This window comes from Oryza sativa, chromosome 5 (genome assembly GCF_034140825.1).
Source record: "Oryza sativa Japonica Group chromosome 5, ASM3414082v1".
Classification (NCBI taxonomy): domain Eukaryota; kingdom Viridiplantae; phylum Streptophyta; class Magnoliopsida; order Poales; family Poaceae; genus Oryza; species Oryza sativa.
This window is the reverse complement of record NC_089039.1, coordinates 7,642,716-7,748,233: the sequence shown is the minus strand read 5'-3', so window position 1 is coordinate 7,748,233 and position 105,518 is coordinate 7,642,716. Positions and strand designations below refer to the sequence as shown.

The following is a 105,518-nucleotide window of genomic DNA, read 5'->3' as shown; positions in this document are numbered from 1 at the left end:
TGGCACGATAGCGATCAAAGTATACGGTGGCATAAAACTGAGCAATGATCTCGTTGCACCAATTTTGCTGCAATGTCATGAAGGAGCGGATACCCATGAGATCACAATTGGCAATCACAGAGTTGATCACCGGATCGTTGTGTGCCTGCAACTCCTCCCAATTGATCCATTGCATGGGAACAGTGGGATGAGCTTTGGACTTAATTACAGACTCATAAAAGTCTTGTTGAAAGAGAGTCCAAAACCGCGGATCCGTGGCGGTGCGGCGAAGGGAGCGCGGATCCTGTCACGCCCTGAACTAGTCCCGACCGGAACTAGCCCGTGACGCTCCAAATTAACCTGTTAATCGATACCAGTCCCAGGAAACAGTGCTGGTATCACAGGAAGACAGAATATCACAGCACCAGAGGTCTCTTTATTATAGAGTAGGAGTACAGTCATGTTGGGCTACGGACAGATCCCGAGCTCACAACTGCATTACAAAAGGGGAACGGAAGCCAGGACTTGGACCAAACATCACAGGCACTTGGGAACTAGGCCGAAACCCTAAAACTCATCGTAGCCGGCTTGCTCCTAGAAGAACTCCTCGTCAGCGGGATCCGCTTCATCTTCTTCAACAACTGGGGGGATTATTTATATAGAGCAAGGGTGAGTACGGGAGTACTCAGCAAGCCATGGGAAATAAGTGTTTAATGCAGGCTTCAAAGAAAGGCTGTTGTTTTTGCAATTGATTTTATTTAAACTCTTTTCTGAAACAACTAAGTGAGTGCTTCTCAAACGACACGGATGAGACAGTGCGTCTCGTCCGGTCGGAGTATGTGCAATGTTTCAGTATTTTGAATCGATCAAGATTGGCACCCGGCCAACAGCTTTCAAACGGCCACCCGGGCCTGGCTGATCCCATCAGTCGCAGATTTTCCAAACATCAAACCCATTCCACAACAGCAAATTTCACAAGGCAGTAGTCAAACAAAACTACGCTAGGAATCACCTCACATCCGCCCATGACCGTGAGCACGGCTATTCGAACAGTTTTAATAACCTCTGCAGAAGGGGTACACTTTACCCACACGACATTACTAACCCGGATCACCCAGCCCGTGGGGATCAGCCACGTCGGGAGACCTCCAAGCTTTCATGACAAGGCATTTCCAAAGCCGACACAGGTTTACCATATGCCGACGAGAGGGGTCCCAGACCAACAACAGGTTAGGTCCCAGACCATACTGTGCTAGGAAGCCCAGGGGTCCTCCCCGACACCACCCCGGCGAATCCACTTGTCTCTCGGCATCAAGGCTCCCCTGATTAGCTAATTACTCAGCCAGGAGTGTCCTATTCCACCCATGTGGTTGCACTATTATATGCTCGGATGTAATTCCGAAGGAATCGGTCCTTAAATGCGACCGCACAAGCATTCCGCCCAGGAATGGCCTTGTGTCGCGAGTTTTATTTTTAAAACTCATTTTCTTTCACAAGACACCGACCCAGGCGTCGGGTTTTCCAATCGTTTTGTAAACCAAGTTTTACCCAAGATGTTTATCATATTTTAAGTTTGAAGGCGACCGTCGATACTCGCACAGAGTGCACGAATATCGAGGCGTGACCAGGTGGTTACAAGGAAACATGATATAACAATTAACAATGGAAGGATCAAATGCAACAAGTTAGGTATGCTCACCGATCTGCCTCGTAGATGGGGCAAACATATTAAGTGCAATCCTAGCAATGCATAATATTTTGCAAGAAATATAACTTAGTTCAAATATAGGCTCAAGATGTTCAAAGGTGGCTTGCCTTGCTCGAGATCTTGAGCTTGATCCTCGAAATCCTCGCACTGCGGGTCTTCGGGCTCCGAAACTACACGCGAAACGGGACAACTCAACAAACGGCGAAAATAAAGCCCTATTAATGACCTCTAAGCGTGCCATCAGATAGATCTCGAGATTTGAGGAAATTTTGGAAGTTGTACGGAGTCAAACGGACTTACGGTTGGGAAGATATTGAATTTCTAAGATTATTGGATTTTTGGTCTAAAGGAAAAGGATTTATTTAAATCCTTTTTGAAAAAGAAAAGAAAAGAAAAGAAGGAGGGAGGGAAATTAGACTTCCCTCGGGCGGCTAGGGCGCGGCCCAAGAGAATGGGGCGGCTCGGCCGAGCTTAATGGGCCGGCCGGCCCAAGAAGGCGGCCCAAGGCGCGCGCGGGGGCGGGGAGGGGAGAGAGAGAGCCGGTGGGCCGGGTCGCCGACAAGCGGGTCCCACCTGGGACCACGCGGGTTTTGTAACGTCCCGCCTCTCCCAGGCCGGGCCCGCTTACATCTGATAGCTTTCATAGGTCATAGACTGCCCTCACAAGCCAACACATGTCTTTTCTGCACACTTTGTCCTCACTCGTGTGCACCTGAGAAGAATTTCCCGGTCGGTCACCCATCCTAAATTGCTCCAGGCCAAGCACGCTTAACCCTGGAGTTCTTCGGAGATTGGCTTCCGAAAAAGAAGTTGTAACTTGTTGATATGAGTATTCTATTAATCCTATTAAACCCTAGGCCAGGATGTTACAGATCCTCGTCCCGACGACGAGCAACAACCTCAGACTTGCGCCGCCAATCATACACTTGGTGAATCACCGCCGGATCCCTCTCGGGGGTATGAATGCGGAGAGGCCCAATGGGGACATTGGGTTGGTGCGGCGGCGTTTGCGGTTGACGAGAAGAGCCCTCACCATCACCACCACCATCATGAGCATGAGTAGACCGCCGAGCCACCCGCGCAACCTGAGGAACCGCATCCTCTCCACCGGACCAATCACTGTCTGAATCATCATGAGAAGATGGAGTGGAAGAGCGATCCCTCGGGCGCTTGGACTTGTGGGAGGTTTGCTTGCGGAGAGGCATCCTTCAAACAATAGAGATACAAGGAATCAGGTATGGAAGCCAAAGAGATAAGAAACAAGTGATTGAGAGCAAGAAACATGCAAATCCGAAGTGATAAGGGTCGGCCAGGAATTTTCGGATATATCCAAAAATTTTCGGACAAGTCCGAAAAATTCCGGCCGAACCCTATAACTCAGATGCCGCACAAATCCGCCAACAAAAACTTGTGAAATTGAATATGCAGGGCCTATGGCACTAGGGGAACATCTCCACCAAAGGAAATCGCAAGAGAAAACTTGAGGAATCTAGGGATTTGATTGTAGGACAAATACCTCAAGAACGCGAAGAACACGGGAAGAACATGGTGAAGATCAACAATGTAGGGCCCAAAAAGTGCCCCAAACGTGCTCCCTCGAGGATGGAGAGGAGGGGTGTCGCGGGAGGTCGCCGGAGAGGAGGAGATCGCCGGGGAGTCGCCGGTGGGGAGGGAGGAGGGAGGCAACCCGTGGGGAAAAGAAGTGGAAAGGAGAGAGAAGGAAGTCCACGGGGTGATATATGAAGACCCCGAAATTTTTCGGATATTTCCGAAAATTTTCGGACATATCCAAAAATCATCAGAACCGTGCGCCACTCTTCTGTATCCTTTCGGACATATTCGAAAATTTCCAGAAGCGAAAATCTGGTTCTATGTGTTTTCGGAAAGTCCGAAAATGAGTTTCGGAAAACTCCGAAAAAATCCAGAACACACCAAACTGAGGAGAAACACTTTTTTAAAAAAGGTTTTGAGCACTTTGATCACTCCTCGTAAGTCAATGCATCATCCCTCTTAATAGTGCGGCTTTCCTAATAACTCAAGAAAACGAAAACGTACACCATACCATTTGCTCATTTGCCGCATCACATCACATCAACGTATTCGGCGGGATATGCATTACGCTAACTCATTGAGGACATAACAACCTTCACATTTGCTTACATAAAAATGTTAGTCCTCTCTAATCGCATTATAATTAATCACCAAAATCATTAGGGGCCTAGATGCACTTTCAACCCTTCCATGCCCTTATTTTACCATATAACCTCGTTGATAATTATTGTATATTGATCTCCTCCCTATATCCCAAAATATCACAACCTAGATTTGAAGACATGTTATAGTACAATGAATCTACGCAAGTCTTTCTTCGAATTCGTTATAATAGGATGTGTCTTATTCAGTTTTAGGTTAGTATATTTTGAAACGAAATTAAATGAGTATATATTTTTCGTGAATAGCATGTCTCAACTTCCTTTGAGTAAAGACTGAGGATGATCGCGATGGCATGCATTTTGTAAAATTCTTCTCTTCGCGGAGATGGCACGATCAGCCATATACTTTTTCAGAACTAAAAAGTCTGGTGAAATTCAATTTAACTAGCAACCTGTATATGCTACCGGGAAAGCAGAAAAGGTTATCTCTCATACTGAAAGGCGCGTTTGGAATTAATTGAGACTATGCAGTCTAACTTAATCCATTTTAACTCTTGGTCGTTCGCTGTGTCAAAGCACAGACGACGCACGAGAGAAATGCACCTGCTTGCTCATCAGTCCAAGTCGATCATGTGTACTGTATCCTCGATCAGCACGGCATCTAACAAATTTTTCTAGTACTAATTAATTCATCCTTTCCTATCTTTGTCACCTAACATGGTCATCCTTTTAAGTTAGGATGCGACATATGACGTATCCCGTCATGCTTGTTAACTCTGCCAAGTGTCATGTATCTTTGTTGGTCACATGGAAGACACATGCATGTTTTGGACATGTAATGGAGTCTACAAACACTAGGGCTGTGTTTAGATCTAAGAGTGAAAATTTTTACCGTGTCACATTGAATATACAGACATACATTTGAAGTATTAAATATTATCTAATAATAAAACAAATTACAGATTCTGCTTGTAAACTGCGAGACGAATTTATTAAGCCTAATTAATTCGTCATTAGCAAATGCTTATTGTAGCACCACATTGTCAAGTCATGGAGCAATTAGGCTTAAAAGATTTGTCTCGAATTTACACGCAATCTATATAATTAGTTTTTTTTATTTAATACTTTATGCATGTGTCAAACATTCGATGTGATAGGGTGAAAAAGCTTGCCAAGTGATTTAAACAGGCCCTAAGTTGTACTCCTTTCTTCCTTTTTTTTACTTATTCTTTAGTGCATCCAATCCAACAATGCCACATATTTCATATTATTTGTTTTAATTATGTTTTTTAAATTATCAAGGTGTAGCTTACTAAGCATAAATTATTTATTAATCTACAAGATTGGCTAGCTATAATACACTATCGCGGATCTATCGATGTGCCTCCACCTTTAAGTTAGGTGGTGAAGTGAGCATAGGTAAGGGTGTGTTTGGATGGAGTGATTTGGGTGGATAGGACATGGCGGCCCATTTTTTGTGGATGTTTGGTTGGTGGGCGGGGGATGGGATAGAGTGGCCCGAAGAGGAATATTCCTCTTAGATGCTGGATCGGGGGGATCCGGCCGATTTGGCCGGATGCAACCGCCCGGGCGCCCGGGCGAGCGGGGCGAGCGACCAACATGGGTCGCGTCACCCCTCACCACGAGACCTCGACGACGACGCAAGTGAGGCAGCGCCCGGTACACGGCGGCGGCGGCAGCGGGAAGTGCACGACAGCGGCAGCGGCCGGTGCACCATGGCGATGACCGGTGGGGATGGAGACGATGACGATGGCTGGATCTGGGAGAAACGGGGCAGCGGCCGGTGGGAAAGGAGATGGCGCGGCGGCCGGTGGGGAAGAAGACGGGGTGGCGGCTGGTGGGGAAGGAGACGAGGCGGGGCGGCGAGAGGTGGGGAAGGAGACGAGCGTTGCGGCGGTTGGCGAGCGACGAGGCGGAGCGGCGAGAGAAGCAACCGGATCTGGAGAAGGTGAGGCGGCGGCCAGTGAGAGGAGCGGGGCGGCGGCCGGCAAGAGGAGCGAGGCGGCGGTCGAGGCGGGTGGCGGCTGACGAGAGGAGCGAGGCGGCGAGAAGATTTGTGATTTTTTTTCCTTTTTTCTGTTTTCTCCTTTTTCCCTTTTATTTCTTTGTGATTTTTTTATTTCTCTTTAGATTTTTTATTTTGCAGTAGATTGATAATGTTTGGGTTTGGTGAATTTGAAGGGGGTATACTCACCACCTCTAATGATGAGGTGATTGCAACCACTCATCCATCCTACTCCTCTTAACCAAAAAAAAGATCACCAAATCCATCTTCATTCCTACAACCAAACAAAAAACTGAATCGCCATATTCACTCTACCAAACAAAAAACTGGATCGCCATATTCACTCTACCAAACAAAAAACTGGATCGCCATATCGAGTAAAATATGAATCGCCATATCCTATCCAACCTTGACCGTGAACCAAACACACCCTAAAATAGTTAGATTGCCGGTGAAACTTACCCACTCAAATTAAAGTCACAAATTTGATATATATGCTTGTATTTATTGCTAACTATTTTTCAGTGGTACATGATGTACCCATCGATACTGAGGCACTTGTGGTGACTTCGTAAATTTCAAAATATACTGACCCAAATTTACTTATAGGGTGATGAGCCTTTATGTTTCAGGAAAAAAAAGTTTGCACTCACAAAAACAAAAACATAGTGCGTAGAAAAGGTGTTTGCGCATTTGGAAAAAAGAAGTTGTACGTATATGCCAATAGGTAGTCATTAACCCCTTTCTCAGGAGGAATATTTCCAGAACGAATTAGCCCAACACGCAGGCGAATGATCAGGAGAAGAGCAAATATGGCAGGAGAGGCATTGGGCCGAGAGTGATATGGCCTATGGATCAATTATCTTTTTTTTTAAAGAACATAAGCTATGGGACGGTGGAGCAAGTGAAGTCAGAGCTTCCAGCTAATTATGAAAAATACACATAATATTTCGGGTTGTTTTTAAAATATTGGCGGAAATATACATTCGTGCGGGTTTGGGCCGTGCCATCGGTGCAACTCAAAAGAAAGAAACCGACGGGAGGGGCGGTCCCGCGAATCAGTCGCGCGAAACCACTCGGTCCAGCGGATTGGTCATGCTGGACCAACATGATTCCGCGGATCGGTCATGCAGAACCGACTGCCTACATGTTGCATTGCCGCGATGGCATGCGGGTGCCGTGCGGGAGCGACGCGGTCACATGCGTTGGTTCTGTGCCACCACCCCTTAGGTCGGCCATGCGCCATCGGTACGGTGGCACGCCTCAACCTACGGGGAATATATATTTTCGCAAATATTTGTAAAGCATGTATATATTATATATAATGTAAAACTATGAAAAATAACGTGTTTGAACTTTATTATATTATATGGTCCATTGTGTTGTTTCGTATACGTGGCATTGCACCTCGCCTTGACGGTAGATTACTTAGCAATGATGAAATGCAGCAAGCTTTGGTGGTGGCAGCCATATACAGGGATGTGATACTGTTGAGTCAAGGCCGAGTTTTGTGAAGTTAGAGCTGTAGTGTCGTAACCATGGCAAGCTCGGCAACGACGGCCACACCTATCGTGATCCGTCAATGGTTGGGGTGAACTCGTGCAATGTTGTTGTGTTTTCTGCAGTAGTGCAAGAGGCTTTAATTGCCCAGTCGTATATCTCTTATATAATAAAAGTCCATTAAACATCTTATAAATACTCATAAACCGTCACGTGGCACTCTTACAAACGCTCCTAAATTACCACGTAATACAACCATTGATTTACCTTTAAACATGGTGGACCCATTAGATTTATTTTTGTTATTAAAAAATTGAAAGACCTACGTGGGCCACGTCCCTTATCGGTCCCTCCATCCATTCGGTTCCCTCTCTCTTCTATTGATATTGGCAATGTATATACAAAGATAGAACAATATTGACTTTTTAAGGCAATATTTTTTTAAAATTGTGCACGTGCAATACACGTCGTGACCTATATTAAAATTACATTCTTTCGAAAATCAAATTCACAGTGGCATATAATCAAAAGATAGGACGCACATGTAAATAATCAATATACTTTCACTTTTATATGTTTGAATAACATAACATAGCATAGCTTTTTTTTCTTTTTTGCTATTTAGTACCTACGAAATCCTCCCAAATCTTGCAATGAAATACTTTTCAGGAAAAATATAGGTTGCGCTTGAAGTATCTTTAATGGTAATGAAACAAGTCACAAATATACATAGCTTTTTAAAAAAATTATCAGTCAAGCATCATGTCCTACAAGTCAATAATATTATATATTTAAAAACGAAGGTAGTAATATTCATGCATCAAAGTGTGACTGCTATTTTGGTTTTTTGATCAGCCCCTTTGATTGAGCAATATACCCATCAGACAAACTTAAGAGAAATACAATTTCCTCATGTTCAGTATAAAATTTCTTACAATTTCTAACTGTTCCCTATGTGCCATGTGGGCAACAAAACTGAAGGGAATGCCTTGGTAAGGAATAATTTATTTGAAAATTGTAAACATAACCCTGTTTCTTACTCCATGCCAACTTTTGCACAGAACAAAATGTAAAGCCCTGCTAGGTTGCTATAGGGTACAACCACTTTAACATGGGTACTTGATGAATTACAACAGCTAGATGGTTATGAGGGTACAAAACACCAGATCAGAAAAAAACATTAGTTTAACCTAAGATAATTTATTATGCAAACCATCTTCCTCATGTGTTGCCTTTCTCCAACTGAATCACGTATTCTGCACTTTGTGAATATCCCTGCCATATCCCTTCCAGGGGAAACACTAAACTTATCAATGTAGAAAATTGGCAGTCCCCATTCCCCAATCCCTCTGCATAGCCTCTCCCTGGTCTTTTAGGCATTGTTACAAGCATGCATAGAGACATAGTACTACATCGGCAGTGTGCATATATAAAGACTGTATTCATACAAGATTAACCGGCACTACACTGGCCGCTGTTACCTTGATAATATCAATGCTGCTCTCGCAGATCGCCATGTCCTTCCTTAGAGCCTGATAATGTCACGACACTTAAATTAGCAAGATCATCAACTGAAGATCATCCATATGAAGACATTGGTAGTTGAGAATTGAGAATAGTTTGTATGGAGTATGAATGGACAAAAAAAAAGTATGATTAGATATACTGTAAAGGACAATGGTATGGTTCTGCAACTTGAAACAACGCATACAGTCAATGGGTATTTGAGTAATGACAAACCTGAAATTTATGTTTTGCATGTCATTTATCGCTTAACATAAAAGGCCAAACACATACCAAAGATCTTCTCTGCAATATATATATCTTTGACTTGTAAACAATACTAGTTTAGCTGCCAACTGGGCCTGGAAAAAAAGAATCAAATAGCATGCAAGAGTAGTAACAGTACCTAAGAAGCATTTTGTCAAACATTTGCTGCTCACTCAGGAGTGTGATGCAGCATCTGGCACCAAAGGTTATTACCTTGTGTCTGTTGCTTGTTACCAGGATTGGGAAGAAATAGTGGTTAAGCCGTTTCTACAAACACCCTTGCAAGCACAGTTAATCAGTTTGTCTTGCAATCAAGAGACATAACCTGTGATTCTGAACTTCTTTTTTCACCAACAAATTCTTTTCACTTCAGTTTTGGGCGAAACCAATCCTGGTAGACAAAACAACAAATTTGCTAATCGGGATTTCATGGAGCACCTAGCAAACCAAGAAGGTAATTGAGGAGTCAAAGGAAGATGGCAAAGTTTAACTCACCTACAACTGAGCAGCCCGTTCTTCTGGCCGGTGCATCGGATCTGCCCATCAATCTGGCTTGACTGGGGATTACATCGGCACAGTGGATGCTTGACTGGTCGATCTGGCTGCGGTGTCGGCGGAGGCACAGTGTTGTGGACCTGTGGATGCATGAGTCAGTAAAGCAAAAATGGTAGCAGGGCAAAAATTTGACAAATAAAAATAGGACTAATGGGGATGGGAAAGCAAGAAAGTTACTTTGTGCCGAATCAAGTGTGCCAGCGCAGATAAATTCTATCAAGACAAACTTGGAGCAAAATCGCGTATATACTTCCCACATACCAAAACACAACAACTCGAATGGGGAGTTCCGAAGAGAAGCTGATCCAATAAACTTGATCTATCATACACAACAAAAAAACTGCCTTTTCTGCACAAATTGCAGCGCATTGCGTGAATCCATCCAATAATACTGAATTTCTGTCATGTTGTAACAAAAAATCAGGGGCTACACCATTATATCCCCAAATCATCAACAGATCTACCCCTCAGTTTTCCTCACTGAACAGCCTTGAAATCTGCAACTCGCCAACCCAACCAACCATGATTCCAGTCCAAATTAGAAGCAACATTAGATTCGCACAGCACGGCCGCAATTGCATGAGAATGGGAATAAACAGGGAATCTAGAACGATTCAATACCTGAGTGAGATGCCTCCATCTTGAAGTAGTCCCCAAATCACTAGTTCCCAAGCATCTCGAAGAATGTTTGGCGGAACGTTGGACAAACTTGGTGCAGGCGGGGACAAACTCGGACCAGCGTGGCGTGCGCGAATAGGCAGAACGTGGGACCGCGGTGGTGGCTCGGCGCTACAGTGGCCCGTCGGCGCTAGTCCGGCGTCCCTGGTCGAGCGCCGCAGTGGCTCCAGCAGTAGGGGGAACCGTCGGGGGTAGTCCCGGGCGTTGAGGGACTCCGTCTTGCGAGCCGCCTCTCCTAACCTCTTCCCCATCTTGCCAAGAACATTCTTCACCGTATCCATTGTATCTGCAAAAATGGAAATCCGAAACAGCTATAAAAAAACCGCAAGTAATCCTGGCAACAACGGAGGGCAGATTTGGCTGCTGGAACGCACTCTTGGAGGCGGGTGCGACGCCGCCGGCGGGGGAGGAGACGTAGGGATTGCCCGAGAAGGGCGGCCGCGGCGTGGTAGGGTGCAGGGGTAGGCGGGGCAACGTCCTCCGGCGAGAGCCTCGGGTAGTGCGCGTAGTCCGACGCTGCTGCTACGGCGGCGGCGGCGGTCGTGGGGGCCGGCGCCGTGGCGTGGTCTCGTCCGGCGCATGGGGCGGAGCGGGAAGTGGTGTCATGGGGAGGGCGGCACAGCGGAGGTGGGGAAGGCAGTGTGTAGGGAGCTACGGGGGCGCGCGGAGCGCTCAGCGGTGTCAGCGGCGAGGAGGCGTAGAGCAAGGAGGAGAGGAGTGAGGAGGAGCACGGGGGCGGAGTAATCGTGCTGGGACGGCCGGAGGGAGTGAGTAGCGCGCGCGTGGGGATGGCGGGAGTCATCGCGCCCGGGTTGCCGAAATCATTGGCATCGGTGGAGTGGGATGAGATGGCATATGGACGGATAAGATTAAATGAAATGGTGGATGGACGGATGAGATGAAAGAGGATGATTTCACCATTAGGATTGCAAGCGGGCAACTAGTATAGATGTATTAGACACAAACATATTATTATATCATAACTATCTTATCTGAATCTTATAGCTATTTTTTATCCACGTACTATATTAGATTTTGTCATATAATTGAAGGCCCAAATCATAACTATATATATTTAACAAGTAAAAAAATTATTGCTTTGGACTAGCTATTAATTGGTCACTTGAGACATATTTTTAAGGGGATATCATATAGATTTTTAAACACCCGATTAACAACACGTAGCTTATATTAGAATAATATGAAACACAAAGAATTAATTAATAAGATTAAAATAATTAAGTGGTAAAAGAAATACATTACTTTGTTTGTTAATATTATATTTATGTATAAATAAAGATAATTTAGACCGATGAACCCGTGTTGATGCAAAAAAAAAAACACACTGGCCTGGCAGATCTGCTTAGCTCCAGTGCAGGTCCAAAGGTTAACGAGATGCGGGCGTGCCAGTCAGTTTGACCCTGCAACGGATAAGATATGCAAATAGTAGACCAATAAGCTGATCGGCTGACAAGCCGATGGAGCAATTCCAGCCGATGCCGATACTAGCTGATAGCGATAGGGTTTTCAGCAATCGACTATATGTCCAATGTAAATAATGATATAAAGGCGATCGACTGATGATGAAAAATAACAATATTATAGCAATATAATCCAGTAGAAACCAATCGGCTAACAATATGATATAATAGAACAAGTATTGATCCGAAGGTTAAAGCATACATCGGCTGGAGGTCCGATGTCATAAAATCCACAATATTAGATAAATCAATAAAGTATTTGTTGTCATCGGCTAAATCTAACTTATCGGCTAGCACCCCGATAAAACACTAGCATGAACCTATCGGCTTAACAAGATTTATATTATCAAGAACAATCTAGTAGGTCGAATCTAACCGATACAGCACGAGATTGTATATGATAATCTAATACCCGATGAGCCGATAGATCTGTCTAATGTGATGGATATAAAAAATCTATTTAGAACACCATTGTGATTGTAAAGATATATCGGCTAAGACAGAAGATCGGACCTAACTGAGACAGTCCCAGCTAAACCGATGCGTCTCTAAACACAATGCAATTAGAGATAGAATTGAGATATCAGGTAGGCAAATATATCAACCAAACCAGAGCGATCCAAGAGATCGAAGCGATGCAGCCTTGAACAACACCAACATAGCCGGTAGATTCGCCAGCGCCAGCGGCGGAACGTAGAACTTACCCCTTCGCCGGAGATCGAACTGAACCGATGCAGCCCCGCGTCAGGTGCCAAATTCTGCCGGATGATAAGTAAAAACCTCACGAAAGAGGGTGGCGATGCGCCGAGAGTAGTTATATTGATCGAGAGAGATATCTTACAATGACCCCAGGGTACATATTTATACCCATGGGGAGATACTAGTCCTTGTAGGACAAGAAAGAAACTCTCCTAAAGATAAAAGGAAAACATAAAGTCCTTAGAGGACACTAAACACACTTTCCTAAAGATAAAAGGAACTAACAAACTTATCCTAATTAATAGATATACTTGCCATGCCGTATCCTCCTTAAACTCGGACTCTCTAGATAAATTTCCTTTAATTGATCCGACTCTACCAAGAACACAACTGCTGGCGATTTCACAACTCCCATCGGCCGATTCTAAGACTCTGAAGCCGATACTGACTCTAGGCCGATGATGACTTCGGGCATACCAAATTTTGGCATTAACAACCCATTAATTGGATCTATCTAAAAGAACAAAAACTCCCAAACTCTCCCTTTGCCATAAGTACATACACATATCTCCTCTCCTGTCCAATTTCCTCCTCTGTAATTTTTCTATTTTTAAATAACAACATAATATAAACCAACCAATAATTAGATAGCTAAATAATTATAATTTAAAAAGTTATATATGATTTTAATTTTTTAACTGTTGTTTTATTTATAATTAAACAAATAATTCAAGATCCATATTAACCATACTTGTCGTTATTAAAAAAATAAAATACATCACTTGAACATAGCCCCTATCCTTTACATGTCAATCAATAATAATAATTACAAAAAAAACATGATGTAAAGCACTCATAAGTCACCATGTCTAAAAAATTAGAAAAAAAACCTTAGAAATTTCAAAGAAAAAAAGTAAAAATATTTGACCAATTATTTTCAACCATTAGATTTACTTCTGGAACAAATTGTAATTAACTTTTTTATAATTTGGAACCCAAATATTTTCTTGCGCAAATATGCGTGACGGAATGCAATAGAAGTCGGTAGATATATAGTACGTAGACCAAACTCAGGGAGTTAAGAATAATGCATATACAGAGTGGGAGAAGGCACAATGTGCTTAGCTTTGCCTTAACTTTTTAGCCGTAGGGTGTATTAAATAGGAACAAACAATATATATACTAGAATGCAAAAAAATTAAAATAATTTATTTGGTCGTTGGAACATAAAGACTTTCTAGGGTCTCTTTTTAAAATTTTATGGTAGTTGGATCGGATATGCATTGTGGGCTTTACAAAAAGCATTATGTAATTTAATTCTAATTAATTCATACCAAGTAAAGGCTAGCTAAAACAAATACAGAGTGATTGGTTTCGATCTCACAATTCCTAACATTTAATAAGAAATTTTATAGAAAATATTTAAATCAGAGAAGCATTCACAATACATTACATTCCAGAAACAATGTTGCATGTATCAATCATTTGAGAAATAGAAAATGAAATGTTAAAGATCAAGAAGATGAGATTTTCCCCATGATCAAATAATCTTGACGTTGGTAACCCTCTAAGTGAAGAAAGAAAATGGTGTGAATGTATTCCTGCTGATATAACTTTTCTTTTTACATTTGAGTTTAGGATGCCGTACAACGTATCCTGTAAACTCATGCACTCGCTTAATCTAGAACCTCAAATCACAATCTGATGGGTGTGATCAAAGAAAGATATGTTTTCATAAAACCCCCCGCGCTTGCTAAGTTAGCACATGACCCCTCGTTTTGTTCTTTCTTCTCCCGTCCAGGATTCCAGGCTTCACCCCAGATCTAAAACATCCCAATCCTTCTTCTCCGTGTGGTGACGAAGTGACGACGGCGGCTCAAAAATCTTCTCAGAGTCCTCCCTCACCACGCGGCGTCAGCTGCGGCTCAAATACTCTAGGAAACTCATGCTCCACAGAGGCAAAAACAAAAGCTTTTGTGTTTAGTTGACATGCATCAGCCACATATAAAAGGAACAAAAATGACAATGATGTCGAATGCCAAGAGTCTACACTCGAGCAATCACATCTCAATGGGAGAAACAAGACAATCTAAGGTGTATACATCAAGATATACACAATTTATACACGAGCAATCTTAAATCAACGACTACAGCTTTGAAAATTTGCCTCTCTTTGTGCTTTGTAGCATCAGCTAGTTTGCATGGCTAGCGATTACGCCATCAGTGCTGCTGCCGTCGACGGACCTCAAAAAGGCAAAGAGCACAAGAAATTAGCGAGTACAATGAATGGAGTCGCTTATGCTGCAGCCGATGCAACGAAATCTACAGCCAGGAGATAGAAAGAGAGATTAATTAAATGGTAGGATTAGAGAGGAGTATTGAAAAAGGAAAACGGGAGGCTTAAACTTGATTTTCCACTCCGTCGACTGTGGTTTTGCCGGGCGGATTCGAGCCTCCATTGACGCCGAGCGGAGATGGAGGACCGGATGAGGTTTTCGATCTACACACAACCCCTCGTTTTATTCTTTCTTCTCCCTTCCAGACTTCACCCCACGAGCAGCATAGCACAAAGGGTTTTATGCAAAAATGTCTTTCTTCGATCACATCCTTCAGATCGAGATTCGAGGGTGTAGATCGAGCGAGTGCACGAGTGCACCGAAGTGCCTGAGTGCACAGAATACGTTGCCGTACTATTAAGAGGGATATCACATGCATATAATTGGTCAAGTACTAGTGCTCAAAATGTTTCATCCTTGTGTGAGTTGAAAGGGATTCAAGATCTCTTGAAGATTTTAGACCATGTTTTATGTTGGGGTTGATAGCCCATAAAACTAGCTTTCCATAAATATTACGGCTTGTTTGGCAACTTGAGGGAAGGGGATTGGGAGTTTACACGAGGAAATTGATGGTGAGATTAAGATGGGAATTTGATTTTTCATCCCAGTCTCTTGTTTGGTAGAGGTGGTGGAAATTGATAGGGAGTTTAGTTGGAGATTAGATCATTAATGAAAACGGATGGCTGAGATTTGTTTAGGCGAAGTAAAAGAGGAATTCCCTCCCAATTACCTGCCCCTACCCAGGTATTGAAAAGGAGAGAATTCATTCCTCAATTCCCCATCCCCATCCCACCAAAATTGCCATGTCCCCTAACCAAACAAAACAGTTAATAGCCTCATCCCTTTAAACTCCCAATCCCTCCTAGAAACTCCCTTCAACCAAACAGACTGTTATAGAAAATATTTAAATCAAAGAAGCATTCACAATACATTACAATCCAAAAACAATGTTGCATGTACAGTTATATTTAATTACCCATCAAATCGTATTCTTAATGGTTGCGTAGAGCCTCACACACTATATATAAAACGTTTCCAAATGAATCATCTATCACATAATGGAAATATATTGTAGTATACAAGCCCATGAATTTACCGTAGCCTCATGTCCCATAAAATCCATTTATTAATAAACAATGAGAATATATACCAATCTTACTTCCTTATAGATAAATTTTTCTTTTAAAAAAATTGACACATAGGGTGTAATGTTGTCATTATTTATCATATCATAAATTTGAACTAAAAATAATATCTGTATGAAATAAAAAAAAGAAAATGTCAATAGGGTGTAAACGAACTGTCACATACCACAAGTTTGGATGTATGGAAAACATGGAAATGATGGATGAAGTAAAATGAATAAAATTTTTGCCTAAAAATTTTATGTTTAATTGCTTTTGCATTTTGAGATGTTTTGCATATGCATTATAGGAGCATATTTATTCTTAAGTAAAACTAATGAGCTTAAGAAAAATATTTGTAACAACTCAAAAATCTGGGGAAAATCTATGTAAACTTCTAACTAACCTTAGAAAACAAATGTAAATTTTAGTTCGATTTATCAAGTCATTAGATGGACCAAGCAACTCTCCAAACACAGGATTTTGACAGATTCTCTGGAGCACACATTGACACCTTGCCAAAATTCGACCTTGGACTCCTAGGCTGTAAGACTTGATCCAACCTGTAGAGTAAACATTGTTTTACAACTTTGCCACTGGTCACTAACCCAAATTCTGCCTGGAACTAATTTTAAATCGAGCCCAAAGTTGGAATTTCACCACAGTCCCAGACTTGGTCAAAAACCTAGATCTCTTTTCCCTCTCTCACGCAAATCACTGCCATGTGGGCCAGGGCTGCATGGTGGGACCTTATTGTCAGCCTCACAACGTTCTCCACACGGGCCCACGGCCAGAACACTCACGCCACGCGCGTGAGCATGGACGCCGGCAACGTGCGCTCCTCCTCCTTTCCTCTGCCGGCGACACCATATATTACCCGACCACCGGACCATCACTCTCTCTCTCTCTCGCCCTTGTCTACTCTCAACACCCTCTCTAACACCACCAAGAACGCCTCATTTGGTGCAGCCAATCTCTGGGAACGCGACCGCGTCAACTTGGGACGCCGCCGCGCTTTGGACACCGCCGCATCACCATTGTTCGTTGCCCGGCTTACCACGGTTCGCGACAAGCTGAACCACTTCGCCACGAGCTTCATCAACCTCCATTGATCACTACTACGAAAACCATTTTTCGTGGCGGCCATTTTAGGTTTTTGCTGGCGGAATTTAGAGCCGCCACAAAGCAAAGGCCAGTGAAGATCAAGATCTTCGCTGGCGGTTATCGACCGTTAGCGAAAATGAATTTTCGCTGGCGGTCGTCTTTAGCCAACCGCCAGCAAAGATCCATTTTTGCTGGCTGTTGTCTTCCACCAACCGCCAGCAAAAATCAAAACCATGCAGCTGCCCTAGCCGCCAGCGAAGAGGCGGAAATTTGAAAAGCAAAACTATATTAAAAAAAACACTGCTCCGTCTACCTCCATCAGAACTCCATCCACACATAAATTTACATGAAAAATTTACAGCTAAAAATTTCCATTCTCCCAAGCATTCAAGCATAAAAAATATCCACACATTTAACAAAAAATTTGAACACCAAGCATCAATCCAAATACAATGCTTCACAAATATCATCACAAATATTACAAGCATCACAAATACAGAGAACCGCCGTCGCCGGCGTCGTCATCCTTGAAGTCCCATCCACCATCACCGTCGCCACTACCGAGCCCCGTCGGCCTCAACCGCCTCCGCCTCGACGACGCTGCTGCAGTGCTGCCGAGCCCCGGCGACCTCTACCGCCTCGACGACCCTGCTGCCGAGCCTCGGCGACCTCCACCTTCTCCGCCTCGCCACCGCCGCTGCAAAGCCACGCAACGCTAGATTTGAGAGAGGGAGAGGGGGTGGTGGCGGCGGGGAATGGGGAGGAGTGAGGAGTGGGGGAGAGAGACCTGTGGATATGTCGCCTCACGCCTCCCTGTCGCCGGATCCACCGCCTCGCGCCTTTCCGTCGCCGGATCCGCCGCCTCGCACCTCCCCGTCGCCGGATCCGGTGCCTCGCGCCTCCCTGTCGCCGAGCGCCGCCGCCCGGGCCGCCTACGCCTGACCTCGTGCCGTCCTCTCCTCCGTCACCCGTGCCCGAGCGCCGCCGCCCACGCCCGACCTCGCCACCCACGCCCCGAGCTCGCCGCCGCACTCTCCTGCGTCGCCCGCACCCGAGCGCTATCGCCCACGCCCGAGCATGCCGCCCGCGCCCCAAGCTCGCCGCCGCCCTCTCCTCCGATCGCTCGCGAGTGCTGCCGCCTGTGGATCCGAGGGAGGAGGTGTTGGATTTGGAGGGACTAGGAAGGAAGAGAGGGCTAGATATGGAGGGAGGAGGGAGGAGGAGAGAGGATAAGGACGGGTAGGTGGATGCGCGCGGTGATTTCTTAATGGCTTGATTTTTTATCTTGCGCTCTCCATTATCCGCCAGCGAAAATGGTAACAACTCCGCTAGCAAAAATAGGCTATTTTTGCTGGCGGTTTTCTTAACCTACCGCCAGCGAAAATGACGATTTTCGCTGGCGTCAAGTTAAGAGGGCCGCCAGTGAAAATACCATATATTCGTTGGCGGCCGGCTTAAGGCGACCGCTAGCGAAGTTGTGTTTCCGCTGGCGGCCCGTGACCCCCGACCCCCGCGATTTTCTGCGCTGGCGGTTTTTTCACTTAGCCGCCATGAAAAATATTTTCCAAACGCCATGAAAAATCATTTTTTTAGTAGTGGATCAAGAATCCCAAAGGAATCGATCTGAGTTGGACCTCGGCGGGAGATCCCCTTTTTCATCCGCAACTCTGGCCGCCGACGCCATTTTCCTTTTTCCTCCTTCTCTGGTGAGCTTCGGCGCATTCTTTTAAGCCTAGAGCTATCTTGTGCCATCTAAAATCGCTTTGAACAGATCAAGCCCGAAGGTGCATCGCCGACGATACCGAAGCCGCTGCGCCGCCGCCCGACCAGCTCTCCATCGCCAAGACCTCGCGTTGCTTGGTGAGCTTCCTAGTAGTCCCTAGAGTCCTTACCATACAAAAAAGCTAGCCGCCACCTCTAACACCTTAACAGCCGCTATAGAGCACCAAATCTTGCAAGAAAGCTACCGATAGGTTCGTACGGTTGTCCTCTACACTTTTTGTTTTGGGAGCTCGAACTGAATCGCCGCCGTTCGCCGCCGGCAATGTGGGGAAGCTCGCGGGAGAGCTGCCCCTCTGCTCCGTCAAGAGCAAGGGCCTAACCTTGCAATCTTTTAAAACTTCCAGGGTGTTTAAGAAAATCATTTAGACACTTACATGTGGGGTTGTGTACTAACGAGTAAATAACTTAAAACTCAAGTACCGTTTTGAATAAAATCCTGGAACACGTGCTCAGGGTCTGCTGGATCTATTTCCCGAGAACCAGGGACTTATGCGCAAAAGTATAGTCACTGACCGGTGGACCCGAGAGAGATAATGATTTGAGAAAAATAGAGAAAATGCAAAACTAGTTTCTCATCAACTGAAAAATGGTAAAACTTTAGAAATTAGTAGAAAATTCATTCTAACTCTAAAATTTACAAACTAAATTTTGTTGGAATCATATTTTTATGCTCTGCATATAAAAATGTTAGACTTAACAAAATCATGAAGATTTATGTCTCAAAAATCCGAAATGCATGTAGGTCTATATTTAACATGAAGACACTTTAAAAATTTGTAAGTTTTGAATGGAAACTGTTAAAATGAAAATTCTTTCACTAAAAATCAATTTAACACAGAACACACTTAATCTATGAAAAGCATTCTTTTTAGAGCATGTTGGATTTTAATGTGTATGTTTATAATTTTGATTTTGCATATGTATGTTTAGATGATTCGCAGTTGAATCACGAGGAGACCTACTTTGTAGTAGAGCAAGGCAAGCCACCTCCCCTCTTTGATCACATTGAACCTATGATTTGGAGGTTTTTGAAAAGAATTGCAAAATGTGCATGTCGATTGTACACTAATCCATTAAAACTTTGTAAAATTTGTTAGATCAACTCCTTAACTTGCATTATCACCTAAACTCCACAAAAGACCTTAACCATTATTCCTAGCCTTAGGAACAATTCATTTTGTCACATTAAGTTTGATGTTTGAGGTCACATGTCTATGAAAATGCTTAGTCATGCTTAGTGTTGGGTTTACTTACCATTTGGGCTCAATTATGTATATAAAATGATCTAATTTATGGTCTTGACAGAAATGATAAAATGTGATATTTGTTAAATAAAATATTGGAAAATGTGGATTTTAGGTTTGGGCCTCATGTGGTATACATATGGTGATTAGTTGTGTGCTGATAGGGGGAGAGTGTGCCTAGACCGACCTAAGGACTTCACTCAATGTCAGTTCATTTCGTATACAGTACAACCACATGTGCTAGTATGAGATAGCCCAAGCTTAGTAAATTATTTATGGTTTAGCCTTACATCTTGGTAGGCCAGTGTGTATGAGTTCGAATAATTCAGAGGAGCTTCCTATTTACCCCGATGTGGTAGTTTAGATGACTAAGCGTGTCCAATACAACGGTATAGTGCCACGTGGTGGGTTCCCGTCGTGTCTGTCACCACAGCATTAAGTTTAAGGCATGGGCCCGCCACTTAACGGTTCTAGGTCATATTTCTAGTATGACTAGGATGAAGGAACACGTATCGTGTAGGTGTAAGGCTATATCATGAATTTTTGAAGGGCTTTGTTGTGAGTTATAAATCGGGTACTTATGTATCGCGTACCATGCTTTTGCATAATTATTATTTCGCATCATGTGGGTAAAGTGTACGTACTCTACAGAGTTAAAACTAATCGATTAGCCATGCTCGCAGTCATGAGCGGCATGTGAATATGTCATGAGTATAGACTTGTGTTTTATTCTTCCAAAAGCTGAATTTAAACTTCAAAATGTGATGTGATTTGTGGATTATGTCCTTGCTGCCATGGAAGGTAATAAGGAGCTATGTTATATGTGATTAACACCTACTTTGATGCCCATTTGCTAAGTGTAAGCTTACTGAAATTTAATTGAAAGGAAATCTGAATTTGAAAATGGTCTTTCAAACAAAATATGCTTTATGCTAAAAATATCCATTGTAAGCTTTACTTTGAATATGCCATGCATGTAGAGTATTAGGCTTGCTTGGTGCTTGCCAGTACAATTTATTTGTACTGACTCCTGCTTGAATTGTTGGTTTGTTGTATGCTTAGACTTGGTTGCAGGTGAGATCACTCTTGAGATGTATGATTTCACAGGGGATGTTTCGTTCTTCCATAATGGTTCTTACTAGGATCTACCCTAGTCAGTTGCATGAAAGATCTTTTGGGTAGAAAATGCTTCCGCGAACCTAACTATTTGGCCGGTCGGCCATATATATCTAAGTACTATGTTGTATGATACTAACTAAGACTTAGAACTTAGAACTCCTTATGTTAGAGATATCATGTGCTTGGATGAAAGTGTTTAGTGTGTTCCTTTTGTTAGGAGGATATTAAACATGAGTATGAGTTAAAGATATTTGAGACAATGTAGATCATTAGCTATTTTGTGTCAAGTCTCCTGAATGTGTAACACATCTGATCACCGCCATCGAGTGGTTTGACAGGCACATCTCGGGCTGAAGTTAACTGGCAGGCTAAAGGCCCAGCAATTACCAAATTTGGTTGTTAACAGGTCTCATATATCTTTCTCTCGCAGCGTCGAATGCCTTATTATGTTTGATGGAAGAATTGATTTATTCTATTCATCCTTCAAATATAATAAGGGGTTCGGAGTACTTCCGACACGAACCAATTGTAGAAAATCTTATAATTTATTAGAATCATTGTGGTTCTTAATTTTCCCTCAAATTGACACAACCATACATAACCATTGCATCATTTTTAAGTGACCACATATCAATAGACTTCCCTCTATTCTATGCCATAGCAGTACATAGATGGTTTTAAATATTATATTCCTTACTATTAAATTTGAGTTTTAACACTCGGGTCGACAAAATGTATTTAAAAAATATATATCACACATATTATAGGATGCGAGGTCTAGAATATATCTACTCTATTTTTATTGATTGATATGTAAGTACATACAACAAATTGTGTCAAATGTGAACTAATTAAAAAAAGGAATAAAACGCATTTATTAGCAATAACCTTTTTGAGATTTGTTAAAATAAGAGCCCAACACATTCAATTAAAAAGAAAAACAACACCTTACTTTTTAATTTAGACTTAAAAGACCTATGTCTTCTTAAATGATGAAGAAGATTAACTTTATAGATAGGTGCTTATATAGATTAATTAAATATTTCATATTATAAACTAACAAATATCTTAAAAGAAATATTTAAGCAATGATTCATGAATGCCCACGCGAACGCGTGGGCTACCTCTTCTAGTTAAAATAACACGTAACTAATGAATTGATTAATGAGGAGAGGTGCTGACTGATTAGCAGAAAGTAATTATGGTTACCAGTTAGTGTAAAGACAAATTCGAGAAAGGAAGCATGCATGCGGAACACTCGATGAGAGGTTGGCAGAGGCGGCTTGCTAGAGACCGACCATATCGATTGGGTGGCCGGGTGTCATGGAGTGGAGCCACGTGACAACACCTGCTTGCCTTTCGCCAGCAATGAATCCCCCAGCCATCCTTCCATCCAGTTCCCAGGCTATAAATCCCAGCCACCCTTCCATCCATTGCCACATCGCTCAGAGAAACACGCACACAAGAAACACAGGAGTGAGGGAGAAGAAGATAAGGGAAGAGAGAGCGAGAGAGAGAGAGAGAGGGGGGTAGCAAAGCAACTTAGCTAGCTTTGCTAGCCATGGCGAGGAGCTCTCCTTGCCTCGCCGTCGCTGTGCTCCTCCTTGGAGTGGTGGTGGCGGCGATTGGAGCCTTTGCTGATGAAGAAGCGGCGAGCGGTTGGGGACTAGGGCATGGCGCCCGTTTCCTCAGCAGGCGAGGCCGTGCTGCGTATGAGAAGTCGTCGGAGCCAGAGGCAAAGCCTGCGTCGCAGCAGGAGCCGAAGTCGGATTCTTACTCGCAGGCAAAGCCTGGGCCAAAAGATGAGCCCAAGCCGGAGCCAGAGGCAATGTCTGCGTCGCAGCCGGAGTCGAAGCCGGCAACTTACTCGGAGTCTAAGCCCGAATCAAAGGCAGAGCCTGAATCAAAACCAGAGCCAAAGGCAGAGTCCACGCCACAACCAGAAGCAAAGTCAGAGCCTAAGTCTGAGCCAAAGCCAAAGTCCGAGCCATACGCAGAACCAAAATCAGAGCCCAAGTCCGAGCCACAGTCAGAACCAAATCCCGAGACTAAGGCGGAGCCAAAGTCTGAACCCAAGTATGAACCTAAATCAGAGCCTACCCCACAGACTGAACCAAGGGCAGAATCGCAACCAGAACCAAAGACAGAGCCAAAGTCTGAGTCGAAGGCTGAACCGAAGCCAGAGCGAAAGTCATACTCAAAGTCAAAACCAGAACCAGAATCCAAGCCAGAAGCAAAAGCAGAACGACAGCCAGAGTCTAAGCCCGAGCCAAAACCCGAGTCAGCCCCAAAGAAGGAAACGCCTTCGTCGGCCTACCCATGATGGAGATCCATGGAGATCGAGGGCATCTTGCTTGCTGCACGATTTAGCTACTGATGAGATTATTTTGCTGAAGGTCGGAGCACTAGGAAATGGCCATTGGCCATTTCTGGAATAAATAAGTGACGACCTAGCTTTATTCTTTGCTTTATTTCCCTCATTCTTTCATGTTTTTTTCCGGATGTGCCACTGCGCCAGCTGGTGTAATTCACTTATTTCTTATGTATCTATATCTATGCCATTTTTTTTCTAATAATACATACATATATATATATATATATATATATATATATATATATATATATATATATGTGCATTTTTTTCTGCCCAGTACTACCTTTATAATTATCCCTCCTGTTGTTTATTCTAGATTATATTGTGGCTGCCTAACAAAGTTCCATCAGGAAAAGGGTGTAACACTGTAACTATCTAACACTGAACTATCAAAATTGTTCGTAGTTACTATTACATTTTCGATTAGTCTTTGTAAATACAGTGCTAATGGCACGGCTTACTTATATATGTAAAACAATCATCAAGCGCAATCCAATCTGTACCTGGTTTGATCGAGTCTGCAGGTTCACGGTTAACAAGCTCCTGACCTCCATTAATTTTAGTAATTTTACTATCTTAAGGCGACGACGAGCGGTACCGCAATTTCGAATTTAATTACACTTAATTATTTTGGTGTCTTTTAATAACCGTAAAATTTCTCCATTGGTAAACCTATCGTTGGAACTGATCCGCACTATATTGGTTAATTAATACAAGTTCCTACTCCCTTCTTCTGACGCCGTTGACTTTTTTAAACTTGTTTTACCATTCGTCTTATTTGAAAAATTTAAATAAATATTAATGCTTTCCATATCATTTGATTCATTATTAAATATACTTTTACATATACATATAGTTTTACATATTTCACAACAGTTTTTCAATGAGATGAACAGTCAAACATATTTAAAAAATCAACGGCGTCAAATATTTAGAGACAGAGGGGGTACTTCCTCGAAAAATTTTATCAGCTGGTGAGAACAAATATTATTTGTCAGTATTATAACAACATTTGGCTTCCCTGATCTAATAATAGCTACTACCTTTCCTAAAAATATATTAAACGAACCTATGTGCTATCAGATCGTGTCCAATATGAATGCAGGAAACTAAATTTCTACATAAATTATTTTCACAAATTCCTTAAAAAATTTCCAGTCTCTGATTGGGTTGAGCTACGACTTATTTGCTGTGAATAACGAAAAAAATATTATGGGTAAACTTTTATCTGTATTATTCATGGTTTTAGAAGACAATATTAATTAGAAAATGGACTACAATAAAAAAAACCCTTAAAAGCCATTGAGCAAACAACTAGAATGCGAGTTCCAAAAGAAACCTGTAGGCCTAGAGCCTTATCGTTTTTGCCATACAACGAAAATGAGTCATTGCTAAAATTTAAATTTTAAAACATTATTTTAAAGCTAATTTTAGAGTATATTTAACGTAGTGTATGTTTTACAATGTGTTTTAAGTTACTAAGGATAAGTATAAATGTAAAAATTTACATGCAAATCATTTTTTTAGTTGTTTATAAACTGATTGACATAAGTAACCAGCTCTTGGTCAACCAGGTGTGCCTGCTAATTACTGTAGTAACTCCGTATGGACAGCATTGTCATGAGTTTACCCTCTGCACAAACGAGAAAATCAATACGGTCAGAACTGTGCATTCATGTAACTGTGCATCCATCTTTATGAGTAATCAGCTCTGTTAACATCAGTGATTAGCTCCAAGTCCTATCACTCACGCGATGTTTACCTGCCATTAACCATGTTCCGTACAATGGTAAGGGCAAGTTTAATTAATACTCCCTCCGTCCCACAAAGGTGGTCGCTTTACCCTGTTGAAATTGTCCCAAAAAGCTTGATGCCTAAACTGCCTCGTTAGAAAAGTACTCGTACAAATAAAACGCACTGAAGTGGGTCCATCTAATACCATCGAATGTTTATGCTCCACACGAATTTTCCTCCCAAGCGCTGCATTATCCTCTCACGTTTTCTCCTCTTCCCCATCGTGTTCTCTTCTCCCTCCACGCCGCTTCTCCCACCCAACATCACGCCACACAACCCCCATCCACTTCCCCACAAGCAAGCCACATCCAGTGTGTGACAACATGTCCAATGGTGGTGGCGGAAACCCTTTGGGCGCTGGTGACGAAAACCCTAGGGGCAGGGGTGGTGGAAACACTATGGGTGCTGGTGACGGAAACCCTAGGGGCTACGGCAGGGAAGGCCCTAGGGGCTGCAGAGGGGAAAGCCCTAGGGGCTACAGCAACAGCAAGCCTACAGGGGTGGTGAAGAGTTGGGTTGCGGCTGCGGTGATGACGGCGACGGAGGGTTGGGTTGTGGCGGCGGCGATGATGACGATGGCAACAGAGGGTTGGGTTTTGATGGTAGCAGCTTAGGCAGGAGGTTGTCTTGTGGTGATGATGACGACGGTGGGTTGCAAAGTGCCTCCCAGATGCAGTAAGCAACACCGTCGAGGAATGTGGTACTCGTGAAGATACGACCACTTATTTGAAGAAGGCGAATATTTTGTTCTGGATACACAAGATGGGTACAACGACGACCAGTTCTCCTCAGACCAGGAGCTTGTGCCCGAGACTGAGTTCCAGGATTGTGGGGAAGTGGAGGAGAAGGGTGGTAGGATTCAAGACTATGGCGAAGTGGAGGAGAAGGGTGGGGTTTCAAGATTGTAGGGAAACAGAGGAGAATGTCGGTGGGATTCAAGATTGTAGGGAAGTGGAGAAGGGTGGTGTGATCAGTGGCAGCAGCAGCATGGTGCACTCACATCATGGAGGGATATGGCCTACTGCCCGGAGATGCGGGCAACAGCTTCGAGACAAGTGATTTGATCGTAAATCCGGCCACTTATTAGAAGAAGGCAAGAATATAATCTATACGCAAGATGGGTTTGATTTGGATGAGTACGAGTTTTGGCCTGATTTGGATATGAAGGCAACGACTTGATAGTTTATTGGTTCAATGATTTTGTGCGCAAGAAAATGGTGCAAGTTGGTGTTGCACTGCAGGGGAAGGGAGGCGATGAAATTGGCGAGCTGATGAGCTGCGATGTGGCTCTTGGCATGGGACGAGCTAACTCCTCCGTTACCACGGTGTCCTCTTTGTGCGGGTTCTTGTTAGTCTTGATGTACTAATAGGAATCCGCACAAAGGAGCAACCGTAGTGGAGAAAGAGGAACACTATCAAGGTTCATAGATAAACTATGAGATCTTTCATGTTCTTTAAAGTTTTCCTAGCTATTAGAGCATGTTGGCACCAAGAAGATGCAAGAAGAACAATATTTATTCAGCAAGATAATGCTAGAACGCTTGTCCGAATCGATGATGAACAGTTTGGTGTTGCAGTAGCTCAAATGGGTCTTGCTATTCGTCTCGTGAATCAACCTCCAAATTTCCCTGATATGAATTGGCTTCTTTGGCTCACTTCAGTCCTTAACATCTACTCGGGTCTCTACAAACATGGAGGAGCTAGCAAAGAGAGAATGTTCATAAGGAATACAATGACTACGATCCAAACACTCTTAATAGGGTGTTCGTGGGAGTACAAAGCTGCTATATGGAGGTAATGAAAACTAGTAGAGGGAATAAGTACAAGATCCCTCACATGAACAAAGAGAAGCTAGAGGCACTTAGCATTCTTCTTAAAGCGCTTTGTTGTGATCATCTGAAAGATCAAGTTCTCTAATTTTGTGTTAGGAGGAGTTTTGGTGATTAATAACAATGGTTGTTGGAACTAACCTTTGCTATAAGTTTGTGATGACAGATTATGTTCTGGCCTCAAGCAAAAAAAGAAGGTTGATGGCTCAAATGTGAGAATCAAGTGATAGGATTGTGGATTAATGACAAAAAGGATGATACCTCACATATTGGGAATCAACAAGAGTCAAATGTTGATGATGAGAATACTTGATGACATCCCATCATGAGGTGATGGACATGTTGAATAATATACACCATGGTTCAAGATTGTTAGAAATAAAGATGGTGTGAGAAGCTAGAAGATGGATTTTACCGATGGATGAGAATTGAAGTCAAGAAGTTGAAGATGCGAGGTATGAAGTGACTACCTATGGCAAGACGGTGAAGCGCAAGCGATGCTCAGCTGCGATGGACCATGCAGTAGTGAGGACAAGCAAGGGGCTTGACGCCGACGAACCGAAACTGGTGGTGAAGAGCGAGTGAAGACTTTGTCGTGATGGACCATGCGAGACCATTTGAAGCCATGGATTATCCGCATCAACCTTTTGAGAAATGAAAGATGAAATGTCAAAGATCAAGAAGATGAGATTTTCCCAATGATCAAATGACCTTGACGTTGGTAACCCTCCAAGTGAAGAAAGAAAATGGTGTGATGGTATTCCTGCTGGTATAACTTTCCTTTTTACATTTGAGTTTAGGATGTCGTACTATTAAGAGGGATACCACATGCATATAATAGGTCAAGTACTAGTGCTCAAAATGTTTCATCTTTGTGTGAATTGAAAACGTCAACCAAAATTCTAACTCCGGGTTGTTTCACATGTCACAACAATTACATCAGCTTCCTTTACAATTTTTTTCAACATCTCTTGAAGATTTTGGACCATGTTTTATGTTGGGGTTGATAGCCCATAAAACTAGCTTTCCATAAATATTATAGAAATTATTTAAATCACGGAAGCATTCACAATACATTACATTCCAGAAACAATTTTGCATGTACAGTTCTATTTAATTACCCATCAAATCTTATTCACAATGGGCGTAGAGCCTCGCGAAACGTTTCCAAATGAATTATCTATCACATAATGGAAATATACTGTAGTATACACGCCCATAAATTTACCGTAGCCTTATGTCCCATAAAATCCATTTATTAATAAACATTGAGAATATATACCAATCTTACTTCCTTATAGATAAAATTTTATTTTAAAAAAATTGACACATAGGGTGTAATGTAGTCATTATTTATCATATCATAAATTTGAACTAAAAATAATATTTGTATGAAATAAAAAAAAGAAAAATGTCAATAGAGTGTAAACGAACAAATTGTAGAAAATCTTATAATTTATTAGAATCACTGTGGTTCTTAATTTTCCCTTAAATTGAGGCAACCATACATAACCATTGCATCATTTTTAAGTGACCACATATTAATAGACTTCCCTCTATTCTATGCCATAGCAGTTGATTGATGGTTTTAAATATTATATTCCTTACTATTAAATTTGAGTTTAAAAACTCAGGTCGACTAAATGTATTTAAAAAATATATATCACACATATTATAGGAAGTGAGGTCTAGAATATATCTACTCTATTTTTGTTGATTCATATGTAAGTACATACAACTAATTGTGTCAAATGTGAACTAATTAAAAAAAAGGAATAAAACACATTTATTAGCAATAACCTTTTTGAGATTTGTTAAAATAAGAGCCCAACACATTCAATTAAAAAGAAAAACAACACCTTACTTTTTAATTTAGACTTAAAAGACCTATGTCTTCTTAAATGATGAAGAAGATTAATTTTATAGATAGGTGCTTATATAGATTAATTAAATATTACATATTATAAACTAACAAAATATCTTAAAAGAAATATTTAAGCAATGATTCATGAATGCCCGCGCGAATGTGCGGGCTACCTTCCTAGTTAAAATAACATGTAACTAATGAATTGATTAATGAGGAGAGGTGCTGATTGATTAGCGGAAAGTAATTACGGTTACCAGTTAGTGTAAAGGCAGATTTGAGAAAGGAAGCATGCATGCAGGATACTCGATGAGAGGTTGGCAGAGGCGGCTTGCTAGAGACCGACCATATCGATTGGCTGGCCCGGTGTCATGGAGTGGAGCCACGTGACAACACCTGCTTGCATTTCGCCAGCAATGAATCCCCCAGCCATCCTTCGCTCCAGTTCCTAGGCTATAAATCCCAGCCACCCTTCCATCCATTGGCACATCGCTCAGAGAAACACACACACAAGGCACACAGGATTGAGGGAGAAGAAGATAAGGAGAGAGAGAGAGAGAGGGGGAGGGAGGGAGGGGTAGCAAAGCAACTTAGCTAGCTTTGCCAGCCATGGCGAGGAGCTCTCCTTGCCTTGCCGTCGCTGTGCTCCTCCTTGGAGTGGTGGTGGCGGCGATTGGAGCCTTTGCTGATGAAGGGGCGGCGAGCGGTTGGGGACTAGGGCATGGCGCCCGTTTCCTCAGCAGGCGAGGCCGTGCTGCGTATGAGAAGTCGTCGGAGCCAGAGGCAAAGCCTGCGTCGCAGCAGGAGCCGAAGTCGGATTCTTACTCGCAGGCAAAGCCTGGGCCAAAAGATGAGCCCAAGCCGGAGCCAGAGGCAATGTCTGCGTCGCAGCCGGAGTCGAAGCCGGCAACTTACTCGGAGTCTAAGCCCGAATCAAAGGCAGAGCCTGAATCAAAACCAGAGCCAAAGGCAGAGTCCACGCCACAACCAGAAGCAAAGTCAGAGCCTAAGTCTGAGCCAAAGCCAAAGTCCGAGCTATACGCAGAACCAAAATCAGAGCCCAAGTCTGAGCCACAGTCAGAACCAAATCCCGAGACTAAGGCGGAGCCAAAGTCTGAACCCAAGTCTGAACCTAAATCGGAGCCTACCCCACAGACTGAACCAAAGGCAGAATCGCAACCAGAACCAAAGACAGAGCCAAAGTCTGAGTCGAAGGCTGAACCGAAGCCAGAGCGAAAGTCATACTCAAAGTCAAAACCAGAACCAGAATCCAAGCCAGAAGCAAAAACAGAACCACAGCCAGAGTCTAAGCCCGAGCCAAAACCCGAGTCAGCCCCAAAGAAGGAAACGCCTTCGTCGGCCTACCCATGATGGAGATCCATGGAGATCGAGGGCATCTTGCTTGCTGCACGATTTAGCTACTGATGAGATTATTTTGCTGAGGGTCGGAGCACTAGGAAATGGCCATTGGCCATTTCTGGAATAAATAAGTGACGACCTAGCTTTATTCTTTGCTTTATTTCCCTCATTCTTTCATGTTTTTTTCCGGATGTGCCACTGCGCCAGCTGGTGTAATTCACTTATTTCTTATGTATCTATATCTATGCCATTTTTTTTCTAATAATACATACATATATATATATATATATATATGTGCATTTTTTTCTGCCCAGTACTACCTTTATAATTATCCCTCCTGTTGTTTATTCTAGATTATATTGTGGCTGCCTAACAAAGTTCCATCAGGAAAAGGGTGTAACACTGTAACTATCTAACACTGAACTATCAAAATTGTTCGTAGTTACTATTACATTTTCGATTAGTCTTTGTAAATACAGTGCTAATGGCACGGCTTACTTATATATGTAAAACAATCATCAAGCGCAATCCAATCTGTACCTGGTTTGATCGAGTCTGCAGGTTCACGGTTAACAAGCTCCTGACCTCCATTAATTTTAGTAATTTTACTATCTTAAGGCGACGACGAGCGGTACCGCAATTTCGAATTTAATTACACTTAATTATTTTGGTGTCTTTTAATAACCGTAAAATTTCTCCATTGGTAAACCTATCGTTGGAACTGATCCGCACTATATTGGTTAATTAATACAAGTTCCTACTCCCTTCTTCTGACGCCGTTGACTTTTTTAAACTTGTTTTACCATTCGTCTTATTTGAAAAATTTAAATAAATATTAATGCTTTCCATATCATTTGATTCATTATTAAATATACTTTTACATATACATATAGTTTTACATATTTCACAACAGTTTTTCAATGAGATGAACAGTCAAACATATTTAAAAAATCAACGGCGTCAAATATTTAGAGACAGAGGGGGTACTTCCTCGAAAAATTTTATCAGCTGGTGAGAACAAATATTATTTGTCAGTATTATAACAACATTTGGCTTCCCTGATCTAATAATAGCTACTACCTTTCCTAAAAATATATTAAACGAACCTATGTGCTATCAGATCGTGTCCAATATGAATTCAGGAAACTAAATTTCTACATAAATTATTTTCACAAATTCCTTAAAAAATTACCAGTCTCTGATTGGGTTGAGCTACGACTTATTTGATGTGAATAACGAAAAAAAATATTATGGGTAAACTTTTATCTGTATTATTCATGGTTTTAGAAGCCAATATTAATTAGAAAATGGACTACAATAGAAAAAAACCCTTAAAAGCCATTGAGCAAACAACGAGAATGCGAGTTCCAAAAGACACCTGTAGGCCTTGAGCCTTATCATTTTTGGCATACAACAAAAATGAGTTATTGCTAAAATTTAAATTTTAAAACATAATTTTAAAGCTAATTTTAGAGTATATTTAACGTTGTTTCTTTTTTCATTTAGTTTTAAGTTGCTAAGCATAAGTATACATGTAAAATTTTACATGCAAATTATTTTTTTAGTCGTTTATAAACTAATTGACATATATAAGCAGCTCTTGGTCAACCAGGTGTGCGTGCTTATTACTGTAGTAACTCCGTATCAGTATCCTGTATCCTCCAAGCGTTACATTATCCTCTCTCTTGTTTTCTCCTCTTCCCCATCATGTTCTGTTCTTCCTCCATGAAGCTTCTCCCACCTAACACCACGCCACACCAACCCCCATCCAGTTCCCCACAAGCAAGCCACATCCAGCGTGCGACAACATGTCCAACGGCGGTGGCGGAAACCCTCTGGGCGCTGGTGACGAAAACCCTAGGGGCGGCGGTGGTGAAAACACTATGGGTACCAGTGGCGGAAACCCTAGGGGCTACGGTGGCAGAGGCCCTAGGGGTTGCAGTGGTGAAAGCCCTAGAGGCTACAGCAACAGCAAGCCTACGGGGACGGTGGAGGGTTGGGTTGCGGCGCGGTGATGACGGCGAAGGAGGGTTGGGTTGTGGCAGCGGCGATAACAACGAAGGCAGTGGAGGGTTGGGTTCTGGTGGCGGCAGCTTAGGCAAGTGGGTGGCTTGTGGCGGTGATGACGGCGGTGGGTTTGCAAAGTGCCTCCTAGATGCAGTAAGCAACACCGTTGAGACAAGTAGTACTCGCGACCACTTATTGGAAGAAGGCAAGAATTTTGTTTTGAATACACAAGATGGGTACGACGACGACCAGTTCTCCTCGGACTAGGAGTTTGTGCCCAAGACTGAGTTCCAGGAATGTGGGGGAGTGGAGGAGAAGGGTGATAGGATTCAAGACTGTGGAAAAGTGGAGGAGAAGGGTGGTGGGATTCATGATTGTGAGGGGAGAATGTCGGTGAGATTCAAGATTGTAGGGAAGTGGAGAAGGGTGGTGTGATATGTGGCAACAGTAGCATGGTGCACTCACATCATGGGGGGATATGGCCTCCTAGCCGGAGGTGCGGGCAATAGCTTTGAGGCAAGTGGTTTGATCATAAATCTGGCCACTTTTTAGAAGAAGGCAATAATGTAATCTATACACAGGATGGGTTTGATTTGGATGAGTACGAGTTCTGGTCTGATTTGGATGATGAAGGCGACGACTTGATAGTTGATTGCTTCAATGATTTTGTGCCCTAGAAAATGGTGCACTATGGTGTTGTACTTGTTGGAAATTTGGTCATATTTCGGCATATTTTAATCCAAAATGACAAGATAATAAACATGACATTTACAATGGAATTTGATCCAATGATAGTTGTGAATGTAATCAACATGAGCATGCTTAACGTAGAATAAGCATCAACAATCACATAATAACGCAATGTTGACATTGCGATGAACAGTAAAACTTCTAATTGAAATAATGTAAGAAGGTTAGACCCCAAGAATGGTCCTCCGCTAGAGTTTGAGGCAGTATTGCCTCCGTTGGTGTTGACGGGAACCTCCTTCTCCTTGTCTCCAGTGTTGCCGTTGTCTCCAGTGTTCGACATATTGGTGAAGACGAAGTAGACGTTGACTAACAGTGAGTGCGCCTTGCGCTCCCAAGAAACCTGATCGCCCGCCCGTCCGTGCAAACGTCGCAGCAGTGCGTGGTTTCGGAGGCCTATTCTCCCAATGCGTGTGCACACACTCGTCAGGATGGGATTATCGTAGCAGCAATAGCCTTGGAAATGGATGAAAGTGTCTCACTTCTACTTAGGCAGATCAAATCCATTCTCATTTTATATGAGGAATGGAAGATGAAGAGTAAGAGTCATGGAATAAGAAGAAAAATAGAGTAACTAATTCTCATCAATTAGCCATGAACCATCCTCCACTACACAACCATCAACCAACCATCAATTAGGAGTAATTGATGTAGGTTACCAATGGAATAGGAAGAGGAATAGAGCAACTAATTGTCATCAACTGGCCATGAACCATCCTCCACTACACAACCATCAACCATGCATCAATTAGGAGTAATTGATATAAGTTACCAATTCCCTAATCAAATGGATTAATTCTCAAAACTCCTCATCCCATTGATATCTCATAAGAGAATGAATACACATGAATTCCTAGCGTAATGAGCCTTGGAATTTATTTGATTTAATTGATTTAAATGGATCAATTACCCAATTAAATCTAACAGTACTACTAGGGAAGGGAGGCAATGAAATTGGCGAGCTGATGAGCTGCGATGTGGCTCTTGGCATGGGACAAGCTAACTCGACCGTTACCAAGGTGTCCTCTTCGTCAGATGCTTCTTTGTGCGGGTTCTTGTTAGTCTTCATGTACTAATAGGAATCCGCACAAAGGAGCAGCTGTAATGGAGAAAGAGGAATACTATTAAGGTTGGTAGAGAAACTATGAGATCTTTCATGATCTCTAAAGTTCTTCCAGCTATTAGACCATGTTGGCCCCAAGAAGATGCAAGAAGAACAATATTTATTCAGCAAGATAATGCTAGAACGCTTGTCCCAATCGATGACGAACAGTTTGGTGCAGTAGCTCAAATGGGTCTTGATATTTGTTGGTATTTCTTAATGACATTACTAGAAATATAATTCCCAGCAATGGCGCAGAAATACTTCTATTACATTATGGTTACAGAGTTCATTCTCAAACGCATGAATATACCATTGTAGCATTTCACCCGAGAGTATTCCAAGGGTATCGTATTTATTTTATCACGTGGGAAGATCATGTAGAGAAAACTTGACTAATAATTTATATATTACTTGTGATAATCATACTCTAAGCAGGGATTAAGATAATCCAAGGGTAGAGTGACACACAAACATTAACTGTTCATTCTCATAATATATTATCTAAGCTAAGTGGATAGAAAAGAGAAAGATAATCTATTCCTATACTTCTAATATACATAGTATATATACATTCTAGTTAACCGATATACTAGCTAATACCCTCTATCCGATGCCCTCCTGGTACTTCGAGAAGCCACCCCTGACTGTCGAGTTCCTTACGACAGCCTGTCATGACCATACAACCGGTGCTAAATACGGAGGAATACCCTCCCTAGGGAATTAACTTAGGATTATATACCGGCGCGGAGGAATACCCGTACTAAGTTGTCACCATCAGCGGCCCACCTCTTATCCGCAATATATAACTCCAAATATAGATATCTCGTAATCTAGACACCACATCTAAACTACCAGATACTACTCTAATATCATCGTCATGACATAGAGTAATTGCATAAGCAAACACTATACCCGTACTAAAGCATCTCCCAGATAAGCTAGCCGTATATTCAGTATAACATGAACATAATGTAAAGTAGTTACTCATATACTCGGAAAGTATTTCAATACCATAAATGTATTTAGAAGAGTATTCTAATAAAAGTACAAAGCTTACAAAAGAGAAGAGAAAAGTTACTAGAGCCATACCCGAACTCTTCCGAAGGCTTCCGGACTCCTGATTTCTACTCTATTCCTATTCCACCAGCTAGATACTACTAAACTAAACTTGAGAGAAATGAGAGAGCTATTGCTTGATGTGTGTGTGTGAAGTGAGAAAAGGAACTCCTTTTATAGCTTAACTATGATGGTTGTGACGGTTGGAGTGGTCGGTAATACCCTCCAACCGTCATTGGGGCTTCGTCTCAACCGTCCAGCCAAGACCTGGATACAACGGAGGCGAGGGAGGTTCGGCCGAACCCCCTGGTTCGGCCAAACATAGGGCCAGCCCAACCAACCCATGGTTTGGCTGGCGGCCTCCTCTGTTGTTCTACTCCGAAGACTTGTGAATTTTGGCCCAGTTTGTCGTGTCAATTCTTAGTTCTTGGCCCATTCATACATAAGTCTGGTTCTCGACATCGTCCGATTGATTTATTGTCTGAGTTGATGTCGATTCTCCTCCACTTTATTGTTATTCTCTTCAAAAGGTTAGTAGACCTAATACTAGTGGAATATTATTATTCTAACATATTTATGCATTGCAAGCATCAATAGTTCTCCTTTATTTTGGTAATATTGACGGTCAAAACTGATCGATAATGACCGTCAACAATATTCGTCTCGTGAATCAACCTCCAAATTCCCGATATGAATAGTTTAAACCTTGGCTTCTTCGCCTCACTTCAGTCCTTAACATCTACTAGGGTCTCTACAAACATCAAGGAGCTAAGAGAGAATATTCACAAGGAATATAATGACTACAATCCAAACACTCTTAATAGAGTGTTTGTGACACTACGAAGCTGCTACATGGACGTAATGAAGACTAGTGGAGGGAATAAGTAGAAGATCCCTCACATGAACAAAGAGAAGCTAGAGGCATGTAGCATTCTTCCTAAAGCACTTTGTTGTGATCATCAACTCTATGAGAGAGCCATACAGCTTATAGTTGACTAATTGTGCACTTGTGTCATCTGTGTGTCTATGTAATTGTGGAAACTAAATATATAAGTTGTTTGGTTGTATTAATGTTTCATCCAAGGTTATATTAACAAGTTGACTATTCATATGCACAATCACAAAAAAAAGAATTAGTACAAATTAAGAGATGCATGGAATTTCATTAAAATGTTTTCATAACTATAGTGCTAAAAGATGCCACCAAAACAGAACCACATGACGTATAACATCATAGGATGAACTATGCAGCTCATTCATTATGAGTTCATACTTTGGACTAATAACAAGTTGTAGGTAGATCGCACATAATTCATGTCACATAATCAGCACACTACTTTTTTTTGGATGGAAACACTAGGTGTAACCTGGGATTAGTAGACAAAGCATTTCCAACTTGATGTCATCAATGGGCTCGTATTCTTCCTCCTATGAATAACCCCAAAGGTCTATACCACCAAACTGATCACCACCTTTTTCTTTGTCTCTACGCATCTCCTCGCCATGTATCTCCTCCTCGTTGGGCATGAATTGGATAGACACCTCCTCAACATATATAAAAACAAACTAAAACTGAAAGTAACAACAATAAAATAGCAGTGGGCAGTACACTCTATGTCCAGTGCTTGCACAACATCATTTATTTATTACAGTTGATTTTTCTCTAGCTAACCTGGACATATTCAAGTTTAAATGACCCAAATTTTCATATCAACAATTACATCAGTCTGAACGGGTTTTCTAATGTCAACTTTGTTTTTACCAGCACCATGCTGCTCAATTTAAATGAAATTTTTATTTGGCTAGATAGGTGGTTTTGCTTCATTAACTGTAGGAAAAAATAGAATCATTAGTGCTTACTTATATTGGGGTGGTTATCTTTTGCTTTGTAGCTTAATTAGGTTTGAACCCATAACCATATCTTAACCTTGAACTAGACACACAGCATTGGCACATACTGCCAACTGGTATAGTGGTGTGGGCCATTATGGATCATTGTAAATTTCACAGAAAGGATAAGCAAAACATACTTAAATGATGCGTCTGTGAATGTCATTTCTAATTAAGCCTCATGAAAGAACAAAAAGTGATACGATTATCTATGGAAATCTATTATAAGAACATAATGTTACACTTTTGCATTTATAGTTTAAATTCAATATTTTCAAGGACAGTAGATCTTTTAATATTTGAACCTTATAGTTTATTTAGAGGGGTATTTCTGACTTGGGACATGGAAGAATAGAAGCAGCATTCTAAGGTCTTTAGATTTTTCCCATTTTTCAGTCAACTAAATCTCTAATTGATTAACTATCTTAGGCCCTGTTCGTTTCTTCTACGAGCAGAGGATAAAATTTTGGATACTCGTGGTATGCTTTTCAAACTGCTAAACGGTGTGTTTCGTGTGAAAATCTATAGAAAGTCTCTAAAATATCGGATTAATCCAATTTTCAAGTTTGTAATAATTAAAACTTAACTAATCGCACGTTATTACCACCTCGTTTACCACCTCGTTTTGCATGAAACACTTAATCTTTATCTTCATCTTCATATTCAGGAGATTCAAACACCACTTTAATATGTTCAAAAACTAGCATTTTATAATCCACTACAGCCCAATTTTCAAGTCAAAACTTCATGATTAAAAGCATGCACCTTGCTTTGCTCGTTGATATGGAGGACTCCACCCTGATGTGCTTGCTTAGTCCAGCACCGTGATTGGCCATTGTCCCTCGCCGCAGGTCACCTCTATGTGGGTAAGAAGCATCCAATGAAGAGGACGCCTTGGTAATGGTGGAGTTGGCTCATCCCATACCAAGAGCCACATCATAGCTCATCAGCTCGCAATTTTCACCGCCTCCCTACCCGTGCAGTGCAAAACCATCGTGCACCATTTTCATGGGCACAAAATCATCGAACCAATCAACTATCAAGTCACCGCTTTCATCATCCAAATCAGGCTAGAACTCATACTCATCCAAATCAGGCCTATCCTGGATATCCAAGATTATATTCTTGCCTTCTTATACTAAGTGATCAGATTTACAATCAAACCACTTGACTCGAAGCTGCTGCCCACACCTCTGGGTAGCAGGCCATATCCTTCCAAGATGTGAGTGCACCATGTTGCTGCCGCCACAGATCACACTACCCTTCTCCTCCATTTCCCTACAATCCTGAATCCCACTAACATTCTCCTCCGTTTCCCCACATTCTTGAATTCCACCACCCTTCTCCGCCACTTTGCCATAGTCTTAATTCTATCACCCTTCTCCTCCACTTCCACACAATCCTAGAACTCAGTCTCGGGCACAAACTCCTGGTCCAGGGAGAACCGGTGGTCGTCGACTTCATTATTGGAATCGGGGGTGAACTTGAACTGGTCATCGTCAGACCCATCTTATATATCCAGAACAAAATTCTTGCCTTCTTCCAATAAGTGGTCGTATCTACGCGATTTCCATATGCCTCAACAACATTGCTTATTGCGCATCTAGGAGGCACTTTGCAACCTGCCGCCATCGACATCGTCACAACCCAACCTTTTGTGTATGTCACCGCTACCAAAACCCAACCCTTCCCCACCATCGTGGCCGCTGCTGCCACCACATCCCAATCCAACGTCGTCGTGTTCGCCGCGACCGCAACCCAACCCTCCGCCACACCCCTAGGCTTGTTGCCACTGTAGCCCCTAGGGCCTCTGTTCCCGCTGCCCTAGGGTTTATGCCGCCGTCGCCCCTAGGGTTTCCGTCGCCGCCGCCCATAGGGTTTCCACTACCACCGCTGGACATGTTGTCGCACGCTGGATGTGGCTTGCTTGTGGGGAACTGGATGGGGGTTGGTGCGGCATGGTGATGGGAGGGAGAAGTGATGCACTGCTACAGAAAACATTTTCCTGGACGCTGGGCCTGTTTGTTTCCAGATGGGCCGTAAGTGGCGCCGTCTGGAAAAATCGGACGACTGGCATCGGACTGTCGCCCGCACGGGAAAATAGATTATCCCGTGCGGGCGTCTTAACCCGACCGCACCGGAAAATCCTCATTATCCTGTGCGGTCGACTTAAGTGGACCGCACTGGAAAATACCTCTCTCTCTTTTCCCTCTCACCCATTTCAAACTTCACACACTCTCTCTTTATTTTTCCTTTTTATTCTCTCTCTCTGCCTTTACTCCTCCCCATCCCTCTCTCTCTGCCTTTACTCGACTCCCCTCCCCCCCTCCCTCCCCACCGAGCGGCGCGGCGGTGCGGCTGCGGCGGCGGCGGCGAAGTGACAGCGCGCCGCCTGAGTGGTGGACCGCGGAGCTCGCGGCCCTCTCGCTGGCATCCTGAATGTCGACACCGTGCGCCGCATCATCACCGCCTTCGTGGAGCGAGACTCGGCATCTTCGGGCGGCGCGAACGGCTGGAGCCGAGGCACTACAAGGCGGTGGTGGCGCGATGCAGACAATGGCGAAGACCATGGACGAGGTCGCGGCAGAGATCGCGACGGAGGCAGCAAGTAGCAGCATGCATGCATGAGCAAATGAAGCTACGCCCAGGAAATGCAGTAGCAGCATGCATGCATGAGCGGCTGCGGCGGGGAGCGGCGGCTATGCGACGACAGCGATGACGACGAGAGCGGCGGCGTGACGACGGCGATGACGACCGTGGCGCGACGACGGCGACGACGACGGCGACTGCTGGCAGAGGCAGAGCGGCGGCGGGGGGACAAGCGGCTGCGCAACCACCATGCGGATCGGAATCGGGATCGGGATACGGCGGCTGCGGGATCGGGATATTTTTTGTTTTTTTGGGTTTTTTTTCTTTTGTTTCCGTGCGGTTGGTATAATTTGACCGCACGGGATAATCGATTGTTCCGTGCGATTACGTCGCCCGCACGCGAAAATGTTGATTTTCGCAGACACCTGGGTGTAGACGGGCGCTACTTCTGTATAGAAAAATAGATTTGGACCGCACAGAAAAATGAATCTTGTAGTAGTACGCGATGGGAGAAGAGAAAATGAGAGAGGATAAGGTAGCGCTTGGGTGGAAAATTCGTATGGAGCAGAAACATTCGACGGTGCTAGATGGACCCAATGTGTGTTCTTATTTTTACGAGTTCTTTTGCTGATGGGGGAGTTCAGAGCGTGTCTTCAGGGTAAAGCGACCACGAGGGAGAGAGTATGAAACTTCTCTGACAACATCTCGTGTACGATAAGCTCCTCTGTTGACGAGTGACAGATACCCCCTTCGTTTCACAATGTAAGTCATTCTAACATTTTCTACATTTATATAGTTGTTAATGAATGTAGACGTTTAGATTCATTACCAACTATATGAATGTGAGAAATGCTAGAATGACTTACATTGTGAAACGGAGGAAGTACCATTAATCCCGGCTGGAAATCAGAGAGCATTTGTGCAACTGGGCATAGGTACGCCTAACTTAAATTCCCAAATCTTGAGTTGCAGAGTTGAGAGCGATCGATGGGATCAAATTTGGTTGCAGTTAGCAGCCGTAATTAGGCAGCCAATGCGATGGTACAACAAGGGGAGGCCCTAATGGGCGATCAAGCGATCATATCCGCCCCCCTCCCCTATACTCGATACATTCCTCCCTCATCTCCCCCCTTTCTCCTCCCCTTATTCTCTTCCTACTACAGTACATCACAAAAAAAATTTAAAAAAAATAAAAAAGTTAAAAAATTTATGTATAGAAATACTATATATAAAAAATTTGAATTCAAATTCAAATTTGAATCGGGTATGTAAACTTTTGACTTATAAACTTTGGGTCTATAAAGTTTAGGTGTATAAACTTTAGATGTATAGAAATACTATATATAGAAAATATTTGAATTTAAATTCAAATTTGAATCGGATATAATTCAAATTTAAATTTGAATCGGGTATGTAAACTTTTGACTTATAAACTTTAGGTCTATAAACTTTAGGTGTATAAACTTTAGATGCATAAAAATACTATATATAGAAAATATTTGAATTCAAATTCAAATTTGAATCAGATATAATTCAAATTCTAATTTGAATTGGGTATGTAAACTTTTGACTTATAAACTTTGGGTCTATAAACTTTAGATATAAACTTTAGATGTATAGAAATACTATATATAAAAAATATTGAATTCAAATTCAAATTTGAATCGGATATATAAACTTTTGGTCTCTAACTTTAGATGTGTAACTTTGGGTCTCTAGATGTGTAAATTTGAGGTGTATAAACTTTAGGTGCATAAATTTACTAAAATAGGAAAGTAATGCGGTGCCAAAAAAAAAGGAAACCAGTGGAGAGAGGGAGGGGGGAGGGGAATTGATCGCTACCCCCATCCTAGGCGATCGATCGCCGATTAGGATTTCCGACAACAAGGTCGATCACTACAGTTTAGTCCTACCTGCAGCGGATTTAATTTGGAAACTACTCTATCCTAATTTAATCATCCACTAAATAGAAAACACCAAAATATCCATATTATTGCAAAATTAATCATCATCGATCAATGTCCTATATCCAACAGAAATTAATTCGCACTTTAAATGTTGCATGGGTTAAACCAACATAAATTAATCTTGATTGGCTACATACATGCAGAACATTCCATGATGAACATTTACTCTCTGCACAAATAAAGAAAAAGATATTTTGTCAGATGATATTCATTTTGAGAAAACCTAGATAATGATCAAACTAGGATAGATGGTGTTTTTGTACTGATGAAACTATTGATAGATAAGTAACTCCACTTGTCCATGACAGAACTCGCACAGTATAGACGGCATGCATGTAGTCTCGTAGACTCGTATACATGCAATTGCAAGCGGACGACACTAGTATACATCTCATTCCTTTTTAAGCAATATATACTTCCTTCTTTTCTGTATTTAACGTTGTTGACTTTTTTTTTTTGCTTGCATTGAACTATTAATCTTATTTAAACTTCTTTCAAATATATATATATATATATACATATATATATATATATATATATATATATATATATATATATATATCATGTTTAAAGGGCATGTAATGATAATATAAATCACAACAATGTAAATGATAATTATATAATTAATTATGCTATAAGACGAATGATCAAACTCATATAAAAAATAAGTGGCATCAAACATTTAAACATAAACCGAGGGAATACAATATATACATCTCAGTGTGTTTCTTGAGTGTTCTCAGTGGTCTCTATAGTACCAGTCACGGGTGGAGAAGTGGTTTACTCTCCTAAAGGTCTCTATAGTACCAGTCACTGGTGGAGAAGTGGTTTACACTCTTAAAGATAGATATTTTTAGTCTCGGTTAAAATAATCGGGACTAAAGATGATCTTTCACCAACCGTAACTAAAGATGGTAATGCCAGGTATCTTTAAGGTGTTACCAACCGGGACTAGAGTTTTTTTTCTTTTTTTTCATTGTTTTTTTTGCTTCTTGCATCTATTGGTTTTTGCTCCCAAATTCTCAAATCTAATTGAAATCCCCAAAGTCCCAAATCAAATTAACATCACAGATCTAATTGACATTACAGATCCAATTCATAACATCCTCAACAACAAAATTATTCACAAAAACATAACAAAAATATACAATGGAGAGGGATTCACAAAAACATCACGAAAAAAATCTGCCGCCATCAATACCTCCGCAGCCCGCCTCGTGCATCGCCCGCTGCCCACATCGCCCGCCGCCGCCTAATGCCTCCCCTCCCATCACATCCAGTGGAGGAGAGGGCTCTGCCGCTGCCTCCTCTCCCACAACGGTCGTCGTTGCCTGCCGCCCCCCTCGTGCCTCATGGGCGCCCGCCGCCCACATCGCCCACCGCCGCTTGACGGGGCTCTGCCGCCGCCTCCCCTCCCACAACGGTCACCGCCGCCTGCCGCCTCCCCTCCTGCTAGATCCGGCGGAGGGGACGCCGGATCCGACGGAGGGGGCGCCCGCCACATCCCCTCCCACAACAGCCGCTGCCGCCCGCCACCGCCTTGTGCGCCGCAGCTGCCACCTCCGAGCCGCCGGGCCACCGCCAACTCCGAGCCTCCCATCGCCGTCGCCGGGCGCGGGGGAGGGAGAGGCCTCGAGAGATAGAGCTGAGAGAGGGAGAGAGAGAGAGAGAGAGAGCTGTGAGAGGAAAGAAAGTGCGGTGGAAGGAGAGGGAGCGAGAGAAAATATTGACGCATTTGGCGAGAGAGAGTTCGGGAATATTATAGACGCGCAGTTGATTTTTTTAGTCCCAGTTGAACTTACCAACCGGGAGGGGTCCTGACACCGCCTGTCATGTTTTAACCAGGACTAAAATGATCTTTACTCCCGGTTGATGTTAAAAAAGTACCACCGGCTTTTGGACCGGGACTAATGATATTCTTTAGTCTCAATTCCTTATTAAACTGGGACTATTATAGATTTTGGCCAACCCACCAAAGATGGTTTCTCTAGTAGTGAGTAAACATTATAACAACAAGCAGTTTATTGTCTTTTAGAATTTTAATTCAATGGATACTTAGTTTTTTTTTTTACTCACATATCGCCCGACCAAAAAATTTGATAATTTAGCTTTTTTTTTCTTTGCCCAATTACTTTAATTGACACTTGTGAGGATAAGATTTGGGAACATCTGAGTGAATGAAAGTGGATGATATCGAATAATTGAAAAGGAGTGTTAAATTATCAAATCTCTCTCCGCCGACCAGTCAGTCACCACCCCTTCAACCGCTGCAGTCCTTCTCTCCCATCTTCTCCCTTCTGACCAACAGCGAGGTTCATGAATTGCAGTATATGTCAGCCACCAATTTTCTGTACCCGCAATCGCCACGCCCAATTCGTTCCACCATCGCCGTACGTTGTCATCATCTCTCCGCTGCTGCCGATCTGCTCATCCCCATCATTAACTGCTGTCATTGCCTTCCCCAATCGTCCCTTTAACCACCGCCCTTGTCTCTCGTCGCTCTTGATCATCTCCTGCTATATCCCCTGTTCATTCTCACTACCATCATATGATCCTCTGGTCACCTCTTCTTTGATCCTTCTTCCCACAACTGCAGGGAGCATCAAGAAGAAGACTCTACGCTCCGAAGCGAAATCTTTCCTAAGTCTGCTCCTTGGTTTCCTGATTAAGAACGGACAACGCCGCCAACGTCTCGAGAAATTTAGGATTATACCATCACAAAAAGAATGATTTCACTGGAATATCATTGCTTCAAACGGGTTCGCTACAATGCCATCCTAAACTGTGGTATGCGTTCTTTTTGTTAATATAAATGTTTTTGCTTTATTTTATTTTTTTTCTCCGGAACCAAAATACCCCTGCCTCTATCTCTTTCTCCCAGGATATCGCACCCGTCGCCTTCCAAGAGCCACGACCGCCGTCGTTGACCCTCCTTCTGTGTCGGCTCCAGGGCCAGCGCCGGTGCCGACCCACACAAACAAATCCAGTGAGTGCCAAATGGGCACTGAGTTCAGTTATAGATAAATGGGAGAAGCTAACTTGGGGGCACCACTACTTCTTTGCCGTTTAGTCCATGGATGTTGGTACTGGTCATCGCTGTTTGGGTTGAGCGGGCGGCGGTGGCGCGAATGGAGTGAAGGATGGCGGCGGTGCGGGAGGAGGGAGAGGAGGTGGAGAAGGTAGGGGAGGGAAGGCACCGGCGCCTACAAGGAGGAAGGGGAAATGGCGGTCGCAGCTTGAGGAAGAATGGGGCGGCGGCACAAATTTAGTGAGGGACGTTGGAGGCGCGGGGAGGAGGGAGGAAAAGCGACGGTGCGATATCCAGGGAGAAAGAGATAGGGGTGTTTTGGTCTTAGAAAAAAAATAAAATTGAGCAAAAACATTTCTGTCAACCAAAGAGAACGAAAATGGCATTTTGGTGAACACCTCTCAGTTTAAAATGGCATTGTAGCAAACCCGTTTGAAGTGATGGTATTTCAACGAAACCACTCTTTTTTACAATCTCCGGTTGTCTATGGTACGCTGTTTAATTAAGAAGGAAGGAAGCTCGTTCCAAAAGGTTAAATTGTAGGGTTATGAAAATATAGTAGTTCTCATCTTACTATATGGTGTCCGAAAGAGACATTACATTTTTTTCTACCATATATTACCAATATATAGTCACCTCATTAATCGAAATTGAAGGACAGGAAGAAAAACCTTTGGTTTTCGCATATGAACCATATATAGCCTTGCCCTCTATTTAATGTAATAAACTATATATGAACCAGTGGTGGACACAACTTTAAAATAAAGATGTGACGGAGAACGAAGATGTTCACTCGATAAGAACAATCAAACACAACGCATATCGTATTTATAGTTTAATCGCATAACTGCCTCGATCATTGCTTGCGGCATGATTGCGTTGTGAAGAGACGAACTAATCTGTTAGGCGTTACCTAATTTTGATGATCCATGACTACTATAAGGGGGTAGGGTAATCTTGGAGGTGTGGAGCGACACGGGTCGTAGCTGGATCAATCGACCCACCCTGTATAATGGGTACGTAGATCCGCCCTGTATATATCATTGGCAAATGAAATCTCTCAACTTCATTTTAGGATGATGGCATTTTGCGAAATTCATCTCTTCGGTGAGATGGCACGATCAATCATATGTACTTTTTCAGAACTAAAAGGTCAGGTGTAGTTCACTTTAGGTAGCTACTCCTACCTAGTATATGTAAGTTACACAGAAAGCAGAAAAGGTTCTATCCTGAAACGCGTGTTTGAAATTAATTTGAGACACTACAGTTCGATCTAACCCCCATCCAATTTAACTCTTGTTCGTTCGCTATCAAACACAGACGAGGCACGAGAGAATTGAAATACACACCTGCTGCTGCTCATTAGTCCAAGTCGATGATCATATATGTCTCTAACGTCTAAAGTGCATCCTCGATCTGCACACGGCATCTACAAATTTTTTTTTTCTTAGGGCCTGTTTGGCACAGCTCCAGCTATACCTCTTCTGGAGTTGCTCCACCAAAAATAGAAGTAGAGCTGGATGGAGCTCTCTTACAAAATAAACTAGAGAGGTGGAGCTGAGTTTAGCCAGCTCCACAACCTACTCCAAACCCAACTCCTAAAGGTAAATTTAGGAGTTGGAGCTCAACCAAACATGTCTTAATTAATTTGTCGATCCTTCTCATCTTTTTCACCTAACAAGACCGACCGCCTTAATTTTTCTCGTCTAGAATCAGATGCGATATTTGACATATCCCGTCATGCTAGCTAAATAACCTGGAGGACCCCATGATTGTTGGGACGCGTACATAATGGCGTGTAACATCACTTAGCCTATTCGGTTTGGAGGAGCTTCACAGGAATTCTGAAGAAATTGAACTGTATTATATGAAAATCCTATAAAATTTCTATTTTCTGAAGGAGCCCTTATGTTATATATACTCTTTTTAGCTTGTCGATCGGACATCCAACTTCATACAACAGTTTCGAATGCATCGATCTGTTTTATCTTTACCTTTTGTAATTATGTATTTATACAAAATAATATACTGAATTAAATTTCAATTATCAGAATAATAATAAATTTTTATAGTGGTTATTGAAAAATAAAGTTATATATTTTTTCAGTAATATAAGATTTATTTACTGAAGTTATTGAAAAAAAATATTTTTATAATGGTTGTTCAAACAAGAGGAAGAAACTATATTTTTCAATGATTGGCCAAAACCCAAAAGTAAAGGAAGATGAGATGAGAGAGGGCAAGGAGGAAGAAGAGAAAGGGACTGACAGTGAGCCCTCAACAAGGGTATTTCACTGTCATTTCTATTTTTTCTAAAAGACTTACATATGGGTTTACTTTTCTCTTTTTTTTTCTGACTGTAGCCCATTTAATCACCATGTAGGCACCTCGTCAAATGAAGATTTGCTAATTAATGTCCCACGCATGACAAAACCGCATCAAGCTTGAAGAGCAAGATGAATCGGTTTTGAGGGAGGTAACATAACTTTTTCTCCTTAATGAAAATATTATAATAAGGTTTGAAATAGGGAAGAATAAAACAAGCCCGTTAATGTGGCCTATGAGCCCAACAAACAGTCAAATGCTTACAAGACAAAGGAATAAGTTCACTTTGACTCCCTCAAATATAACTCCAATCTAATTCAACACCCCCCCCCCCAACTATTAAAACCAATACAATTTGACTCCCTTAGTGATTTTGGAGGGCGCTTTCACTCGTGGCGCTTTGAATTGGTCCAACCTACTGAGTCATCTTATGGGGCCCACCCATCACTGACCCTTATCTTTCTTCTCTTCCTTCTCTTTTCTCTCGTAACTTTCCTCTCCGGTGGAAACAACAGGGCACGACGGTGATGAGGGGAAGCCGTCGTCATGCACATCGCTACATGAGCTTGAACAGAGACGGTGGTCAACAACAGTGGCAACGCGACGACGGCCTCCCCTCTCACCGACGCTAGCAAGCAGGCATGCAAAGGTGTCGCGCCATGCTAGTCTTCTCTTCTCTTCTCCAGTTCAGCGGGCAAGCAACCCTAAGGAGGGAGGCAAAGATGGCGTGCGTTTCACATCCCAGGAAGCGTATTGCTCCCTCCAAATCCAAGACCACATCAGAGAACACCTACCAGCCACCTTCGCCGCTGCCGCTGCCTGAGACGGAGCATGAATATCGATCGCCATGTCCCCGTCTACACCGACAGCACCTTCGATCTCTTCCACTTTGGCCACGCCCACACCTTCGAGCAGGCCAAGATGCAGTCCATCATTTTATCCTCTTCTCTTCCTCTACCTCTCTTAGACAGATCAATACTACATAAGTGGATCCATAACTTAGAGTGATCCCTAAATTCGCTCGATTGTATTCAATCGCGGGCACCATGGATGAGCTTGGCAAAATCGGCCACGATGGGCGGCAGCAGAGGGGAGGTGGAGGCGGTGGCGGGAAGGAGGGATGAGCGGCGCGAGGAGGTAGTGCACGATGAGACGGAGTAGGGTGGCCGTCGGGGTTGCGACGGCAACGTCGCTGGAGGAGCAGGTCTGGCAGCTTTCCCCATGCGCAGTTGAGGGTGGCAGCGGAAGGGAGGCGAAGGCGGTGGCGGGAGGGACGGCGGTGCAACGATGGCCTTCCCTCTCACCACCGCCACCATCCTTACTCGTGCTCCCTCCTAGGGGTGGGCAGAAAAATACCAAACCGAAAAGACTGAGACCGAGACCGAGAAATTCGGTCCTAGGCAGTTAAAGGCCGAATTTTGTTCGGTCAATTCGGTTAGTTTCCTCGGGTAACCGAATAGACCGAAAAGACCGAATTAACAAAAAAATGTCTAAATGCAACCTACAATCCACTAAGTTCAATAGGATTAAACTCTAATGTTCACATCCCTACTTCTTATAGGAATGCAACCTAATAAGAGTCTTTACTCATAATTACTTATGAATTTTTTTTGTGATTTTTGTATTGAAATTTCCATTATTTCTTTGCATATATGAAAATGTTGCTGAATTTCAGTCAGGACCGAGACTGAATTTATCAGTCCTGATATTTTTGTGTTGAAATTCGGTCTTCACTTTTCAAAGCCCGAAAAGACCGAAGACCGAGACCGAAATTTTCGGTCAGACCGAATATCCACCCCTACTCCCTCCTCCACGACGGAGGTGAGCGGAAGGGGAATGAGGGGGCGGCGTCACGATGATGGCCTCCTCTCGTCACTATCGCGCCCTGCTTCTTCCGTCGGAGACGAAAGCGAGTAGAGGAAAGGGAAGACAGAGAAGAAAGATAAGGGTCACTGGTAGGTGGGCCCCACAGGAGGACTCATCAAGTTGAACCAGTCAAAGCACCGTATCAGTGAAACCGACCTCCAAAACCGCTGATAAAGTCAAATTATACTGGTTTTAATAGTTTTTAGGGTCAAGATATCCGGTATTACGGTTTAGAGATATAAACTAGGTTGGAACTATATTTGAGAGAGTCAAAGTGGACTCATTCCGTAGAGAAAATAAGGCAGGAAACTCAGTGGGCCGAGAGTCATATGGGCTTGCCTCCAGGTGACAAATAAACGGAGGACAAGCAATGAAGCAATGGTTGGGAGAAAGGATGGGAAAAGCAACGGGAGGAAATGAAGGACATTTTTTTTTGTTAATTTCAACCATACTAAAATTTTGATGATATAAAATTTAGCGAGGTAATAAACTAACATAGCCTTATCGATACCATCCTATCAAATTTTAATATTTTCCGAAGTTTTCTCTCACAAAAACTCCACTAATATTTGGCAAAGCTTCAAACCAAACAATTCAATGCTTCCAAAAATTGGTAATATCAAAATGTGCTAAAATTACGTAGAATTTGACCACGAAATAAACAAGCTCAAAATCTTGAGTCAAGTGTAGATTTCTATGCTGGGCATGGATGTACTGGTGCTAAACATTGTTGCATTGCTACTTAACCAGATATAAATAGTGGTAATGGTTTTGAGCTTTCTATAGGCTCTATGGCCCTTTCTCTATGCTAGAATTTTGGCTCATGTGAATTTTATATTCTCATCACCACCAGAGTAATTGGCCCAGGCCCCAGGAGGTTCTTTTCTTTGGACATGCTATAACATATATTTTAAAGAGTAAATTACACTTATGGTACAACAACTTAATCTGTGAGCGCATTCCGATGCAACAACTTAAAAATTAAATATATTGGTTCAATGGCAAGATCGGTGCATCTTTGATCCAAAGGGCTCCACATAGGAATATTTTCCACGTCACTCATCCATCTCAGTAATTTTGCAAAAGCGCCTCTCTCTTGTTCACATTTTGTTTCTTTTCTCCCAACAAATCAGTCAGCTTGAGGAGTTGAGGTCGAGGGTGAGGCAAAGTGGTTGCCTGCCTGACGAATCATCAACGAAGTGAGGGGCGAGGGAGACTTGGCAGTGGCCGGCGGAAGTGTGGCTCCAACTAGCAATGTCGGCGTGGTCAACATACGGGTGGTAATAAGCCCCAATATTTTAGCCTACAAAATGTGAGGGCTAGGCCCAAAACAATTGGTCTAAGATTTAATAGATATTTTAGCTAAAACTATTTTAAGGGCTGAGATTAGTTATGAAAGGGCCCAGGCTCCCTATCCCATTATCACCCCTAGGGCAACGTAGTGGTGTTGCATGGAGCCTACAAGCGGTCAGGAGGCGCATGGGTGGGGACTAGCAGGAGGCCGGTGGGGAGGTGCCAAGTAGATAGAAGCGACCAGGTCGCTGCGTGCGGCATGCCTCGGTGCCTGCTTTGCCAAGCTAGAGTCCGGACTATCGGAGCCGAGGAGCTGATCGAGTAGGCAAGCTCTGAATCTTCTTTTGATTTGTGAAGTACACATTGGCCCATTGGGCATGCTTACAATATACCAGAACTTTACAATTTCAATTACGCTTTTAGTCGGTGGCAGGTCTGTTTAAGGGACAAGTGGATCCTTCTTATCTCTCTTCCTCTCTCTCAGCAAACCTTTCCGCTTGGTCCAGATGACCTCATGTTTTAGCTAGTTGGAGGCATTGGTGGGCGGTTCAGTGGTGGCTTCATGTCTAGGCTTGGCGGCATCAGATCCTGCTTAGCGGCGGTCGATGCGGTGCTAGGTCTTTGGTTTGTGCAGGTATTGCTGGTGTTTGATAGTGGTTCTGTTATTTTCCCTGATTGTAGCCTTTCAAGACTGCAGTCTTGTAATTTTTTCCTGCTATATCGATTTGAAACATCGCACTTTTTTGTGATGTTCGTTTAAAAAATTACTCTATTTGGATGATTGAGATTCGCTTGTTTGTCAGATCTGAATTACAGTCAGTACTAACACACATGATATTAATCTAGAACATTACGTGTAAACTACTGAATTTCACCTAATAATTTTTTTTTAAGAATTAGTGTTGTTTGCCTGCAGGGATCTTATATAGTGAAAGCAGCAGGTTTTCTTGCACGAGAACGTGCCTTCAGAAATAAGGAAAACTAGCCAAATCCTCCAAGGCATGTTCCCAAGAAAATTGACGTCCGATATGGTGCCTTCTCAAACCAATTTCTTAGATTATTCTTCAGATAATTAATCGAAGAAAGACTCTAACACTAACCCTAACAGTGAACAATTTATCATCTAATTAAAATAATGGAAAAGATGGTGTTCGCGAAAAATAAAATAATAGAAAATAGTTGAGGCATTCACAAGTAATCCTTGCCTTGTGCTGTGGCCTGAGACTGGCACAGTGGCAGGGGCGTTGGTGTCTCGCGACGAGAGGGTCGAGCCAAAGTAGAGATGCGGGGGGCCGGAGACGCTGAATCCACCGGCGGCGATGGCCAGATGCGTAAGTGCAGAGGCTGCCAACTGCCAAGTATCAGAGGTCGCGGACGACAGACAAGGAGACGCCGCCAATGGCAGCGGACGCGCGTTGGCGCACGGCGGCTGAGGGGCAGGGCCTCCGTCGCCGTCGCGGTATTGCCCGCCACCAAAAGGACCTACGGTTCCCTCTTAATCGGATCTGATCGGAGACCCCTGCTCTAAAAAGGAGGAAACAAAAAAAAATCGACACACCTGCAGTATATTGAGTAACTTAACTTTCCAACAAGTTCCTCTTCTAGATCACTTGGTTAAGCTGGTAATGTTGTGTGCGTTAGGTTGAGAGCTCGAGTCCTGTTTTTTTTGCATTGTTATTTTTTCTCTTTTACCCCATCTATAAAATATCTTATAATTCCTCCTTTTATACTACGTTGCTTTTATTTTTTAAAGAATATATTATATTCTTCCATAGAAATGAGACATCCATAAGACGTCTCAACATAAGCTTCAACACGATTCAATTTCAAAGCGTCTCAAACTACGTCTTAATTCTAACTAAAAATATATTATATTCTTCCATAGAAATGAAACATCCATAAGACGTCTCAGTTTGTTCCAAAACGTCTCAACATGCTTCAATTTCAAAGTGTCCCAAACTACGTCTTAATTCTAATCGTGATTCTGAAAATAGAGACGAATAATAAAACGGCTTAATCCAAACATCTTATTAGAGATGGTTTGTTGTATTGTCGAGTCGGGGCCATCCTAGTTCCAGCTTCGATCATGCTAACAATCCCCACTACAACAGAATTGGTTCGTAGAGATTTTTTCTTTGCACAGTAGAGACACTTTTGTTATGCCGCTAGTTAGTTGTAGAGACAGTATATAAAACGTCCCGTAAGTGCCTTGCTGTGAACTGCCTTAAAGATAATAGTGTTAGAATAGGTGTCGAATATACTAGTCCTATTTAGCTACAGTTGGACTTGGAGTTATAATATGTGTTAGGGGGTTGAGTTAGAGTCGGACTCTGTAATCCAACATCTCTCTTAAGTAGAGAGGGGGAACCACAATGTCACCATGGCGACTACAATGTAGCGTAGACACGCAGGGAGATGGTGGCGGCGTGGCCATAGACTCATAGCAGCTAGCTATTAGTTATATTGGTTAGGAAGGAGCGTCCATAATCAGAGCCCCGGGGATGTAGGCTTCGGCTGAACCTCGTTAACAAATATTGTGTGTTACTGTGTCGTCATTTGACATGTCTTGGATGATCAATGACTGAAGCGATCGGGAAGATTAGTCGTTATTCCGCTATATTGACTAACTTTTATAACAAGTGGTATCAGAGCTGAAGGTTTCAACATTGGATCAAGAAGACATGTGGAGGAGGAAACACGAGGTGGGGATCGCACATCTACAGGAGATCGTCAGTCGTGGCGATGAGATCGATGGCGACAACGAGGACGTTGCGGAGGCGACGACCTCGCTCGCGATTAGACCGGCGATGGCGGAACGTGACTAGAAGACGGGGCCGGCCGTGACTGAAGGCAACCGGAGAGATCGGAGGGGTAACGCAATGGACGGCGTGCCCGACGCACGCGGCGATCGCGGATCCGCAGCGGCAGGGAGGCCAGTGACGGAAGGGCGAAGCCGGCGAGCGTGGTGTGGCGCGGCGGACGTGTAGGGCCGATGACGACGGGGTCGTGAACGGTGAACACGAGGGCTGCGACTGCGGTGCGTGCGAAGGCACGGACAGCGCATGTAGAATATGTGCTATACACGTACATGTTAGATAGTATGAGAGAGATACTGCGTAACGTGGATCACAATTGTGTTGAGCCTCAGGGGGCCGATATATATAGGAGTACATGGGGGAGGAGATAAGGAAGGATTACATATATGGAAGGAGTCCACACAAATCAATCATATCCTAATATGATCCTACCTACCATATACTCTAACATCCCCCCGCAGTTCAAGCGTGAGCAGCGCGGACACTTGGACTGGAGAAGAAACCGGCAAGAGTGCTCAACACGGATGATAGCCCTTTGTGCCATAATCAACGTAGCCAAAGCGATGGATGCGAGGGAGCCGTGATCGATGAAGCCGTGCGTAGAGTAGCCGTGGTCGATGTAGCCGAAGTTAGGAAGCTGATGTCGAGGTAGCCGAGCCGCAGGGAGCGCATGAGGCGTCGTAGAGTGATCGTGGACGCACGGGAAGGCGTCGTGGACGAAGGTGCGCAAGGACACACGGAAGACGATAACGGTGACACGATCGCGGCAGTCGTTGAGGTAGATGACGCCGAAGAGCCGATGTAGTCGAACCGTGAAAGACGAGACGTCACGCCGGGTTTGCCAGACACGGGGACAACTCGGGACGAACACGTGCAACGGTGTTGCCAATACCGCGCGGGCTAGGTAGGGGACCACCATGAATCATACGCCAATGTCGAAGGAGACTAGTAGAGAAGGCCTCCAAGACGGTCGCGGCGCGAGAACGGCGTAGAGGGAGAATTGCCGGAGCAGCACACGATTGTCGGAGAAGAGCGAAGTGTAGTCGAGGAAGATACGGCAACGCTGGCGATGAATCATGTTGGATGAAGTATAAGGCGATGTAGCGGGACCAACGGCCTAGATGGCGACGTCGGTAGCCATGTAGAGGTAGCTGGATCACCGGCCTAGAGCGGCGACAGTGGCAGCTTGGAGACGCGGCGGCGATGCTCGAAGTAGAGGAAGAAGACCCTAAGCGGCTGACGATGACCAGTGCGGATGACGAGGTTGTCGATGCGCGAACGGCGATGAAGACGATGAAAGCGGCGAAGCTGCGGTTCGAGAGCACAACACAGCTACAGCTCCATGTCGATGCAGCGGCGAGAAGTTCACCGGTGGTGAGGCCACGCTGAGGAGGGCGCCTTGCAGCGTTCCAACAACTAGTGGAGATGGACCATGAGCGGCAACACTGCAGCCCGAGAGGGCGACGCAGCGGCAGCCCGAAGCTTGATGGTGTAGATGCATGCTCGATGATGATCGGTTGTAGAAGTTGTTGTAGCCGGACGCTTGAACGGGTGATCAAGCCGAAGATGCGCGAGGCGGAACGATGAAGTCGAAGCAGAGTCGATGCCAATGTCGGAGACGTGCCGATGTCGACGAGGCGGCGGGCGACGCAAACCCGTTCACTGATCGGGATAAAAGAAAGATATACACGGATACAAGCAGCAGCAGCAATGCAGTTGCAATTAATAGATAGCCCAACTAGCAGCACATGGGCCAAGTCCATTAATGCACCACAGTCCACACGGGCAAGTCAACCAGCCAACCAATCATCTCCCATCTCCCATTACCACAACGAGAGAGACAAAGGGGACAGGAGCCGAGGAGCGGTAGGACGCCGCGTTGTCCGGGTCGCCGACAAGCCGATGGCCTCGGCGGGAGGAGGTCGTGCGGCGGAGGCTGGCCGGCGCCAACAGGGGGCCTCAGGGCCGGCTGGCCGGAGGGGTCGAGCTCCATCCCCCCGGCGGCGGCGGTCAGATCGGGAGCCGGGAAGGCGACGCCGACCGCCGGCCAGGCGGCGGCCCCGTAGCCCCGACGGCAACGGCGGAGCATCGGTGGCTGGCGGCCTGACGCGTCGAGAAGAGGCGGCTGTCCCCCTGGCAGTGGCAGAGACAGATCCCCCCGGGCGGCGGTGGTCCCCAGCCGGAGAGACGACGACAAGCGGTGGCAGCCTAGGCGGAGGAGCCGGCGGACGGGCGGTGGTCGCGGAAGGCTGACAGGGAGGTCGTCAGGGCGGCGGACTCCTCCAGATCGCCGCCGCCAAGGCAGGGGCCGGCTGACGACGATGGAGGGGGAGGGTGAGCCGGAGGAGCGCCGACTTCCGGCGTGGCACTGGCAACGGGTTCCCCTGGCGAGGCTGGCATGGTGGTCTGCTAGCTGCTTCATGTTGACGTGACGATGAACGACGACGAGAAGAAGATGCATGACCGATCTGAAGATTGGCCTCAGATCGATCTGACGACGAGCAGAACGCCCAGAGATTGATCTCTCCAGGACAACGGCGACGACGAAAAGAGAAAAAAAAACGGGTGGCCGCCCCTGGGAGATCGCTACTCCCGGGGGCGGCGGCGGCGGAAGCGTGGGAGCGGCGCTAGATCGCCCGCTCTGATACCATGTTAGATAGTATGAGAGAGATACTGTGTAACGTGGATCACAATTGTATTGAGCCTCAGGGGGGCGATATATATAGGAGTACATGGGGGAGGAGATAAGGAAGGATTACATATATGGAAGGAGTCCACACAAATCAATCATATCCTAATATGATCCTAACTACCATATACTCTAACAGTACACGAGGGCGCGGTGACTGAGCAGGAAGCCATGAGCAGAACTAGCGAGCAAAGAGAACGATCGCAAACGGAGATTGCAGGGGTGTCGTCGTGTCGAAGATGGAGTCGTGACTTGGATCAGGACACGTATAGTTCTGATTGGACTGCATGGAGGAGTCTAATCTGGATTCGATAGTGCAAGCTCGAAACTGAATCAATCTCTTAGGAGGCTCGGCTAGGTTCTGTGGCAATCTGACTTTGGATTGGTACTGAGCTTACTTGTTGCATGCAAGAGGTAATTAGTAGTGTAATTAAGTGCATGGGCTATTGTGACACGGTGGACCATTAAATGCATGAGAATGACACTACTAGACCAAGGTCACGTGAAAAACCAACACCAGTAGATACGCTGTATACTCAGCGTGGTGGTGCACGAGAGGATGTTGTGCAGTGGAGTTGCGAGCCATGCAGTCAATTTGGCGCAGCGGTGCATCGGCAGGTGGCTGGGCACAGTGAGGCATGCATGGTGCGGTTTTGTTGTGATCAAGGTGGTGCAGTGTGTGAGTATGGCTTAGGAGAAGGTGCGTGAGGTGTGCATGTATGACGGTTAAATTGGGCCGGCAGGGTGGTCAGACCAACAGACTGGTTAGACTATGGAGCTTGGACGGTTAAACCGGGTTCAACGGACGTGTGGTTCGTTGCTGGAACTTGTTAACAGATTCATAAGAAGGACAAGAAGGTTCTACGGATGGATAGTTTGCAAGTGTAAAGAGTGAGTAGACTGGCGGCAACAGGCTAGTCAGGTTGCATATGGAATTATCTGGCGAAAACAGGATATATCTGGGACTTGGCGAGGAGTTAAAGATACATGGAGTTAAGCCAAGACTGAAGAAAAGATCCGGACAACAGCGGGTCAAATATCGTTGATGGGGTCAACGATACTGTTTGGCGGTTCAGGATATGCGGGTCGACATGATGGGGATATATGAAAATCTACGTCACTGAAGAGGAAGAGTGAGCACTATCGTGGTAATTCTTCAAGTGATTCAAGGCAACGGTGAATTTTCTCAAAGTATCATGGGTTTAGTCTGCGGATGCGGGAAAGCGAGGATGTTAGATTTATTAGCTCGGTTCATAGGGCGACAAGGACGAAAGGGTTCAGTTCTTCATGTCTGGTGAGTTTGATTTATCTATTTGGTGATGGCATCAGTTATCTAGCCATGGATTAGATCAAGTCAAATTTAAGATGGTAGATGGAGTGGAACATGGTTTTCGGGAAGTCTATGATGTGACAGCTAGAAAGGAATTCAATTTCGCTTGGCAAGACGACTGTGGTGATATGAGAGAAGGTGGAGCACTGTTGCAGGTGGAGTCAAGAGGAAGAAATTACAGGGATAGCAGAATCTCTTAAAGGCGCGGGTTTGGTGCAGACTCGTCGGGCGGCTTGTGATGAAGCTGCAAAGAAGACAACCCAAGTCTGGAGGACCGGTGGATCGGTATGGTGATTCTACAACTTCTAGGTGGCATATATTCGCCAAGGTGAAGTTTGTTAGAATAGGTGTCGAATATACTAGTCTTATTTGGTTACAGTTGGACTTGGAGTTGTAATAGGTGTTACGGGGTGGAGTTAGAGTCGGACTCTGTAACCCGGCATCTCTCTTAAGTAGAGAGGGGGCACCACAATGTAACCATGGCGACTACAATGTAGCGTAGACACGTAGGGAGATGGTGGTGGCGTGGGCATGGACTTGTAGCGGCTAGGAGCTATATTGGTTCGGGAGGAGCGCCCATAATCAGAGCCCCGGGGGTGTAGGCTTCGGCTAAACCTCGTTAACAAATATCGTGTGTTCCTGTGTCGTCATCTGACATGTCTTGGATGATCAATGACTGAAGCGATCGGGAAGGTTAGTCGTCGTTCCACTATATCGACTAACTTTTATAACAAATAGTGACACTATAAAATGCCTCTATGAGATATGTGGCTGCCATAGAGACGCTGCATTTGTCAAAACAAATGTAGCGGCACTTTCTGTAGGTGGAGTCATTTTACAGTGAACTGGTAACATGTCTCTACAGATGTAGAGACACATTATTGGTGCATTCAAACTAATGTATCTGTAGAGATACTTTATTGGTACATTCAAACTAACAAGCCACGTAGTCGCGCGTTGCGCGACTTTTGATTCCGTATAAGAATTATTTGTTGTATAGGATCTATTAGTTTACTGGAGGTTTTTGATGAGTTATTTTATTTACAAAGTATCTGTTGGTTTAGCTAGTCGTACTATATGATAAATCACTAGAACCTTCTTTGTTTTTTTTCCTTCATTATCTTTGCACCCGCTTTCTTTGTACCATGTGTCTAAGAGAAGGCACTAGAAACCTCTAGAAATTCCCATACGTTTATCCCATTGCTGTTTTTTAATGCATATGTAACCTTGTGATCCAATGGCCATTATTTATCTAAACTCTTTATTCAACGGTTGATATGTTTTTGATGATGTGCTGTATTCTCATGTGTTCTCGTGCAAGAACGCTTGCTGCTTTCACTATATAAGATAAGATAAGATAATATGTAGAGGCATATTCTATAAGTATAGTTTTGCATTAAAAATAATCGATATTTTCATGTTCATATGCTTATTTTCCATATATAGTTCTAATTTCCATATGCACTGAATTATTACCACCACCTTGAGACATCGTCATAGATAATAACATTTTTTCCAATGATAAAGTGCAAGAAATATAACACATACATCTCAAGAATATCTGAGAAATGACAACATATATTGATTACACTTCGCTACAAGGATGCCAAGCATTCATTTGAAATTAAAATACTCTGAATAGACAAATCCCAAATATTAACTTCTCTAAATTCCGTGGGATTGCTGGAGAATTACGTGTGCCATGTCATCAGTTATTTTTGCAAAAAAGCCCCCGCACTTCGTGTTAATTATGCACTGGTTCTCGCCGCTATCGTATGTTTGATCTCGTGCTAGAGACGATTTGGACATCCACGTGTCCCAGTGTGGTTGCCCTTCCACCATCGTGAGATCGTTGGATCATGCACAGAAGAACAAAGTAATTCATAGTTTTGGGAGGACAAACTAATCCTTGGTAACTAAATACTTTACTACTATAACCTTTCAACCAGGCATGCTTGTGGGGGCAATCTATTGACAGTCGTTATAGACCAATTTCGACCGTCAATATAATCGGAATAAAGGAGAACTAGCTATACCTGCAATGCATATTTTGTTAGAAATAATCTATTTCCACTTGTACTTGGAATTTTATTTGAACACGGAGATTTCTACATATACGGATGAGAATCAGTCGAAAATAATCAAACAATCAATCGACGACCACCGAGTGGCAGACTTATGGATGTTTGGGCTTACAAAACTTATTTAACATCTGCAAATAAGCCCAACTACCATGCCACAAAGAATAAGGCCCAACAAGGAAGTCCTCGGCCAAAATTGGAGGCCAGAGGGGTCGGCCCAGGTTCGCCGAACCCTAGCTGAGGCCCTTCATCTCGGCCTTCAACGTGAACATCCAGGATTGCTCCCCAATGACGGTTGCGAGGCATTTTAGACAATTCCAACCGCCACAACCGTCATTGGCAACCTATTTAAGGAGGAGGCCTCACTCCACTCTAACACACACTCAAGAAGAAGAATAAAGAGCTCTCTCAAGTTTAGTTATTTGTTCTAGTGCTAGTAGAGTAGGAATAGAATAGTTTCCTTAGTTCTTCGAGTCTTCAGGAGATTTCGGATATGGCTCTAGTAGCTATTCCTTCTTTTGTAAGACGTATACCATTATCAATGAAAGATTCTTTTTTACATAGCTTCGGTCATTTACTTCATTTATATCTGAGTACCGACTTTATATTTTACTTGTCTCGATATAATGATTTGGCTAGCTTATTAGAGATATGCATTGGTGTGGGTTTAATGTTGCTTTCGATGATTGCTCTATGTCAGCTGCAGCGATATGGAGTAGTATTTAGTAATGTATGCGTGGTGCTTAGATTATTAGATATCATTAATTGGTATTATATGCCACGGGGCAGTAGAGGTGGGCCGCTGATGGTGGCAGGGTATTCCTCCACGTGGGTATATAGTACTAAGACAAATTCCTGGTGTGGGTATTCTTCCGTATTCATTACCGGTTGGATGGCCATGACATATTGCCGTAAGAAACTCGACAATCAGGGGTGGTCTCTCAAAACACCAGGAGGGCATAATTAGGGCGTATTGGCTACATTGTTGTATACTAACAAGTGTATATTAAAATGGCTATATACTATAAGTACAGAAATGATTCTTTTCTTTTTCTTTCTCCACTTAGCTTAGACTTTATTTTTAATGAGAAAAATATGGTTACTTCTTCTGTGTGTCAACATATCTCTACCGATAAATATTGCTTAACCCCTGTATAGACTTTGATCTATACAAGTGATGTAAATTATTATCATAGTACTCTCTTATCATATCTTCCCTTGGAATTAAATAAATACAATACCTTGGAATATTTCCGGGTGAAATGCTATAATATCTTCCCTTGTAATCGTCCTGGTGGGCCACGGCCATGCTCATGTATGAACGTCCGAACGAGAAGTGCTCGTACGACTACAACATGACCAAAAGTGGACACCCCGTGAAAATCGCCTCCCTTTGTCCGGTCTTAATACAAGCATTGCAGAATCCACGGTACGTGGCTGCAAGGACGGCTGATCCCCAGCTAAACTGTGCAGAAGGCGCTATATTACCTTCAGCAATTTGGCGAGCAAGGAGGATTAGTCTAGCGTCCACAGTGTTCCCGTGCGAGCCGGTGAACATGACCTAACCAAACAGCCAAAGTAGATAAGCCTCAAGGTACAACGTCAGTTGGTACTCCTGGACATCGTCGGGCATATATCTCAGCTAACAAAAAAACAATGTGTTGTGAGATATGTGAATGTGAACGGAATATGCCTTAATTAAAAATATTCAATTACCTCAAACTGTGACAACCACGTCAATGTGGGGCCATGAGTTTCTTTTTCAGAGAAAAATATTTTGTCCTCATCATCGTCTGTATCACCGGTAGCGTACTGTGGCAAAATACATGCATATCGTGATACAATATCATCTCTCCAATCTTCTGAGGGTCCGGAAGTACAATTGCCTGGCCGGCTAGGGGCAGCCCCGTGAGCATGGACACATCCTGCAAAGTTATGGTCATTTCTCCACACGGTAGATGGAATGTATGTGTCTCTAGCCTCCACCTATCAACCAGTGCCATAAGTAGGGACTTGTCGATATTTTGTCGTCGTTTGCTTTGTGCCCCCATTTGTTTTTGTTTAGGTTCTCTAGCATCGTAATGCTTCCTTGCCTACGTCATCTGAACAAAGGTAAGAAGACCTGTAGCTGACAACCTATGAGGAAATTTATTAGTCACATTAGGCAATGTTATAGTACGATATCATGATGTTGCAAACTTTAACCATTTATGCACCTCGGCTTCCATCGTGGATCAATACCCCACCATCCGGCTGTACGCGGTATCAGGACAGCTAGACTAGAGCAAGAATTTTCATCAGATATCTTATTTGCACGATGTCGTGCATTGATCTCTTTGCTAAGCAACGGGTAAGGCCACTCCTCTTCCATATCTGCATGTACATCATGAAGGGTAAATTAGAAATTTCATCAAGTGCACATACGAAAAAGTACATAATGCATTAAATTAAGGAATAAATTTTTCTCATAGTACAAGTACAAATTCGAGCACACCTTACGAAATAAATAGTACAACAATAGGTTTACAAACGTTACAAACTTGGTAACACCTTACAATAAAATCTTACAATATTACCATAATAAAATAAATATTACACATACTTATTGACTAACATATTACAAACTTATTGAAATACAACGTCATGCAGCAAACATATCATGACCGAACATAAATAACCGGACAGTGTAGGTTATAACTACTGCAGGTTTCCTTCCTCCCTATCGTGAGCACCCTGAGAGCCCCTTCTATTCCTCCTCGCACGTTGTTGCCTAGGTTCCATGCTTGAAGATGTACACTCCTTGTTATTCTTGCAATCTCTAGTGCGGTGCCTGTATTGAAGACAGTCCTCACATCGCCTCACAGGCCCTCCCGCTTCGGATGCATCCATATCATTTCTTAAGCGTCGTGTTTGTCTTCTACCCTTACCAGCCTTCAACAAATCCAAATCTGGCACATAGATCCTTTTATCACCCCCAGTTTCGACTAGGTGTTGGAGGGACCTCCACCCGAGGATCTTAGCACTTCATGCATTCAGAACTCTATCCTTTAGGTAGAATGTCGACACGTATGATGTTGAATCAAACTTAATTTTAGCGCACGCGGCCAGGATATGGCTACATGGCTTATGAAGAAGCTTCGGCTTATTGCAAGAGCACGAACATGTGTTATCAGATTCATGCCCTAGAGTAACTTCATGAGTGATGACCCCAGTAGAAGATCCAAACCCCCCCTTAGTGCGACATGTGACTTCCCACCTTTGTCTGATGTTCCCAGTGGTAATGACCGTGTGAAATCTTGCCTTGTTAGCCTTCTCTTGGAGGTACTCTGCCATCTTTTTGCAGAAAGGTGTTTGTGCGTTAGACATTTGTTGCAATGTCACGGCCCGCCTCGTCCTCATCCACATCGTTGTCCTATACATAATGCCTTCAACAATAGCAGTTAGAGGTAAAGGCCTTAATTTGCGAAGAATCGCATTGTACGCCTCTGCAAGATTAGTGGTCATTATGCCATGCCTAGCCCATTAGTGTCATGCAGGAGTGCCCACTTATCATTCGGCTCGCACTCAATCCAATGGGTAAAACATTTGATATTCTTTGATGACCTACGCTTCTTTCCATTTGATGGAATAAGATCATCCATTGGTTCCAGGGCCTGGGGGACGTACATCCTGCGGGTTGTTATTGGTCTGCTTTGACCGAATATGTGTCCTTGTCCCCTCGTCAAGTTGTTTCCAAAGCTCATCGAACTTTGTAGACTGATTTTCCTTGTACAACCGCTTGAACATGTTCATCAGCCGCGGGCTGTTGAATTGTTTGAAAAAATTGTCTCCCATGTGCTGCATGCACCAACGGCTGTGCATGTCAGGCCAGTAGTATGCACCATCACCATCCTCCTGGAGCTCTTTGATTGCCTTCAACAGACCGGCATTCCCGTCATGGATGATGCATATCGATGTGCGTTTTTGCACCACTCCCCACTTTAAATGTTGCAAGAACCACAACCAGCTTTCGTAGTTCTCGCTTTCAACAAAAGCAAAAGCTACTGGAATTATCTGGTTGTTCGCATCTGCACCAACGGCTGTTAATATCTGGCCTCGGTACTTCCCAGTTAGGAAAGTACTGTCGACACACAGCACCGGCCTCGAGCACTGGAACGCATGAATGCATGCTCCGAATGCAAAGAATGCCCGTTGCATCACAAGATAATTTGGAGGATAAATTGACTCCCGATCCTGCACCGCAACATAGGTCCCAGGGTTCCTTCTCTTTAGAATGTTAAGCATATGTGGCAGTGTGTCATATGCTTCCTCAAATGTCCCATATATTTTCTCCATGGCTTTCTGCTTCGCCCTCCAAGCCTTGTGGTAACTAATTGTGTATTGTTCACCTTTCTCCACCAGTTTTATTATGTGCCGCACAGGCAGTGTCATCACCTTCAATAATTTCCTCGTAGTACTTGTTCGCGACGTATGCCGCGGTCAGGTTGCGGTGCGACTCCCTAGTGTTCCGAATCAGACAGGAGTGTTCCTGCAGTTTGGACACAATCCAATAACACTCGTACTTTGGCACGTGACTATGAAGACGGAAGGTGCAACCTTCCGTCTCACAGACGATCGTGTACTCAGTCCTGTTAGACTTCACAACCCTGAACTGCCTTTGCATCTGGAATGACCATGACTTCACTGCGTCTTGCAACCCAGTTTTGTCACGGAACATTGCACCTAGATTGATTTGGCCATCCCCGTAGAACCATATTGAATCATGACAAGAGTTTTCTGCAATATAACCAGGGTCTTCAAGGTTCCACGAAGCAGGCATAGGTAGTTCCTCAACTTCTTGTTCATCTTCGTCATCATTCTCTTCAGCAGCGAGGTTTTCCTCATCTTCGACTGCATGTCGGTCCACCCTCTCAATTTCTTCAGCTATAGCAGGTATGTCCTCCCCTTCATCGGTTTCACCAATAGGATGGCGGTTGACCACTTCATCTCCTTGTATGGATAGATTTTGAATGTCAAGACCAACATCGCCACCACGATGGGGAGCTACAACTTCATCTTCTTCGTGTGAACTAGACCCCAACTCCTCACGGTTGCTGGATTGCCCCGCTGCGTTCTCCGTGGGGACTCTTCCTTGACATGCTTGCACCAGCATGACATATTCATATCCCCGTCTCCTATAGCCAGCGAGCCAATCCTGCCAGGCCTATTTTGTTGGCCGATCGGCTCCACATAACCCTCACGTTAATACTATATATACCCAGATCTAAAGAAAATGTGCATGTTAACCAGTACCAAACTTCGGGCATGGTAAGGGTGTCAGGATTTGGATGGTATAGTGTGCATTGCCTAAAGTTGCTCAGATCACGTTAACACTTTCATTTTCCATAATTTCACCTTCACCGAAATACACTCTAAATGCCGACATTCCTGCCATTGCAGACAACACAGACTACTCCGTAAGGAAGATTTACAGAACAAACGTGTCCTATTCACAACTAAAATTAGTTTACACGCATACTTTTTTTGATAAAAAAATCTTTATCAATAACTAATTATTTATAAAAAATTCATGTACTTGTAATAAGAAAATTATAAATAAATAATTACGTAAACATAAATTATTTACTTACGAATACATGACAATGCAATTCATTATTTATAATTTTACTACAACTTTGACATAAAAAATAGACACATGACAATAAATTTAATACAAATTAATTGATTAAAACACGTAATTAAACATAACTATGGCAATTAATTTAAGTAAAAGAGTATGTAATACTTAAAACAACACAACCATAGCATATCGTACATAAATATGATGACAAAATATTTACCTGCGTTTATCAGAACCCGCCTACTCCTTTTTAACCAGCTTGCTCGTATAACAATTGCTGCCTCAAAGTTTATTTCACTGCATAATCCATATGTTTAACTAACAAATTAATTATACATATCAATTAATTTTAATACAACAAATGACTACGTGCACCGAAGAAACATTGACGGAAGCTAAGTTAAAAATCATTTTGGTTAGCTCTTTCTATTCTTTATCTAGGACAATGACACTCATTGAGCCGCATCATATTCTTTGCTACGGATTGTTTGTACCTACTTAGATATGACCTCTGAAACAATACTACTATTGCAATTTTGGATTAGTACTTTTAATATATTACAACTTTAACTATAAATTATCTAACGGACCGTAACTTTACTTAAATACAAAATATTTGTAACTATCAGTTAGTACAAAATTATCTATAAATTAATCATAACATGATAAATTAATAGAACTAAGTTCAACTTCACTTGATTAATTACATAATCAATCAAATTAATCATAACTACCAATTTATTATAGTATAAAACTAGTTGCAGCGACATAAATTTATATAACTGGACTTTAATTACAATACCAAATAAAATACAAACTGTCTATTAAAAAATTTACTACATCTTCCATTATAGTACCATACCTTGTCTTGCCTTCTTCTTTTCAACCAATTTGCTCATATAAAAGTTCCAATTTCAAAGTTCTTCGTAGTACCGCGCATTTCTTTGTTCGTTCGTAACTACCTACAATATGCTATATAAGCATATGTTTAAGCACACCATATATTTCCCGCTACTTAACGAATATTTATACCTTTTCCATTTCTTACGAAATAAATAACTGCATGAACTACTAAGTAATTGTAACTTAAAATTACTACGAATTAATTACAACTTTAATTTAATTTTTGTACCATATTTAATAATTATCAATACTATTAATATCAATATCAATAACTACAAATATAACTATTAATATTTCAGTTTTTTTTTCATTTGTTACATATAATATTGGCCGTATATATAAAATTAAACATCACATGAACTACTAATTAATTATAACTTATAATTACTACTAGGTACAAATTAATTGTAACTTATATTATACTTTTGTACCTTATAAATTAATTATGTCTACCTATTTTTTAACCCGAATCGACTCTATCAACTTCTACATTTCTATTTTTATATGCAACCTAACAAAATATAGGTTGCGTTCGATTGTGTAAGATAGGATGAGAAAGCACCTCGTTTTTCGCGCGCACGCTTCCCAAACTACTAAACGGTGCGTTTTTTACAAATATTTTCTATAGGGAAGTTGCTTTAAAAAATCATATTAATCCATTTTTGAAATTTAAAATAGTTAATACTCAATTAATCATGCGCTAATGACTCACCTTGTTTTGCGTATCTTCCCAATCTCCCCAATCTCTTTCTCCTCAAACACACCCATAATGTAGTAGTAACTAATACATACCTAAATTTTTCTATGACATAATTAAAAACAAATATTAACTACGTGAACTAATATTTTCTAAATCCTCATACGAATTTGTGCTAATAGAAAACTAATCAACTTACGTGTCTTTTTTTCCTTCTCTCCACTGCCTGCATCTCTTGCTCTTCCTCTCCTCCTTAGTTCAGTCCCTTCTATCTTCCTCTGTGAGGACCATCTCCTCTCCTCTCAATTTAACCCGTGAGCGCATTGGATTCGAACGCTACAGCGGTTACAAATGGCCGGCATGATGTGACTACAACAGTAAACTGATAAGAGAGTGCACAGAGCTCTTCCACCCCTCCCTAAAAAGCTAAGGTAGATGGCTAGAACCCGTGCAAAAAGCAAAAAGAAATAGAGATGGGAAATAAAGGTGTCGGTGGCGTCGGATGCGGAAAGCGCCGTCGCTCTCGCACATGTGGAGCGCGATACCGAGGACGGTCTCGCGCATGCGGACCGCGAGACACCGCGAGACTGAACCCATTGCCGCTCTCTCGATACCCTCGCTCTCGCGCACGCGTAGAGCGAGACCGCCTACGGTCTCGCGCGTGCAAAGCGCGACAACGCTGCCCCATTGCGCTCCTCGCTCTCGCGCACGCGTATAGCGACACTGCGATCGGTCTCGCAATCCCAAAGCGTGACGCCGCGGTCCCACTGCCCTCCCCCAGGCTTTCTCTCTCTCGCGCATGCCGCGTCACCAGTCTCGCGCACGCAAAGCGCGATACCGCGTGCCCACGTCTCTCCCGTCGCGTCATAATCGGTCTCGCGATTTCATATTACGATACCGACCTCGGTCTCGCGCAACGAAAGTGCGAGAGCGATGGCTCCGCCCAACGTAGTCGCGGGGATTTCTCCACGTGGCGCTGTCACGTGAGGGAAAAGCGATACCGCTATGGTCTCGCGTCTCGTTGGCGCGAGAGCGCCAGCTCAACTTCGCTATCGCTTTTTCAGATAGCGATTTCGCCACGCTATTGCACTTTTCAGGAGCGAACATCGGTATCGCTCTTCCACCGATGGTTTATTTCCGCAAATCCTTCGCTATCCGGTCAATCGATAAACAGTATAATTTCAAATTTTTTCCCCAAAGATTTCCCCTCCCGGGGATCAAGCTGAAAAAAAAAATTGGCCCTAAAACAAACATGAATTTGTCAGAAATGGAAGCTTCAGTTTCTCAAATCCGCCGCTCTCCTCCTCGAATCGAAAAAAGAAAAAAGAAAAACCACAATTCTCTTTCGGGCAAAGCCCCCCCGACTCGTGGCAACTGCGACTCCCTCCCTCCCGTGTGGAACGCGAAGTCAGCAAGTGAATGCCACTGGACACGCCGATTGACTTCCAACTACCTTTCGCTGGTGGTGGTGGTGGTTGGGGAGGAATTGCCCCCGTGCTTTGCTCCTCCTCCCATGGAGACCCCGCCCCCCGACCCCGTCTCGCCTCCGCCGCCCGCCGCCGACGAGGGCTCGCCGGGAGGCGACGACGGGGCGGAGGACGCGGGGGGGTTCAGCGCCGGGCTGGATTCGCTGTGGACGGCCCTGTTCGGCTCCCCGGAGGAGCTGGAGCCCATGTGGTCCCCGCCGAGGGGGTTCGGCGTGGGGGCCGAGTTCGCCGCGGCGGAGGTGGAGCCCGAGATCATGGACGTCGCGGGGGGCCCATGGGACGGCGCGCCCTGGAGGTCCTCCGGGGTCGTCGCCGGCGAGGGCGCGGCCACCGCGCTCGTTCCCCCCACGGCCGCCGCGGGGTTCGCGGAGTTCGAGCCCGCGGCGCCGATCGATTCGTATCCGGCGGGGGCGGCGGCGGCTTCGTTGGGCGACGTTCCTGAGGTGAGTGCGCTCGATTCCGGCGTTGATTGTTCGCCTGACCCGCCGCCATCGTCGTCTCCTCCGGTGGATTTTGATGCGCGGGGGTTTGACCCCGTCGCCGACTCCGCCCCGGCGATGGAGTCTCCACTACCGCCGTCTGTCGCTTCCTCGGAAGCCAATTTAGACGGGAGAATGCTCGATTGTACGCTCAACTCCGTGCCATCGCCACCTCTTGCTTCCCCATATGAGGTCGGTTTGGGGGCTGAGGATCCTATCAAGGATTCTTCCCCTTCGGTTGCTTGGGGAACAACCATGGATGCGAAGGATCCCGAGGTGGATGCTACTTGTGCAAATGGTACAGCTCTGCGGAGATCACGGAGGATCATGAAAATCAAGTCAGCGGCGAGCTCCATGCCTTTGAATCAGAATGGAGACTCATCTAGAGCTTCCAAGCGACGAGTTGCGGATTCAAGGAAGAGTAGAAGCAGTGAAGGGAGCAAACTCCCTGCGTTCACAGGGCCAATTTCAGTAAACACAGTTGATTTGATTAACGGGGTGAAGGTTCAAGGATTGCAAGAAATTGTTGCCGTGGAAAACGTAAGTTCCTCTTACGACAATAATCAGAAAGCAGGTGGTCTCTACAATCAGGTTGTGGTGGCTTTACCAGCAGCGAGTAATAGTTTGTTGAAAGACAAAGGAGCTTCTGTTCTTCCTCGAAGGAAGACTAGGTTAGCCTCAAAGGTATTGGTGAATTCAGACAGGGTGTCAGCTATATCACCAGTGGTAAATGGTGGACCTCCTGTGCAGAAATCAGATGTTTGTATACCTACTAAAAAGCATAAGCTTGCTGTTGAAGAGTGCTTGACAAGTCTGGATGGAGTGGATGGTGGTGGTATTGTGTTGTGCAACTCAAAGTTGAAAAGTGCAAAATCACGAGTGGTCAGCAAGACGCCTCAAGGGAGAGGAAGAAGATCCCCTCAACCTCCAAAGACACAGAGGGCCAGGACGTTGTCGGTTAAATACTTGGAAAAATTAAAGAGGGCAGAAAACAATAATAATAATGGCTCAATGTCCAAATCACCAAGAGTTCCAATGATACCAGAAAATAATGGCTCAATGTCCAAATCACCAAGAGTTCCAATAATACCAGAACTGAGCACTAAGCACGAACTTGTTTTGGACAAGCACATGGTTGATTCAGTGATGTTGGAAACGGACGATGGTTCCTGTTTCTTTGTGGGGGATGCAGTTCCTGATGATGAGGCTAGGAAGCAGTGGCCTCACCGTTACGAAATAAATGATCAAATCATGAAAAAGGTATGCACGTGATTTGGCTGGTTTGCTGCTCTCTGCATGACTTCATCGCCATATTTCTGTAGCAATATAACAATAAGATGTGGACTATTGCAGATTAGTTAAATAGATATACAAGTAGATCATCTTCATATTTCCCTAGGAGTAGGAGTTCTCTTTGAAATATCTATTCATGTCTTTGTCACGGAAGTACATGCAATACAATAGTGAGAACTGCTGATTCGTGCAGATACAATTCAGGGAGTAGTTTGTATTCCTAACAATAATGTTCAAGCATGGAAGGAAGTGTCAGAAAGCATAGATGTGAAATGGGTAAACATGTAATTGTTTGCACATTCATTTTACTATAGTACATGTTAGAACATAAAAATTGTATGGTGGATATAAATACAAGTATATGACTATATTAATAAACTTGTTTCCATCGATCAATATCAACCTATATATGTTCCAGTGTGTCTTATGGTTTCAACCTTTTAGATGATATTCAAGCTCTGACATCCAATGTATGTTATGGGAATGAGAAGCTATGCATCAGTTGGAAACAGAAAGAATAACAAGAAAAAAATTATAACTCGTGCATTGGTTTTAGGTTTGGAAGGCTGCATCTCCTATGTAGTCAATCTATTTTCTTACCCATAGTTTGAACAACGGTTCAAATAAATGAAAATTGATTTTAGGTAACACTTGCCCACAGAAGCTAATCTAGTCAATCATTTATTTGTTTACATCACCATCTTTGATCTTTGCCATAGGACACTGTTATTGTGTGATCATTACCTAGAACCCAGAGGACCTTGGTGCCAGTGGAAACATCATTCCATTGTTGGAGAGTGTAATGTCCATAGATGATCCCTTTTAACATCAAAAGCTTTGACGCTGACAAGGCTAAGAAGGATATTAAAAATATGAAATTTCAAAGAAAGAATGCAAAACTTGAATTTTAGGCAATATAAATTTCTAAACTATCTAATTTCTGATTTTTAGCCAAAAATTATGATTTTTAAAATATAAATAATTATACTATTTGAATAGTAAATGTGATCCAAAATTTAATAGAATAAAAATTCTGAAATTTGAATTATTTAAATTCAAGCTCAGAAAACTTGAATGCGGATAAGTCAATATCCTGTAAAAGTGTTTCTTAAGTTCAAATTTGAAAATTCTGATTTTCAATGTTTTATATTAAGAATAAAATACAGTGATCGTATTAGTCATCTTGCCAAATGCTAACCAAATGAAGTCCAACTCATGCCATGTGGGCGCTGACATGGACACTGGGTATGTTTCGATCCCCAACAAGCCTACGCCTGGCCTTCATAGCTATTTGATAGCAGGCTTCACCTGGGAATCTAGCCTGTACTGGAAAGGTTTTCCTATGCTCATGACATGAGCGGAAAGTGAAAGTTTGATCATTGATGAGATCCGAGCATGCCCAAGTCGGCCTAAGAGCAACATATGGCAGCATATGGTACAGTTACATTCTCTAGATAAACTTGATGTCCTAGTATAGGCTGCCGGGAGCCCAACAGCAATGGTGTGTTCAATTTGTCCATTTTCGATTGCTTTGTGCTTCAGGCAACCAATCTTGTGTCCAATTTTACGCAATCACTCTGTGTGGCATGCGTTAGACTCAAGTTGTGTGACTTTTTGAGCATTTTGCAAGATGAGTGCCTAATCTCACCCACCTTGCAAGTTGTAGCACCTTAAGGTTCAGCCAATATTTGTGCAATATGGTTGAAGGGGAAATTTGTCATTTCACCTCATTCTCTCTCGTGACAAGAAGTGGTGCTATATCAGCTGCAGTAACCTCTGTCAAATGGTCATGAAATAGCAGTGTTCTGCAAAGATTGACTTTTGCAGTGTGAACCAACAAATGATTGCCTTGATTAGCTGCCAGGAGCAAATTTGGCCGTGATTAAAATATGAACATATAAATAAGAGAAGATAAGGAATATCTAGAATCTGGATAGGATACTCAACTTGGTTAGATGAAAGGTTTAATTTGAAGATTGAATGGCAGTAAATTTTGGTGTAAAAGGATAAAATAACGCATAAATACAGAAGTTGTGTGAAAAAGCTGTTGCCTCTTTTTCTTTTATCTATTATATTACACCGATATCTTGCAAGAAGTTTCCCCACATAGATGTGGCTAAGTGAATCTCAAAAATCTTCGACATGTGGAGCCATACTCATAGTTGTACATGAACATAAACATGCTTGTACATTTTTTGTCAGCTTATAGGGTTTCATCTGAAGTTTGTTATTTTGGATATTTGTATATAAAGAATTTATGGACAACACTATTGTACACTTAGACTCTATTTTGCGTCCAGGTGTAGAATAGTTATTCTCCTCGTGGAGTAACAGCATGAAGGGTGTGCCGTTTCAAACATAGTGCACTCATTAATGAGTTTCCAGTGGTGTGTTACTGCACTCCCCTTCTGATGTTACTATTTACTGACTGTACGACTGGTTTTGTTACTGGATGTCTCCTTGTGGCACTACTGCGAGGTGCTGAATTGCTATTCTACACCTGGGTTTACATTTAATTTGCTAATGGTATTATATAGTCTGCCCGTATGCTGCCTATAACAATTAAATTTAAGTGAGTAACATTTTTTTTGCTTGTTTTCTTGAAGGATAAGAGGACCAGCAGCCAAACATTTGCCAAGTGAGCCCAAATGCACTATTTTATTTTCAATATTTATATCAGATAAATAATTGAAGCTATTCATGGTAACAGCTATATGCACTACCTTATATTACAGTGCTGGCAAAGCTGTCTTGGATGTCAAATGTCATTATCTACAAGCCAAAGTCTCCAGATACACATTTTGCATTGGAGAATGCGCATTTGTAAAGGCAAGTTGAGATATATATGTTTATTTTTCGTTTCTGTAGCTTTTATGGACTTGCGTCTTCATTGGTTGATATTCTTTTAACTGACCAACGTGACAGACTAGTTCACAAAAAGGATAAATCCACCCTCTGTCACTGAGTTTCATCCATATCCGCAATACAACACTCGTTGTGAGGCCTATATTTAGGTCCTTGATTCAGATATGATACATCAGTGACACATTGCATTTCAATTCAATTGTATAAAATTGACTTCCCTGAGGAAAAATAACTTAAATGATTCTTATGTTCATTTTGTCCTTCTGTACAATTGTGCAGACTAGTTACCGTATCTTTTTGTGTAGTCTTTATGTATGTTTATCTACAGATGCTTGATTTCAGGGTATGTTTTTTGTGAGTTTACTGCTTTCTTATATTGAAGTAATGTTTATCTTGCTATCAAAAAATATTTTTGTTGCACAAGTTTAATAGATTTAACTTTTGCAGGGTCCAGAGGGAAAACCAAATTATATTGGCAGGTTGCTAGAGTTCTTCGAAACAAAAACTGGTGAATGTTACTTCAGAGTGCAATGGTTTTTCACAGCTGAAGACACGGTTAGTTCTGGTTGACTAAAACATTATGCTTGTTTTGACAAGTTTTATATTGCCTATGCATCAAACCTGGAGTACTGTAACCATAACATCATTTCTCAGCTTGTAAAAATAGAAGCGGACAGACAAGTTTATGTTACTTTTCCTTAATGCTTTAAGGTTTAAACCTCTAAACTGATCTCAGGTCATAGGAGAGCAAGCACAATCACATGACCCGAGGAGGCTCTTTTACTCAGACCTGACAGATGACAATTTACTGGACTGCATTGTCTCGAAAGTGACAATCGTGCAAGTTCCTCCTAGTGTAAGGCTTGATGTTGCAGTTTTGATATTGTCTTGTGATGGCTGTGTTCTACTGAAACATTTTCCATTGAGACGTATGATTCTGATTTTATTTACAGGTAGATGGAAAATCAAAGTCAGTTCCTTCGTCCGACTATTACTATGACATGAAATACTCTATCGACTATAGTACATTCTCTACCATAGAAATGGGTTAGTATTCTCAACAACGAATGCTTCACAGAGCCAATCATGTCTGTTTGTAAGCTGATATCTACATCTTGCAGTTGTTTGAATTAGCATTTTTTTTTATTGATCATAGTTTTCTGTAATGTACTGTCTTGTAAATTACATTTTGCATGGTTTCTGTTCTTTCATCTGTAATAATTTCTTTTAGGTGCCTATTATTCTGATTAAATTTCTTGAAAAGCAGAAGACACAGATGATTTAATGCAGTCATGTTACACTAGTAGAATCAATGACAAAATGAAGAAGATAGATGTCAATAAGAAGCACAAGTCTCCTGTGCTAGAGAAGATGGAGCTCTCTTTGCTAGACCTGTATTGTGGTTGTGGAGGAATGTCAACTGGACTATGCCTTGGTGCTCGTGGTGGTGGTGTGAATCTTTCAGCGGTACTTGTCTTACACAAACAATCATAGATGTGCTATAACTTAGTGGCTTCATATTTTTAAATGTTTTCCATGATACTTATAGAGATGGGCCATTGATGATGATGAAATTGCATGTGAAAGCTTCAGGAACAATCATCCAGAAACACGGGTACTAGTTTTTTCCCCCCCAGTACGATTTTACTATTGTTATTTCTTACCCATTTGCAAATATTGGAATGTTGCTTTGGTAGGTTCGGAATGAAACCACGGATGATTTCCTTGAACTGTTAAAAGAATGGGAGAAATTATGCAAAACATATGTGAAACATAGTAGGACTAAGGCATGTGTTGACAGTACAACAGAATCCAATAATGAAACTCCAGATTGTTCTACCGTCCCACCTGAGGAGTTTGAAGTATGGAAGCTAGTTGACATTTGCTTTGGTGATCCAAATAAAGTCAGCAAACACGGCTTGTATTTTAAGGTTTGTAAATAGAAGTTCCAGTGTTATAGCTACCAGATCAGCAACTTGATTCCTTTTCAGAATTATCAGCAACATAAATTTATCTATTTACCCTTCGATTTAATAATTTGAACTCAGCGATTCAAATAACTAGTCAGTGTGCATGTGAACAAACATTTTTAATGAGTAACATGTAGTTTCCATTATCTAAAAAACATGTAGTTTCTATTATAAAGGAGCTGAACACAAGAGTGATATGGCTTTTGTAGTGAAATATGTTTTTACATCTAGGAATGCCAAGGTGTTTAGACTGCTGAAATACAAATGGACATTTGAATAAATATTCGGGTGACCAGGAACATATGTTATCCATTAATAACAACTGTGTAATGTAGTAAAATACTTTGACCATTGATCGATGCCATAGCAACCAAAGAAATAATATAACTCCATAGTCCAGCATAATGTCTATAGAATTGCTAAGAGTTAAACAAAAAGTACTACTCTTCATTAACAGTTAACACTGCAGGACGTAGTAATAAAGAATCCCTATGTTAATGGCATCTTAATTGTGTAGGAGTGATTATAAGATAAGGATTCAACTTTGAGTCTCAGCCCTCGTTGAAATGATGAATGTCTTTGATTCTATCTATCATTCATGTAATTGTAGGCTAAATCTTATTGATATTAAGTATGGAGAATTTCGGATTGTGCATTCATGTTATTAAATAAGTTCATTTTCTTGCCTTAACCTTGGTACAAGCTCTTTTTGATCATTTGATGTTATATTATTTGCATATCATGTAATTATCTATTTATTTCCATAGATCATGCACTGCCCATTTCTTTTTTTGAAGAAAGCACAGTGGAGGAAGCCCCCATGGTAGATATTAATTTCAAGGTTTATGTACAAAAGAAAAGAAAAAAAATTACAAATGGTCAATCCATGGTTGCACTGCCCTTTTCTTTGTTCGTGTTCATTGTTTTTACTGTTTTATGCTAAGTTAATGGGTTGATTTATCATGCATGTAGGTCCGTTGGAAGGGTTATGGCCCTCATCATGACACATGGGAGCCAGTTGAAGGATTAAGGTATGCAAAATATGTGAAGACTGCATTCCCAAATAACTTGCCTCCACCAAAGTTTGAACAGTTTGACTTTTAAAGTGCAGGAACTGCAAAGAGGCAATTAGGGATTTTGTTATTGAAGGCCACAGGCAAAGAATACTACCACGCCCTGTAAGTGTTTGTTATTTCTTTACTGTCTTAATAGTTGTGGTAGATTAAACCTTTGTGTAGTCAGAATTTGAGAAGTGCACTTGCATTTGATGGGGCTTATATGGATTTCCTTTTCCAATTTTTAGTTTCCATTAACATTGAGAAGTCTACTCTGTGTTTGATTATTAATTTCCTTTAGCGAAGAAACATAGCTGTGTTCTTGCTTCGACCATCGAAGTTCCCTCTGGTGAGCCAACCGGCTGAGCTTTCGGTTCCATGGTCAAGTTGTCTGACCGTCCGATTGGATGTTTGGCCCGTCGTTCAGTCAAAGACGATATATTCTATATTCCACTTTCAACACAAAAACCACTTGGAATGGTGTAGCTTGCCAGTCTGGGATCAAACCTCCACCAACGATTTTGAGGCATTTTTGGGTTAAAAATGGTGTAGCGAGCCTTTGAGGCAATAACTTGACTCTTCTACACCAGCTGGTCCAGCCAGTCTTGGTTTAATTCTGGTTCACCACAAAACCACCTGGTTCAAACGGTTGAAAGTGGTTCAGTTGTTTTCTACACCACAGCTGGTCCAACCAGTTGATTTAATTCTGGTTCACCACAAAACCACCTGGTTCGAACGGTTGAAAGCGGTCCAGTTGCATGAAAAGTTTTTTCATTCAACCAAGCCAAGGCTACGCAAGCACCAGTTTTGGTTTCTTCACACCAACATATGTTGACAATCCACCATTTTCTATGCGTGTTTGTCAATACGGACTAAAACCGCCTTGCACTTTGTTTTAGTTTTTGATACACGTGCTAACTAGCTCATGGCTGAGAAGGATTAGGAATTAATTTTAGTAGAAGGTTAAATTGGTCTCTTGACTAACTAAATAGAGAAAAAGGACAAAAAGTATCGATGGCAAAGCCACAAATGTAGATTCCAAGTGGTCTTTGGATGGCATCATGGCAGATTTTATGTTGGTTTCATTAATTTCTTTCAGGTTGAGTAGCAGTTTTTAAGTTACTAGGAGTTGTTACGCGAATTGCTGCAGGACTGGTTGTTCCATAAAACAATATGCATTGCATTAATGATTAGATTACATATTATATTTATCAACGACCTAAATTATTCTAAAATTAAAATGTTAATGGGGAAGTATTAAGATAGGTCATGTTTATATTTGTGAAATATGGACAAAGACATCCTCAAATAGACCTCTTGTATAAAAATAAATTTCCTATATGAGATAAACTCAAATTTTTTTTAGGTAGCATATAAATCGTTGGTTAAATTATGTTTTAGGGTGGTTTTGATGTCAGAAACATTGGTTTTGACCATATAGAGTACATATCAGTTAATCCACTCAAACACAATGAACCTGAATTTGGCTCCAATACTAGATTAACCCATATACCCGAGATACGAACAACCCTCAGCTTATTGGTGAAGCACATATTTCTGTTACCTGTATTTGTTAATTTCTTGGATCATCATATATTAGACTAAGACATGTAAATGTTATGTGTCCACACAGAAAAACAAATAAATGGGAAGGAAAATGCTTCCATACACAGTTAGCATTCATGAAAACAAATTAAATCAATATAATGTAGCTTTTTTCAAGGGTACATGTACTTAACATTTTGATTACTATGGTATAGGTGCCAACCGGTAATACCAGCGTATCAATTCAGTCTTTGACAAATATACTTTATCTCATATCGACAACTACTAAGAATTATTTTAGGAAATAAGAGTAATTATTTTAATTTTACATATACTTGCTACAGTTGGACTCTTTGATATTCATTTCCATGTCATGTTTATCATGTGTTCAGGGTGATGTGGACGTTGTATGTGGGGGTCCACCATGCCAAGGAATTAGTGGCTACAACCGCAATAGAGAATTCGAGGCACCATTTAAATGTGAGAAAAACAAGCAGATCATAGTTTTTATGGATGTTGTGCAATTTTTGAAGCCCAAATATGTGTACATGGAAAACGTCCTTGATATATTGAAATTTGCTGATGCAACACTTGCAAGATATGCTTTAAGTCGGCTAGTTGCAATGCATTATCAAGCAAGGCTAGGGATCATGGCTGCTGGATGTTATGGCCTTCCACAATTTCGGATGCGTGTATTTTTATTAGGCTGTCATTCTAAGGAGGTAAGTAATCATTATCTTGTATAGGCATATTTGCGTTCTTGGCCCCTCATTATACTATTTTTCACACTATAGAAATTACCCCCTTTTCCACTGCCTACGCATGAGGCGATTGTGAAGAATGGCTGCCCGTTGGCTTTTGAGGTAAATATACTTTGACCTGATAAGTTTATTTTAAGTTTAGACATCTAATTGTATGGAGAGTTGGAGACATTCCAGTTTATGTTTTGTATGTAACACGATTGAGGCACACCACTGTTCAAGTGAGGTCAGAGTCTGTCAGATTGAAATGGCTTGAGAGAGAACGTCACTAGGTCAAGGTCCTTAAGGGGAGCACTTATTAGGAGGCATAGTTATAGAGTAGCCATTCAAGGGAAAGACTCTATCTGGACATAAACTATGAGCCTTGTTTATCCATCTTTGTTTAACCCTTTAGCTTTATGCCCCTCATATAGTTTCTGTCAGCACTTAACAATCACAACTAAACTCTCAAGTAAACAACACAATCTTGGCCCCAAGGATAAATCTAAGATGATAACAAGTTTATCTCCTAACAACTCAACTGGAGTGCCCTTCCTAGATGTGACGTAGAGTATCGATCTCCTTCGTGTGGCACTTCCTCTGGCACTGTTGCTGCATTTTTTTATAATCCCACGTACCATTTTTTGGTTGTCATCAGCATGTTTTATATAATAAATCTTATGGAATTTCCATTTTTGATGCCAACTATGATGTCTTCGGTTTTATGTTATAATGAGAATTCATTGGCATTCAGAGTAATAATGACACTTTCCTCTTTCTCGTTGTAGCGTAATTTGGTTGGTTGGCCCAATGACACACCAATGCAACTAGCAAGACCAATTGTCCTTGAAGACATTCTTTCTGATCTCCCAGAAGTAACTGACAACATTATATCTTTGAAATATCTAATTTGAATGGCATTTTGATACTTAAGTTGAATTATTAGGTGGCAAATGGGGAAAGCCGTGATGAAATGCTGTATGTAAAGGGTCCTCAAACTGAATTCCAAAGATACATTCGGTCATTTAATGTTGGTGAGTTGATCGCATACACTTCTGTAAAATAAACTTGGATATTCTTCCATGATCTTGTATATTAGATTTAGGTTTTTGTAACAAGGAATATGTATTCCCATACACAACCGAATATTAAAATGTCCAAATCATGGGGGCAGATAATAATAACTAGATTAGTTTTCTTAGCAAAGAGAAAGAAAGAAACTAAGTTGCAGAGTTCAGTTTATTTTCCCATGATCATTTATAAGTCTGTTTAATAGCAATTATTGTAAAATATGGAACAAGGAATTATCCATTCAATTGGCGAAATATTGAAAAACAGCATATGATGGGTGTAATAATTTAACATTTTAGGTGTTAATTTTCTCTATATGGTGTTCCATTTTTTTTCCAAGAATTAACTAATACACCTTTTGTTGACCAATTATATTTATGTTTCTTGTAGCTATATCAGAAACTCACGAATGAAATTTTATGCAGAAGTGCATGGTCCCAGAGCTCATGTTACAAAAGATTCCAAATCCTCAAAATTGTATGATCATCGACCATTGGTACTGGATAATGATAACTACCAAAGGATATTGCAAATTCCCAAGAGAAAGGTTGGCTGAAATGCTTTTTACATTCAGATTTAAGTTTGGTAGGTTAAACCTTATAGTCTCATCTGTCTTATTTCAGGGAGCTAATTTTAGAGACCTTTCAGGAGTCATAGTTGGTCCTGACAATGTGGCTAGATTAGATCCAACGAAAGAAAGAGTACTTTTGCCATCTGGTCGTCCTCTGGTAAGACATTTAACAAGAAACCACAAAACTCCCCTATGTGGAACTATACCTCTGTTTGTGCAAATTTTGATTAGCTTACCATGCTATGGGTTCTTGTTTTTCATGTCAGGTGCTTGATTGCATACTAGCTTATGAGAATGGTAAATCTTTAAGGTTGGTTCCAAACTTCAGTTTATCTAGTTGTGTTGTTCGTAGACATATTTGTTCTTCTTTATGCTTTATATGTTCGTTCTATAATTTATTTTTAGACCTTTTGGTCGAGTATGGTGGGATGAGGTAGTGGGAACCGTGCTGACAGTTCCAAATGCCCGTATGCAGGTTATCTTTGATTCTCTCATTTCTTTTATCCACTTTGGTTGTGATTCAAAATAATTACTGAGGGTATGTTTCAGGCCTTGATACATCCTGCACAAGACAGACTGCTTACTATTCGTGAAAGTGCTCGGTTGCAAGGCTTTCCTGACAATTACAGGTTTCGTGGAACAGTCAAAGACAGGTACTTGTTTGTCTTTACCTTTTTTATTTTGAGTGATGAAGGGCTCAATTTTTTCCATGTTGCTCTATGAATTGGCATATCTAAACTATTGAATTCTGCGATTTATTGTTAGTGCACGTATGAGGTTTTCTTAAATAATATCATTTGGGTACTTTTGATCCCTCGACTAAAGACCCTGTACTGCAAGACAGGATGACCATTGATAACTTTCAATATCAAGTAACTTACCCACTCAATGCTATTTGAAGCTGGAATTAGCTGAGGTGGCATATACATGGATAGTTTAGTTGTTTGATTTGGAGTCCACGTCAGTGGCCAAAGCAGCCCTTGTTTACTTTCCTTTCTCCTGCCCTCTTCCTGAAGAACCTCCCTCACCAAGGTCCTCCGCTGCTGCTGTCATCCCTGAAGCCTACCATTTCCATTGTCACCATCCTCAAGGTCCACTATCGCCACTCCGCCAGCAACATTTGTTGCGTGGCCAACAGTAGTGAGCTCACTACTGCTGTCATCATTAAGATTCTGTTACTGTTGGTCATCATGTGCATGGTGAAAAAGGATGAGCTTATCAATTAGGGCTTTCAGAGAGATCGATGGGTGGTTGCGTGCAGAGAGGAGTTGCATGTAGTCGAGGATGCTAGAAGTAGAAGATACGGACTGATGGGTGAGGGCTATAACTTTGCTAATTCTTCCAATTGGGGTGCTATGTTAGCCAAAATTTAATTCACGACACATGTCAAAACCAGTGGAACACCTGCACCGCTTCAGCTAAAATCCATGGTTCAGTGGCCTCACATGATTAGTAGTTCAGGGTTTGTAGTTCAGGGTTGGGGTCCATTCCTGGGGGCCAAGGTTGGATGCGCCTTTTCTTTTCTAGCAGTCAATGCATTCAGATACCCTGAGTAGTCGACCCTATAATTAGAACTTGGATCAGGTGGCCAAGGTTGACAGTATGTCCACGTGCAGATCACGGTCCTCTTGCCCAAAGAGGAGTGATAATATGTATAGCTACTGGTAGTTTTTGAGCCTTCTTTAGCACAGGTTAACACGTGATGAGCCTGGCTGCAGGTATCGCCAGATTGGAAATGCGGTGGCCGTACCTGTTGGACGAGCACTTGGATACGCCCTGGCGATGGCCTACCTGAAGAAGTCTGGAGACGATCCCCTTATGTTGCTGCCGCCCAACTTTGCATTCTCCCATGACTTAAGAGGGTTTGCCTAGTCAAACACCCTTGTCAGAAGGCACAAATTTGAGTTCCTTCCCTCGTTGGTTTGATTGAAATTCACCATCTACATTAATGCTCTGCTACAAAAGCTGCTCCTCTTCTTGTTGCCACCCTTTCTCGTGAATAGTGAATAGCATTAGGAGTTAGGACATGCCATTTATCTGTTGGGATCAGATCAAGGAATCTGGGTTCCCCAATCTGATGATCAGCTGTTTGTTGTAGCAAAATCATTCCTTGATTTACAGTAGTTGTGACATCCACCACACTAGTTAATTAGAAGGATTCCATAGGGCAAGTGTAGTGACTCATATCGGGAGCCTATGTTGTAGTGTAAAAGAATGTATGTACAAGTTAGATGATTAGGAAAATAAAATGTATGGACATCATCTTACCTGTTGTTGTGTTAGCCAGCGATGAACACAAATGTAACGACTTCAATAAATCTACATTGAGCTGCAGATTTCCAATGGAACAAAATTAATCTATTGCGTGATAGATTATTCCATGATGTGATTAATCTCGTTTTGTTAATTGGATAGTACGAGGATTTTTGTAAAATTGATTAACAATCGGATTATTCCTGCATCACGATATAGATTTCTCCTTCTGGTTTGTGAACAAAGTCTACAATTGTTTCGTAATGTGCTAGCGAAAACAATTTGAACAGCTCTTTGGTGTATTTCACAAGGAACAGGAGCACGGATTAACAATTATTAGTATTTTTTCAACATTGTATTACAGTCGACACAATGATGTAAAATTGTATATGATCATATAGAAAATACATGCTGCAACAACCGTCATCTTCCTCCAGAAAGAGTGGTTATGGTGGTTGCTACAGAGGGATTTGATACAACATGCTGACCATAAACTTCATTATTAGCTTCATTGATGCTGAAGAAACTAAATGCGAAGTCCTGGAGCGTTGCTTCCCTTTCCAGGTATTGCATCACTAAGCGCATGCTAGGCCTCACCTTGGGCGATGAATGTGAACATAGAAGCCCAAGCTTTAAAACTAATACTACCTCCTCTGCAACGTGATCTTCCAGACTTGGATCTATGGAGTTTATGATTGAACTGCGTTGCCACGCATTGAGCACATGATCTGCTAGCGCTTGAGGTTCTCCACAGGAATTCACCTCAATTGGCCTATTTCCACGTGCAGCCTCCATCATGAACACCCCAAATGCGAAAACATCGGTACCCTTGGTTGATTTTCCAAGCCTAGCTAGCTCTGGAGCAATGTAACCATATGTGCCTGCTACATGTGTGGTGTAGGCATCAACTCTGTGATCATGTAATCTTGCAAGGCCAAAATCACCCAACCTTCCATTCATTTCCTCGTCAAGCAATACGTTGCTTGACTTGATATCTCGATGGATGATCACACGCTCCCATTCCTCATGGAGGTAAGCGAGTCCACACGCGACACCTTTGATGGTGCGAAATCTTTGAGACCAACCTAAAGCCAATTTGTGTCGACCATACAAATATTTATCAAGGCTGCCATTGGGCATATAATCATAAACCAAGAGGAGCTCGTGCTTGTTCCTGCGATAGCCAAGTAACTGAAAGACTCCGGTGACGAACATTGCCTAGTATTGCAACTTCAGACATAAACTCCTTCATCCCTTGCTTCGACTCTGGGGAGATGCGCTTGATCGCGACATTCCGCTTAGAGGCAGGAAGAAATCCTCTGTAAACTTTCCCAAACCCTCCCTTCCCAAGGAGCATTTTGTCACTGAACCCAGAAGTTGCATTATATAAATCTTTGTATATGAAAGATGGTGGCCTGCACTTCATTTCCCAGTCTTCTTGTGGCCCAGCTTTTTTCCGCCAACCAAGGAAAGCAACAAGAAGAAGCAAGATAACTGAAGTCATAACTATTGGTAGGAGAATTTGCAAGGAGTGTTTGTGAACTTGGTGTGTGTTAAGCTGTGGAGGTGGTGGTGGCGCAAAGAAGTTGCCTCCCCATCCATATGTTTCTGGGTCTGTGACTGGGACTGAAGGAAGGGGTGGGACTCTCCCATTTTCCTTGAAGCTCCAACCTAGAATAAAATGTCTAGTTTTCGGTGAATTTACCGACGCGGAAAACCCAATGTACGAAGAACTTGGTAACAAGGATGAGAGATTGACGATGCTCGAAAGTAGCGGATATTCAGGTTTAGGGGAATAGGGAAGACCTAAGGTGACATTTAGTTGGTGAGCTTTGCCATCATAGTCCACCCATAGCTGCAATATTGGAGATCTACCATTGGCAAGCCTAAGGAGTTGGAATCCACCATCAGAGGTGTAGAACCCAGCGGTATGGGAGTTGATTGAAATCAAGCTGTTGACATCTATTCCAACATGGTTATCATCCATGTCGTTCAAATCAGGATTCATGAAGGTATCAAGCTCGATAGCTAATATATTTTGTGAAGTATTCGACGCATTGAAAAGGCCTAGGTACTGACCTCCCAAGGAGTGGTTTATCAACTTGTTGGTGGAAGAAAGCACAAAGGCAATACCATCACTTCCTGCTTCTTGAGGCTGATCTCTCCAAGTAGTAATAGTGAACACGAATGTTGTAGCAAAGGAGGGGTCATTGGGACTATTTGAGTTCTTTCTAAAGTTTAGAGGATACTTGTAGAAGGCATGGCCAAAACCTCCTATGTTAAGGCGACTTGTTAGCCCTAAGCGATTCCTGTCAATTGAAGCTTCACCTTCGAGTGTTAGCTGATCAGCATCAGTGAATCCATTGTAGATGAATTCTTCGGCATGGGAGGTAGAAAGGAGGATGATAAAGGCATAAAAGCAGTAGTACAAAGCACAAGAAAACATAGCTAATGGTGTTACCGTATGGGATGAACATGCACAGGCTGCTATGGCTCTAGGCAAGTCAGGTTGTTAATGGCGAACTTTGTTCAGTCATGCTAAAGATACACATGGATTGATGATGATTATGATAGATAGAGAAAACAAAAATGATGTATCAGACACGACACGGCAACGACTTGGAATGATGACTTTTGGTCAACTTTCAGAAAAGAAAAACAGTTTTTTCTTTCATTTATTCTTCAAAATTATATTGCACAATTGAAGTCCATCTCCTATATTGTTGGCTACGGACAGTGAATGCTTTATTATTGCCTCACATTATTAACAAGTCGTAAATAATTTTATTGTACATCTAAACAAATTGTTGCCCTTCGGTATAAAAAACATCAATTCACTGTGCCATTTAGGGGCCGGATTAATCAGTTGCCACTTGCCAAAATCAGTGACTAGCCCTGCGTCCAACTATGGATAGATTAATTGGAATTCAGACTTAAATCTATTTCATTTCTCGAGCTCCACTGTAAATCAGAGATGCATTTTGCAGAGAAACTTCCTCTGAAACCCGGTTGCAGATCGTTAATTTCTCCTGAAGCTAGATGGTCGTTCACGAATCACCATATGATTGACTCAATTTGAATTAACATAGGAAAAAAAGAAATTTCTTTGTAAAATTTAAAAGCTTTCTACTTCTCTCGGCAAAAAGTGTGTAGCAAAGAGCAAACTGAAGCAGACAACACGATTTGCCAAGTGCCAACTACTACTAGCTGTCATAGACTAATTTGTGGCAAAAATGATTTGCTTGTCAGGGTAACATCTGGGGTATTTTGATGTTACTTGCATATTAAGCTGATTGTAACACAAGGAAACAATTGCATAGAGAAATATTGCAAATTCGACGTTGCAAAGGCAAATATCTCAGAAAGGAATGCAGCAAATATATGCATAGGAGAACTGTGAGCAGCGATAGGAAACAGAGGTTAAACGGCCATGACAATTCGCATCATGCTGAAATGCTAAACATAGGGCCAAATGTCACTTACATCAACAGCCAGCATCACAGCTACTGGTCTAATCATCATCATCATGACATCAAACTACAGACAGCAGGTTAAAGATAATACATTTCAGATCCATTCATCACCACTAACCTGTGGAAGCAGTTCATAGTGGCCCAAGATAGTCACCAGCCAGGGTAGCAAGGATCTGGAACTGGCGATCAGCTTCCATCCAGCGGAAACCCATCACCTTGAAGCGCACAGCGGTGTCCTTCTCCAGCTTCGAGTGGTCATTCATGAACATAGGGTTCTCCCCACCGATGTACTTGTAGTCGCTCAGTGTCTTCTCTGACAGGAAGATGCTTTCTATTGGTCCAGATTTGAGGAACACGCCATGCTTGAGGATCTTATCCACAGAGCCAACTAAGATCTCGCCCTTCGTAGGCTTCTGTGTGATGCAGGTGAATGTCACTGGGAAAAGAACATCTCCGGTCAGCTCGCGCACTTTCCCTTCTGATATCGCCTTCAGCTCACTGACAGCAATGTAGTAACCATGATCCTTGGAGGCCTTCCTGTTTGCTATCTCCTCCAGAAGACTAACAATGACAGCCTTGCGGAGCAAGAGACCCTTGGGGCTCAGCTCGCTAGGTGAGATCAACACATTCCAAGACATATCCACCTTAAGGAAAACCATGGCCGATTGCCTGCCAAAGGTCCCAATATACAAGATGTCAGCCTATGTGGTTGTGTCAATCTTTGAATCAGAATAACATCCACAAATGCTTAAGAGATTACTGCACAAAGCTAGGAATGTTGTGTCTTATGCTATCAAGGGCATAAATATGCATACTTACTGTGCTGATACAAAGAATATAAAATTTTGCAGATATTTTCAAGGACATATAAACCAAATTTTCTCATGTTTGCACCAACAATTCAGCATATAAACACTAAGGAGCAAAAAATTAAATGGTAAAGAAAAAATGGATAATGCAAGTACATGCTGGAAATGATAGGATATAATAAGCCTCGGTCTTGTAACCCATCATGTAAAACCGTGATCCAACAATTTTAGGCATATGCACTTAATTAAAGTTCAATTTAATGGTATCCTTAATTCTATGCTAGTACACATTTTTAAGAATGTAACTAGAAAATGAGCGTGCCAGTTGTCACGCTAGCTAAGTTAGTTTATAGCATGTGTGTATTTCCCTTCAGAAATCATACATCGAAAAGGATTGTTGAAAGTCCATTCCCTTTTATTTTTATGTTTGTGAACAAAATAAGGTAGAATAGTAAAATCATCTAGATTAGTGGTATTGTCATGCTGAACATTAGTAAAAATATATGTTTTATTAATATCCAACATATAGATGTAAGCCATTGAGTTCGTATTAGTAGGAAATACATATCCGAAATAAACGTGTCTTCGATTACCTAAATTTTATACTAATTTCATTTAGAAATAAAGGACGATGACATGGTAAAGACACTTATTTTGATTTCATATATCCAGATATACTACTATGTAGAGCTCAGCTGGTCAGGTTCTCTACCTATACGAGTTAAGTTCTAAACTTAGCATAGACGCTTGTATTTACGGCTATTTGTTTTTTCAATGGTAGGAAACCCACCATTCTTCATCACTCCTAAGATATGCCTGACGGCCCAATCTTCGGAGGTGCTTGTAGTGATTGGGTTTGTATGTGTGCGTTTACAGGTATGTATACACACGTGTATATGAACATCTATATCTATTGTGTTTCGCAATAAAAAAATAGCAATATGATTGTTGTTACTTACCAATGTTCTAAAATAAATGAATTCCTAACATAAAAAAGTATAATGTGAGGAGAAAAAAAAACAAAAATACTCTGAATTAATAGGAAAGTAGTTATAAACTTCTCGGTTCACATGGAAATTTCACTTCTATTCCTTCCATTCTATAGAAATTAAGGTATTTTCCTCGTTTCAAGTAAATCTTATCTGAAGATTTTTAATTGTCCTAACGCAATCCTTGCTGTCACTATTTTTTTTCCATTTGATTTAACTATTTATTTATTTTATTCTCTTGAAACACATGATATTAACATGAAGTGACTTTTCCTCATTCCGAGTAATCTGTAGTAAATTGCATTTGTTAAAAGATTATTATGAAAAGGCTAAAAATCCTATTATTTTTTTCTCCTTTTTTTTATACATATTATTTTATTCTAAACTGGCTTAGTAATCTGTACCTGTATGTGCTAGCTTCACGCTGCATGAGGACCATGCGCAGCAGCGCAGGTACATTGCGGAGAAAGGCCGTGCGGCGCCAGGCCCAAGCTCGCATGGCCTTGCGAGATGCCTGGCCCACGTTGCAAGCGTATATAGGCGAACGTTTTCCCGATCTCTCGGAGAGTGAATACCGTCGCTTTGACACGTGGCAAATTTTTGGAGGGGTGTAACCAAATTTTTAGGGAGCCACGTGGCCCAATAAAAAGCCAGATCCATAGCCCTGATTTCGGTATTAAAGATATCTACCAATATGCACCACATACAGACATACAGTAGGCGTAGAAAAGGACGCTTATGATTTTCCTTTTTTAAAAAAGGATCTACCAAGAGAGCTGTGCTCTATTGTCCAGGAGAAACAAGGGAAATAAGAAAATCTCAAACCCTTGCGCAGCAGCATATTGCTATCAGACTTGGACCACCCCGCAGTTTGAACAGAAAAAAAGCATCACTTGGGCCAGTCCGTCCATCAGATAGAAGTTACAACTGGCCTGGAGATTTTTGATTTGCCTGGGTGGCCGAGGCAACCCAACCCGCAGTTACTCACAAATGCTAGAAATAGCCCACACAGCTGGTTTTGAGCCCGGCACCTACAAACTAACTCAAGTGAGGACAAACCATCTGGGCTAGCAGTTCCATTGCTTCCTATTGTGAAATGCGCATGTATAAGACCTTCTCAAACAAACGTTCTGGAAATGCTTACGCTATTATACTACTCCCTCCGTCCCACAATATAAGGGATTTTCGCTTTCAACATTTGACCACTCGTCTTATTCAATTTTCTTTTGCAAATATAAAAAACGAAAAGTTGTGCTTAAAGTACCGTAGATAATAAAGTAAGTCACAAATAAAATAATTAATAATTTCAAAAAATTTTGAATAAGACGAGTGGTCAAACGTTACAAGCAAAAACTCAAAATCCATTATATTATGGGACGGATGGAGTATAAGATAAGATAGCAGGTCCACTGTTTCCTGCAAATGCACTTATACGTTTCTCTGCTTTATACTCGTAGCTTGTCCCCCCTACTGGGGAATGGCTTCCCTTCCAACTGCCCTGACTGTTGTCATATAACCTGAACAATCTTTGTAATTTGTTTCCTTCCAATCCAATGAAATCGGCTGGTGTCTCTTCACAGGCCCGGCGAAAAAAAAAAGCACTTGTACAAGACCTTATCATACGGAAGCTACATGAATGCATACACTCTATATTATCATGCGATCAAACTAGTGACCTGAACTGGTTTGTTCCCACTAGTGCATTTCCCTGCTCTCAACCGCACACCAGGAATTTATCATCTTAACTAGTATTACTAGATCTCTGCCATCATTAGATCATACACACAATTGTAGAATACAGCCTCATATAATCGAAAGAGACCGCGCCGATTTAGGAAGGGTGATTTCTATATTCAACGTGTACTAATTAGCCCCAGCCTTCAATTCGTGCAGAGTTTTTTTTTATGTGTGAGCTGCACTATGAACAAAATCAATCAAGACTTCATAATAAAACCATCAATCTGCCTAAGCGATGGTCTAAGTAGCTACAAATGTGAATAGGATTTTACAGATTACTGTCAACATTTCAGCTTGATTGGATAGTCAAGCAACGGACACACTTGGACAAATTTCAAGGTGAGGTTTTGGAGAATCTACCAGGGTTTCCCCAATTTTTTATTTTACCCCAATCAGGGAGCATACGTGCGTTCATCAGGGGCCTACCTAACGTGTGGCATGGACCCCAAAATCTTGGAAACGAACTGACATTAGTACAACATGACGAATCAAACACACCTAGTCGGATGGGTTGATTCGAGGGAAAGGAAGAAATTAAGAAATCAATCCAAACCCCCTCGGATTGATCTCCAACTCAGGTCACACGGCCAGGCCAGGTCATACGTGCGTCATGAAGTGGCGAGGAGGAAGAGGGAGAGAAGAAGGGATGGATATACCTTCGGCTCCGATTCGAACGGAGACGGAGGTCAGCCTTTCTTGCCGTGCCGGCCGAGCGCGCGAGGAGGTCAGGCCGCAGATTGGAGGAGACGGCGTGCGGCGGGGAGAGGGGAGCTAGGAGGAGGCTGTCCACGGCGAGCTCTCTAGCCCTGATCGCCGGCGGTTGTTCCTCCGCCCAGAAATGCAAATGGAGTTTGGAGTTTGGACGATGCCCTACCTACAGCTTCCGCTGTACCAAACAGTATAGATTCTACTGCAGGAGTGGGAGTGGAGCTAGGTTTTTCTGTTCCATAGCCACTGCCTTTTCAGTGTACTCCCTCCGTTTCGAAATGTTTGTCGCTGTTGACTTTTTATCACATGTTTGATCGTTCGTCTTATTCAAAAAATTTAAGTAATTATTAATTATTTTCCTATCATTTGATTCATTGTTAAATATATTTTTATGTAGGCATATAATTTTACATATCTCATAAAAGTTTTTGAATAAGACAAATGGTCAACTATGTGCTAAAAAGTCAACGGTGTCAAACATTTCGAAATGGAGGGAGTATTTACATAAAAATGCCACTGAACTACCCCTTTACACCTCTCCCTCCGTTCTCTCTCCTCATCTACCCCTCTCCGCCTGTTCTCTCTCATATTTTAGCGAACGGCAGCGTGCGGGTTGAGCGATGGGCACCGGTGCTAGTGCCGGCAATGCGCGGTATGACCAACAGTGGCGGTGGTGGCAAGGCGATGTGCGGGCTAAGCGACGACGGCGGCAACGGCAGGGCGGTGACGCGTGGGTTGAGTGATGGCGGCGGGTGCCGGCGGACCTGTGAAGGCGGCCTGCGGGCAGACCTGCGGCAACAGCGGTGGCGGCGCTCGGGCTGACCGCTGGTGGCGGCACCGACGACGATGACGGCAACAGCGGTAGGGCAACGCCAACAAGATGTTCGATGAAATAACTACAAGGAACGTGGTAGTATGGAGTTTAGTAATCTAGACAAACACTTTCATACCCACCTCAGCTCCTATAGAAACCTACTCTTACTGGAGTTAGAGTTTAGAGTTGAAAGTTGAAATTTGGAGCCGTACCAAACAGAGCCCAAAATTTTCGCAAAACCCTAAAATCCTTTTTTATCCGTAATGCAAAGGTTTTACACTTTATTTAATTAATAAATATGCCATCAAATCATATACTTACAAAAGAAAATGGCTAATGCATGTGTATAGGTACAAAATTACCAGATATTTATTCTTCAAAGAGTGCATGGGTTTTATAAATATTTTGCTGCATATATAGATTTGGGTTAACAACAACTGTGAAACTAGGTCCTCTGAAATTTATTCACAAAAGGTGGGCAAACTAGAAAATATTTTTTTATACAGTCGTTCTTATATTCCCCTTAATTTTAGTTAAGCTAATAAATTAATGTTGACATTTAATTTCCCATTTTATACCCCTCAACTTATTGAAAAATAAAAAAAAGCACGTTTGTGGCAATCAACACTGTAAGTATAAAATGTGTGATTTAATTTAATTGTTGATATCTAAAACTGAATTAATGGTCTGTTGAAACAAAAGTCAATTTGACTAGAGTTTTACAATGGATCAAATGTACCTAAAGTTTTCTTTCAACTCTGTGTATCTCTTTTTTACACACAGTTACAGTTTAGACCTTTGACTAGCGCTGGATTCAGTCCATCCTCGCGACTAGGCATGAGTGGTAGCCATCCAACTCTCTGATATGAACTCACCGCCGCCACACGCCTCCGGCACCACGCGATTCGATCTAGAGAAGGGGATTGAGGAAGAAGCAGAGAGAGACGTGAGAGAACGGAGAAGCTGGAGGAAGAAGACAGAGTTGAGGAGGAAGGCGTATTTCTTATTTCTGTTTTTATGCCGCCTACAATCCTCAGCGTTTGCTTAAATAGCCATCGTTTGTGGGCTCGCAGGCCCAAGACTTAAATTACACCCAACACAGGCACGCAGGCCCAATCCTGCTACTCATCCGTGACACTCTCCCATTGCAGTCTCCTTCTCAAAGCTTTCCCTCCTAGTTCACCCTTCTCCTTATATTTCTCTTGAGCGGGATCCAATGTCCATGGAGAAGGTGGTCCTCGTCCGTGAATCTCTAGCAGTGGAGAAGGTAATTCTTGTGGTGAAACCACCCAACCAAGGAAGGTATAGTAACCCTTGTGGAGGTGGTTTGTCAAGCCCTGATTTGATCCGATGATGAAGGCGGTCGACGACTGTGGACCAACGACGAGGACTAGGTGCTTTTATTCTGTATTAGCTACAGTTTGTTAGTAACTAGTAAAACATAAGTTTTAGTTAAGTGAGCCCAAATTCTTGATTATAATTTGATGCCATGCAATATGGTTTGCGATTATTCTACTCAAGTATGGGAATGGGAATAAGAAAGATAGCAGGCGACATAGCAATGCGGAGTAAAAGGGAAAGAGAGAATTCCATTGCATGTAGCAGAGGAGCGTCCGATAATTGTTCGTTTGATCGGGCACCTGTCGTAGAGCATTCTCAAAAGTATTCTTCTGATCCCATGGTAGAATTGGCGCCAACTCTCACCACCTCTCAGCATTTTCCCTCCAAAAGGCATCGGTTGGGAGTTAGAGGGTAGGTGAAAAGTTGGGGAAAATTGAGCAAGAATCTAGACCATCCCTTATTTGCCGGATGGTTGGATGATTGGTACTGCCAAAGTTGCAGTGACTAAACCTGATCCGAATCCTTACTTGAAGAGATAATCCTCTATGTACCCATGAGAATTTGTTCAATCCCTTGTGTGTCCTAAAATTTGCCTTATCCCTTATATACCCCTGAGTTTTTATTTTGATCTCCTCTATGTCCATTCTGTTAGTTGGCCATGAGTTGACCATTGAATGTTTTATAAATAGACTTTATTACCCCTCTCTTATACTTATGTGCTAGTTTAGTGATAAAAACACAATTCTTATATAAAAATAAATCTAAAATATTTAAATAAATTTTAAATTAAATTTTATGAAATTCGTACATTGTTTTCATCAAACTTTGAACCCAATAAATAAATAATTTTGGTTCATAATTTCTAGCTAAAACTCTTATATGGATTTTGTCAAAAAAAATAAATTTGTTCAAAAAAATAAATTTTATTTTTTGAATTTTACAATAAATAATTAGGCCCCGTTTGATTTTATCATGAAGTACAATTTTTGACGTTGTGAATTATGAAGTAGATTGTCGACGGGGGATACCCATAGACCGGATATAGTGGGTATTGGGGTACGCTGGTACGAGGATCTACATAATACGACATCAAGCAGACAAAAAGCACAGATTATACTGGTTCAGGCCCCTTGATAGGTAATAGCCCTAATCCAGTTGATATGGTATTATATGATGGAAATCATAGGTTACAAGGGGAACAATGGAACTCGATGATACCAGCGAGATCGTAATTGAGTTGGTTCGACTAATTCTCCAGGTGACAGGGAGTAATCGACAACACCGTGTGAAGCCCAACGGTCATGAGTGAATTTAAATTGAAGTTCGAAAAACTGCCGCGCGTAACGGACCCAGAAATTTCCGGCGGCCATCTCTTTCTCCTTTCCTTGGAATTCGCACCGTCAGAAATGTATCTATTTAAGAGGATTTTGGGGATCCAATTTGAAGTCCGCCTGTTGTGAAAAAGCTCTTCAGCCTCCAAGCGTTCCTCGTCTTCTCCGCTCCCGCCAAACCCTAGCTTGTTTATCGCCGGTCCCTTCTCCGGCGATCTCCTGCGGCAATGGACCTCGACAAGTCCACTTCCACTAGTGCATCCCTGAAGAAGTTGCAGGAGGAGGGTGCTCTCCCCGGTCGCGGGACCATGGAGAGGGAACCAGGAGGTACTGAACCTGAACCTGTCCTAGGTCGCATGGTTGCGGTTGAGGATTATATTCTCTGTGGTTTTCTCCCCCCGCCTTCTGAGTTTCTCCTTCTCATTTTGAATTTCTACGGTCTTTCTTTGCTCCATTTGAACCCCAATTCCATCGCCTTCCTCAGTATCTTTTCGCATCTTTGTGAGGCCTACATTGGGGTAGAGCCGTTTCTCGACCTCTTTCGCTTCTACTACGAGTTGCGTTGGATGGGATCCACCAGGGTATCTGGATGCGTCGGTTTCTGACTTTGGGTTGGGCTGAAGTCGCACTACATCCCCTTCCAGTGCCCTTCTTCTCGTAGCAAGTGGCGGGCGAGGTGGTTCTATCTTCAGATAAAGGATCCAGATCCAATCTTTGTTGTTCCTGAGGAACAACCAGTCAAGACTCTGTCTTGGACCGCCAAACCCGCCTTGACCCCTTCTCTTCAGTCGTTCATCGATGCCATCGATGACCTCTGAGTAAGAGGTTTGTCGGGGTATGAAGTCGCTGCCGACTTCATTGGTAGGCGGATCCAGCCGCTCCAGGCTCGAGTCCACCCAGCCTTTGACTATTATTGGCCGAAGGACGTGACCCGGGTTTCTCTTCGGGGTATTTTTCTTGTGTTTAATTTGACTTCCTTTTGTGCATGTTCCTCCTGACTTACAGGTTTGAACAGCGAGACCGTATAGCGTCGCGTCGGCCAGTTGATGATCAGCGGCTCGACAACGGCGAGCAACGTCCCCATCCCCCTTTGCGAGAAGGGGACGGCCGAGCGTGAAGCCGCAATCAATGTGAGTGTATTCGATGACCCCTTTATTTTTACTCCTGGATCGCACAATGACTTCGTGCGGTGCAGGCTCTCCCTCTGACCGACGTCATTGGACCGCTCGTGGACCACCAGGCGGCGGCCTCGTTGAAGGAGGGCATCGCCCAGGAGGCGTCCGACATGGCCATTACTGCTGCTGTCGCCACGACCAGTGGCAGCCATGTCCCGAGGAAGGGGAGGAAGTTCACCTCCGTGCTCGGCGGTCGCCGGAAAGCGTCCTCCCCGTCGGTAAGTCTCTTGGGTTATTAATTACGTAGTTGGAAGATGGCTCCCTCACGTCGTACTTGGTTTACTTAGGCCTTGGATGCGTCTCCGTCACCTCCGCGGCGGCAGAGGCTGGTGACACTTGGCGAAAAGTAAGTGGATGAAATTAGAGGTCTTTCACTTGATCGAATTCCGGGAATTTGTCTTGAAGGCTGGTGATGACAATCTTTTGTAGGTCAGTGCGGGCGAAGACGGCGCAAGATGGGTCCAGAGGAAACTCTAGCGTGTCTCCTGCAGTGGCCTCGACAGATGTCGTGCTCGTGCCCAGGAGCCGTGAGGTGACGCCCAGCGGCCCTGCCAGCGATCTTGTGCCCACTCGAGGCCCGCCTGCTGACGTCCTCACCTAGGGGGAGCTCCAAGTCGACATGGGGTGCATCCTCGAGGCCAGTGCTCGCGGCATAAGTCGTGAGATTGCGGAGGCGAGGGCGGCGGCGGCGTCATCGGCAAACGAGCATGCCGACAAGCTGGCGTGTGACCTGGCGGAGGTTCATGAAGACCTCCAGAAAATGAGGGAACTAGTGGCTGGCAACGAGCGACAACGGCGGGGACTCGAGAACCGCATGTCGGAACTCGAGAACAACCTGTCGGAGATCCGTGGCTCGTCGCGGGTCACCTACACCGGCCTACACCAGCTCGCCGGGGAATGTGGTGTTACGACCACCATCCCGGTGAACCCCGACGAGTTCTCGCTGACGACTTCGCTCGCAGAACTGGCCACGGCGATGGAGGCGATACCCTCCAAGCATGCGGCCAGGATCGGAGAGGAGACATCTAATGGGATTTACACTGGGGCATGTCAAATCCTCGCGTTCATAAGGTTGGCGCACCCTGAACTTGATCTCCAGCGGATCTTGGATCAGGGAGCGACTAACGACGTGCGTAAGGGCGTGATGGAAGAAGTCGGCGATCTGGGAGAGTCTGTTCTCCCACTTTTTGAAGAGTAGGACTTCAGTTCCCTTGTACTCTTTAATCAGTCATGCTTTGTAAAACTTTTGTTGGCTCCAACTGCCTTTGCGTGTGAAGTCATCACCTTAATTTTCTTTAGCATTTTGATCCCGAGTACTTTGTTATTGTTTATAGAGATGTCGATGTCGAGGATGTCCAGCAGCGCGGGCAGCCTGAGTTGCCAGTGATCGTTCCGGCACTTGCGTTTGAGCCACATGTGTCACAGGACGATGTAGATCAAAATTTGCCCGTGGAAACGGGCTTGCCGACGACTTCCTTAGGTTGGTGATCTTTGTTTTCATCTCCTTTACTCTTCCGTCTGGATTGACTTAATTTGCTGTGTTCTTAGAAGAGAAGAGCAGCTTGACTTAGTTGTTTCCATGCTGAGCAGATTTCGAGAGTGTGCTTGCTAACGAAGATCGTCGCATCCAATATTGGAAGACGAAATTTGAGGTAGCGGAGCTCGAGAAGACTATGCTAGAAGTGAAGAAGGAGCAGGCCGTGGAAACACTCCGAGGTCGCGAGGTGTGGTTCAACTTGTACCTGAAGAGTTGCTGCACGTCCATGACGAGAGTCTGTAGAGAGCTCCGAGTACCCCGTGGCGATCCCGAGGAGTCGGCGGCCGGATACATCTCGTGGCTGTATGGGGCCTGCACCCAGCTCGAAGGCATCGACAAGCGTGTAGGATCGAGATGTCGACTAGAGGGAGGGTGAATAGGCGATTTAAAACTAAATGACACCTAATCAAAACTAACCTAAATTGCTAGGCTTGGTGAGGGTTAACTCTAACTAAGCAACTAAGTTACGTTTTGCAAACCTAAGGTGATAGTGGCTCAATTATATCTCTAGGAAAAGTAAATCACACTCCTATGTCAATGTTTAGCAATCCTAGGGTGATATGATCTCAAGTATGTCTCTAGAAATGTAAATTGCACAAATGTAAATGCGATAATCAAATTAGACAAGGAGACAAGAGATTTTTTTTCGAGGTTCGGAAACTCGCCGGTTTCCTACTACCCGTTGAGGAGAGCCCAACTCCACCGCTCAACCACGAAGCCACCGCACGCCCCCTTCGTCAAGGGGTGGGCAAGGTGGGAGCCGGCCCACGGAGAGGACTACCCAAGCCTCGATCACTAGGGTAGTTCTTCCTTTACTCCGAAGGTGGTGAACTCCAAACCACTCACAAACCGGCGCCGGGCCTCCTCCACAATCTTCTCGGAGAGGTCACCGGGCAACTCCTCTACAAGCCGTCTAGGAGGCGGCAACCTCCAAGAGTAACAAGCAATGACCCGGCGTGGAGATGATCAATCAAGTGCCACACTAGCTCTACAAATGGAAGCAATGCACTTGACTCTTGGCTAATCAACCCTCTAACACACTAGATGGATGAACACAAAGCTCAAGTGGGTATGAGAGAGGTGCAAGGGATGTATGCAATTGAATTGGGTGCCAAGAGAGTCCCCTTGCTGCTGGTGGGGAAGTATTAATACTCCCACCCACCAAAACTAGCCGTTGGGGGTGCAATCCCCCAACTTTGTGCTCTGCCGGTCTGACCGGAGGTATGTGGCCGGTCAGACCGTGCTACTGTGCAACGGCTAGAAAACTAGCCATTGAAGTGCTGTCAGAGGGCCCCATCGGCCTGGCCGGTCAGACCGACATTGAGTTGGCGGTCAGACCGGCCTCGGCTCGGTCAGACCGCCATCGGCTCGGTCTGATCGACTACGGCTCCGTTGGCTCTGTATCGGCCACCCCGAGCAGCACTATCCCGGCCTCCAGTGGGCCGGTCTGACCGCGCATGTACCGCCGGTCAGACCGGCCTTATGCGCCGGTCAGACCGCCTTCTTGCGGCCGGTCAGACCGGTCAAGGCACGCCGGTCAGACCGCCACTATGTGGCTGGTCTGACCGCCCCTGGTCAGGCCGAGCCCAGTGAAATCCCAAGTGATTGTGTGTGTGTGATGAAAAGCGAGCACACGTCTAAATGCATAATGACCTAATGTGGCAATTTAATCATCTCTTTGCTAGGTCATTACCCCTCTTAATAGAACGGCGAAACTAGAAAATAAACTAGCAAATTTGATCGCCCTACACCTCGATCAATTCTAAATTAAAGCACTAGTTTTACCGTCTTCTCTTTGCTTTGCTCCGTCAATTTTAATCCATCGATAGTCATCCATGCGCACACATGATGTGGACCTAACTTAAAATATTATCTCAATAGCAACGGTTAGTCCACAATTAGCACTTGTTATTAATTACCAAAATTAACAACGGGGGCCTAGATGTTTCAATCTCCCCCTTTTTGGTAATTGATGACAAACACCACAAATATATATATAATCAAACATAGAACACATGGACATATATTGCAATAACAATCAAAAGCTCCCCTAAACATGTGCATATCAATCATAAACAACAAATATGGAGCCAATGCACATTTCAACAAGCACAGACACATTAGCAATATATCAATGTAAACTTCAATCCATAAGCATAAGATGGTCACATATACATCAATATCACATACACCATCCATCATTGCATAAGTTCACATCACTTAACCATTTAACTCACAAAAGTCACAAAACATCCTAAAAAGGGCTCACAAATAAAACATAGGCTATTACAAGACCACGAAGGGTCCAAATGACTTAGAGTTTAACAAAACGACAAATAACACACAATATAGAGTAATAGCCCATACCCGTACATAATATAGCCCAAACCACCTTAACCTATTAGATATGAGGGCACTATCCTTACTACTACTAGTCCCAACCCAACATAAAACACACTTTTCTCCCCCTTTTGGCATCAAGCACCAAAACATAAAACACACTTTTCTCCCCTTTTTGGCATCAAGCACCAAAAAAAAGGTCTTCACTCTTGTGGAGGAGAAGGAGGACGCGCCGAACTGGAAGGATGAGAAGCATCACGACGACCATGACGAGTGCGGGGAGGCATCACTGTCAAAGAACAAAGGATGATAGGATATTAGCAATAATTCTAGAAACAATTTGGAGAGGTGAAAATTTGCCTATATCCTATGGAGGGGTGGTAAGACCGCAGCCAGTAGGGCGGTCAGACCGCCCGTGGTAGCCGGTCAGACCGACGGCATCAGGCCGGTCAGACCGCCCACCGGTGGCCGGTCAGACCGACAGCTGCCGGCCGGTTAGACTGGGCGCACACGCCGGTCAGACCGGCGGCTGACCAACGGTCAGACCGCCTGTGGCTCCGGGCAGACCTCCTCCCACAAGTTCAAGCATCCAAAAATTTTCACATCTACTAAGAGTCTAAAAATTGCTAGAACAATATTGCACAAGATTGGAACTAGAACATCAAAAGGTTGGACCTATTTCATCAAGATTGGAACAACTACCCATAGCCCTAGGGTGAAATAGATCGATTTGAGAGAATGCACAAGAGGGAGAGTGATTTACCGGTTGGAGGAGTTGAATCACACCAAGAAACTACCCTCTATTGGTGCAAATCGAAGAACAACTCGTGCTTCACCTAGGGTTCCATGCCATGGATCAAAAACTCAACAAAAACACGAACTAATCCATGGATTAGAGAGAGGAAGAGGAGGAGAATCACTTACGGTGTAATCGGAGAGAAATCCGCGGTCAAACCGAGGGGATTTGGTGGAGGGAGGTGGCTAGGGTTTGGGAGAGGAGAGAGGAGGAGTTTTTTTCGAGTTGGGGAAGAAGAAGGCTGAATGGGAGGAGATGGAGTCGGGTAGGGGAAGAAGAGAGAAAGAAAAGGAAGTTTCCTGGGCCCACCATCCCCGGCCGGTCAGACCGGCTATATGAGGCCGGTCAGACCGCCTGGCCCCCAGCCGCCTGTGCACAGCTCTTACACAGTTCGGCTATCCCCACACAATAAAATTCAACAAAAATTTGATTTTTGGAGCAATTTTGAAATGTGTGAGTTGAAATATTTCCAACCATTCATAACATTTGAAAATTATGAAGATTTGCAACAAAACTCACTTGAGTGCTAGGAGGTGACCTTTTATGGTCTATAGGGGTTTTTGGGCGAATTTGATTTTCAAATAACTTTTGAATGATTTGGTTTTTGAAATAGGTTTGAATACCAAAAACATTTCAAATCTTCTTCTCTACCAACTTTGTTTTGAAACTTTTCTCAAATTCCTTCTCAATCTCATTTTGGGGATAAATCTCATTTTAGCCAAAAGTAAGAATCTAGTTTCTTCAAAAGAGGGTCAAAATGGCATTTTCATTCAAAAATCATTTTTCTTGCAATGTGAGGCTTGGAAAACATATAGGGAACCTTTTGAAACATTTTCCAAGAGATAGTTTTCAAATTACATTGATTTTGCAAAAGTTTTGACTTATGTTGACTTGGGCATTTTAAAAACACTACTAGCACTTTTAGTTGATTTGCTCACATATAAAAGGAAGTAGAGCACATGCAAGAGTGCAAAACTCCCCCTTAATGTGACATGCTCCATTTTCGCAATGAAGAACCAAATGGAAATAAATCCAAAGCATAAGAGCAAATAGGAGCAAATATACAATATGCAAAAGAAGCAACCATGGTGCACCATCTCAAGCCACATTAGAGAAGTCTATGACATTTAACTCATTCCTCAACTTGCAAAAGTGGGTTTCATCAAGAGGCTTGGTAAAGATGTCGGCTAGTTGATCCTCGGTTCTTATGTGGCTAATGACTATGTCACACTTGGCAACATGGTGTCTTAGGAAGTGATGGCGTATGTCAATATGCTTGGTTCTAGAATGTTGGACCGGGTTATTGGCTATCTTTATGGCACTATCATTGTCACATAGGAGTGTGGTTTTGGTGAAGGATATGCCATAGTCCAACAATGTTTGTTTCATCCAAAGCAATTGGGCACAATAACTACCCGCCGAAACATATTCTGCCTCGGCGGTAGAGAGGTCTACGGAGTTTTGTTTCTTGGATGACCATGACACAAGGGATCTACCAAGCATTTGGCAACTACCGGATGTGCTCTTTCTATCCACTTTGCAACCGGCATAATCCGAATCGGAATAGCCAACAAGCTTAAACTTAGCACCTTTTGGGTACCACAAGCCAATAGTACAGGAATGCTTTAAATATCTTAGAATCCTTTTCACGGCCACTAAGTGACACTCCTTAGGAGCGGCTTGAAACCGTGCACACATGCAAACACTAAACATGATATCCGGCCTAGATGCGGTAAGGTAAAGCAAGCTACCAATCATAGAACGATAAAGCTTTAAATCTACCGGTTTACCTCCCTCATCAAGGTCGAAATGCCCGTTGGTTGCCATAGGTGTCTTGATGGGCTTCGCATCCTCCAAGCTAAACCTCTTGAGTAGATCCTTGATGTACTTGGTTTGGCTCACGAACGTCCCATCCTTGAGTTGCTTGATTTGAAGTCCAAGGAAGAAGCTCAACTCTCTAATCATGGACATCTCAAATTCCCTAGACATCATATCACCAAATTCCTTGCAAAATACCTCATTAGTAGAACCGAATATGATGTCATCAACATAAATTTGACACACAAAGAAATCATCACCAATGATTTTTGTGAAAATGGTGGTGTCAACTTTTCCAATTTTGAAATCCTTTGACAAAAGAAAATCTCTCAATCTTTCGTACCAAGCCCTAGGAGCTTGTTTTAAACCATAAAGAGCTTTTGAGAGTTTGTAAACATGGTTAGGATTTTTAGGATCTTCAAAACCGGGAGGTTGTTCAACAAAGACAAGTTCGGCAATTTCACCATTTAGAAAAGCACTTTTCACATCTATTTGAAATAGTTTTATATCAAAGCATGATGCAAATGTAAGAAGGATGCGAATATCCTCAAGTCTTGCCACGGGGGCAAAAGTTTCACCGAAGTCCAAACCTTCAACTTGTGTGAAACCTTGTGCCACTAACCTTACCTTGTTTCTCACCACCAACCCGTTCTCGTCTTGTTTGTTCCTAAAGACCCACTTTGTCCCTATGACATTGTGGTCTCTAGGTCTTTCAACCAAAGTCCACACCTTGTTTCTTGCAAAGTTGTTGAGTTCTTCATGCATAGCATTCATCCAATCCGGATCACAAGGAGCTTCATCTACATGTTTTGGCTCAAGACAAGAAACAAATGAGTAAAGTTCACAAATCGAAGCGACACGAGATCGAGTTTGAACACCCTTACTAATGTCACCCAACACTTGGTCAATTGGGTGATCCTTGGAAAGAGCGGTGTGTATCCTTAGAGGCATAGGTGGATCTTGTGCCTTCTCCTCCTCCACTTCAACTTAAGCTTGACTTGGCATAGCGGAAGTAGACGGCTCATCTTGAGTGGAGGTGGATGGCTTGTCTTCCACTTCAATAGGCTTGACATCTCCAATGGACATGTTCTTCATAGCTCTCATCAAGCCTTCATCACCTACATCATCCAAATTCTCATGTCCCTCTTGGGAGCCATTAGTCTCATCAAATTGAACATCGGCGGTTTCTTCCACAATACCTTTGTTCTTGTTGTAGACCCGGTATACCTTGCTATTTGAGGCATAACCTAGAAAAAACCCTTCATCACACCGACTTTCAAATTTGGTTAGACTATCACCCTTTCGGTAAATATAACACTTGCAACCAAAAACTTGAAAATAGGTAATATTAGGCTTCCTCCCAACAATTAGCTCATAGGAAGTCTTTTTCAAGAGACGATGCAAATAAAGCCTATTGGTTGCATGGCAAGCGGTGTTTATGGCTTCCACCCAAAAGGAATCGGAAACACTATATTCATCAAGCATAGTCCTTGCCATCTCAATCAATGTACGATTTTTCCTCACCACTACACCATTTTGTTGAGGTGAGTAGGTAGCGGAAAGTTCGTGTTTAATACCAAGATCATCACAATAGTCCTCGATATTGGTATTCTTAAACTCGGAACCATTGTCACTTCTTATTTTCACAAGAGTGCAATTAAATTTATTTTGGGCCCTTTTGCAAACTTTTTGAAAAGCTCGGCAACGATAGACTTGACATGCAAAAAGAACACCCAAGTATAGCGAGAATAATCATCAACAATCACAAGACAATGACTATTACCACCAATGCTCTTATAGGTTGTTGGGCCAAACAAATCCATATGCAAGAGCTCCAATAGTCTCGATGTAGACATGATACTCTTAGTAGGATGAGAACATGCAATTTGCTTGCCGGCTTGACAAGCACTACAAAGCTTATATTTCTCAAACTTCACATCTTTCAAGCCCACAACTAGATCACGTTTTGAAAGTTTGCTCAATTGATTCATGCCAACATGGGCTAGCCTCCTATGCTAAAGCCAACCCAATGAAGTTTTTGCAACTAAACAAGTTTTCAAATTTGCTTCACTAGAATTGAAATCAACCAAATAAAGATTTCCATATCTAAAACCTTTGAATACACAAGACTTGTCAAGAAGGCTAGAAACAATAACTTCTTGCGGGAAGAAAGCACATGACAAGCCAAGATCACAAATTTGAGCAACCGAAAGCAAATTAAAATTTAGAGATTTAACAAGAGAGACATTATCAATTGACAAATCATTGGAGATAGCAATTTTACCTAACCCAATTACCTTTCCTTTGCTATTGTCTCCAAATGTCACTTTCTCTTGTTCATTTCCTCCTACCTCAAATGTGGTGAACATAGCCCTATCATGTGTTGAGTGCATCCACTGTCAAGCACCCAATGGCTCCCACCGGTGCGGTAGTTCACCTACAAAAGAAGATCAAGCTCTTTTAGGTACCCAAACTTGTTTGGGTCCTTGGAGGTTAGAGACCAAAGCTTTGGGCACCCAAATGGCATTCTTTTTACCACCGAGTATAGGGGAACCCACATATCTAGCAACAATGCTACCATCATGAGCCTTCCTAAGCATATAATGAGAATCAAACATGCATGTCTTAGGAGGCTTACCACCAGGGCAATCATTCACCAAATGCCCAACCTCACGACACTTGGAGCAATACTTACCATTGCTCTTGACAAAACGAGTGGCACAGTGAGAAGGTTTCTTACCCTTCTTTGGAATGAATCCAAGTCCCTCCTTGTTAAGGATGCACCATTGCTCACTCAAAATCTTGTCAAGAGTGTTCTTACCCTTGAAGCACCTCTCCAAGCTCTTGTTGAGCTTAGCCACTTGCTCCTTAAGCTCATTGTTCTCAACAACAAGTGAGACATCACAAATAGAAACACAAGAGCTAGATCTAGAGCTAGACATATCCACAAGATCATCACAAGAGGTAGAAATGCTAGATGATGCAACATGAGCAATATGGCAAGTAGCACTATCATCAAGCAAATCACAAGATATGCCAACATCAATGAGAGCTTCATGTTGAGTAGTGGAAAGGAGGTTGTCATGAGCTTCCTTAAGCTTCTCAGGAGAAATGGTGTGTCGAAACATGAATTCGGCAATAATAAAAGAGGGTAGCGTACGAGACCTAAAGTGGATGGATGCGGAGACAAAGGATTTAGACAGGTTCAGGCCCTCTCAATGAAAGGTAATACCCTACTCCTGTTTGGGGATTTGAATCCGCCGGGTGTATATAGATCTGACGATCTAGTTGTGTCATGCCCCCTAGAGGGCCTCCTGCCCACCTTATATAGGGTGGGGGGCAGGATTACAAGATAGAAACCTTAACCAATACGGTATCGGTTTCCTAAATCTACTTTACAATATTATCAAACCAGGACTTTAGGCTGTTCCGTAATATATAAGGAAACGTAATACCCAAGTCATGATCTGTTACATATTCCATATATATAAGTTATCCCCTATGACTAGTCGGATAACCATGCCGTATGGGTATGGGGTACCCATAATATCCACAGTAGCCCCTGAGACCTTCGCAGTCGAAAAGATAATCTTCTCTCGAACCAGATTACTCCAAAGCCGAGTGCTTCAATCATCTTTGTCATGGTCTCCCGAGTACTTTTACCAAATCTGAAGACTGTGGAGGGCTGGAAAATAAAGTCAGGTGCACCGACTAGATGCACCTAATAGGTGTAGCCCCCGACAATGTGGTTAATTGAACAAACCAAGCATATAGTCAAGGAATAAATAATCCAACCAACCGAGTGGTTTTGATAATCGTAATCAACCAAGTGACTTGATATCAATATATAGCATATGCGGTGTGAATCCTCCAAATAACATGATCCGAGTGATATACCAACTGCTTTGTAAAATATGATGAGTGATATAGCAAAATAGCTATAAAGAAGCTTGCATATTGTGAATAAAGAAATTTCCAAAGTATTGGGCATACGCCATGCGCACACTGCTTTAACAGATGTGCTTAAGTCCCTAGAAGACACATGGTTTCACCACACCTGGAAATATATGGCATATGTGGTGTAAAATCCGAGTAAATAAACTCATAAAGGATTTACCAACCGCCTGAAAAATGACCATAATATATAATCAGCCTAAGCCATAATATTGGTCAATAAAAATGCACACTTACGTGGCAAAAAGCAATGATATTGTATCCAATCAATTGCTTGATAAACCCAAACAGCACCTTGACTATATAAAAAAGTCAGCGGGGCAGCTATATAAAGCTTTACTGTTTGACACCTTTTAAGATGCATTGTACCAACTCCTAAAAAGTCGAGTAACTGCGGTATAAAAGGATTTTAAGGTATTGGGCACTTGATCACGCGCACTTTGGCCTAAGCGAAAAATGCCTAAGTCCCTAAAAGAACGTGACAGGCCACACCTGAAAATATGGGCTGCAGACATATTAGGCCTAGGCCAAAAAATATGCCTTCGACACCCTTTAAAGGATGACGCATGTAACATGCTCCCGAGTAATAAATCTTCTGGGTAATATAGACCAAGTGTAGCTCATATGAATAGCTTCTGATCTGAATGATTATCCCTTATGGGATACTCCAAAATAAATATAATAATTGAATCCCGACTGGCGCAAGTATTCGGTTGATAGCCCTTACGGGGAATAATAATTGGTCCAGTCTTTGAGCATAGAAAATAGACTCATGACTATGAATCCATGTGGAATGTATCCGGAATAAGTCCAAATTGGAGATATAATCCTCACGCTTGAGTTGATGAGCCCCTGAGCATATAGCTTGTCCTTCTGTCGT

At 42.8% G+C, this 105,518-nt stretch overlaps 4 protein-coding genes, 3 long non-coding RNA genes, 1 other non-coding gene and 1 pseudogene across 8 annotated transcripts; 3 read left to right on the top strand and 6 right to left on the bottom strand.

Moving 5' to 3' along the window:
- Window positions 1-17,462: 17,462 nt before the first annotated feature.
- Window positions 17,463-18,283, bottom strand: LOC136356481 (uncharacterized). The gene is made up of 2 exons (XR_010741322.1): window positions 17,901-18,283; window positions 17,463-17,810 (listed from the first exon to the last, which is right to left on the bottom strand). It is a non-coding gene; the product is annotated as an uncharacterized lncRNA (long non-coding RNA).
- Window positions 18,284-22,696: 4,413 nt separating this feature from the next.
- LOC4338145 (uncharacterized) lies at window positions 22,697-23,854 on the top strand. Its single transcript, XM_015783340.3, has one exon. It carries the CDS (start codon window positions 22,820-22,822, stop codon window positions 23,579-23,581), a length of 762 nt encoding a protein of 253 aa, XP_015638826.1. The 5' UTR covers window positions 22,697-22,819; the 3' UTR covers window positions 23,582-23,854.
- A 5,756-nt stretch (window positions 23,855-29,610) lies between these two features.
- On the top strand, window positions 29,611-30,785 carry LOC4338144 (uncharacterized). The gene has a single exon (XM_015783371.3). It carries the CDS (start codon window positions 29,729-29,731, stop codon window positions 30,488-30,490), a length of 762 nt encoding a protein of 253 aa, XP_015638857.1. The 5' UTR covers window positions 29,611-29,728; the 3' UTR covers window positions 30,491-30,785.
- An 11,056-nt stretch (window positions 30,786-41,841) lies between these two features.
- On the bottom strand, window positions 41,842-43,486 carry LOC136356445 (uncharacterized). Its single transcript, XR_010741262.1, has 2 exons — window positions 43,041-43,486; window positions 41,842-42,008 (listed from the first exon to the last, which is right to left on the bottom strand). It is a non-coding gene; the product is annotated as an uncharacterized lncRNA (long non-coding RNA).
- A 9,979-nt stretch (window positions 43,487-53,465) lies between these two features.
- On the bottom strand, window positions 53,466-55,628 carry LOC4338142 (uncharacterized). Its single transcript, XR_010741614.1, has 2 exons — window positions 55,064-55,628; window positions 53,466-54,822 (listed from the first exon to the last, which is right to left on the bottom strand). It is a non-coding gene; the product is annotated as an uncharacterized protein (transcript).
- Window positions 55,629-67,927: 12,299 nt separating this feature from the next.
- On the top strand, window positions 67,928-81,916 carry LOC4338140 (DNA (cytosine-5)-methyltransferase CMT2-like). The gene is made up of 21 exons (XM_015783963.3): window positions 67,928-69,713; window positions 72,353-72,384; window positions 72,482-72,575; window positions 73,059-73,166; window positions 73,348-73,467; window positions 73,565-73,658; window positions 73,879-74,078; window positions 74,161-74,226; window positions 74,309-74,542; window positions 75,554-75,612; window positions 75,693-75,759; window positions 77,574-77,903; window positions 77,976-78,044; window positions 78,710-78,796; window positions 78,868-78,955; window positions 79,418-79,539; window positions 79,616-79,720; window positions 79,830-79,873; window positions 79,969-80,038; window positions 80,113-80,216; window positions 81,282-81,916. The coding sequence occupies exons 1-21, from the start codon at window positions 68,001-68,003 to the stop codon at window positions 81,433-81,435; spliced, it is 3,960 nt and encodes a 1,319-aa protein (XP_015639449.1). The 5' UTR covers window positions 67,928-68,000; the 3' UTR covers window positions 81,436-81,916.
- LOC4338139 (L-type lectin-domain containing receptor kinase SIT2-like) lies at window positions 81,507-84,911 on the bottom strand (annotated as a pseudogene).
- A 325-nt stretch (window positions 84,912-85,236) lies between these two features.
- On the bottom strand, window positions 85,237-89,789 carry LOC107278405 (DNA-directed RNA polymerase V subunit 7). The gene is made up of 2 exons (XM_015783966.3): window positions 89,481-89,789; window positions 85,237-85,958 (listed from the first exon to the last, which is right to left on the bottom strand). Exon 2 carries the CDS (start codon window positions 85,946-85,948, stop codon window positions 85,421-85,423), a length of 528 nt encoding a protein of 175 aa, XP_015639452.1. The 5' UTR covers window positions 85,949-85,958; window positions 89,481-89,789; the 3' UTR covers window positions 85,237-85,420.
- Window positions 89,790-97,901: 8,112 nt separating this feature from the next.
- LOC136356433 (uncharacterized) lies at window positions 97,902-99,123 on the bottom strand. Its single transcript, XR_010741238.1, has 3 exons — window positions 98,995-99,123; window positions 98,834-98,906; window positions 97,902-98,359 (listed from the first exon to the last, which is right to left on the bottom strand). It is a non-coding gene; the product is annotated as an uncharacterized lncRNA (long non-coding RNA).
- Between the last annotated feature and the right edge of the window lie 6,395 nt (window positions 99,124-105,518).

Excerpts from the sequence above, each read along its gene's own strand:
- LOC4338145 (XM_015783340.3), top strand. The coding sequence starts at position 22,820 with ATGGCGAGGAGCTCTCCTTGCCTCGCCGTCGCTGTGCTCCTCCTTGGA.
- LOC4338144 (XM_015783371.3), top strand. The coding sequence starts at position 29,729 with ATGGCGAGGAGCTCTCCTTGCCTTGCCGTCGCTGTGCTCCTCCTTGGA.
- LOC4338140 (XM_015783963.3), top strand. The coding sequence starts at position 68,001 with ATGGAGACCCCGCCCCCCGACCCCGTCTCGCCTCCGCCGCCCGCCGCC. Across the intron at positions 72,385-72,481 it reads AGCAGCCAAACATTTGCCAA|TGCTGGCAAAGCTGTCTTGG; the intron begins GTGAGCCCAAAT and ends CTTATATTACAG. Across the intron at positions 78,797-78,867 it reads TTCTTTCTGATCTCCCAGAA|GTGGCAAATGGGGAAAGCCG; the intron begins GTAACTGACAAC and ends TTGAATTATTAG.
- LOC107278405 (XM_015783966.3), bottom strand. The coding sequence starts at position 85,948 with ATGGTTTTCCTTAAGGTGGATATGTCTTGGAATGTGTTGATCTCACCT.